This window comes from Salarias fasciatus, chromosome 9, assembly GCF_902148845.1.
Source record: "Salarias fasciatus chromosome 9, fSalaFa1.1, whole genome shotgun sequence".
Taxonomy (NCBI): Eukaryota; Metazoa; Chordata; class Actinopteri; order Blenniiformes; family Blenniidae; genus Salarias; species Salarias fasciatus.
The window spans coordinates 9,915,259-10,044,822 of NC_043753.1; the positions used below are offsets into that span (position 1 = coordinate 9,915,259).

Consider the following 129,564-nt stretch of genomic DNA (forward strand, 5'->3'; position numbering starts at 1 on the left):
TCCTGCTTATATTCTGACTGTGAGGCCAAACGGATTGTAAATGTGTCACATAATCCGCTTGATGCCTCATATAACAGCTGAAGACAGCAGATCGCGTCATACGAGCGGATTATTCATTCTAAGCGTGCGCTCTCTCATACGTAGAGTCACGTGATGATGTGCGCAGAAAACAGGAAGCAGGAATTAGGAAAGTGTGAACAGCAATTTGAGCCGATGGCCAGCAGATAAAAACACACTGCTGGGTGCTAAAGATCAGAACCTGAAATGTGGAAAGAGAGACTGTTGTCACAAATGGTGTATAATCGGTTTCAGCTCACTTCATTGACAGATCTTTTTCATACGATTGTTCTCAATCAGATTGAAAAAAAAAAAATACCCATGAAAACAGGGCCATAGAGAGAGACAGCTTCACACACCAGGTCCTAATGTGGTCTGTAAATATTAATAACAGAGTTTTGAAGAACCAAAAAAAAAAAAAAAAGGCTGTATATTCTTAAAGTAGAATCAGTGTGTAAAAAGCAATGAACCTCACGTTTGTCCTTGGCTGCAAAGTTCTCCATTAAATCCTGATAATCAAACAGTTTTTTTTTTTTTTTGTTTCCCTGCATGTTGAGTAATATCACTGGGAGAGGCTTTTCCCTCCTCCTGTACTCTCACTGGAAATCAAGCTGCCTGTGAAAATAAGCAACCGCTATTGTGGTGTCACGTTCAATTTCCAAGTCCCGCTTCCTTTATTTTCTCATTCTAAGAACTACAAAGGTGTTTTCTCTTCAACTTCCTTTTTTTTCCCTTCTATTTTTCATTTTTATGAAAACACAAGTGTGTTGTATCTCCCACAACACCTCCACCTCCGTCGCTGCCGCACTTCCCGATTCCTTTTGTCTCCCCAACAATGCCGCCTCAGGCATTTTGATCACAGCTTCAAGGTCCCCGATGTCTGAGTTTAAGCTAAAAGCAGCAGGAGAAAGGAGGCCCAATTAGCTTTCCTTTTTTTTTTTGTCTTCTCTTATAATTCATTTTCAATCAAACAAAGGCGTAGCAGGAGGAAGGGGGTAGCGTGAGCTGGAGTAAGTGATTTGACATGTTCCTGATAGTTTCCTCCCGCTCTGAAGGGATTATAATGATAAATATTAGCAGAGCACTGCAAAACCTCTGGTGTGTGTTGTGATTCATCAGTTCAGCGCCTGGGATGACTGGAAAAGCCTTTTGAATTGTGCATGGATTTGAGCAAAAACATCATTTTAGACATGCAATGGCTCCTCGGTTTGGGTTTAAATGCTGATCTGACTCTTCTTGTGGTATTTTTGTCCACCTTCAGCCCTCCGTCCAGATTCCAGAGCTGGATCGGTGATGGACGCAGCGAGGCGGCCAGTATTGTCTCACTGAAATATTATGAGGCGTTGGATGGGAGCAGATGTTCTTGGATCTACTGCTCAGCACCGACAGATGCTGAGCTCAATTTTCGTGTCTTCAAGAAGATTCAAGCGCGTCTTCATCTCCACGAACGTCAACGTTTCATCGCATTCGCTTTCATTTTTCTCTCCAATAATCATAATCCTCTCCCATGTCTCCTGTGTCGTCCTCACAGCTCCAGTCCGAGTGTGTTTTCTTTGAACGCTCGCAGGCGGGGAGAAAGGTAGCAGGCTGAAGAGTCCGGGCCAATCAGCGTTAGGCTGCTCCCCGCGGGGTGCCCTCAACGCAAAAGGTAGCCCCGGAAAGCTGCCAGAGCCAATCATGGCCAGAAGACCACGCACGCCGCCAGGAACGCCCTCCCCCCCAACCTCGTCGTCTCGCATTAACCCTCCCTCCGAGGTGTGAAGACGTGCCTTCATCTCGCCAACCCGGAGTCATCAGGAGTCAGAATTGATCTGCGGAGCGCTTTCATGGGCGGAATCAACACGCCGCACCTCCTCAGGCCCTCCAGGCAAACCCTCTCCCACCTCTGAACTGCTTCTGTTACCGAATAACCACCGCTTCGAAACCAGCGGCGTCAGTCCGAAGACTCTCCTGCTCGCACTTTCTTTGATGTTTACACGTGAATTAATCGAGCCCAACAGAGTTTTGTTTTGTTTTGCTTGTTCAACCATAAATTTAAGGATAATTCCTGCACGGATTAAGATCTGGAACATCACCAGAGGAACAGGAGTGGATTTCTTTGTTATTCAGAACACTTTTCCTGCTTGGTTTAAAGGTTATCAACTCAAATTGATTTTTACTTCATGTTTACCTTGATTTGCTTCATATTTGACTGTAAAAAGAAAAAAAAAACCTGGACGTCAGAACTATTTACTACGGCCGTGGTTTGCACGCACAGCGCTAGAGTTTCAGAACAATTGCGTCTTATAATAATGGTGCTCGATAGCATGGAGACAAAAATCTACATTACAATTATCCGCCCACTTAAGTGGTAACCACTGACTAATCAGGTAGCAGTTTTCAGTCACTTGCACAACACGAGCTGAAGCGCTGGAGGTTTCTGGAGGAGGATTTCATTTGCGGGGGGGGGGGGGGGGGGGAGGTCCTCCTGTTACTGTGTTTCTCCAAACGTGAGGAGGCAACGCTCCGAACGGAGGTGATTCGTCAGCTCTGCAAGCAGCTGAAACAAATACATGTTTGTTGTTTTTCTGCCTCATTTTCCACTTTCTGGGGAGACTTGGAGTGTGCATTAATAAGTAAGACAAGCGACTGGGTAACGGAGCCCGCCTCTGTTTCTGCCTTTGTTTGTTTTAGGGAAGCGTTGTTATTATGATGTCTCTTCAGCGAACTGCAGGAGTATGAAGAAGACAGGTCACAGTTCTGCTTGTATTTGCACATTAAAAAGCCTTTTGCGGTTTTCTGTCCTTATTATGATTCTTTTTTTCTTTTTCTTTTTTTTTTTTTTACAACCGTGCAAAAAAAAAAAAAGAAAAAATAAGAAAAAGAAAAAAGGTCCCTGCAGATGTTCCCTTGGCTTTTATGTCAAAAGCTATCTGACTGATATGAGGAAATGTCAGGCGAATCCACAAGTAAAGAACAACCTGATTATTCGTTTCCGTGAAAGGTCACCTGCGACACAGTGTCTGAAGAATGGTAGATAAACTTGTACAAAATTAGGTGTGCCCAGCCGGAGCCAAGCCGGCGTCTATCTTTGCTCACCATAAAAGAAAAAAAAAAAAGAAACAATTGGCACAGAGCCCCGCTGAAGCTGCCAATTCCCGCGTGTTTTCTTTCTTTTTCACCTATTTATTTATAAAAGTCTCTGGGCTTCCGATAAACTTGGTGTGGTTACTGCAAGCCTGCTCGTGCACAGTTCGCGGCCGCTGACACAATCTGACGTCTCCATCGGGCCGATTGTGTGCATACAAGTCATTCTGTTTTCTTCCACAGGTGACCGCTCCGCTCGCTCCTACAAGGCAATGAAAGCTGCAAGCAGATTGCTTTTTATGGATTCTAAGCAGCCGGCGCGCGATAGGCTTTTTTTTTTTTTTTTCTTTTGTCTTATTCTGTGCAAAGGTGCATCGGTGCAGCAAACTCTTAGAAAAGATTCTCCTCCGATGGCCACAAGCATTTCAAGTGGATGTCTTTGAACAAAGATCCAGACGAGGATCGTGTGATCAACAGCATGTTGGGAAGGGAGAGCGACACACAAGAGAAGATGACTAATATAGAAGGCATCTTCTGGAACGGAACACAAAAATGTTGTTTTTCGTGCTTTCCTAAACTTCCATATCAAATTCCTTGATGATGAACATACCTGGTAATAAACATCTTTTTCTCATTTGTGAAGAGGGACTTGACAGGATTCTTGATAAGATAAGAAACTGGAAGTCGAGCCGTCATCCCAAACCATTTCTAAAGCGTTTCCAGTTTGTCTCACGAAGCAGTAGCCAGTTGAAAGCTGCTGTCAAAGACATGAAATTATCTCTTTATCAAGAGTTTCAAATTCATTTTAGTTCAGGAGCCAAATACTGTCCAATTTCAGTAAAATAGTGTCATGTCTAAGTTTTGTCAATCTCAACACGAAGGCCGCTTTAATGATACTTTCTGGTGCAAAATACTGCGAAATGTCCAAAAAAAAAAAACATCTCTTACGGTTGCTAGCGTTGAGCTGTGTCCAGGAGGAGATTGAACACAGCATCAAACTGCATCTGCCCTCCTGGTGCCGAGTGTTCCTCCAGATGAGCCACGCTTTGACCACAGTTCATGCTTTGAGTGGCGGACCGAAATCTGCCTGGACTCCCTGACTGCTCCACAACAACAAACCGCACTGCCCCGGGTTTTCGTCATGCTTTTTATTCCAACGTGCATGAACCTCAGCAGCAATTTGAGCTCCAGTAGCTCATCTGTTGGATGGGACCAGATGGGTAATAATGGGTAATAAACCTTGTCTATCCATCACTGATTCCCCACTGTACCTCCCTTAATCCACTTTTGAGAGATACTGACCCCTTTCAGGACACGCTCTGACTCAGTCGTACCATTTTCCTGCTTCTAAAATCAACTTCAAGGAGGAAACATCGCATGGCGTTCAACTCACTAACAGGTGCCACCTTAAATGGACAATTAACGTTATACATTTCGCCCATCAGTGGTCATAACGTTCTGACATGAGGCAGTGAATTTGATTTCAACGGTATTTTTCATTTCCTGTATTTTTCGGGGAGTTGCTGTGCTGTGTGAAAGTGGCTCAATCGATGAACCAGCTCTGCCGTGTACGGCGAGCTGCGGGGGGTCTGAGGCCCGTCGTAGGACCAGATCCGTGGGGGAGGCTGTACACCGGCGGCGAGTCACGCTGGGCGCCCCCACCCCCCCGCTGAGGAGCGCACGACTCTCCACTGGAGCCCCGACGGTGAACGCAGCACACAGCACGGCTTCCCACCCGCCTAATGATGCAAATTATTAAAATGTTTTCTCCCCACAACCTGTTTCATGTATTTCCTTCCAGAAATAATTGAGGGATCTTTTTATGTTTTCAATTAGCTGTTTTTTCTCCCCCTCCCTCCTCCCCCTCCTCCTCCTCCTCCTCCTCCTCCTCGGCTGACATTCGCTCTAATTGCTAAAGATTCAGGTTTTGCACGAAAATGTTGCCGGGCATTGCCTTATTTTATTTATTTATTTATCTTCCCTTGTCAATCTTTCACAATGGAGAGAAGAATTGAGAGGGAGTTTACATGTAATTACAGGAGGAATAACATTAATTTCTTCCTCTTTCTGCTTCGGGAAAAAAAAAAAAAAAAAAGAAGAAATTCAGACCCATATTCCTCTCTGGGAGTAATTACAGTGAATACTGACTCGGTGCGGTGGTGTAATTTCTTGTTTTGTTTTCTGGAAATTTGCTGCTCTCGCACACCTGACACACAAAGATTTCCAATCCTGTCAAGACTCTTCTGAAATCATCTTCAGCTCTCATTGCTTGACAAGGAGTTTCATTCCTTTGTTCCAAATATAAATCAAAACAAAAGTGGCTACACATCACTTTTGTCTTAGAGTTGGTCAGCAGTGTTTGATGACAGGAAAAAATGCTTGAAATCGTATGGAACGATCGAAAGTGACCCAAAAAAAAGCCCAAAGACAAATTACTGGTTTGAAATTCCAAAATAAATGCATTTAAATAGTATAAGGACAACATATTCAGCTGTGTATTCACTTCTGACTCCACTCATAATCTCTATTTGGTTAAAAAAAAAAAAAGCATCTTTTTATGATGTGAAAATCACTATGAAGGCTGTTGGAAGATGGTCCAAACACTTTACATCCATTTTTTTTTTTTTTTGTTACTTTGATGAGATAAACTCTTAGGAGCTGCAATCTCTGTATATTTCCCCATATTGGTGAGTAATTTAATATTCTAAAGCAACTTCTATGTTGCAATAATCCAGATAAATGTTTGTGAATATTTGTACAAATGAGTTCATTGAAGAAAATCAAATGAAAAGAAAGTGCTCTCATTGGCTAATATTGCTTGCAGCAGTAAAAACTCGAGTTGAAATAAAATGTCATTTTTCAGCAGTAATTACACTTCTAAAAGTAATTATATATTATCAAACCAACGACTATTATTTTTAGAGGCTCAACATTTGCTGAAACATTATGCTATCTTTGCTGTTCTCTTCTCCTGTACAGACACAAACTGAAACCTCCACTCGTCCTTCTGATGTAGACTTATTGGATAATTAAATGTTCCCACATCCTGCACTGCCGCTGATAACAAAATTAACCACTCTGGGTGGACAGTGGGCTCGCATCACAGGAAAATACAGGTTTTTTGGTTTTTTTTTTCATACGGGCTTTCTATAATGACAGGGAAATCTTTGCATTGTAATTATTTGAAATATCGAATTAGACTGTCTTTGTAGAAAAATAAGACGATCCCGGAGAAGACAGGTGCTTTATGTGTGGATTCCCACTGAAGTAGATTATCTTGAAAGTAAGAAGCCGTCCAATTAAAATGTAAAGTATGCAAAAAAATATTGACTTTTAAGTTACAGGAATGGATTTTCTGTCCACTTGACTGATGTCGATGCAACATTCAGGTTTCTGGAGCTCAGAAAGGAACAAGTTAGTAAGTGATGACATGAAATTAGGCCTCGTTCTCGTGCTCTACCGCATGGCAAAGCGGTGCACGGAAACAACTGAGGGTTTAGAGGCTGAGTGGCTGTGGAAACATGGCAGGTTGGTCAAGAGTGACGATCATCACTGTGCTGCTGGGACGTCAGCGGAGGGGTTCCAAAAAGTGGAAACAGCAGGGTACGGTGCTTTTGGTACAACTTTAGTCAGTGGGAAAAAAAAAAAAAGATTAAAGAGCATCTTCTTTCCACAATTTCTACTCAGCTGTGACCTGTGGTCCAAACAATACAGTTATTGCAGTAATCTAAGTGTCACTGGGATCAACAAGGAGTTTTAATTAATAAAAGTAGAAGGACGGACAAATCACAGATAAAGAGCCCTGATGGGAGTGAAAAGCACTGAGCAACACATTTAATATTAAAAGGATTTTCCCCAGGAGGCGAACATAACATCCGAACGGGGCCAGCTGACTGTAAACGCTCTGCGGTTCTCAGAGGTTGTGAATAAACTCTCCCTCCTGCCTCCTGTGGCGTCCTGATGGAGGTGAAAAGTAGGCTAACCTTCCCGGCCCTCTCCCCTGGGAGACAGTGGCAGATGTACAGAACCGCAACTTGCCCTCCCCGGCACGTATACAACACACACACACACACACACACACACGCACACACACACACGCACACACAACCCAAAAGCTCTCCAGGGTTCTGTCTCAAGCCGAGCCAAAAAGACCAAGCTGGGGTAATCCCGGGGGAGCTCAGCTCCACCACCGGCTCTCCCCCTCAAATCCTGTTGGTCAGAAAATCCACAGAGCAACTGCTGAACCTCTGCAGCAGCAGGAGGAGGAGGCTGTGCATGTTTGGTACAGTGCAGTCGTCCCCCCCCTCCCCCCGTGGGGAGAGCGGGGATGGAAGATGGGAGCAGCGGCTCGGACAGTGGGGGCATTTTTGTGACTTTTATGCGGCCCCAGCTGCACACTGTACGCTGGAAAAAAAAAAAAACAACTCTGCGTGGGTATAGACGCAGCTTTCATGTGTCTCCCGGGGGCTTGGCGGCACGGCGCGCACGTTAAACAGCCGAGATCTGACGGCCGCGATTATGTCACGAGGCAGAGAACAACAAAAGGAACACTCAAAGCTTCCTGGAAGTAAAACAGTCAATCACAGACTAATCCCACAAAGCGGCACAGTCCACTAATCAGGAGCGAGACTGCGAGGTTCGCCTGAGAACCTGGCTTGCTGGCTCCGCGCTGGCGCACCAGGCGCAGGGGGATCGGGAAGCACACCAACAAGCCCGAGGAGAGGATGTTAAACAAGCAGAGATGCTAGAGAGCGAGCCGGGGGGGGCTGAACGCTGACCGGCGGAAGGTACCCAGTGTCAGGGCCGGGAGACGGGTATCGACTGGGAGTCACAGGCTGTGGAGACCTGGAACCGATGGGTTCTGGGAAATCCTGACATTTTCCACACATGTAGAGCAAGGGTGCCAAACATAAGGCCCATGGGCCAAAAGCGGCCTACATGAAGCTCCAATCTGGAACCGAAAACAACGATCATCCAAACAAATTTCCTGAGAGCAGTGAACGCAAACTGTACATTTTCTTTTCTACCGGAAAAAAAAATAGAGTTTAAATGGTTGGTTCATTCATGGACCGCTAAAGGATTAAAATTTATCGATCTGTGATACTCAGAGAGAAACTTCTCGCATAAATCACCTCGCTGCGTCCAGATACGCACGACTTGACGAGGACTGGGTTTTAGATTCAGCCGACTGTGCGGGGGGAGATTTACCACGGTGAAATATTTACATCTAATATTCACACCCAATCTGTGAACTGATGGAGCGGCCTAATGGCGGCTCATTTCCCCTCCCCGCGGTGAGAGCAGGCAAAGGCCAACATCTGCTCCAGCCGGGCTGGAAAACACCGGGAGGTACTGTGTCTGAGTGTGTGTGTGTGTGTGTGTGTGTGTGTCTGTGTGTGTGTGTGTGTGTGTGTCATTAATTGCCGATCACAATCGTAATAGCTTTATTTACTGTTTGCGAGTTGAGTAGATTTTAGAGGGTGGCTTTGTGATGTGAGCGATGTGGGAAATATGTAGAACATGTGAAAACGGAGGGACGACCAGCAGAGGCCAATATTTAATTATTGCAGGGGAGACCTTTTTAATTTCTTTCCAAGTATGGCTTGCTATTTAGAAGTTAAAAAAAAAGGAAAAACATGGCATTCATTCCAATAAAACACACGGTTTAAAACTCAAAGTGGCAAAATAATGAAGAAGAATTTTGATAGCAGGTCTAACACGTGAAGGTTTTTTTTATAAAAACCTTTCACTTCTTTTACAGTCTTTTCTATTCTCTAAAGATCCTAAAACCCTTTGGTATGAATTGTCCTGCACATGGAATGAAAATTATTTATTTATTGTGTGAAAGTGGGTGAGACTCAGGTTCAAACTTCTTTGTTTCTATTAAAAATGAGTCCAAATGTTCAAAAGCAGTCTAAAGCAACTCTTTTCAAATAAAACACCTTGCTGAATTCAAAACGTCTCAGAGAATCATCAATACCCAATAAAGAGATAATCTAGTACAGCTTTCAAACTGAGTTCAAAAAGGTCAAAGATCAGCTGAATATTAGTCAAGAACTATGTTCACGAGAATAAAACACAAGTATGAGACTTACGTCTGCAACCACAACAAAAAATGTTAAGTTCAACAAAGCCTAGCAGTAATCAAGACCAAATAATCCAAGACTGAGACCAAGAAGAAGATTTAGTCAAGATCAAGAACAAATCCACAACGAGCTTACCCATCGGTCAAAATCAGTGAAATTAATTTATGTGATAAACTATTAAAAAGTGGTTAAACTGTCTAACACATTAAAAATATATATATCACTGAAAAAATCTGAAATATGATTAACATTGTTCAAAACTTCAATACATGAATGTTGGTCATTGATCTTGAATCAGGACTTTTGTGGTCACAGTCGACAGAAATCAGTGCAGCTCTGTTCAGTAGCTGTTCCTCAGCGAACGTTTCATTCGACGTACATGCTAAACCTTGTCAGTGATATTTATAACAAAAGAAACAGCGAGAATGAGTCCTGCATCCAGCATGGTGTGGATCAAACTGATAAGATAAAAGGAAAAATCTCCCATCTGCCGGGGCTGGCTGTGATATTCAGTGTGTCTGTTCCTCCGTGCAACATTTGTTCCAATCGAGTTTCAGATATTGGATTTGATTTGCATCCCTCATGCGCGCAGCATGTATGGATCGCTCTGCGAGACATCTCGCATTTCACACGTCTCGTCTCCGCCGAGGAGAGAGACGGTCCCCGCGGTGAGACGCAGCGGCCTCTTCCAGGGGTCTGCACACCCGCGTCACATAAATAAATACACAAAACACATTCGAGCGCAAACACAAATTCGCTCCATCACGCCGAGATAGTCGGAGCAGGATGACAGTATCTGGCGAGGAAGCAAACACAGAGAGTCGATCCAGCGGCGGCGTTCGCTCGCTGACTGACAGGCTCCTGCACATCAGGTTTGTGTGGCTGACAGCCGAACATCAGCTGAACGACTGTAGAATCGGGTCATGATCAAACCCGGCAAAGCTTCAAGTTGCATAACTGAAGTCAGATCTGATTCAAAACACACATCCTGGTGGAAAACACAAGATTCTGTACAGTATTTAACATTTTCCCTTGAAGATTAATTTGGTCATTAATCACAATGGTGCTGACCAAAATGGCTTTGTCAACTATCAATAACATTATAAATTACCATTATTCTGGGAAATATATGCATAAACAATATTTTATTGATAAAAAAACAATAGTGCTATCAGAACTACCACTGTTTATACTGAGATACTGAGCCAAAATACAGTCGGATACACCACTGTTTATTATATGGAACATGCCAAGTTATAGTAACAGATCCGCTGTGGTGAAATTTGATACTGTCCTATCTATTATAGTATGTAATATTTTACTTTTTAAATGACTGAACAGCCACAGTATTATCAGATCTACTATGAGAAATAATGTGGTATTACCCAAAGTACCTCCGACAATATGAAGGCATGCAGTGCGATGGAATATACCATAGCATATCGGAGGGGACTCTACAATATCCCACAATCCTCTCAAACATGCAGTAGCTTACTTTCCAAAACACAAAGACACTATCAAATATACTTTGATTTAGAAGATAGAACTGACCTAAACTTCTAATTTTGCCAAAATACAGTGTTATACTGGTGAAAAAATCATCTCAAGGACCCTAAAAACATTCTGTTATCAAATATACAGTTGGATAAGGTCAATTCTTTACTAAATAATCATAGCACAATGAAATCCAAACTAGTAAACAACAATGCATTGACCAGATTATAATGTGAAGTACTGAGGTGCTTAAAAATACATGAAGCCAGACCGTCCACAATACTGAGGTACAAACATATCTTCTAGGAGAATTGGTGGGTGAGGATCTCATCACATGGAGTCAGTTTATAAATGTTGTGTAGGCCCTTTAAGATTCACCAGTTCTCCTCTACTTCTAGTTTTCATAAGAATGAAGGCATTTCTTTCCTCTGTTATTCAGGAAGACTGGTGTGTATTTTTTCCTCTCCCAACATCACCTCTCAGTACATCAGCTGAATGTCCAACTGACAAACTGTCTCTGTCTTTCTCAAGTATTACCTTAATGATACAAAAAAACAGAACTGAGTTGGAGCATGCTGAGATACTCGGAGCAGGCTGAGGGTATTTGGGTAAGACTGAATAAAACAAACCCCAAAAAAGAACTCCAGCCTGTCTATTTGCTGTTAACTGACAGGCTGCCGCACATCAGCGGCGTGCGGCTGACAGCCGAACAGCAGCTAACTGAAAAATCATGATGATAGCAGGTAAAACTTCAAGCCGCATACCATCACATCCTCTCAGATGCTTCAGACAACTCAAGGACAACGCCAAACCCCTTCCTGCGAGCCCTCCTCCGTCTAAATGATTCATGCTAACAGCAGACAATCCGCTGGAAACTGGGACCCGGGAGGAAGGTGACTAACTGTCAGGGCTCAAAATTGGTCGAGCCGCTTTTTCTTCTCTGCCGGTTCGAGATGCAGAGAACAACAGACAGAAAACACCCCACATTAATCTTACATGTGCTGCTGACAGATCCCAAACACCTTTCCACTCCAGATTTGGTTTGTCATTTGAATAATTTGTGTCCTTGTTGTTGTTGTTTTTTTTTTTTTTTTTCACCGCCGGACCTTATCAACAATTTACAGCAGCTGTTGGGTTTCTCCCTCTCCCAGCCGTGTCTTTCCTGCTATTTCAAACTGTGACAAACTTCATGTGACAGTTGTGTTTGCGGCGTAACACCGATCCAATACTGAATACTTGTGAGGCTCCCAAACCCAATTTCATGTACAGTAAGGGCTACCCAGGCGGCTCAGCTGTTTCAACAGGACTGTTTTTTGATTTATCTTCTGGCTGCACAGCCAAGGCTTCCGTCAGACCTCAAATTTCAAAGGCTACATCAGCATTCCCGCTCTTAAATTGTCTATTTCCGTCAGTTTCCGATTAATGTCTGTCCGATGTCCTGGTCACTGAGCTAGCTAACTGTTGGCACTATTCATTAATGAAGCTGCACGAATACCACCTGATATGGACATCAAAAAAGGTCTACTTGAGTTTATTCATTCTGTTAAGGTGAAATCTCTTCTGGAACACAAAGTATGGAGATACTCCACAGGTGAAGGTTACCATTTCATCTTTGGTAGCCACGTATTTCATCTACAGTCAGATCTTCAGCCATCTCCATAAAAGTTAGGCGGTTGAAGTTTGTATGATTTGTGTTGCCGTACCATCTTTGCGGTCTTCAGCTGTTTTTCTCAGTAGCATAGTCTGTTAGTTTTGGTAGCATGAAGACCTTGAGACCTTTGTCTCTGACGTTCAGTTCTTCTGAAGACTTTCTGTACTGCCCGGGGCAACAATGGTGATATTTTTCCACATATTTGTCTGTCTGGTTGATCTAAGCTGGGTCTATTGACGATGCACATTCAAGATCTCAAGCCGCCCATTAAGCTCCAGGATTGTTGCTTGATGGAAACTCAAGCACAGCATACCTCATCTTTTAAGATGAGTCAGATCTGTCTTTATTCCTGTGAGCTTCATCTTTTTTTTTTTTTTCCCTCGGGGAGAACAGAGGCTTCTTCTTTTTTTTTTTTTTTTACCATGTGAAGAATGTCTGGATGCTTCAATGCACACTCTTTACACTCTATTCTTCTTTCACGGAATTTGCTGAGACGGCCAGAAGTCAAGCATCCAAAGCATAAGCCCCTTCGACTTCAAAAAGCTCCAAACGCTGTTTGTGTGCCTGTTTTATATTGTTAGCGCAAGAAGGTAGAGTGTGAGACCGCTGGTAGGTAAACGTGGTTTTTCAAAGGAAATACCTGATTTAACTGTGTTTGCTCTTGAGATTTTTTGTTTCCATTTGAGACACTGGTTGTGAAATGTCCTCCTCAGACCTCTGTTTTCACTGGAAATCTGTCTTTTGAAACTGTTTTTCTGGGTGTATATATTGCATATCTATCTTGTCTGTTCCCAAAGAGAGGATCCATCATTTATTTTACCCTGACAATAAAAATATTCCACTAAAATAACAAATCTTGGTCTTAACTGAGAGGCAGCTTGGACACCACTTTGTCTTTACAGCGGCAACCTGTGGTGTGTTTGTCGAACAGGCGATTCTCTCCACTCATCTCTGCTGGCTGGCATGTGAGCAAAGCTCAGTAGTGTTTGAGGTTCACCGGCAGCAAACTGTCATAAAAAAAAAAAATGTAGTTTTCCTTCATCACTGCCTGTCTTTTTCTCCATTGAGTGCTCGGATGCTCTGATGAAGGCCTTGTATTGCAGCGCGTCACCTCTGAAGAGGTCTTTTGTTGGTTGCTGTGCTTGCTTCTGCTGCTCGAGTCGACGCTCAGTAATTGCATTCTGATTTTGAGTGACCTTTAGTTTGTCATCTCTTTTGGCTGGTGGGTCATATCTTAAGCCTTGCTCAGACATATAACACAGCAAATCTAAAGATGTGCAAGGGTTTCTATTACCTGGTGGACTAGAAACTCTGGTTCCTTCTTGCCTTTTGTTATTACACTGTACCCCTTTTGGGATGCTGGGATGCTCAAACCGCTCTAAATCAATTACAACACTTTTGGTATTTGCACAGCGCTGCTCAAGAAATACAAAACTCCTCCCCTGTTTTATCTTATCCCTCTTTTGAGTGATGTCCATTACCGTGAAATAAATAGAATTTACCTCGCGTTTGCTGCTAACGTCTCTCCCTCTGCATATACCAACGCGCAGGAATATGATTATTTTTACACTCCGTGCAGCGTGGCTCGGATTCACAGTCTCTTTGAAGACTGACCTCTCGGTGAGTGCACGCATCAATCCTCCAGCTGACTGCCATTCACCGAGGTTTCCCGTCAAAAACATAACTCACTTTAGCTTATCATCCTTAGATTTATCTCCTCTGCACACAGCCTCCACTCATGCTCACCCAATCAAATTTAAGCACACTTTTATGTAATCTGTACCGATCAGAGCAGCTTCATATTCTAAATTAGCATGCTGCACATGGGAATAGTTTGCACTGTGCGACCTTTGAACCTGGAAAATTACTGTGCACTCTGTGAGTTTTTATCATGCCCTTTTTCAGCTGTATTAGCTGATTAAGATGGACTCCGTCTGCAGGTTCATCCTTCTGGACATACGCTGCATAGAGCTCAGTTTAAGTTCCATTCTAATGGGTTGAAGTCCGATCCTCCAAATAAGCAACTCGCTCGCAAGGTGGAACTTTTTGAAAGCACTCCGACAATGTCTCTGCCTCCAGAGGTTACAGGTTCAGTCCCCAATCTGTCCGTACATCGAAGACTCCTTGAGGAAGAAACCGAAGCCTAAATGGATCGAGTGCCTTGCATCTCAGCCGTCACCACTGGTGTGTTTGAGGAGGCGAATGTGACAAACATCGTAAAGTGCTGCTAAATGAGTGGAGAAGCATTGTGTACAGTAAGTGCAGTCCATTTAGCTTCCAGCCTTATCATAGATAGCCACCTAATTTGTTCCAAACCATCTAATCAGGCCTCACTGGGTGAAAAGCACCATATAAATTAGGTCCATTTACAGCAGCAAGGAAGAGAATCGTGACTCATATAGCTGATGTTCATGTCATTACAGCTGGATTGACTGCAGTGGAAAAAAAGCTGCTGTCAAAACGACGTGGAGTCACTGAACAGGCGACTGGGACACAGACAGTGAGACAACCGAGGGGCTGGCGCTGTCAGTCATTCCCCAGTCATTCACAGTGAAGCTGACCAGCGTTTTCTCTCTTTATCTCTTCCTGATGCTTCATGGAAACTTTTTTCTTTTTTTTTTTTTAAATGTACTTTATTCTAAATTTTCCATTTAGTTACAACAAAGAACAGAAACAGATGGAATCGGGAAGGAAAAGAAAAAAAAACCAAAACAAAACCAATAAAAAAAATAATAAAAAAAACATCCTCTTTGATTACAATCTCAGTTCCACACAAGTTCTATATCCTAGGTTTAGCAAATACGTTTATGAAAATATTTGAGGTAAAATTATGCATATTAGTAAGTTTTGTCAACAGTAAGAGGAGGAGGGGCTGCCATACACATATTTTATTCTAAAAAACATATTTTCCACTTTTAATGTACAAGTTTTACATCGGAAAGTCATTTTTTTTTCCATCTCATGAATCTCTGACTATTTCGAGCTAACTGTATTGTGGGTGCTTCTACCTGTAACCATTTGTGGGTGACTGCATCTTTAGCAGCAAAAATAAATACTTTCAAAAGATATTTAGCATCTCGTGCTATGTCATCTGGAAGGTCACCCAAATAAAGAGAATTAAAAGTTAATGGAACTGTGAATCTCCAAATTTTGATTTTTAAAATATTTGAAATATCTAACCAAAACTACAATAGTTATAGACAGTCGGAAACAACAAAAGGCCAAGAAAGGATAAGCAGCGGCCCAACAAGATCCTGATGAAGACAAATAGACAGAGGCAGAACTGAAGAGGAGGCTGCCTCGTACCATCCCAGCACATGTATACACATTTTTAAACGACAAGAATAAATATCATATCGGTAAAGATGAGTGAAGTTGGTTCATTCATCTGCTGTGTTCACCATGGAAATTACCATTCAGTCTTAACTTGAGCTTGTGCTATTGAGGCAAAAACAATGTAATTGCTGCCACACTAAAAGAGTGGTTTGCTGCCATCTTCACTAAGGATCATAAATTAAATTCATCTGCCAGATGCATGATGGATCCAGGAGTGGTGATACTGCAGGTGTTCAGAGGAAGACACAAGATGAGAACCCAAATCTCCACCATATCCACTGCTATACACACCAGCTCAACCGGCTCCGCCAGCAGGCCTGCTCTAACACCGCCAAGGTGAGAAGAAGCAGGAGCCTTCACCACGCTGCTGGAAAATCGGGGTTTTAAATTCTTCCCTCAACCTTTTCATCACATCATACCACATCTGGACCTTCTCGATACCAAGCTCCAGAAGAAGAACGGATTCAGCCCACATGCAGCTTCAGAAGAATACATTCTGGCCCAAAAACCCATTTAAACCCATTAATAATCGGCTCCTCGTGGCAGTGGGAAAGAGTGTCAACGGCGTTTCGACACAGGTCGATCGACCCCGCAAGCAACCCGGGTTTTAAACGACTCGGCTCGGCTTTTAGAGTGAAAGGCACAGCCGCGTCGACGCGGTAATTCACGTGATCACGTCAACGTAGCATGGCTACGAAAGCGCACTCATTGTTTTTGGACACAGAGTGAGATATCCTTCGTCAAGATGACCCAGCACTGGCAAGATGGCGAGATCAGAGAAATTCTCTTGATCTTGGGGAAGAGGAGATTCATCGAAAGGTAACAGGAACTGAGCTCTTCTGCATTGTTCACTGTAGCTGTGCTCTGACGCGCTGATGATGTCATCAATATGGGACACCATCTGGCGGGAAAATGCAACCACGCAGCTCGCCACCAGGCGATTGCTCTCACTGGAAAAACAAATTAATGACAAAACAACTGAACAGCAACGGGAAACCATTTCAACTTCTTGTTGTATGTATTGGCATGAATTTGGTTGGAAGAATTCTGTACGTTACTTCATTGTTCATAAGATGGGGGAAAAACATTTTTGCTTGAGAAGTCACTCCTGTTGGAAGAAATGATGGGAGTGATGGAGCAGACCACCACTGTCTGGAACTGCTTCACAGGAACTTTCATGTGGTCACTGAGCGCGGCGAAGCGGGGGTATCTGGTGCGCCCCGAACGCCTGGTCCTAATGCCTTCTAGAAACACTGCTGCATCCGATGCCACAGCAAAAAAAAAGACAGGGAAATTGGGAGCGAGTGCCGCATGACATCATGTATCGATGCTCTAATCTTAGCACATCTGCTTTTACTCACAGGGGAAGGATAATGGGAATGAACAGCTCCATAGATGTTGAGATCGGCTGCTTTCAGACATGCGGCGCTAATGCACCTCTGGATCGATAGGATGGATGAACACGAGGAGAAGTCCTGGCAACTTTCACAATAACCTGAGATGAACCGGCATGTCGTCTGTCTTTCACTCGTCCAAACAAAAGCTGTCTGTGGTAATCGCTGCCTTGAGCACACTGGAAACCCAAACGCTCGGAGTAATTACATTGATTAAGTCATGTCAACGTAATTAGTGAGAAAAATGTCAAGTACTCAAAGCGCACTGGAAGACCCCGTTCACAAAACCTCTCGGTTGAAAAGGCATTGTTTTTGCCTCTTCGTATCAGGAAAATTTGGAAACATTTTGAAAACACGATCCGTCTACACAGGAACAGCGTAAACCTGAAAACGATGTATTTTTCTTCTTCTGCACGGCTAACTAAGCAGCTACATGCCTGTCAGTATAGTGAGGCAGCTTTCATTCAAAGATCTGCCTGTGGAGTCGGCTCTTATCTCTCCACAGCTGTGATTATCTCATATATATTCTTATCTCCATTTTCCCTTTCAGAAAGGATTCTGCATTCTTGCATGTTCCCACTTTTGTACTACCTACAAAGCTCTGACAGCCACCAGCGAGAACCGGACGCCGGGTTGATTTGAATCACTGATGCTATTCAGACTTTCAGACAGCATATGAGACCAGACAGATGCCACAAGATATTGTAAATGATTCCACGGACAGTATGGATGCTGATTATAATTGAAAATTGTCTTGAAGAACTGTCTGCGCTCTCAGGAATCAGCTGGGAACAGGCTAGACCTTCCAGAACATTTGTGAACATGACCAAAAATAATTAAATCAGCCCCTCATCAGGGGCATTCTTCAACGTATCTGGCTTGATTGGAATGACCTCTCAAAAAAAAGCTGCAATTTAGAATCTACAATGGAAAAAGAAAACACAAAACTGAAGAGGGGTTGTTGGAAACAACTCACAAGAACATAAAATCTTTCAGATTGTGGACCGCTTGATTTTGAAGCTTATTTTTTTTCCCCAAACCATCCTCTTGAAAAGACATTCATATTCAATCAGCACCAGCCCCACAACTACAAGGTTACAATGAACAACCTCCAGCTGGACACATAAGGGACACTCGTGCAAAACTTTAAAGCAAAACAAGTTCAAAGTTCCAAAGTTTTTCTCCGTGAGTTCCACCCAGGAAAAAAACAGGCTTTTTCTTTGTCTTCACCAAGAGTCTCACTCGGAGTAAACAACAGGAACTGGAGCAGACGACGACACACAGGGTGTAGTGGGCGTGGCCAACAGGTGACCGTTAGGAGGGACATCGGCTGGATGGGCGGAGGAAACATGGATAAATCAGATTAAACTGGGACACGCGGCTGCTGTTATCTTAAACTGTAAGTGGTGAGACCAGAAATGTCTGTTCACTGTCAAATCCTTCTCTTTTCCTTTCAAATCTGCACTTTCAAAGCGGTTTTTAGGTCGTGGAAGGCAGCATGTGTAAAACACATGATGTAAGAAAATTTAAAGTAATAAGTTATCAAAGGAAAAAAAGTAACAACTTTTTGTAAAAAAAAAAAAGAAGGAATTTGAAGGTTTCTTTCAGACAAAGTATCTTTTCCAGGCTGCAGTGGGTTGAAACGGCTCCACAGGTCAAAATAAGGAGGTCAGGGTTACCAAAGGCGATGTGAGAGCAGAAAAACTTACTCTTATATTTCCTGTTTTGCTTCTGAAACTCTTAACAACTCAAATCAGCATCATTCACACCGAGATTTTTTTTTTATTTTTATTTTTAATCTTCCTCCCCATGTGTCTGTCTATCTAGGTCTGTTTCCAGGGTTGGCGGCTGCGTCTCTCTGTGTCTGCCACGCTGCTCTAATTGTTTTCTCATCTCCCTCTCTGGGGATGTGTAGGCATGGCCTTATTATCCCTGCCTGATCGATGGGATTTATAGGTTTTAGGGAGCGAGACATGCAAACTTTTCTCATCTCGGGGGGATAAAGTGGAGAAATCAATCACATGCGCGCTCGTTGTGTGTGGGCCAATCCACACCTGAAAAACTACTTTCTCCAAACGCCGCCGTGGAAGCGTTACTTCAAACGGAGCTACCGCGCCTAAGCTGTGCTTTTTTTCCCTCGAAAACAGTCAATTCAATCCTCAGACTTGAGGATTTTATAATACTTTATGCTAAAAATACACACATATACTCTTGAAAGGACTTCTTTGTGTCGTGATCTCCCGTGTCTGCTCTCTGCACTCGGCGGTAATTTGTGGCGGTGCAGACGGCCCCCTTGTTAACATCATCTCACGGGCTCTCACGAGGACAGCAGGCTATCATATGGCTGCGGAGATGATTCCCACCAAGATTTGATGGTAATTGCTGTCAAGCGTTCGTGCTTTTAATGGAGTCGGGCTTCGTTAGAGAGGAGAGAGCGAGCGGAGGCAGACCGACTGTAGGCTTCCAGCTGGCGTTTCTGTATTGATCTCATATGTGACTCAAACGTTTAAAGACAATGAAATTCTTCCCAAGCTGCTTTGAATTTACCCCCCCCGCTTTCCTTCCTCACATCCTTGATGATTCCTCACGCCGTGCACCTGATGGACGGGCACACACCGAATAAACAAAGTCCAGCCGCAGCACGACTTTTTACCGGATCGATCCCCAACAGTTAACCATTCAGAGTCGGCTACAGCGAAGCTTGAAGCCGACGGTCCACAGCAGCAGAAGACCCCACCGTGGGTCCCTGCTGTCTGTCAAGAACAGCAAACCGAGGCTGCAGTTCACACAGGGCCAGAAAAACTGGACTTCAGAAGATTAGAAAAACCCTGAAGGTCTAATTTGGTGTGAACGCCATGAAAGCTCGGATCCATCCTGCTCGGCATCAACAGTTCAGCTGCTGCCGTAACGGTGTGGAGGAGATTTTCTTTTTCTCAGTGCCAGTTTACTGTCAGTATGACCAGTCTATGAACTTGCAGCAGGATAACACACCAGGCCACAAAGATCACACCATGTCAGATATCTTTCTTTTTTTTTTTTTTTTAAATGACACTAGTTCCCTGAACTCCAAAGGCCTCTGGGATGTAGTGAAGAGAAAATTCACATCATGGTACTTCACCCGGCGTTTTCATGTCAATAAAGGTTTTCAAAACCTCTAAGGAATCTCTCAGCCACTTGTTGAATCTGTGCAACCAAGATGGAAGTTCTGAGGACGATGTGGTGCCAGAAAGCTGCACCTAATGAAGCATCCAGCGAAGCGACAGGATCTCATTGTTCCTGTAAACGCATGTGAAACTAATGATGCATTCAGTTATGAAATGGATAACGTCCCACCATCACATGCGAGTGAATAAAGGAATATTTGATACGCTGACACCATGAGAAGGAACACACTGAACATCAAAGGTACTCAAGACAGTTTTTTTTTCTCTCCTTTATCTGAAGCCTTCGTCGTCTCCTGTCTTTGGGGGGTTGGTTTGAAAGATGAAATGATAATGTATGAGCTAAAGTTTCAAATGATAAATTATTTACGTTTTGAAAGAGCATATGTGTTTTTCATTTCTTATCCACTGCGTTTAAGGAAAGATGGAGCGGTTTCACTTAGTGGAAAAAAACGCATTGAAAAATGGGAGCTTCTGATTGGTAAAGCAGGTTTTGGAGTTTCTCGGTCAGACGTCACTCAGCAGGTCGGCGATTTGGCCAAAGTTACAAAACGTACAAACTCTGCTCTCCTTCAGGTCATTTTTAGGTGACCATGTTGTTTCTTTGTGATTTTCATACAGAGGTGGGCGATTATTCGACTCATCCATTTGGTGCCTTGTGAGAATGCCAGGAACTCTGTGGGTTTCACATCAGGAGCCTGTTCAATGTAAACGCCACGAGCTTCACCAACCTATTTTTCTTCATCAAACAGATCCACTCAGTGTCTGCTGAAAGAAATGTACGTCCACTCGTGGATGGTGCAGTTCATGACATTGTATGTCAGACGTGCCGCTCAAATTCTAAAGACTGAACAGGAAAAACACTGCAGAATCCTCTATTATTGTTGCTGTTGATTTTGTCTCTCTTTTCATATAGGATAGGCAATAAAAGGGAGATATAACTATTATAAATTGGTTCTATTGGTTTTCCTCCTGAAATCACTTGATATGGAACGCTGTTCCATTAAGTCGTTTAAAATGTAAACACTGAGCAGTGATGTTTGAAAAAGAAACTCAAGTTTATTCAAATCAAATCGCTCAAATCAAATTAATATAGTAACAATATGTTCTTGTTTTTATCCCATGCCTTTAACTGATTTCTGCAGCGCTGTGCCGCCGTGGCGTCAATACGAATGTTTGTCTTTGTCAAGTTTTGTAAGATTGGAAGTTGAAAAATTGTACACGAGTAAAATAAAACTGCAGCACTGAAATGAGGGTGCAAACTTCAAAAAGTTTTACTTTGAACAAAAAAAAAATAACCTTGTGAGTTGCTGCTTTGCAATTCGAACTGTTTTTGTGTAGAATAAAGATAAAAAGGCCATTAAAACATAACTAATGAACAGTTTAATAACACGATTCAACAATTCCTACAGTCTCACTGCAAAAAAGGGCAGGCGCTAACTCTCACGATACATCCAGCACTGCCTGCAACCCTGACAGGGATTAAAAAGGCTATAAAAGATGGATGGGTTCTTTTAATATTTCCATTCATTAATCTTCTATATCCGAGTTCATGTCATATGAGTGGATCACCAGTCCATCACAGGACAAACACACAGGCTGGCCAGATATACGTAAAACATACTAAATCCATCTGTTAATTACAGATCGCACACAGGCAGTCTGAATTAAAACAAAACTACAAAGACGGGTACTTTCCCTCCTCGGCTCAATGCAGGAGTGATAAAATCCTCCGGTGCTGTCACAGCACTGAATGACCCACCACTGGCCGAGCTCCACCAACGATCTGCTGGTTAGAAAGAGATCATGGATCTCTTTGTGTTTGGATGGCGCTCTTGACCCCGAGAGTCAGGTAGTAAACCAGGAAGTCGATAGAGTGTCCGCTGCCTATCGAAGCCATCTGAACCCGTCAAAAATACACAGATTACAATCAACAGTGAAGTTTTTTTTTTTTTTTTTTTTTTTTTTTTGCTCTGTGGAAGGAAATCTGGAGAAATCCCACTGGAGCATGCAAACTCCACATGAAAGTGGCAGGAATTAAACCCACAACCTTCTCCGTATGAGACCAACATGCAGCCCACTACTCTAAACCAGCTTTCCTTAATTGAGCCATGTCTGTTTAAACGTGGTCTCAGTCTACCAGCTCAGAACTTCACTTCATTTTAGGAGGAAATCCTCTTTCACAGGGTTTTTACTTTTACAAAAAAAAAAGCTAAAATCTTAGGAGCGCCTTCGCACTGAGGCTCCCTCCGCCATCTGTTAAATGCTTTTTCGTAAACGTTGGTTCTCTGCGATGCCAGGTCCATCACAAAGTTAATTTATTGTGTTCTATAAACCTTAAATGCATGTTTAGGAAGATACTGAAGGAATCCCGCATGGAAGAACATGCAAATTCTGCACCGAAACCTGGACACGAACTTGCAATTTTGTGACAGTGAAGCAACAAGCTCACTTTCGCTGTAGCGATTCGATGTACCGGCAGACTACAGCTTCGGTGAATACTGCTGCTGCTGCTGCTGCTGCGGTGTCAGTATCTTAAAGCTACATTATGAATCAAGAGGATTTATGTCCTGTTTGATGTTTCACATGATCTGATTTAAGACTTTGTATCTTAAGAAAACAAGCTCTTTAGAAACACCGATTTCTTCCCCCCTTAATGTCTACAATTAACTCCAATGACACACATTTAAAGACTATTAATTATTAAACCACCAAAAAAAGCAGGATGGTAAATATTTATTTATCCAACTTAATTATTTCTGGCTTTGCTCATGACTCTTTCATGAGGCGGTTTCCTCTCTTCCTCCTCATCGGGGGCTGTAATCCTTTATCCAAGCTTCAGACAGACTGTTGATAAAAATCCAGGAGAGAGAGAGGCGACCACAAAGTTAATAGACTATCACTCCCCCTAAAAAGAAGTGATTGTGCTATTCACGGGGGTCGCGTATGCTGAGAGAGGGGTCGCGGCGAGAGGCGAGAACAAAAGAAAAAACTGAGAGTGGAGCCAAAGAGTGGATTTTTCAGTCCTGTGGGTTAATTCGGAGCCTTTCAGCTACAATTGCCGTGTCTAAACATTCATGAGCCGCGCAGGGATGCGGGGAGGGAGGAGAGGAAGGAGAGGGGAGGGGAGCGGAGGAGCGACTGGGAATGGATGGAGCAACAGCATCGCGCTCAGACAGGAGAGCGAGAGCTGCTGGGCGATCATCCACTGCGCTCTGAGCGGAGAGAGAGGAGCTAACGGAGGGAGGGAAGAAGTCCGTCCCTTCACCTGAAGATTACTTTGTTTCACACCGACTCGCTGGAGGGAGCGGAGTTGATCAGGAGGTGTCAGTTCTCGGGTTTCCCCCCCTACAAAGCGCACGCACACACACATACACACACACACACACACACACCGGACTTCACCTTCTCTGCAGAAAAACCTGGTGATGATCTGACGCTGCTGGAAGGACAGAGAGGAAGGAAGAGACGGAAAAGTGAGAAAACTGCATCAGTGGGAAGAAGTTGAAAGAGGCTTCCTAAAGGTAGAGGTTTTTCTTTTCATTCCTTCTATTTGCATGCATGTGATGCGCAGAGCAACCTGTCTCAAAGGTAAGTGGGACTTGCGGGAGCGTCACGCACTTGTTTTGTCCTGCTGAGCCACATGTGGGGAAGTTGAACGCAGAGCTGGGAGGAGGCTGGAGGGCTTAGAGAGTGTCAGTCTGCACATTAGTGTTAATAATAATGATGTTATTAACACAAGCGGGAGCGGAGGGAGAGCGGGGAGAGGGCAGGAGGAGGGAGGATGACAAGTGTGAAGGAGAGTTGGGCTGAAAAAGACTGATAGAGAAAGAGGTGGAGGAGGACTGGAGTGGGGTTTTTTTTGGGGGGGGGAAGGGGGAGCGAGGGGCTCACTGGCATCCAACTCAGTAACCACGGCAGCTGACATGAGGGAAAGCCAACAGGGGACAGTGGGATTTCTATTTTTCACCCTTGCCGAGATACGCCGCGGCGCTGCCAAGTCCCCTGCCTCATCCCCCGCGGATAAAGATTTCATTGTGCGCCGCTGTGACCGAATTCATTAAGCGTCTACATGTACTCTCTTACACCCCTCCTCCTCGTCCCCTCTCACTCTCCCCATTTTGTTTGTTTCTGTAGCTTTGTAATAATCTCAGAGTGTTGCTGCATCAACAGATGCACTGACTCGCTTTGCGTAAAGACGCACAGGGGAGTCTGTCAGGAGGGACCCAAAGTTTATCAGCCCGGCTCGCGGGACGCCACACGGGGTCGCTCTGCGTGCATACGGGGTGGAGGGAGGCAGGAGGCTGGGGTTCGGGGGTCGGCCACGGCAGATTTACGGGGTGGCAGCTTGGCAACTTTGCCAGCATCCAGGGAATTTGTGGAATTTGAGCCAGAGATGGAAAAACAAGACGATGAAATGTGCATTCTTAAGAGTCCTGTCAGTGTCATGTCAGTTTTCCTCAAAAACACCTCCTACTACGCGAGGATGATGTGATTGTTTGTCTTTCAAGAAGCTTTCGGTTGATTTTTAGCAAGTAATTTTCGTTTAATGGCCCACTAAATGTGCATTTGGGTAGACTCCTTGTTATTAGTTTGCTGAAGAGGAAAGGTGCTGCAATGTCTTTTTATGTAGATGAAAAGCTGCTTTTTTGAGTGTTTTCGTTTTGACATCCTCTAAAACGAACCTTTTGTTGTAGCTGTCAATGATTTTATCTCTGTTTATTTTTGTTATTGTCAACAAAAAGATGGATTGATCATTTCTGCATGCTACAGAAATGGTCAATTTGACAACTAGCACATGACCGCATTGATTTTGGTCCATCACACCCCCCCCGCCCTTTTGCCTATTGCTTGTTTTTAATCAATTTCTTGAATTCTCTGTTATGTATGGATGATGACTATTTTACTTGGTTGAAACAGATTAATGTTGACATATGTTACTTACTTTGTCTTAGTAACTTTTTTTGGTTACTTTATCTCATAAAATACCCATTTTCATTTGGTTTGTTGGTTTCTCATATTTTTTTTATCAGATGGAAAAAGCCCAGAAATGACTTTCTATGTGGATGACATGCTACTTTACATTTTGCACATTCTTGCTGTTGTTTTAGCTAAAAATGCTAAAATAGGTTCTACAAACAGCTGATATGCTTGTTGGTGCTCCACACTCGTTTCATCTTGGTTCTCTTGAGGAAAAACTATAAAATGAATTTGACTTTTGGATGATTGGAAAGCTTTTGTTGCCTTCATGGTGGGTGACTTTTACAACGTAAACGTTTCAGTTCTTTCTTTCAGATTGATTTATGTATAAAATTGTTAAAATCCACTCCACACATGGATGATATAAATATTTATATATACCAAGGACTTTAGGCTGACCTGAACCACACTGAAGAGTGAATTTGATCTCTGTTGTATGTTTTGCTAGGCTTAACCACAAAAATGCAAATTTATATGAATAGATGACAAGTTTTTTGCTCCAAAGAACTTTTAATGATCACATTTTCTCTTCCGATGTTTCATAAACTTGCCTCTTCGGTTTGTACCTCAATCATGAAACGGAACCTAAAGCTATCAAAAAAAATTACATCGTTGTGCCCAAGTGAACTTTATCTCTTTACAAATAGTAATATAATCCTCCAAAGTTTGTGAGCTTTAACTGCGTGTTTAGAAACTTTGAATCTATGTCGAAAAAAATAAAGTTTTTTCTGGCGTTCTTTTACTCTTTGGGTTAATTTTGCTGCCCTTTATAAGACTGAAGAGGGGAATATTTTGGAAACCATGACACTAATGAGACTCATGGAAACAGTATATAAGATCATTTCTCAAACTTTGTTCTGGTGTTTACACTGGAAACAAAGGTGACTGTCACCCTGGAAATAGATCAGATTCTAACTGATCATAATTGTTTCATATTTAATCCCGAATCGAGCAGTATTGTGAAAAATTAGATGCAGGGAAGAACTCACAACACAAAGTTGGGCAGTGGGATTCCTTTAGACCAGGAAAACACATCACAAGCATGAACCCAGTCTTCAAGCTGGCCATGTTCGGCTCATTTATGACTGAATGCTCAACGTTTTGTATCAGACTGGTCAAGCTTCTATTAGCTTTTTGTGAAAGAGAATCCTGAAGATCAACCAGCTATTGCAAAGCATCAGTTTCTCTGGCTTTCTATGACTCTTTGTCTAAATTTCACATCCTTTTGCTGGACTTCATACTGAGAATCACAGTAAAAATACTTTCAAAATAACTTTTTGGAGAAATGACACTTTTGGGATTCTTGGTAGCATCAATTAAAAGAAATTCTCTTGAGGTAAAATGACTTTTTATTATGGTAGAAGCATCGCAAATAGAGGATCCTGTTACATTAGGGGGAAACAAAGATTGGATCTGAGCTGGTGCAATCCCACATGCATAGTGTTGAATTTAATCAGGAACTCATTGTTGCAGAAGTTGTGTTTCAGAATAAGATGTCACAGCAGCTGTTCAGCATACATTTTGATTCCTTCTCGAAACAAATGTTTTTAAGTAGTTTTTTTTTTGGTTTTCTTACTTCAAATTACCATAAGGTAGGATTCAAGTTGATGAAGGTTCAGCTACTGATTTAAAGGTCCTTATTTCCTTCATAAATTTACATTTTTCTGGCTTCATTTGACTCTTTCTCTCAATTTGACAACCTTTTATGCGACTGCATGAGGAAAACCAGGACGAGAAACGATGAAATGACCTTCATCATAACATTTGGGAGGCGGCGAGACGCCCGTGATTCATAGTGGCATTAATTATGATCACTTCTCTGGACATTATCGGTTGCATTGGAAACAAAAGGAGCCGTCACATTAGAGCAGGATGGAGGCCGGAGGAAGGCCGGCCTCAGACGGGTTTTGTGTGCGCTCGCCTTTATACACAGTGCATTAGTCTTTTCACGCCTTTCTCTGCACTCCGGCCAGAGTCATCACCCTTTAGGTAAAAGGCCGGTATGGGGCTTTATGAGCCTCCTTATTGTTTCTAAGATGTGAGACACTTCACTTGTGGTGAAATCAATAGCCCAGTAAATTCTTAATTGAATGACTGCAGGGCTCGGCGCCTGATGGGGCTTTACAGGCGAGCAGAAGGCGCCTTTGAGAGCGAGAGGAATAACAAGGACCCTGCTGGTATTGTTGTGGTCTGGGAAGTAACATGGTGTCAATCAGCCGGGCGACGGCAGCGGCGGGACGGCGTCAGCACTTGTACACCTGCCATGTCACGCCTGACTGGAAACGGGTGTCATGTTGCTCCCAATTAGCCTTTCAAATTTTTTTGTTTTTTTTTTTTTGGAGGAGGGGGGCTCGTTTGATCGCCACACGGCACATTTTCCCAGTGTTATTGGACACCGGGGAGAGCCTCGTCTTTGTGAGTGTCATCACCGCAATCTGAAATACACTCGCAGGGTCGAGCCCGGCCAGATGTGTGTTTAGTAACGGAAACACCCGCACAGTGTCATGTTGCAGAGCGGATCTCTTTGTCCATCCGCCTGAGCCGTTGATGGATTGCTTGACCTCGGGGCTCGTGTTGCCACTACAACAAAGGCTCAAGTCCACAATGCCTGGTTTGCCCTTTGTCGTCGACTTGGTGAACGCCAGACTTAACTCACACTCGGCACTTTGTTAAGCAGATCTGTCCACAATGAAAAGCAACTCGGTAACGTGTTGCACGGTCATTTTCCAAACATGCAACAGTTACTCATACAGACATCTGGGTTAGGCGGAAAAACCTGGCTGATCTCCATTTGTTTTTTTTCCAGGGGAATAATTCCTGCATCTCAATTATTGCTTCTGGTTTGGTGGAAAGAATTGCAGATAATAGCTGTAAGGACATTTTAGAAAGTAACAGAGAAGGTTTCTGAGCCCACAGTCCCATATCTCATGTTTTCATTCACATACAGCCACAAGACGCTGCTTTACAGCGTAGAATAATGGTGCAAATATGTGAAAACTCAACTTTTAGTGGTTCCTTTCAGAAAAGTTTTGCAGTTTCATGGCAACAGCCCTTTTCTTCATAACAAAACAAGAAACCAGTTTTTGGATTCACAACATCCAAATCAAATCATAAGACTTTTCATGTTTTTCACAAATTTCTACTCACAATTTTTTTTTTTTTTTAATCTCTTTACAACTTAAAATGCACCTGAATGCAGGCAGATTTGACCTGGATTAACCTCTCGCCGCTCTGGAGGACCTAAAAACCCTCGTGAAAACTTTGTCAGAATGCTCAACAGAAAAATGTGTTGCCCTCGCTCGTTCCACTGGTGCATTATTCATCCCAAACACAGGCCATGTGTAGAAATATTAGAGGTTTTACTCCTAACAAAAGAGTACCAACCAGCAGCTTTGCCAGAAGCATTTATTTGGCAGATAAAGATGGTGGACAAATGGACCGAGGCGGGCAAAAGTACAATTTAACCCGCATGTGCCAGCAGAGCGAGCTCCAACACCTTAAACAACATGTACAGCCAATAATCAGCTCATTCCCGAGGCTTTACGGCTTTTTGAAAACAGGCAAGTCTCGCTGTTTTCCCCTCGGTTCATATGCAATCGTGAGCGCTGCCTGCGCGTACAAAGCCCGTTGTCTGCCGGCGAGTCGGAACAAATTCCTCCGTGCCCGAGCCCGATCACGCACCAGAAGATGCAGGTTTTCATTTCATTAAGCAGCTCCTGCGACTCCCTCCAAAAACTCAGACAGTGAATTATTCCGTCTCCTCTCGGGTTAAAGAAAGCAATCATGTTTTTTCCACGGCCGGCTCTCCGCCCGATGGATCTCATTCGAGATGAGACCTGCTTACAGTAATGGACAGAAACACCTCATCTTCTAAAATTAATTTGAATTGATTCTCTCTCGTCCTCCCCTCCTCCTCCTCCTCCTCCTCCCCGCTCTCCTCCTGCCCTGACAGGATTTGAGAGAGGAAATTTCAAATGTTCAAGGCCACATTGTGCGAATCGATGCCTAAATGAAGCTGATCGGGACAACGAGCCGTCTCTCTCAGGCAGATTCCTCACCGACGTCCACAGAGGAACGAGTGTGAGCGGACATGTTGTCCTCAGCCGCAGCATGGACGCAAACTGGAGAGCGTACGTTGTATCTCAACAGGAATAAGTGGGAGTCGTGGTTTACAGCAATCCCCACTTTGAGTGTCTCTGTTCAGTTTGGCCTCCGCACAGCAGGGGGCGCTACAGAAAGGTCCCTTTGGCGCGACAGAAAAGTTTCACTTTTAGACTCCAACGAATGAAGTGAAAACGTAGCTGTTTTGCATTTCTGTTTTAGAAAAGTTTTACAAGAAAAGTCTTATGTATTTTTACAGTGAAAAAGCTGAAAAAGCTGTAGTTTTCAGGTTGGACCACTAGTCGGCGCCTTTTGGACTGCTTTTCCAGCTGATTCTCAACAATAAGTCTGAATGTTTTCAAAACTTTCCACCTTTGGAAATGTTTTCAGAAAAAGCTCATCATGCAATGAAAGTTTTCCATTTTCTTTGTGTAAACAGAGCCTCAGTCTTCTTCAGGCTATAATGCAGACTTTGGAGGTGATGAGTGTGTCCCTCTTAATGCCCGCTGATGGATATTTTCCACTTAACAAAGAGTGTAATGGAAGCACTTTGCTGCACTCCTACAGCCTCATGTCGCTAATATACATCAGAACGCAATTCACATGGTACATCTAATGTATGTGCCACACTCAAATGAACAATCTCAACTTAATTAAATTTCTGAAGGCAAAACCACAAAATAGGCCGAGCAGAGTAGACTGACAGTTTGATGCCTTGTAGAATAAAATAACTAATTTTTCGTGAAGCTGCATGAGAAAAACTGCACGAAAAACCTCTGGAAAATGACAACATTTTAAGACATTTCCATGCGCTGACCGTGAGAGAGCATCCGTGCAGTGCATTCTGGGATGCTGTTGGAGGTCTGAGAGTAAACAGGATGATGTCAAACTGTCTTTCTTGTGCCAACAGAGGATTCGAGGAGGCCGTCCTCTCGTCGAAATGTCACCCGCTTAATTCGGGCAACTGCAAATGTGTTCACTGTCAACCTGTTCAAACATCCTACCTACTCGGTTATCACGGTCTGGATTAGAGGAGCCGGGTGATGCTGGGGAGGAAAAAAAAACTGCTAAAATTATAAGCGCAAACTATGATCCGCAATTACCACCAAACCAAACATCCTCTATTTAATTTTTTAACGATCCATCTCCCCGACATCGGGGAAAAATAAACAGCTAATCGACCTTCAGTGAAGGCCAAAACCATCATCACATTGCGTAAGGAATACAGGCCGACCTTGGTCCTGGCAGACAGTGATTACATTTTATTGGCTCAAAAAAAAAAAAAAAAAAGAAGAAGAGGAGAGGAGAAGAAGAAGAAGAAGAAGAAGAAAAAAAGGGAGCCCAACACTCACCGATGTACTCAGGCTGAATAAAATAGAGCGAGATGGGGAAATGAATTATGGTCTCTGGAGTCTGTGCGCTCCAGTCAACTTTTTCTCTCCCGCAGCGGCGGAGGGGATGAGCTGCCATAAATCTGAAGCACAGATCCATTAGGTTTCTGTACTCTGCGGCTCGCGCCGCCGTGCCGCTCCGTCCAGCCGTTTCTCTCCCTCACTCTCCATACGTGCAGTGTGTGGCGTCTTCATGCGACGGTGCCAGTTTTGCTAATTAATTGCTTGAATCGTTGCTCGGAGACCTGTTTTTTTGGACTGGATCCGTGCATTAATTTATCCTCCAAGATCTACGACTCCCCATGTGAAAGAGATCCAAGGACAGTAGGATCCCATCCAAGAAAAAAAGAAAAAAAAAAAATAGTCAGGTGAACCACTGCATCCACTTCAAACAGCAGCAGACTTTCAGACTGTCCTCACAAGTTCGTTACATGTGCAGATAAGAATGAGGCTGGTGTCAAATTACAAACATCCGTACATCTATCTGATCTATCTGATAAAAATCTGTGTGGTGACTGGATCTTATTTTAGGAATGACAGGATATTTTGACAGATGTTTTGAAGATTTGGGCTTTTTCAGTGTAATGACGATATGATATATCTGTGTTCATAGTGTCAGCTGGTTGGTGACAGCTTTTTTGAGTCCTTCCTAGGCAAACTGCACGAACAGGCTGTGAGCACGATAGATTTTTTTTTTTCTTACAAGGAGAATTGTTGGAAAAAATGCACGTGGACTATACGATCATCCTTCATGTCGAGTTGTTTTTATTTTAAATCTCCACTTTCTCGCTTGGCAGAATGGGTATAATGCCATCTTTCTGTTGCAAGGCGTGTCAAAGATCCAGCTAAAATGATCTCCGTGAAGAAATAAACACCAAAAACAAGCCACTTCTTCCTCGGCCCGCAGCCAAACTTTCCATTACACACGAGAACGGAGAAAAAAAATAAATAAAAGAAGATGATGTATTTTCTGAGATCTGTAACTGAAGCTGGTTTCTGCTTCTTTTCATGTCTGGGCTTGATGTAAAACCTGTTAGTGCGTGTGTTTGTGTGTGCGAGCCTTTGTCCGTAACCTGTGAGTGTGAATGTGTGTGTGTGTGTGTGTGTGTGTGTGTGTGTGTTTGCATCAGCGCAGATTGCTCATGAAATATGACCTCTGGAAAAGTTTCCTGTCCGCGTTCTCCTCTTTGAACTCCCCATCTATTATCTTCAGGTATCAGATTCATCCCAACAGGTGTAGTGTGGTGAGCGATAGGGGCTGGTGGCGGCCTGCCACAGACGCAGGGATGAAAGAGGAGATCAGGGGCCCGGTGCTCACGCGCACACACACACACACACACATATACACACACACACACGCTTGCATACCTTACACACTGCACGGATCACCTGCCTCAGCTGTGAGACGGTTTCGTCCACAGAGTTCTCTGAACTTTTAAAAGTGTCATTCGTCCAGGGCCGAACATTAAATGAATAGGATGTGCTTTAGGGCATAAAGCAGCGGTGTCAAACATAAGGCCACTGGGCTGAAATCGGTCATCAAGAGGCTCCAATCCGGCCCAAAATACCACGAAGAAAATAATAAAAATTTCAGAGTGAACCACATAAGTGTGTGCAACTTCATGTACAGTATGTTTTAAATTTTCACCTAAGTTCAAACTGGAGGCAACGGCGACTCAGTGCTGCCCCCTACTGCACTAAACAGACACTGCAGAAATCGCACACAAAATGCCTCTTTAAAGATTTATGGCGTTACAGACAACATTTGCTGCGAGTTCGCCCGGGGAAGCTTTGATCTGAGCTTTCCTCAAACATCGTTTCTCTTTCATAACCTGAAGCGATCGATGCTGCCGGAGCCACGCAGACAAAGAAAAACACCGTCCGAAGAGCAAAGTCTCACTCCTGCTTCTCCCCTCCCGCTGTTTGCTGAGAGCGGCGGCTTGTTTTGAGGGGAAACAATAAATCTCCAGCTACACTTTCTGCCTTACAGGACTGGAAGTGGAAGAGTTTAGAGGCAGTCGCTCAACTGATCACAGTTCACACAGAGGGCGGCAAAAAGGCAAGTTTCCACCAGCAGAGGTCCAAAACGGGACATTTAAGACACAGTAAGGCATTTATACCCTTTACATACATGAATCGAAACCAAAATACTCAAAACAATCACACGGCATCCATCTTAATCAAGGTACTGTAGCTTTGCAGCACCGATGTTCAGGCAAAACAGTGACTCGATTCCCGAATGAAATCGGTCTCGAGAAGATTTAGTGAAGGCGTATTTTCTTGTGTTTTCCGGCGGGATCGCATTAATTCGCTCGCTCTGAGCCCGAGTTCCCGTGTTAACGCTCTTTGATGGCGCCAACGGTGCCAGCGCCTTGTTGCGCTGATGGGTGGGAGTGGCGGGGCGGAGCGCCCGCCATCCGCCCGCCAGTCTGCGCTGCCGACGCCGACGATCCCGTTTGATCTCGCTCCTACCCAAGGTTCAAAAGAGATCCGCTCCTCAGCTCAGCAGTCACAACCTGAAAGCCTCTACCTGAAAAAACACACACTTCAACAACCCCCCCCTCCCTCATTATTCCCTTTGAAATCACATTACCTGTGTCCTCTTTGTGCGCTGGAGAGTGTACAGCAGCAGATGAGACAGAATGGAAAATGTAAGGGAGGAGTGAAGTGAGGAAATAAGCACAGCCAGAGTTCGTTATCGCCTGTCTACAGGAATTCCCAGGCAGATGGGAGGATCGGCTTCTCTTTCCGCCGCGTTCGGGGTCTCGTGCGTCTCCCGAGGAGATTTGTTCGCCTCATTCGGTCGCCGTGAAATCAGACTTGAAGGAGAACCACTTAACGTTTTCCCAGTAAGCACTGTTTTGATGACTCACGGGGTCAAAACCACAAAAAAAGAAAAAACACAACCTGAAAAAGAAAAATAACATCCACACATTCAGGTCGCAAACATCCGAAAATCAAAGGGATGTTTTGAGGTCAAGGAAAGTCACAGTTTAATCGGCAGCGTTCACATGGATTACATTTCAGGTTCAATCTGTGACTGAACATCTGCAGCATAAAATGAATATGAAGCTAAAGTAGAAAACTCATGGTTACCAACTCAAATTAGCTTTCACAGGCGAAAAGCAACATCAGTGGTTTTTTAGAATAGTAATAAAACTTGGTAATTTGTCCAGATGAATGTCTGTGTACTTGCCACTAATATTTGTAGCATATTGTTCCCTCACAAAATGACTCTTATCTTTAGTCTTCATATCTATTTTGCCTCTTCAGTAAATCTAAACAAAGCTTTTGATTCTTTTTCTTGCATTTAGATGATTGGAACAAGCTGTACACAACAGCACTGGTTCATTATCACCTTGTAATGTCGAAACAGTGTTAAATTTGAACCGAGAACTATTTCTTTTTAGAATTTTTTGGCTTCATTTGTTATTTTTCACCCCACTTCTTAAATATCGTTAACTTGTATAAATGATATCATGACCGTACATGCTGGGAGGGTCTATTTACACAACCAACAATCACTTTTCTTCATGTTTCAGCACAAACCTTTTTGGCAAATTTGACACAGTTTTTACAAGCAATTAGTTTTAGTGATTATTTTTAAATATCACTTCTTTGCTTGCAATGAGAAAACTTTCTTTGTTTTCCATTCATTTCGGGGGATTTTATGAAGTTTTGAGTCTACAGAGTCCTACATAAAGTGAGTTGTACTTCTCATTCATGTAATTTCCCCCAAAAACCCAATTCTGCATGAATATCGGTTTATAACTGCCTGATGTCAGTCAGCCGCAGAGCAGCCGTGTCTCGGCGTCGCTTTCCTGAAACTCCAGCGGCGAGCTCCGGTGGCCATATGTTGGAGTAAGTGCCTGTCTTGTACAACAGGCTACCTCGTCTTGTCAAGTGTTCCCCGGGATCCGTGTTTGCAGTCACTTCAATTCTTAAGTCCTACCTTTAAATATTTGAGGAGCCAGACGCGAATTAAGAGCGGGGAGATGGGAGGCGATGCCACATGCAAGAATAGGAGGGCATCCATAATGGATGCGCCTCGGTTTCCTCCCTTGATTTATTTCCACGCCAGCGAGCGTGTCGAGAGAGAGTTCGCTTTACACATCCGACATGAGCGACAGTCGACAGCGAAGGGAAGATTGCACGGACTTAGAGGGAAAGGTTGTATAATTGCAACACATTTTGAGGGGCTCACAGTCACCAAACTGCACATCGTCACTCCTACAACCCATCGAAATGAAGGAGATCAAAACACTGACGATTAACTCTGAATCTTTAAAGCTTAGAAAAAGTGTGTTGCTTGGTGTTACAAATAAAGTTTGTCGATTACAAGTTGTGTAGGAGCTTTAAGGGGGTATACAAGTTGCCATTTTTGGCTTTGGTTTAGGTTTCTTCTACTCTTAACACTTTCTCCCACAACTCCTGGTGGTTCGCAAGATCCACTCCACATCCATAAGAATCCAGGAGATGGACAGAAATACCCAAATAGTGAATGCAGAGTGGCTTCGTTCACTGCTACAGATCGATCCAAGCTCATGAAACCCATGTTGCTGCACATTGTAAACAATCATACATCCTGTTGGAGGCTGAATTTAGTGAAAAACTTCAGCAGACTCCAGATGTTCACTCCAGCCCAGCACTTTCCACTCGCCTCCCTTTTTCCGCCGTCTGTGTGTCAACCCCGGGTTTGTCATTTCTGACATTTTCCAAGAGTGTGTTTGTGAAAAGTGGCGGCCGACCTGCTGAACGCGGGAGCCGACACGCGGCCCGCGGTGGAGAATAAAAGCGGAGTCGTGCGGCGCGTCCCCCCCGTCCCACGGCTGCGCGGCGCCACGGTCCACTGGACCCAGTGTTGTTGGAGAAATTGGTCTCTGTCTAACAATGGATTTCTCTCTGTATGATGCTTCAGATGGATGAAAATGTTGTCTTTGCTTTTCATGCACCGCTGGCGCCGGGGCATTTTTTTACGGATTACATCACTGCTGTGAAGAGTGAACATACAGTCTTAAATATATATATAAAAATTCACCAGCTCGCTGTAAGAGATACACACTCTGCAGAGAGGCTTAAGTGTTTTAGGATGCACTTTTTTCCCCCCCCTGTTTTACTGAAATGACAACATATCCTTTAAAAGATAAGGTAAACCCGAGGAAATGTTTGCCAGCGGAGTGGTTTGTTACAGAACTGCCTTCGCTTCAACCGCTCTCTGGAGGCTGAACTGACCAAAACCTGCAAAAATAATGGTCATTATTTCTCCGTCTCTCCATGTTGTGCTGGGAATAGAGCTGAAATCATGAGAGGAAGACCTCGGGAGTCATGTTTTACTGACGCTCTCGTCTCTCGTTTCGACGCGGACAGCTTTACGCGTTTGGCGTCGCCGGACAGACTTGATGTTTATTGGAGCCACTGAAGTAAATTACTTCTCCTGAGGAAAACTCCAGCTTGTTTTATTCCCTTCTTTGACTATTACACAGCTCCACATGTAACTTTTCCCCCTACCCTCCCTCGTTTCTTTGGTTTACTACAGTTTTGAAATTCTAATCTGCAACTTTACACCGTGATCAGTATTCAAACAAAATGTGCCGAGCAGAAATGAAAGAGGAAGGGGAGAAAAAAAAAAAAAAAAACATGGTACAAGTCAGAAATGGTGAGACAAGAAAGAGAGACTGCGCGATGCAGACAGACGTATGTAAACAAAGCAGGCGGAGGAAAAAAAGCCAAGTGCGGCGCCTGCTGAGTGTTGGACTGTGGATTTGTCTCCTCAGCTGCTGGCTAAGTCTGTCATCTGTTCAATGGTTGAATCAACATCTGGTGAAACTCGCGTAAACAAGGATCTGCGAGCCACCAACGGCGAGGGAGACGCTCAACCGCCCTGCCGGGTGTCAACGCAGTAATGCATCTTCGCAGGAGGGCAACGCGAGAGGTTCCGGCACGCCTCCGTCTATTCTGGTAGAAGTAATGCATTACAGAAGCACGGCTGTAATCACATTACTCTGTCCTGATGGAGTAATCCTAGACATCAAACTTCTAATTTTAGTCGAAGCATTACATGTACTGATCTTATCAACGGGCTGTGACTCATGTTACTCACGCAGGACGGTAAATAACTGTAAACCTCTTTAAATCTGACTCAGACGTCATTGATCCTGACAGAAAGAGAAAGGCAAGACGCCGATGGTCAGACTATTGGCTCAATTAAAGCGTGTTCAGGAGGCGAAAGAGTTCGACGAGCTCACACATTTTGTTTTACATGTGATCTACGATCTGATTTGAGAGTTAATTCTCTTCTTTCTCATATCTCTCTGGCAGCCATTACCACACTTTTATTGATTCTACACAATGACAACTTATCGATTCTATCTTGCTGTTGTCCTTTCTTCCTTTTGTCTTTCTTTTTAGTGTTGCTTTTGTCCTGCAAAAACTGAATTCTCCATCCTCCGGTCGTGCCGAGCTAAACTTTGACTGATAACAGACATTTGGCCACAAGGATAAACTTACAAAACACTCAGAAAATAGAGCTTCCACCTTGAAAATAGAAGCAGAGGGGCTGTCATGTACTGTCAGGAAGAGCTACACGCAGGACCTAAAATACACAAATCTTGTTTGAAGGGAGGCTCCTTTATTTCCCTGTTGCTGTGCGCTCGGTGTCTACTCCACACCCGCCTCAGATAACACTGTGGTAGCTTGGTTTAGCTGCTCTTATCTCAATTTTATAGATTTTGAAGCTTCTAAGCGCAAAAAAGAAGAACAAGCATTTATTATTAAACTGAAAATTATGAGGCTCTTGATTGACCAAATTTCTGGTTCTTCATCTTTGAAGCCAAACTAAACTTTGACTGGTAAAATACAGAGAGCATGTCATTTGTGAGAACAGGAGCCTTCTGGTAAAGGCTTTTCTGCCTTTTCTGGTTTGCAAAAAAAAGCTGCCTGAAGGCTGCAATTAGGGCAAAAAGCTGAAAATTAAACCCAGAACCGGTTGATGAGGTTTCAGCAGTCGGACAGGTGAATTTACATTTTTCACCGCAGACATTTGTTTGGACCGAGCGAAGGAATGTCAGCTGTGACAGCCATGGGGATTTAAGGAATTCGATAACAGTTTTACCGACAATTGATAAAAGTGACAGACGGAAAGGTAAAATGCCGCTAAAGATGACGCCGGAGTGGGGAAAAAAAAAAAAAATCCTAGATTACGGTTTCAAACAGTCGGCCATCACAGTCCATCGTCGATTCATCAAGCTGTCGTTCTATTTCTGGGCAGCGGGAGAGAGACGTCCTCTATCAGCGCCTGTTCAGCCCGGCTTTATAGGAGACCTCCTCTTCCTGCAGTTCAAGTCAATTGTCAACGTGATTTATGGAGATGTGAGCTATCTCCAGCCCGGCTCCTCAATCTTCCCGCTGACGAATTGGTACCATCGGCCGACGTAACCGTCGTTTGTTTTCTTCACTGGCCAATTTTCATCCCAGGCTGACAAATTAAATCTGCCATGTTTCTGAGGAAGCTATTTTTCCTCCCCTCTCCCTTTTTTTTCGTTTTTTTTTTTCCCACCTCCACGTACGACCTGCTTAACAATTACCGCAGACGACAGATTGACACCGACGGATAAACTTCTCCGGGCAGTTCGGGAGTCGGATATGAGCGATACCCCAACTTAATAGAAGTACAGTGTCGTAAGGTTTAATGGGCGGGAACCCAGGCTCGGATGACATACCGCTCTTAAAGACACGCACCGCTTATTGTCCCAATCATCTCACACACACACACACACACACACACACACACACACACATGCACACATACGCACACACACGTTCTCACACACAAACACAACACTGCCACTTGATAAATGTCACTGGCTTTTATGAGTGGTATAAAAGGCTCTGCGTATTACAGAGGCAATTATAATATCCCAGGAAACTCGTTTAAAAACAATGGAAAGCTCATGCAATCAACATAAGTGGTGGTAACTTTTTTTTTTTTTAAGTTGGGCTATTTAAGTTGATAATCGACTCCTCTCTTTCGTTTCTGCCGAGGAAATGAGAGTCCGGTGAGCAATCAGCCGTATCTTTATCCACAAACTTTGCTGACCCGCTGCGGCCTGACCTGCCCGCCTGCAGATTCACAGATATGACCAGCCGGTGGCAAGGTGGCCGAGAGGTTGATGGAAACCCAACGGGCAGCCGGTCTGACCCCTGTGCACACGCACGCGCTGTGAAAGCGGACAAATGTCATCCGAACATAAGAGATGCGTCGCAAAAGTACGTAAACAAACATTTTAAAAGCAACTTAACCTGTCTGGAACGGTTTCTATAGCAGCTGTTGGAAAAACACAAATCCTTCTCTCCTTTTGTTCAATAAATTACTTTTAATGTAAAAAGGAAACCACTTTAACCATGTTTGCCTTGTGGGATCAACCAATATATATCTACCCACTTCCATAGTACTACACAACAATTATTAAGATATTTTTGGGAAAACCTGAAGTAGACAAACTAACCAAAACTGTCAATTCATCAAGCAGTCTAAATAACTTACCGACACCCGTGTTATTATTAATAAAACTTGACGTTTTGGGCCGAGAGGGAGTCTTGCATCGTGAAAAACTTAGACTGGAATTGCCTGAAGGAAAAATCGATGCAATTAAGTTGTTGAGAAGTTTAAAAGATCCAGGAAGCGCGAGAGAAAAAGTTGACATCCCCCAATAAATTGGTCAAAGTTTTAAGCTGCTGATAGAAAAGCTCAGTTTCGCTGACTCATTGCATTGATTTACTTAATGTTTGTCCCAAATCATGGAAATGCAACCTTTAGTTGTATTTGACAAATCTTTGGGCAAAACAGCTGCACGATTCAACCGTTGAATAATGCAAATAACAAATGGCGAGGGAAAAAAAACGGAAAGTTTAAAAAAAAAAAAAGTAAAGTCTGATAGGGTGTTAGACAGAGCGGACCTGTAGTGAATATAAAAAGGGATCATGAATATCAGCATGAGAAATTGTGTAGTTGAGAAGTTTGAAACAGCAAGGGGGAGTGCCCAGACGCACAGAAAGTTGTATTGATTCATCATAGTGGTTTACTTAATGCTTTTCCCAAATTACATTTAAAAAAATAATAATATTGAGATATATCGTGCAGAAAGACACAGAACTGACCGACACTGCCGTCCCCTGAATAATGCAAATAGCAGGGTACGGAAAGGAAAGTCTGATATGCTGATGGCTTCTGATAAAACAATAACTTGAAGTGAATACAAATGAAACCCTGAATACCGGCTTGAGAAATTGTGACAACTAAAGTAATAGTTCTATGGTTTGAAACACCGAGGTTTTGCAAATTAAAAAAGTAGAGATTATCCTTTAAATTGGCCAAACTTTAAAGAGAGGATAGAAGCAGAAGAGAAATCCAGGGGAAAACCAAAGCCATGCTGATGCATCGAGTGGGTTTACTTACTGTCTGTACCAAATTACATGAAGGAACATTTAAAATATTGACATATGTTAGAATAAAGGAGCTGTGTGAACAGTTCATAATGCAAATGGAAACTTGCAGGAAAAGAAAACAAACTAAACATGAACAAAGTGAAGACTTACATGGCAGAAGGTAGAAAGTAAAGCCCTTCTAGTGCGTAAAAATGGAATCATGAATATCAGCACAATCAATTGTGGCAATTTAGCAGTTGAGAAGCTTATAACGTCAACGTTTAGCCAGGTGAAAAGTTGACGCGATACATTCAAGTTGTGTAAATGTTTGGACCGCTGGTTGAAGCCGAAGGAAAAAGAAAGTCACACTGATTCATCATGTGGGTTGACTTAACGCCAAATTACATAACAATGCAACAGTTCGATGTTTGGATTACTTGAGGTAAAACAGTTGGATGAATCAACCTGCGCTATTCAAGGACCTGCTGTCCCTTGAACAGAGCAAGAAAGAACTTGGAGGGAAAGAAAACAAACTAAACTGTTGAAACATAAAGATCCTGCTGGTGCTGGTATTACATGGGGAAAAGGGACTGACGGTGAATACAAATCGGGACAATTAAAGCTGAGAAATCTGAACAATCCAAGTTTCTCAAGGTGAAAAGTTGACCATATCCATTGAAATGGGCAAAGTTTCTACTGCTGAAGAACTTGAGGAAATGTCCACAGGAAAGGAAAAAGAAAACATACTGATTGGTTATGTAGCGTCACTATATACTGCATCAGCCAGATTTAACAGAAACATCCATAACTTGTAGCTCCAGCAGTGGAGTCGGTGATGTACATCACTTTCCACAGGGCAGAGCAGCCAGTAAGGACTGCCTGCTGCTGTCCTTCTGAGAAAAAAAAAAACACAGAAACTTTGGTAAAAAGTTTAAATTCAGGAAGTGGGAATACTGATGAGGCAAATGACCTTTAGGGAGAAGCTCTGAATCTGAATACAGAGCGAGCCATTTCCGTGTAAACAGACTCTGGTTTCAAATAACTGTCGTGCAAATAGGAAACTTTTATGGAGCAAAAACACAATAAAGATGCATTTTTATGAAGACTTGAACTGTATTAATTAAAGATGTTGAAACACATGGAATGGAACAGCTGTGAGAGAACCCCTTTTTAAAAAGTAATTATGGGAAATAATAAAGATGTGGATGGACAAGAGATTCTATAAAACTCAATTCTTCCTTTCTGAGGTTACAGACTCAGTATGAACCCTCAAAGTTGACATTTTGCTGAAAGAAACATTTGTTCACACCAAGAGCCGACACAGAACAGGATTCCCGTACGACCATCCAGAGTCATTAGAGACAGACACGATGTCCACAGGTGAAAACACGTTCCGCCAATCACAACTCTGTCATTTGGCTTGAATTCCGCTGAACCACCTGGAAACTAAAGCGAACAATATAACCCCGCATCCATCAAAGGTCTGGGAGTTTTTCACGTTTCTGCAGATACACACCGCTTCTAAACCAGGCATGAACGAACACACAGCGCCCGTTTCGGAGCACACCCCCCACCTGCGGGGGGGGGCGCAAGCTGAGGGAGATGGATGGGCCGGCGGTGCTTTCTGATTTAGTCCGCACAATGTGGCGGAGTTATTTTCTCCGTGTCTTGCCTCTCTTTACCCAGCGTGGATGGGGGGGGGGGGGCTTGTCCTCCCTCTCCTCGCCCCACCGCCGCTGCCATCGCCACACTCAGGAGATTGCCTGCCTTCTCCTGGCATGATTGGGGTGATAACCACTAATGGATTCAGAGCCCCCGGCGCATTTAGCGAGAGAAATGCTGGTGAATATTGCTTTAACTCTGTAATAAGCAGGAAACGCTGGTAAACATGTTAATCTGGTGCTATATGGTGTGTTACAGGGAGGCACGATTTTTTTTTTCTTTCTTTTTTTTTTTTTTTAAACGCTTCCACGTTTCCTACCAAGCTTCTTACCCTGGTTCATGCTGTATTGAAAATCAAAGAAATGTGCTATTCTGTATAAACCCTTTGAATGAGCGGGATTAGGAAGGAAGGAGAAGAAGAAAAAAAAAACAAGCTCAAAGCAAAAGGAAAGCATCAAGACCTATAATCAGAAATTTATATATGCAGGCACAAACACAAACAAATGTGTACAAACACTGGTGCGCCTGCACAGCGTGAGCCGCAACACAGACGTCTTTCAGCTTACCAGGGGGGTTTGTCGGGGCGGGGGGTGGGGGGGAACCCTCGCCGCCACGCCGAACAAATGCGCCGTCAAAGCAGCGCTTTGAAAAGATGGGACGCGTCACGAGGGGGCATGTGAGAAGCCCGCTAGCTCGGAGGCAGCATGGCTGAACGGTCCGGAACAGAAGGGGGGGGGGGCGGGGGGGAGCAAACGCGACAGGCGGCGGCGGCAGCGGCGGCAATCCGTGACATTTTGCCACGAGCGCTCGTCTCCGGTCGCAGGAAGCAGCAGCAGTGAAAATGTTAAATATCCCGACAGGTGAGGATGGGGGGACTCCAGGCAGACACAGGTGGGCTTGTGTGCATGTTGAGCTCAACGCATTTAACCGTTTCAATGTTAAACCCAATTTGCAAAAAATGCTCTGAAAAGCTCTGATTTTTCTGCTTATCCACATATAAACTGCTAAAAAAAAACAAGATGAAACTGAGGAAGTACAGTTTGAAAGTTTATCAACAAGTTTTCTCAATTCTGGCCATTAAGTAGCCACAGTCGCTGCAGAGAGCAAAACATTCACACAACCAGATATACACCGAAACTTTCTGGAAATTCACCAGACAGAACTTGCAAAACAAGTGCGGCGCATACTTGCAGGCTAATTTGCATTCCCTTCCCATTATTTTCTCCCGTTTCTCCTATCACAAGTCGATTCTCCGGGCCGTCTTCGTTAGCCGCCGCGGATACACGGCGCGCATGAAAATGTCTTTCAACTGATATTTAAACATTTGGTCATTTTTCAGTTAATTTCTCTAAAAGCTTGAAACAATAAGCTCCGTAACAAACGCTTCCCACTCGGCGAACAAATTATCCCCGACAACTTTGACAGAGTAATAGAGTCAGACTGTAATTAAAGCAGAGATGCAACAGCATTCGATTAATTACCCACAATACTAGAGACAGCTGCGAGACAACAATGGACTTATTTGATTGTTGGCTGGAAAATCTAAAAATCACAGTGACATCTGCTGCAGCACAAAAAGCCTCCCTTCATTCTCCGGCGCTCCGCCGAGCGAGCGCAGCCAGCGGGGGAGCCACAAATCTCAAGTACCTGTTGGTTCATTTGAAGGTCATTTGGTGGAATCAGGCGGCGGCGGCTGGCTGGCTCACTGGAAAACGAGTAAAACAATGCGCGAGTGGGTTGAGGGGGCGCTTTAAAATGCAGCTGTTATTTGTTTCCTTGAACATTATCTGGCTGTGGCATCCAGATTGCATCATTTGATTCTCCTCAAACCGTGGAGCCGCGATGTTATCTCATCCGAGCGGCTGATTATTGTACTTGTTTTGGAGAAAAGTTTGAAAACTGTGAAGGGTGATTCAACTGCACTGGAGGCTCTTTTGTGCGCACACCAACAGATTCGTGTGCTTCACATTGAGCACTCTACCTTTTATACCTCCACACGTCTGTTAACTTGGGACGAGAGTGATGTGATAAATATATCAGCAGACCAGAGCAGATCTGAGTAAGGGCTGTCAGTTTTAATCGCATTCATCGCAATTAATAAATGAAGGACCGTCAATGATTGATTTTGTAAAAATGTGATTGATCACATGATTAGAGTAAGGGTTATCAATTGGCTAAAAGAAAACTGATTTTACTGTCATTGAGACACTGTTTTATTCATCCCTGCGCAGTACAGCTTGAAAATCTCACAGATATCCTGCTGTGGCCACCGATGCTTTAGACTCCTCAACACCAGAAGTGAAAATCAGACTGACCTTCCCTTCAGCATCTCAACTTTAAAATGCTGGATGTGAAACTGCTACACTTAAGTTAAAAGAGTCAGTTACAGTCATTTTTGTGCATTAAATTGGTGATTCTTATATGTTAACTAAAAGGAAATATAGATCTATATGGGTAGATGTACTCTTTTACATGTAGAATTACAAGTGGAATAATGGAGAGTTAGAAAAGAGACTTAAGTCAAACCACAAACATATAAGAGTCCATGTGGGAAAGACTATGAAAGGTCTCACACACACTCAGACACACACATGTAAAGAGCAGTTTCCTCGATAGAAGTAAATGATCTGGAGGCGAAGCAGGTCTCCAGCAGTCAATGAGGCGTCTATTCACATTATGTCTCCGATTTGTCCTGACTGAGCGTCCCGTCTCGTGGGCCGGGCGCGGCTGACCGTTCAGCCAATCCCGTTAATTACGTCGGGACGAACCTCACGGGCATGTTCCGCCGAGCAAGACCCGAGCGCGTCACACGAGGACTGATGGCTTCAGCAGGCTGATGGCGTTCATGAAGAGGTCAAGTCTTTCACAAATTATTGATTAGGGCCACATTATTTTAGAAACGTGATAATTATCACACATCTTTCCATGGCTTCTGTAACTTCTAACCCCAACACTGCTTCCACGACTCCCAGAGCTTCTGTACAGTTGAAACATATCTGTAAAAAAGTACGAAGGTAATGACCGCAGAGTACAAACAGATGGCTCTGTGCATTCCCGTATCTGACGTAGACCGTAATAGAGCCTTCAGATGAATATTTTCTTTCGCAGATCTCCTTCTGTTCGCCTCCTACTGTTATCCCATTCGTATGCCGCCTTGGCGCGGCTCTCCACTCACTCACACGCTGCCTCCGAGCGGCTTTCATGCTCCAGTAGGTGAACATGCACCTAGACAGAGCTTCCTAAATGGGCACATAGGTCAAACACTGACACAGGCAGGAGTGCAGTCGATGAGGGGGTTCAGAGCCGGACACGCCGCCGGTGTGGCCAATTACACCCTTCCTCCACTCCACGCCTGTATCTTTTCCCTCTTTTTTTCCACATGCACAAACACTCAGACAAGTCCGGAAGTTAAAAAAAAAAAAAAGTGCTTTTCTTGTAAAAGGCTTTTTGAAAAAGTGTCAGAGGGAGCGGAAATGAGTGCGCGAGAGAGCCGGGAAAGGTGTGGGTGGACAGATTTCACTGCCTCCGAATCAGTTTTAACCGTTCTGACAAGTTTGCCGGCTCCTCTGTCAAATGCCTCGGCACTGGATGGGTGAAAAAAACCAACCGGCGCCGGCCCCGGTGAGAACGCGTGGAAATCAATGATGTTTAGATAAGCTCGCTATCACTCCTGACATCCGCTCTGCCTCCTCTTCATCTTTATTCCTCGGTGGAGCACAACAATAAGGAAAAACAAGCGCCGGCAACGGCGTGCACATGTCGGATCAGAGCGTGCCGGGGCAGAGAGTGGTCTGTTCTCGTATGGAGGGAAGCTAAATATTGGAGAAAGTCGGCGGCTGGGGAATGATTGCTCTGAATCATGCTAATTTTACTCAAATCCGCGGCCTCACACCAGCTGCGGAGGTGAAAAGTGCTCGAGATCTGAGACGTTTGAAGCCTGGAAAGTTTGCAGCTCTTAATCTGCGAGGCATGTGGGCGTACAGGGACGGACGAGGGTTAGAAACAAAGCAAAACACACAGATTGTGCAGGTATTCTGGGGATGCAATTAAGCCGCATGAGTTTTCGTGTAGAAAAACAAGTTTAACTACACGATATGCAGATGATTAAATGATGGAGCAACATCCTCTCACAACTGTTATCTGTCACGAAGTACATTTATAGCAATCGATTTTTATCTTTTAGTCTTTGCACCGTGTAATTTTCAATTATTAATCACATTTGATCAATTTAATCCTTTGTTCATTACATTTTTCAACAGCCTCCTCATTGTCTCATATGTTCAGTGTTGATGTACATCCTGATCAGATACATTGAATTATTAGCTCCAGGTATCATGAAAGTTTCACGAACGCCTTGTATCCAACACCTCGGCAGGATGAGGAAGAGGGTGTGAAAGCTGATCTGAGACCTCATTGCTTCCTTTCGATCCAAAGCTTTCCTTTATTCATTTGCTCACCCTTCAGATGTGCTGGGAAGAAATCGAGACTCGATATTCTTCCACCCTACCTTCGCGCACCCCCCCCCCCCCCAATCGACAGAAGCACGTGAGTCACAGCAGGGGGCCGCCGATGGAAGATCTGCTGCAGCCCGGGGTGCAAATTACTGGATAGATTAGACCCAGCGTCCGAGGGACACATCGGGGAAATTCCCTGCGTGAGGAGGTGCAGGTCAACGCCAGAGTGGATCCGAGAGCCTCAGCTGCATATGGGCTTCAACTGGCGGGCTCAGATGGGGAATTGCGTGTGAGGAGGGATGAGAAGCACTCAGCGAGGACCGGACAGCCGGCTGTGGGGGTCAGGGTGAAGGATCACAACCGGGGAATGAAAGCGGTGCTCTCGTGTGCGATTCAGAGCTCCGCTATAAGCACCGAGTGTCTCGCTGAGAGATGATCCCCCGTTCTCCTTAACGTGGAGAATGGAGCTGCTCTATGGGTGAGTGGAGAAAGAGGTGAACTGAGAACTAAATGAGCGGCGGAGATGTAATCGCGGTCGGACAGCCGAGGAGGATCTGGAGAGGCAGCCGTACTCTTAACGGTGCTTCATTCTTCTGAGGTGTTTAGCTAAAGATTGCCAGTTTAATAATCTCCTCTCAGAGACGGTCATGACTGCTAGAAGAAGTCTAGCTATTAAAGAAAGTTTACCGAGGGCTAAAGTTTAAGTGTCGAATCGTTACATAACTTTGAAGAAAGCTCTGAGATCAGTTGAACACTAACGGACATCAGACTTCATTTCCGCTGTTTACACCGAGACGGGGCCCAAGAATTGTCAAGAGGCTTCATCTCGGAAGTCGCTTTCAAAAAATTGTGTTCATTAGCTCTGAACACTGACATCATGTGAACAGACACCCAGAACGGGAAGTTTACCTCTAACAATAATGCTCCTGCTGCACACACGGCACAGAAACACCTCTGAGCCTGGACTCGAATGGGAGAAATTCTTGATTTGAGGTGAGAGCGCTCACCATTATCACACTGCGCAGCCTGACTGCAAGTTTTTATCAAGGTAAAGCTTTTCTGTAGCTACGAGTTCCCATTGTTATCACGGCTGAGAGGCATCAGGGTTCCTTTAAGGCTTTAAAGCTATTGAATGCAAGATGACACTGATGCATATTGGCAGACTTTGTGATTGTCTTCTCAGTGGCGGCTTACATTTTACTGTCTTTACATGTATATGAAGGTCTGGCTAATTGTCAAAGCCCATTTTGCACAGTTGCATAACCTAACCGTCAAATTCAGCTCGCAAAAGATTTACAATTGAAAAAGTTCCATAGAAGGTGAGTTTAAGGACAACTGCTGTATTTACAGAGGCGTTTAAGAGAGATTTGTTTTTCATGAACAACTAAATAATCACAGTGGTGAGGTTTTCAAAATTTGGCATCAGAAATAAAGAAAAGTAAACAAAGTAAACAAGCACTTGATAAGAAAGCACAACTGCTGTCAAATCGTCAGATCAAGTTTGAATTGTTAAATCGTTTTCTTCAAAATAGAGAGGTTTTTTTTTTCCCATTTTCTCCTGTGGAAATAGGTGTGAAAAAGTGGAATACCTCAGATATCAGGTGTAATATTCAGCTCCGGTTCTTAAGCCGAGTTCTGTATCAACAACAGAAGTAAAGAGGAGCAAAATTCAAATTTTAGAGAATGTTGCCAAAATACTATCACTGTTAGTTTAAAACTAATCACATTTCATTATTGCCCTTTCAGAACTTCCTTTTTCTAAATGAACCATTTCCAGGATGTGGAGAGCAGCCACTTTAAGGTGCTCGTGGACCTGATGGGGGTCAAGGGTCTTGTTAAAGGATCCAACATGGCGGCTTGTTTGCTGCGGGTTTTACAGTTTCTCTCTCGCCTCTGGACCACCACTGTCCCATCATCAGCTTTGAAAGTAAATTCATTTATACATTAAAAAAAAAAGATGTGCAAGAACTTTTTCAAATACCCTATATTCATACCAATACAGCATCGAAGTTGACTTCTGGCTCTGCATCTGATGAGTAGATCTAATTTTCCAAGAGTATTGCTTTAATCAACAATTTCATAAATTATTTTTAGGATGAAGGACACTTCCTTTCCTGTGCCATGTTGGAAAACCTTAAAACACTTTAGACAAAAACCAAATCATTGAAACAGCCTTCATCCTCACCTCATTTATAGCTGCCCTTATTTGAAAACATTTTCTCTTAAAGACTTCCTGAACCGAATTATCTGCAGAATCCAATCCTGTCATTTCTATACAAGCAACATTCACAATGGTTTAAATAATTATTTCCTACTTTTTTTCTGGCCAGAAGGTTTCAGTCAAATGTCTGAAACGTGGGTCACTGAAGTTCACCGACTGAAGGGAAAAAACGACCATGGAAGAGTTTTTATCCATCTAAGCTCTGACAATCCCGAGTGCAGACCTTGACTTCTATGTTCTATGTTGTCTATGACTAACTAACAAAAGCTTCAAAAAATAAAATAAAATACAAATCCAAAGAAATTTGGTGTGGTTGAAGTGAATTTCAGCGGTTGTACAGCTCAACTCAACATAAATGCCAAACGCAGTGATATGACAGAAATGCATTTCTTCACAATCAGATGGACACAGCGAGTAGAAAAACATTTAGAATCAGTGAAAACACATTGTTTGGGCGTTTTCATGTCAAGAAAGTTTCACTTCTACACAGCAATGTTTTGAAAACACTTTCCATTCACACAGAAATGGCAGAAACACTAAAAACGATGTAGTTTTCGAATTGAGCCACTTGTGGGTGGTATTGGTTATTTTTGTTGGACAGCAGATTCAACACAAAAAAATATATAAATATAGATTGCCAATCTGAGACAAAACAGACATCCTGTTCAAACACACGACATTTATAATAAACTCAAACACGTCTTAGTTTTTTGTTTGTTTTTGGACAACTCTGTAGAGAAAAAGCCCCCGCAACCCTAGACTCCCATGTAACATACTGATTTTTAATAAAAGGCAAACTAACATAGAGCAGAAGTGACTTCAACTCGTGGTCTTGGCCCTCCGCAGTAATGTGAGGTTTTAATGTGGCCCTCGTGGGAAATTAATTGCCCACCCGTGCCTGCGGGGGTTGAAACGACGAGCTGAAAATGGTTAAAATGTTCTGTTGAGCCAAGTGGAACTGCAGAGGACCAGAGAGCGGCTTTAAATTACCAAACCCTCCACATTTATGCAGTATTTATGGAAGCGATTTTGATTCTTTGACATGGCGAATAAAGTTAGGAAGCGGGAGCCGCGTGTCGACGGGTTGTGGCGGCAGTGAAGACAAAGCACGCAGCATCCTTTGAGCCTCTGGATGTCATTTCGCTGAAGCCCCCCTGCTCCATGCCAACCCGTGCTCCCTCCGGGCTCTATTACAGCCTATACCGGCTCCTTCTGCCCGGCCAGATCCCAACGTAATCCCTCCGCGGCGCGGCGCAGCCAGGAGCTCGGGGCAGGGAGCATGTTTAACATCTCGATTCTTCTTATTCCACTACGGGGGAAGCGGTTTTGGCAAGACTGAGCTCCAAGATCAACACGGGGTTGACGGCCATCTGGTCTACAGCACTGAAAATCCTCAAATGGCAAATACCACCCACAGCCTGGGCTCCGTCTCCCTAACAAACAGCAGCAAGCAGCAGCCGCTCCAACAATCATTCAGGCGGGCCGGGCCAGAACACCAGCAGGCTGGCGGCACCGCACCAGACGATGCAGATTAGATCAAACAAACAGTCCCGAGCGCTTGTGTGGGAAGGTGGCACGTCTCTTTAAACAGAGAGGTGATTGGCTTTGTGTTCTTTTATTTATAGCCGCGTTTATCTGCGGGAGGGATAGACTCTGTGAAGGCCAGGAGGCTCAGTCATCCGAGGGGAGTAGGGGTTTGTGATCCAGTCAAGGCTCTCCACACCGGTTGGGAAAAAAAAGGAGCCCAGCACAAGGGTGCTATTATCCTCCTTCGCTAACATGCCCTCTCTGGATCATCATTTCTATGAGAGCTGCTGTAAATCACTTTTACTGCAACGGAAACATCTATTGTGATTGCCTGCCCTTCTATTGGCAAATGTCACCGTCATAATAATACCTGGGAGGGTCCGCCTCGCTGTGATTATGAGTGCCACGCCGGTGCGGCTAGGTGTGGCGCCACATAATCAGACCGAAGAACATCCTCGGGGGTCGGATGACTTTTACGCAGCAATGACCGACTTTCATGTTCTGTGGGAAAAGTTGAGTGATCGGTTGAAAGAAAGGCAGCTTGTTGATGAAACTAAAGTGAAGACCTGTTGGGAGTCAAGGTCTTAGTGTTTCGTTAGACTATTCACATTCCCTCAGTGCTGTCAAGTAAACCCAATTACCCAAACAGTCTCGGAAAATCTATTTCTCCAGACAGTTTTTATCTAACTCGGGGTGACTGGTAGGTCAAGAGTCGATCCAGCTGATTGAGACTGAAGGCGTGGTCATGCTGCTGTCTGCCATGCTGAAATTAGCATGACTATTTTGGTGAACTCTTGTTTACTGACCTAACTTTTGCATTATCCTTCATGATATCTGGAATTAGCTTTAGCATTACTGAAACTGTTAATCAGGAGGACAGATACTTATTAAAAGGAGAAGAAAAAAAAAGAGCTGGTGAGTGTCCTCATTTTAAGATGCATAGAAGCTCCTGACGGTAAAAATACAGCTCGTCACACACCATAAAACGTAATATAATTGTCACATATATAATTGAGATTAACAGTCCATCATTATAAGTCAGTAAGCTGCAAATCAGACAAACCACCTTGTCCAAGTTATCTGGCACTGCTTTTCACTTGGCTTCAAACCAAACTGTGCCCACAGGAGGTGCTTTGCATCTGAAATCTATGTGGATGATCTTAATAGATGAGTCATCAAATGCATTGCATTGGAGATTAATAGTTGAGAGCCTCAGGATGAACATTTGGTGGAAATTGAAGGGGATCAATGAGGTGACGGCTTCAAAACAGACATAAAAATGATTGAAATACCGAGTGTGTGTCTGATTCACCCGCGTCTTTATTTCATGGGGGAACAGAAACAAACCTAACGATTCTGCAAAGTAATTGCTGCCTGCTCAGATAATTGGGGTCAGGGAATTATGTAAAACCTGTGACATGTCCAGGTAGAAGTAATGCACGGTAATTTAGAGGTTATTATAGAAGAACGATAGGTTTTTTTTTCTTCTTCTTTGTTCTGAACAGAAACAATAGAAGACAGATTCAGCTGCACAAAGAGGACGAGAGTTCCCAAGGTCCAATTAGGGAGTTCTTAAGGAAGTTTCTGGAGCTTCTTTTTATGGAGTGAATCAGCTTTTACTCATGGGGGCTGGTTGTACAACACACTGAAAACTGGTTGTGGATTACAGCTACTTGTAGTTACTTTAGTACTTCTGGAAAATTATAAGAATGATTTGGAAAAGCAACTGACGTGTTACTTTTAGCATGTTCTATCAATGAGCAGACAATTTAATGACAGATTCACTTATTGATTCAGCAGAAGTTAAATCAGTCAGTGAAATTAAGGTGGTCTATGATCTGGATGTTATCTGATGTATCATTTTGTGGGATGAAGATGCTCTATAATCTGGATTTTAGCACTTCTGGAAATAAACCGAACAAAGACAGCTGAGATAAATGACCAACATGGAAACAGAATTTACCATCTTTAAAGAAAGCCACAGGATGTCTAAAGTCCACTGAACCTTCAGGAATTGTAACTGTTAGTTCTCTATTAGAAATCAGTGACTAACAGCTAAAAGTAATAGTTTTCTTGAAAACCTGACTCGGACGATCAGTCCCAGGAGTTCATGACCTTTCTCTCAGTTTGTTGATGGTGTGCAGGTGTGAATTTCTCCCTGGTCACTGACTCGTGTGAATCGGCCTGTGCCGCTGCAGTCAGGCACGTCCAAGCTGCTATTTGCTTAAGTGCAGCGTGCCATGTCGTACAGGCAAATCTTCTGAACTGCACCAGAAGAGAGAAACCTCCTGGTGCGACGTGCAGAAACTGGCTCTCAGCAGCTTTTCTGTAAACAACATCTTCCAGGAACCTATATGTCAAACATTAGCATGCACACCGACTGACAAGCACAGGAGTCCTCTTGTTTTGTGGGCCTGGGATGCGTCATCCCGAGTTAAAGACACGTCAACTACGAGGGTGGCTTCCTGCAGCCCTCCCCGTCGCCCCGCGCTGTGCTCGACCCATCCATATATACCCGCTAACTTCCCCTCTTCTTTACGTCACATTTTCTTTACTGGCCTTCCTGAGAGCTGCCGAAGATCCTCTTCCTCTCTCGAGGGGTTAACTGCTCGGAGATCAATCCCCCTGCCTGTTTAGCTAATTGTCGGCAATTGTGAGCGGCGTGTAATTCATCCCCAGGCGTGATCCATCAGCCGATCAATGGTATTGACGTGCAGAAGTCTCCCCGTCTCGACATGTGTTTATCGCAGCACTGTGGAGAACACTTCCAGAGAGGCGCTGATGGATGACGGTCATGTTGATGAATATGGAGGCGAGCGGTGAAGCGAAGCAGAAAGGATCAGGATAGTGGCTTAGCTTCAATGAATTATTATCAACTTTATGTTCATTTATTGACATTTGCTCTTTAAAATGATGTTTTCCAAGACTGTTTTCTTCTGTTTGGATCATTCCAAACAGAAGAAAAAGTTCTGAACTTTGTTCCTCTAACTTTGTTATGATGGGAGCCTGCAGGCACTATTTCTAAAGTATGTTACATGAGCGCTGCTGCATTAGCGTCTCATTAACCTGCAGACTAAACTCTTGAGGTCTTCTTAAAAGTCTCGATGGCGCAGCAACATTTTCAAGTGAAAACAGGAAACTCTCGTAGTGCTATGGGTGTCCGATTGCACAACGGTGCTGGGAGGCACCGAAAATGAAACTTTCTGAAAATGGCTCCCGGTGTACAACTTTGCGAAAATGTGCCGACTGCATGTCGACAGAAACAACTTCTCTGATATGCTGCTACTGCACGAGCACCGCGGTTGTAGTAACATGTTCTTGTGCAAATCCTCAGTGGACGACACCAAAGGCTGCCTCCAGAGTGTCTTGACTCCCAGTCCACACTCTCCAGGGACGTGGTAGTTTTAACAATCCATCTTCATCATCTGTCATTACGAATGTCTCTTTAGTCACCACTGTTCAGGTTTATAGTACATTGGTCTCACAGCAACAGGAACCACTAATGGCTCAACATGAAAACTGCATAATTTTCAGCCTTTCTGCTGTTTTCGTGCCAATGGACGTTTTATACAGGCTTTAGGCTGTTAAAGATGGTGCGGTCACTGTTGATGCTTGTTACGATCCAACACTGTAATTCCATCAGGTTTAAACGCTCTTTTACTTATTACTGGAGGTGTGGAAATGACTTAAGTTTGGTCATTTTTCAGTGAAGATGTTACAATGTCTGCATTCTTTATGATCTATACTGTTTTATCACAGCTAAATCCCTGCAGACAATCCCCGTCAGCTTTGGGTCATAAGAAAGACACTGGAATTTAAGTTGCATCAGCAAACCAAAAGTTCGAGTTGGACAATCAATAGAAAAATCAAACTTTTGTAAATTAACTTTTTCCATCAACATTACAGGTCAAGCTTGCGCAAAGTCGCAGAAAGCGAACATCAATGTCTGATGCGGCTCATCTCTCCTGACAGACACTCAGAGCTTTGGAGAAACCAAATTGATTCCACAAGCGGTCATGTGAGGACTCCCTTTTTTTTTTGTTTGTTTGTTTGTTTTTGGAAAGATACGAAATTACTGAGAAAGACAGAAATGAATGAGGGCCCAAAAGGAAAAAAAAAAGAAAAAGAAAAGAACTACAACACAAAGCCAGTAGAGACGTTAACTGACAGCACGGCTTCAGCGCTCAGATCTCAAACTCCAAGTCTGTGACAACAGAGATGGCAGCGTCCGTATCGGATGACGGGCCCGATCCATTTGGCTACAGCCGGAGACGACACAAACACAAGCTGTCTGAAGGGAGTAAGGTAGACTTCAATCAGCTAAAAGGTGATAAAACATAATTAATTCAATCACCCACTCAGTCCCACCCCTCCTCCTCTCCCTGTCCTCTGAGAGGAGAGGTAAAAAAAAAAAAGAAGACGCTGTGGAGATGCATTTGCACAGCCAAGTTAATGGAAAACTACACTCGGGGTTTATTTCAGAGCCCTTTCTTCCTATTTATTCAGGACTCAATAACAAGCTTGCATCCAATTCAGTAGCGGTTTCACAATACGACCCTTGCCATTAAATGCTCGCTCGCTCGCACACCCGCCATTACAGATAAAAAGACGGATCTTTATTTGTACACCGTGTCTTCAGACACCTTTGGTAATTAACTGCGGAACCCCCCAAAAACATGAAAAATGAGTGAAAGATGAGAGATAAAAGACGGCAGAGTGAGCAAGCGTACGGGTACACTGGTGCGAGCTGCCCTCGCGCCATTCAAGAGGCCATTAACACCCCAACCAGTCTGCCCTCCCTGCAGCGGGGTCAAGTAGGCTGCGATTACTCCAGCGCGCTACAGCTGCGCCGGTGAAAGAGACACAAGCAGAGAGGGAGTGGATCTAATAAAAAAAACAACAACAAACAAGATGTTTGATTAGTCTGAAACACACGAAACAGTCACAACACAACATTGCGACCAGCTGCCGGTGGTTTCCACACTCATGTTAGACGTCTGATGTTGGGCTGTGGAGTCAAGCGCCAAGGTTTCTTCAGTCAAAGAAACGCTTGGGGAGTGTCTTCATGGACTGGACATGTTTGTCCGCCATGTGAGGAACTTGTGGACAAACACTTGAACTTGATTGCATTGTGTGGTGACCTGAGGTCACCTGGATTCTCACTTTTCCAAGTCTTTGTCTTTTGGATCAGATCAATGAACTTCGGCTCTTTAGTTGATCATTTTTCCTCACATGGACTACTTCTAATAGACACTGACCAATGCAGACCAGTAATACCTCAGAGGATTTGCAAGTTTTGAATTGCCCTGACCCAGAATTCCTCACATTCGTCCATTTTATCTGCTTCAAACACTGACGTCGAGCACAAAAACTGGCCGAGAGGTAAAGAGATCATCAGAGTTCTTCTCTTCACCAGCCAGTGGTTATAATGTTCCGGCTGATCTGTGCATGCGCCTGAAGAATGACTTGTTTGTCAAGACCGTGATGACCTGAAGGGAGAAGTGTGTGATTTGCGAGCGAGCAGGTACGAACAAATCTGAGCTTGAGATGCCCGTTTCAGGAAGAATATCCCTGAGAACCTGAGCACCGGTGAAAGTACAATCCACTTTTCCCCCCCGAGGCACTCGTCTCCCACCAGAGCAAGGTGTGAGGAATGAGAACAATAGCGGTTGAAGGCAGAGTCGTGTTTCAGCACAATTGCAGAACGCTGTAATACAAGGCCGCTACGTCCCGTCTCCCGTGACAACCGAGCCCAGCGCTCCAGGGACTGCTGGGGAACACAGGAGCCGGTTTGTCCTCTCCGGTGTTTCCTGAACACAGCCGGTAGGGGAGTGACCAGTGGAGATACCGCAGCACAGACAAACAAGCAGCTTCCTGTTAAAAAAGAAAACAGATACCTTTTTTACTCTTGAATACCTTCCCGGTGCTGACTTGTTTGACATTAGTTCAATTCCAGTCAATTAAGAATCCATCAGTATTTCCTTTTATTGCATTTTATGCAGAGTGCTGTAGTTCAAAGATGACCAAAAGTGACCCGGAGGAGTGAATCTATCCATCTTCTTTACTGCTTTGTCTAAGTCAGAGTTACAGAGGGCTGGAGTCGATGCCAGGTGAGCCCAGGACCGCGGGGAGCTAACAGGGCGGCCCGCAGGGAACAAGGCTTTCACTGAAAACTGATCAATACAAACAACACAGAGCCTGATGTTCTGAGATCTCGTAAACAGCGTGCTGAACTGCATATTCACGCAAATAGATCTCACATTCAGTTTGCATGCATTTTGTGGGTGATTTGCTGAGAGTAAACAATGAGCGACATCGAACAGAAGTACTGAAATGAAGGTTTTGCATACATCAGGCCCCCGGTTGGATTGAAACGGTGTGGATTCTGTGTTGACTTACATTCACCATGGTGCGAGTGGATGGAGCACAGGAACAAAAAGAACAGTGACATGATGGAGGAAACACGTCTGAGTACACATTCGAGTATAATATACCATAATGTCAGCACATAAAAGTCACGGCAAGCCAGTTGAGGAAATGCTTCTCCTCACAATAACAGATGTTTGTGCGAATTTCTTATGTGCAAAGTTTTATTAGATCAATGCAATACTAAAGTAAGTATTCAAGAAGAGTATGGCCTCCAGAGTGTCATGACTCCCTGTGTGTGTGTATGTGTGTGTGTGTGTCTCTCTGTGCGTGTGGTTTCATTGCAATAACAACCAACAGCATCAACCCATGGCCTAGCGAGTGTAAATGGATATCATTTTCTTAACTTGGCCATACAATCATGAAGCTTTTCTGAAACAAAAGGGCAAAAATGATGTGTTTTAACTTAAAACGTCACGTAAGCAGGGCCTCAGAGTCACTTATCAGCCTCAAGCACAGGTTTGTTTGTTTTTTTGATGCTGCAAGGAAACCAGGGAGAACATGCAAACTCCACACAGAAAAGCCCCAAAGTAAAAAATCAAACATGTGTCCTTGATGTGAAAAGAGGGCAAACCACTATTATCAGTCAACAACAACAATGAAAACACACAGAGACTGAAGACAGTGAGGCACCACTTTTCATAAATGTTTTGTTTTTGCTCTCGAGAGCTAAAGATTCGGTCGACGAGACCTCTGGAATTAATCCCTTTGATTTGAGAATTTATTAGCAAACAGAAGCATTTCAGAGTAATTAGGCAAAAGTGGGAGAATTAGTGGGGGAAAAAAAATTAATTGCTTTGTTCACAGATTGATTCCATGTCACAAGTGATTAAAACTTTTTAAATCAGCACACTGATATTCCAAACTGCCTTTCTCCTCTCGTGTAGCTAAAATAATGCGATCGCAGCCTTATTTTGGTGGCTTTGCTCGCCACCTGATGACAGATCACCACATCACGGTGCAATGTAGCGTAGCCCGCATGCAGGACAGCACATTATAATCCCATTACAAGCCAGTCATTTAGTTTGTATTCATCCTGACAAAGTTGTTTTTGCCCCCCCCCCCCCCCCCCCCCCCCCCAAAAAAAAAAAAAAAAAAAATTTTTAAACTATTTCTGCCAGTCCTGCTCTCGTAATGAATAGCTCCAATCAAACTGTGCTGGCTTCCCAAAGGTGTTTCGCCTGCAACCAGAAGTGGTTAATGAGTGAACTCAAGGCAGGCCAAGCTGCAAAGAAAACCACCTGAAATGTGTTTTTAGAAACAATTAAAATCAAGATATGGACGCTTTCCAAAGTTTAAATAGAGCTTTTTGTTCTCTCTGTAATGTGGGTGACAGTTATGAAAGACCTGCGAGAAAAGGAACATTTTAAAAAAAGAGAGAGAGTGAGAGAGAGAGACGCACAATGAGAGAGAGCAGGACAGAAACACACACAGGTTTCTGTCTGAATGTGGATAATTACATTTCTACCTTTCTCTGGCAGTTGCATAGCCTTAATGCTGGTAATTAATTTCATTATTTTTGGCCCTGACTGTTGAGTGCAGATTAGTTCTCTCTGAGTTGTGGGGATAAACACGCGGTAATTGCTTATTACTCTCAGAGCCCGCATTAGATTATCCTAAAGCCAGCGAATTAGAAAATATCCAATCACCTTTAGCTAAAGCTCAGAACCTGCTGCGGTTATTGTCGCCGCGTGTTTCCGTTTGCCCGATCCATCCCGTGGGTCAATGTTTGACTTCATTTTCTCAATTCAGGATGAGATTATTCATTAGAAATGCCTTCGACTTGCATTTCTTTGAGCCGGAGTAAAATGAAAGCAAGACTCTTTAATAGCACTGAACACTCTTTTCTTTTGGAAAACATCCAACCACACGTTCAACTGTTAATTCTTCCTAAAAGTTAAGGTTGCCGGGAGTTCATCCCAGCTAACAATAGTATCAGAGAACACACAGCCACACAGATCTAAGGGTCACACGAACACAGCTCAGTTCCAACTGTTGGAGAAAAACTAAGTGAGTTTGACACCAGTTGATGAGATGTCATCACCTGTGTTTGGACAAAGAAACACAGAGAACAAGAAAACTCCACAGAAAGACATTCTGTAAAATGTATACATATAATTTTCAAACGAAACGTGATTTTTTTTGGACAAAAACAGGAAACCCAGCCATTATTGATGAGAACCGACGCTGGCCGTTGCAGTTCCACGTTGTTTGAATTGACCTGATGGAGGAGTTTATCCGGGGAAACTCTCAGTTCTGTCTTTTCTCAATGGCAAGTCACAGTAAAGACACGGAACGCACGTGTGCTTGGAAAGCGACAGGAAACACCGCAGATGCACCGTCCACATGACAGCACACCTCCTGCGTCCATTTAACACACGCTTGACTTGTAAAATAAGCAACTCAGAGTTTTCAACGCCCTTGGAAAGTTAACTTTATTTCCTATTAATAGCCCGAGATGAAAAACCAATTATTTCCCAGCATAGCTCTCTCTCGTTAAGTTGTGAATGCTCCTTATCGCGTGTGTGTTTCGCCATGTTCCTCCTTGTTTTCACATGTCACCCAGGTTGCAGACTTTCCTGTGAGTTTTCAAAGGACTGTTTTTTTTTTGTTTTTTTTTTTAGGTGAGATTTTCAGGTTAAACTCTGATTTCCATTGTGTTGTGGCATCAGGAAAATGAATTACAGCCAGCGCCGCGCGGCAGCAGGTGTGATGTTTTTGAGTTTCAATTTAGCAGCTGATAATCAAACAGCAGCAGGCGGTGGAGGTGATGCTGGGAGGAAACCGCGTACAGACGAGCGCAGGGAGGTGTGAACTCGTTTGCCTCTGGTTCATACAATTGGTTCAAGTCGGTTCGGAGGGTTTTCCTTTAAAGCGGTCCACAGAAACAAGCGTGAGCGTAGAAAAGCACAGAGAAACCAAGCAGGCTGGAGACAGAACGTGATGGTTAAAAGGATGACATATTAAATGTTTTATAAAACATGACAAAATATTGCAAAGCAGCAACAATTAAAGGATTAAAAAACAAATTTTAGATTTTTAATCCTTTTTGTGCATTGCTATTATGCTTTCTTGGCATGCTTTGCTTTAAGTGTTTATCACCACAGCTGTTTTAAAGGTGCTGTAGGCAGGATTTTGCTAGTCAACGCTAATTTTTCTGTGTTTTCTTTGGATTAAATGTTAGAGTATCCATTGATAATCCTTTAGGAGTGTAGCATAAGTGCACTACCGCGAGGGCGCAGCGTTTCCATCTGTCTCTGTTCTGAGCTGAAAAGGAATCTCGACAGCTCCAGGTATCTTTGACCAATCAGAAGAGCCCCTGAGGCTCTAACCGTCATTGGTCGAGGGTCGTTCGTCGCACGTTCTTGTGGGAGGGGCTTAACTTGCGTGAGGGCGTGATGTCAGAGAAAACAGGACAGGATTGGCTGTGCTGGGTTTCAAATGGCCATCTTAGATGGGTCAAATCGCCATCTTGCTTAGGTAACCCTAAGCAAGATGGCGGAGATGCGGAATCCTGCCTACAGCACCTTTAAAAGCCCTGAGATTAATTTGAACTGTTCTATGTTGAAGAATAATGGAGCTGTCATCTAGTGTTTACTGCCGGTGCTGCATGTTAGCCGGTTAGGTACAAGTGTGTATAATCACGTCGTTTTTTTGTATATATGTTGGTATAAATTAAAAATGCTGCGATCTACTGTACTTTAAAATATTTGCACCTAAAAATGTATAATATTTATGATACAGCGTGTACATTTTTGCAAGTTTTACATATTTATTAATACATTGTTCAAATTATTCATACAACACTTTTTGTTTTTTTTTAATTTTGAGAGAAGTTTTTTTTAAGATCAAGTCAGGGAAATAACCATCAACCAGTCCGCGTTGATGTTGCATCTCACCTTCAAACTCCCATATAAAATGGGAAAGTACAAAAAAAGTAATATTGTATTATTAGTGCTTTCTGTTTTGCTATTTTGGTCTGTCCTTTATAAAAAAAAACAAAAACAAAAAACAAACAATCAAATCCTGAGATAAATGACTTTTTTTTGGTTAAAAGAACAGTTTCTGTCTGAGTTTCATTCTCATTCTCCCTATTTTTGGTTATTATTGAGCATAGTCAGAGTAAAGGAACATCTCAGGATGATTAGAATAAAAAAATGTCTTATTTTTCTCATTATGATTGTCAAAAGTGTTGAGGTGTTATGTAAAGAAGCTCGGAGCTAAGTTATACCTCCCTGCACTCTTATCTCTTTGAATTAAAGGGACTTTTTGATGTTTCTCTATTCACACTCTGAAAACTTCACGGATTTCATAAGTTCTGAAGTACAAAAATATCTAACATACAGGGCACGCATGAAATGTATCCACGAGCGGTAAATTTGTAGTAATCCACTTCAACTTTCTTCTGTCTTGTACGAAACACCCAAAACCCAAACCCGATGCTCCTCCTTTGTGTGGAAACACGAGTATCTCTGCGACTCGGAGCTCGGTATCAAGCTCAAAGAAAGCCAACGTCCTTATCTGTCGCCAACAGCGGAAAATCTACCCGGGAGCGGCGTCGCAGAGTGGGCTGTCGTTGAATGGGTCATAAGATCTCTGCACTGACACCTCGCACTCCGTCGGGTATTATGAGAAGTTGACGGGGAACCGAGGGCGAGGCTTGTGACAATGCCTCTTTGAACGCGGCCGGTTTTCAACGGAGCTCAAAGCAAACGTAACGAGATCCAAGCAGCCGGGAGAGGAGGCGAGGGAGACGTCGGAGAAAGAAGGGGGGAAGACAGAAATGGATTACTGCGGAAACAGAAAAACAAATACTGCCAAGAATATCTGTGCACCTGCTCTGCATGTACTCATTTCAGTCGCTTCACGCTTTGTTTGGACATCTTATTGAAATCTCTTGGAGGCTACAGATGTTTGCTGGGTGATTTGTTCCTGTTGCCGACTGAGGACCCAAACTTTCTGAAGGTCTGTACACGTGCTAAAGAATCATTCTGGCTCATTTTGTTGTGATTCCAGTTGACTTTCTCCGAGTTTAGACTGTAAGAAGCACTGCTTCATGGCTCTTTCTGTAACTTGAACTGCAATTGTGAACTTTCCATTCAGAATTTTGACTCCAACCTTCTGTGTTTGTTGCAATGCAGCAGAAGTTCAGATGTTGATGGCTCGTCAGTGTGTTAAAAGGGCAATTATCTGGCTGATATCCCAATGTTTAAAAGTGCAGTTTGTGCAATAAGGTCACTTTTGACCACTGGGTGGCAGCAGTGAGCTCCCTCTGAGTTTGCAGTTCAAATTTCCTGTTTTTATCTGTGTCCTTGTGGTAAAAAAATGGAACTACACAACCACTCAGGTCATAACTAACTGCTTCGATTGTTAACTATCGAAAGACAACTTTAGAATACAGACCGAATGAGTTAGTGACAGTTCAGGGTTCTGAAAGGCCGAGGAACACTTTCCAATCTCTGATAATGAAGCCAAGCACTGATGGAGGCGTCCAGTCCTCCCAGCATACAAACAGCAGGAGTCGGCGTCAAACATGCTTCAGACTGATATCTCAAACCTTTTTTTTTGGGATTGTTTCTAAAAAAAAAAAAAAAAAAAAAAAAAAACCAGACTCCCTCTCAGGTTTCAGATATTCTAATACACCCTGAGAAGCCAAACGCAGGTGGATACACACCTTCAGAATGAGTTTTCTTTGACAGGTGTGAATTAAATTTTGTCAACCTGAGCAGGAAAAGCCTCTGGCTACTGAATGTTAGTTGATAATGTAAGTAAGTGCAGAAGTTGGTCATTTCCATAATTTTCAGGGGGTTATCACTACTGACTACTCCAGTTTTTTCTTTTTCTTTTTCCGGCCACTTATAGAGAAAGTACAGCAGAAAGGTGCTTTACAATCTCAGCTGCTTTTAGTCTGTTTCTTTCATCTTTACTACTCGAATGAATTTACTCTCAAGCAGGTTTCTACTGTAGCAGCTCATATATTTTGACCTGCAACGACAAATTAGAGAGACATATTATAACGTTATACATATAGTTATGTCTGCATCTTCATGGATTTCAGTTGGGCAACTATTTAAAATCAACATGAAAAATGTAAATCTTTAAGTGTAAAACTCATCTAAGTGGAATGAAATTGTCATCAGATATCCTCAAAAGCTTTCGCAAACAAAATGTTTCCGCCTAAAAAAAATAGACTGGATTCTTGCAAAAATGTGTCACTTTCAGAAAAGTGACATTTCATAACTTTCATGAACTGATCACGGCTATTCATAAGAATTAAGTGAACAGTTAAACTTGTTATCTTGACCCCATTTATCTTTACAGTGATTTTGTCTCTTCTTCAAAGGTTTTTGGGAAGACTTTCCTCAAAGCGTTTTTAGTCTTACACTGTAAATTCTAACAAGTTAACTTTACTCAAACGAATCTAGGAAACCGATTACCTTGGGAAATTTAAGTAAAGGAACTTAACTGTGTCAAGTAGAGTGAAATTATCATACCTGAGTGAGCTGCTTCTTTTAAAGTTGTGAGCACTGAAAGCATCTGAGTAACGTTAACTTCCAACCAAGTATTTTTAATTAAAATTCCTTGAGTCGAATTGATATATTCCACCAAACTAATTCTCGCACGGTCTGGGGATCAAACCCATGACCTTCTGATTTTAAGGCAAGAGCACTAACTGCTCTGCCGACTCCACCGCTGATGAGAAGACACATGGACTTCAGTGTGTGAGCAGTACTTAATACTACATAAAATGCACTTCATGTACCTTAGATCAGCTTACTTAAAAATAATAACTCCCAAAAATAGCTTTATGAAAACCATTATTTATTTATTTTGTGTGTGTGTGTGTGTGTGTGTGTGTTCGTATTTGCAAACAGCAACAACAGTCATCAGAGGTCAACTTTGGCTGAAACGTTCCGGATTAAAGCATGGTGGCTTTACAAGAACTTCTCCAACACAATGTCTACATCGGGAGTCCGTACTTTCAAATTACAAACAAAAGCTGGAATCAAGGCCAGCCTGTCGTTTTGGGGCTGTCTGCACCGCTTCAACAGCTTGCATGTTAATGCCTCGTTCTTCTTCGTTGGTAAACGCGCGCCAAGCGGAAATGGTCACAAACTGCGCCACACACTCAGAAGAGTCAAGTAAATATCACTGAGTGGAACAAGTAAGCGTGGAAAAAGAAATTCAGCAGAAATTCAGTTGAATATACTATTTACACCTAAGTCATGTCAATGTTTGCATTTTCAGTGCAAATGTAAACTTGTTGCTCCTGCTCTGTTTATTCTCAAATCTGCATCTTTGCTCTTTGTTTGGACATTTCACTTCTGTTGGACGCTCATGAAGCGAGCAAATCAAGCAAATACCTCGCTGGCTGACTTTTGGCCCACACTGAAAGGGCTTTGAATGTTTTTGTTTTTTTTTTTTTTCCCACTCATCCAAACTGAAGATCCAAGTCTTACAGTTAAGTACTTCCAGTTTACACAAGCCTGTCAAACTTTCTCTTAACAAGGTTACTTCAGTCCAGGCTGTGGTTGCACTTCCCTGATTGGCTGATCGTGAAATGGAGACAAATAAGGAGTTTTCAGGGGGTTAGGTGGAGCTTACAAGGAAATTCAAACTTTGAAATGGATTTTGTCTTGTATTAATTCTGAGCTGTCTCAGTTGAGAAAAAACAAAGAGAGAGAAATGTGAAACGTTAAAATGTATCCATCACCTGGACACAAATACGACCCTTCGAATAATCACACTGCTCACTATTTGATACGTAAACAACACGCCGGCTGCGGACGCTCCCCTGCTTCCAGCTGAGCGTGGATCAATTCATGTAGATTCAAAGTGCAAAATTAGCCGACATACGAGAGCGCTAAAAACAAGGCAATCTCATTTGAGGACCATTATTTCAAAAACCTTGGGTCAGGTAGTCTTCAATCACTGCAGAATTGCGCAAAGAGGTGGGAGTAATGGGGATTTAATCTGAGAACCAACAGCTCATTTCCCCCTCCTGGGACCTGCAGCAGATTAATGCGGCCATGCTAGATGTTGTAGATTGGCTTGATGTGATTTGCTGAAAACCCCTCATTCGTCTCCATCACGCTGTGGTCATGCCGTAGCAAGACTGTGTAGTGGTTCGTCCTCTCGCCTCACAGCGACCGGACCCGAATCTGACTTTTTTTGTGCGGAGTTTGCATGTTCTCATTGTGCATGAGTAGGCTTCCCACTGCCATGCAAAAATGTGTTAAAGTATTTTAGATCATTTTTAGTAGTAGGACTCCATTCATCCATTTTTGTTCCTTCTTAGTCTGTGCGGCTCTGGGTCTCTCCTGAACGACTGAACCCGTCACTTTATCTTCAGGAGGTAGCACTCGGTTCGGGACGGAAAAAAAAAAGCATTAATTGCAATATATGAATGAATAAACACACTTACATATGTGTCTACAAAATTCTGATTTTTTTTTCTCATTTAAGTCTAACAGTATGAATAACTCCATGTTCATATGTCCATCATGCACTTGCCCATTGGATGAAGTGCTTTAAACACAGTAGTTTGATGTCTGTGAGTTTCCAGCATTGGTATAATATGGTAGAATGAGAGAAGGGAGGAGAATAGGAAACTATTACACAAACGGTTTCTGTCACTAGGAAATAGAGTCGTCGAGCTGCCGCTAACTCGCTGTTAACTCCCAGCACATTCCTTTGACCTCTCTTTTTCACCCACTCACCTTCGGTTAAACTAAAGCTCTGTCAAACACACCCCGATCCAGCTCTTTCACAAACCTACGGAAGCAATCTTCAACCTTTCATTTCTATAAACAGGATTATTAAGGCTGGACGCTGAACGCTGCCGGGTCACGGCGGTGCGATCTAAAGGACTTGAATTGAAAGGAACTTTCTCAAAGGCACTGACTAACATGTGACCGTGCTGCTTTGTGTTAGCTTGATGATGGATAGCAGCTACTCCAAGGTGCTCATTACCTTTTGTCCAGTGTTAGCAGAGATGGACTCTGCGACCCTAAGTCGGATATAAAGGGTATCCAGGATGGATAAACGCTATGCTGCTCCCTTATGATACTGCGGACAGGTCAATCATTTATATTCTGCCTATACTGCGTCTTCCACTCACCTGCAAGCTAATGAACAGGCGTGCATCTCCTCTGACCTCTCCAGTATAAAAACCTTCATCTTCTTATGGGAGATGACAAGTCAACAGTCAACATAATCACATCAGCTTATTAATAGATCCTGACTCACCTCACACATCATCCTCGCGTTTTCTCACTGTCAAGTGGGAACAAACGCTTGCAGTGCGCAGAGACGCAGAGCATGGTAGAACTCTGAGTAAATTCCCTGTGAAGGACTGGAGGAGCTTTCCTGGGACGCAGCAGCCTGGCCCTGCCACTAAAGGTAATGGGGTCAGACAGCTGCACATTAGTTGTGGATCATCTGCTTTGACAATGCCGCTGATCTCAGTGGGTGACGGCATCGCAGAGCGGAGCGGAGCGCCGTACCTGTACCTGCCAGGCATTTCTGTACTCGCTGCAGAGCGAGGGCAGCGATCTGAGTGCCTTTTCTTCCCTCACTTCCCAGGTAACGCTTCACGCCTGGCGGACTCGCACAGACGTCCGCGCTCTCTGCGTGCGAGGGGGGTTGGCAGGTTTTGGATTCATGCAAAAAAACGCAGCGAAGCAGGTGCGAACACGCTCTCTTATCACAAGCTTCCGAGTGTACACGCTGTAATATTCAGCACCTCCTTCTCGCGGCCTTTGTTAGAACCGCTCAACTCCCGGGGAGATGGGAGGTCAGGCCATTCATTTCACAGAAACAAGAGCGGATCAGACCGAGAGAGCCGCATCTCCCCACGGCTCCCCATTCGAACAAGACAAACACGAGGCCCGTAATTAAAGATGTAACAAAAGCTCTGTCAATTGTTTCTGCACTCATCTCCGCCGGCGCGTCGCCTCGCATTACGACACAATGCTTAGTCTGCCGTGTGCCCGGACTCAAGGCTGCAAGCTGAGGTTCAGATGCCCTCACATCGTCTTGGCTCGGAAAAAAGAGGAACAAAAAAAAATCTCATCTGCTCCAGCTCCTGTTTTTCTTTTGTTTTAAGCTTCATAATATCAGCGGAGGAGATAATGAAATCCTTCAGTGCTCATAGTGATTTATATTGCATGACTGAGCAGGTAGGGATTTGGCGTCTCGCTCAAGGACGCCTTGACAGCGCACATGGCTGTTTGATGGACGTGTGCCGGGTGGAGAGGGAATTGAACCTGTGAGCAGATTTGATTTCTTTTCTGCTACCAGCATCTCTCAGAGACAGAGCGGCTCTGAGGGCAGGAATAATCTTATTGATAAAGTTGAAACTCAGTAAGCAGAGTGAAGGAACCGCAGTGTTTGTGAGGTAACTTAGAGCAGGCGGTGTTTCCGGTTGACGGCGGACCGCTCCGACTGTCAGCCAGTGTCTGACGGAGGTGTTCAGTTGGGATTTGGTAAATTAATTGGGAGTTAAATGAACTGCGGGGTTACTGAACTCTCATCATGCTTCACATAAGCCTCATTAAATATGTTGACTTAGTTTAAAGTTAAATTGAAAAAAGAGGAGAAGATCTGGTCCTATAAAGGAGCTGATCGTCTATGGCAAGATTTTAAGGTTAAAAAAAAAAACATGCAACATTTGACAACTGATTTTAAGTAAACAATAAACTGACCAGACCTTTGAATGCAGAATTTTCCATCAATGCTTCAAACCTGTGTGATTTGACCTACCAACGGTGGAGTCTACATAGGAAATCCTTCAGCGGTTCACTGCATTCGCTGGGTCACTTCCTCCAGCGATGAACTCTAAAATAGTCTGACACTAACTGATATTCTGCTCCAAATACCTCATGTCACGCTGACTTTCCGGCTACACCGTCGCCACCGAATTTGCAGATGTCAATTCGGTGAATGTGGAGGTGTCACATTATCCCGTTCTCTGCATAAGGAATGAATTCTGGTTTAATTTTCCCGCAGACAATGCCCAGATCAGCCCCAGAAGTGTCACATCTTCACAAACTCATTCACAGCGGTGGCGGCGGCGGCGGTGACGGCAATTAATTGTGACTTAAGGAGCCTCCGCCTGCTTTCTTCTACGTTCATCAATACCAAATGTTTCCACAATCTTAGGACAGTTTTTGTCAGCTCTGTAAATTAGGTATTAAGAATTTTCCTTTGCTCTCTCTCACCGTCTATCCAGCAAACGCACACACAAAAAAAGAAAAAAGCCCTCTTCTTTAGAAATAAGTGATGGTGACGCTTCCCTCCGACGCCTCCGGATTCAGCAGTCCCGAATCCCGCTCTGCTGTGGAGCTGAGCGCAGCAGTCGAGTCATTAGAGCAGTCAGAGAGGAATGATTTCAGATCAGTCTGTCACCAACCCCTGGGTTCCTACCCCAGAGTCCTATTAATAGGGACATTATTAAATCAGCTAGAAAAACAGGTGCCAGAATTTCCTGCAAATCAAGCAGCCACTTAAACCGTTGTTTGATTCCCGCTCTCCCTCATTCTTCTGCTTCTGCTCCTCTTTCATCTACTGGATGAGGCTCGGTTTGCAGCTACGCGGTAAATAGAGAGCTCAGGATACAATATATTCATCGTGCGAGATTCAAAAGTTCACACGTCAACACACCTGTTGAGGAGCCGGATGAAGAGGCGAGGGCGCCTTTGGAAATGTGCACCGCTGTTCCTAATTCAAGAGTGCAACTTTAGAACAGTCTCTGGTTTGGCGTCTGTTCTGGAGTCTCTGATTTCATGGCTGGTTAGTGGATCCCACTCTCTCCCTGTCAGATCAACCCTCCTCCATCATGTCAGGTTCTCGTGTCGTGTTTAACGCTAATGTTGCTTGTGTGTGCACTCCGATGTGGGTGGGTACACACACACACACACACACACACACACACACACACACACACAGTTGTGTACCTGTTACTCAGTGACACCGTAAAGTCACCAACATGCGAGTTCTCAGCATAATCACTAAGTGCGGATATGGAAAAAGTTGCATTCTTTGGTAAAAGGGTTCATGGCTACAGTCCAAAACGTCTCTGACCTCCGGATGGCGTGTTTGTACGGAAAAAAGAAAAAAAAAAGCAAGTTTCCGAGACCCAGGACCTTCTGAGACGATCGGGTCCTTTCGAGCTTTTAGTTGCCAGGTGACAGAGGAGGAAATATTATCCCCCGTACGATCTGACGGCACGTGTCGCTTCAGACCTTGAGAGCTTGACTCCAGGTGGAGGCAGGTCTTCATCACTACTGTAATTGTTTTTTTTCACGCACTGGTGGTTAACGGGCTCAACAAACAGCTCCATCTCGGCAGCGAGTTTGAGGATAATGAAACAAATAATGCGCCCTCTCCTCCTGTGTTTGGGTATTATTGTGTTCATTTAGATGGAAAAAGCCGAACTTTTCATGCAAGTAGTTTTAAAAGGAGCCGCTGGTTTCACTGCTGCGATAAGCCAGATTTATTCCAGAGGAGAGGAGAGTTGGTGATGGTGTTCTTTAAACCCCCGCTGAACTATTCCTCTCTCTGATCACTGGATCAGTGTGGAACTACAAACACACAGAAACCAACAAAGGAGACATTTATCCGGTGTGTGTTTGTTTCTGGTTAGCTGCGGCCGCCTGCGCACACACTCCTCGCATACCAAACATGTAATGGAGCGCGCTCGCTCCCCCTAATTGTTATTCTATTGACTCGACGGAGAGGGGGGTAGGGACTCTGACTTGGCTAAACCTGCTGATATGAGACGCGTGCGCCGGCTGCTGAGCTCCAGCCCCTTCTGAACCGGAGAAATTAATCCAATCGGTTAAATAAGTTCAGGGGAAAAGCCGCAAAGTTCGCAAATGCTGCTCTGCGGTGCAGAGGTGCTCACAGTCCTGACTCGAGTTCAAGTATGGAATCGTCTTGAGAAAAAAAGTGAGCGAAAGTACATATTTGGTACTTTTTTGACTTTAAACATTTTTTTTTTGTGTACTTAAATAAGTAAGTTAATGAATCCGATCTGTGTCACTGCAAATGATTTCGCCGCGTTATCCGGATCAGTCACATACCACCACGGCCAACAGTGTTCATTTTTCCTTCTACATGACTCAAAAGTATTAGAAGTACTTTGAACACAACGAGGATAACTGTTACCAACAGGTGCTTTGATTTATACTGTGTAACTGAATCATCCTCAGAGCTTAAAACAAGAAACAAGCCCGTTTGAAGAAGATAAAAGTAAAGATATCTGTCTTCACATAAAGGGTGGAAAAAAAAAAAACTTCTAAACTAAAGAAACTTAAAAGTATGTACTGTCCTACTGTAATAAAGTAGAAATACAGTATGTCTCCAGATTGACTGCAGTGTGAGTTAAAATCCTTTGGAAGTGGCTGCTCTGTTTCATTTGGAGGAATATGTTTTGTTTTCTTCTTACTAAATTCATTTTGTTGGTTTACATGTAAATAATTGAGCAGGAGTAACATTGCAGACAGCAAACATTCATAATTCAGGCCTTTCATGTTCAGTGTGCGGCTCGCCGCTCGGATCGGCGGCGACGTATGTGAGCGCCCTTAATTTCTACTTCAAAAGCCTTTCAATGCCAGATTCGCAGATGAGGGTCACGGGGACGGAGCCGAGTGGAGGTTATGGGTAATGACAGAGCAGGGAGGGGGTAAATATCAGAGGAAGGCGCGTCGCGCCGTTCCTGAGGTTTTGGCGGTCCCGCTGCTCCGAGGCCCCCGCGTCTCCTCGGCTCCTGTCAGCTCATCAAGGCCGAGTCCCTGCCTATCCCCGATGGAACGCCGCATCAAACAGCCCGGGGAGCCTTTCATCCCGAACAGAATGCCGCCTCTTGTCACAGCGGAGGCTCGGCGGCACACGGATGGCGGAGTTTAACGCGGCGGAGTGAAAGTCGACACCCTGCCGAGGTGGCACAGCTCGAGACACGAGGGGAGCGAGGCGGAAAGGTCACCGGGAGAAACGGGGATCTGAGACCAAAAAGCTGGAACCAAGGAGCAGCCACTTAATGTCAGGATTCACTCTTTCGACCCTGTGCCAATTCTGACGTCTCACAATTAAGGTCAAACATCTTATTTTGGTCTTTTCCACCAATTACCGCAAAGGTTACTACTGCTCAACTTCTGTACACAAATCCTCCTCCACGTGTGAGTGTGTGCGAGTGTGTGAGTGTGTGTGAGTGCGCCTCCCTCGACAACAACGCAACGGCTTCCCCACGTAATTTCCTTTTGTTTCGACCCGTAGCCAAAATCAGACATGAAAAGGCTCGACTGCACACCCCAAAGACACAGAAGAGCTCTTTGTACTCAGGCTTGTTCTGCTCCATGCCATTTTTAATCTCGGGCAGAAGGGAAGAGAGCTGCTCCTCTTATCTTAGATGACATGGAGGCTTTGCTCCCTCTCTCCGGAGCTCTCTCATCTCCTTCTTCTGAAACCTAACCCTCTTTCATGCCTTCCCCTGGTGGTGGTTGTGGTGGCGAAGCGATACGCCAAATGAGAGTGGCTGGATTTTTGTTTAGGTTATTCCCTCTGAAGGCTGCTACGTGATAAGTGTGAGGGTAAAGAAGCGGAGCATTACCTTCCCCGCGCAATGTTTTTCATCAAGTCTGGCGCACCGAACTGTTGTCATTATTTTTAATTGCCTATTTGTTGCACAGCACTATTAGGAGCTTATTTAACTTCCAATCTTGGGTGAAGCAGGTCAGGGGTGTTTATTCAGCTCTCTCTGGTTCCACACTTTCCCAAATGTTGATACGAAAAGAGTAGTGTTCAAATAAATTCAAGGGTTTTTTTTTTGTGGAAATGGTGGAGATGAATTAGTCGGGAAACGTTTGTGTTGCTCATCACAATAGCTTGAGTAAGAGTGCCGGACAAGACTTGCCAGCTTTTTTTCCTGGTGGTAAAATGAGGTACTGCAACAAAAACCTTCACATCATATTTCGCTTCTGTTCAGTTTTGTTCTGTTCCAATTTTTCTAATTTCCAGACACACTTATTCCTGTCTTTCTTTCATATGTTGTCCCTATAAAATGTAACATTTAAAGACACTTCATCATTCGCATTCATTGCTGATTGACTGGAAAGAGCAACAAGTAATGTTTAGGCTGTTTTCATGCAGATCTTTGCCAAAAGTTTGGTTTGAAAAAAAAAAAAGCATCTGGATGTTTTTCTCCATGTAATCATTAGCATTGTGAGCTAAATGCTCAACTTGCCTTTTAGCAGTCAGTTGTTACCTAAAGAACTATCACACTCATGTCAGATACTGTGAGATCTCCTGGAAGGGACCACAGCGTTTAGTTGGGCATGGTGAAAATGTTACGTTTGTTTCGCGTTGTACATTAGCTGAATGTTGAAAACTTCACTTTGTGTTGTTCGATTCGGTAACCAAAAACATTTCAACCATGATATCATGTGTGAAGACGAAAACTAACACTGCACAACAGACAATGAAGTTACCAAACATCACTATGAGAAAAGGAACACAGCAACAAGGTGTTGTCGCAGGGCTGATTAATAGATACAACAGGGAAACTGCATGTAAGCCTAACAGCCATGAAATGTGCTTTCCCCATGAGAGTTAGGAGCACCTCGTGTAAAAGGTTCTCAGAGGTGACAGAACAAGTCACGGCTCTTATAGAGTTAAAGCCAGAACTCTGAAGGGAAGGCGGACTCGGTCCGACGGGTGAAAGCACCGTGTCCTCATCACATCCCGCGTATCACCGCAAATCCAAAGTCAGTCCACAACCAGAACACAACTGTATCCAATCTATTGCTACGGCGGATCTGGGCCTTTGTGACGAAGCCCCCCCCCCCGAAGGGACTTGTTTTCCAGACGTCCACCGCCGGATCACACAGGAGCCTTTCCATAAAGCACTATGGCTTCAATTCGTTCTGCCAATTACGATCTTCTGCTCCGTCACGGTGATGGAAGGTGCTGTTCAGCGGGCCTGAAAGCCACCGTCTCCTCGGCCCGGCCCGACAAAGAGGGAGGCTCTTTTGACTGGGACTGGGGGTCCAGTCAAGCATTCGCTAACAGATTGACTGGGGCGCTAACCAGTCAGGTCTTCAAAGGGACAAAGACAGGGAGGGGTAGAGGGGAGGAGGAAGGGGGGTGGCGGTGAAGAAGAATGACCTGCCAAATGAGAAAGAAGACATATTGAAAGGGACAGAGTGGGAGAGAGCGAAAACATATTGAACCGACGGAGAAGTACAACCTTTTGACCATCTGGCTCGGCGGGTGACAACAGCCTTCATCTGTATTTTTAGAGGCGTACAACACACCAAATTACTCTGTCAGGAAGATTAAGGAGAGTCAAAGGGCTTTCGAGTGGAAGGAGGGAAAAGGAAAAAAAAAAAAAGAGCAAAGTTATCCCGTTGGGGTGACGAACACGGTAGAGAAACTTTCGCCAGCATCCTCGTGGAGCTCCATCACTTTATTTCGTCTCTAAATGCATTTCAGACACAGCTCAGCCCGGGTAATGAAAAAAATACCAAATAGGAACCCAGGCAGCAGGAGCCCACAACGCTCTCTGTGTAATATATTCTCATTTCTGTTTAAACATGGTTGGGTACATCTCCAATATGATTTCACTTCCCCCCACCGTCCGTCTCCTCCTGAGGAAGAATCTGCGCGAGCCTCCAGTCTGAAAAGCTCCTTTTTGCTGCATTAATTCCATGATTGCTTAAATGAAACACTGCTATTTTCCCCGCCCGGCGCTAAACAGGGATCACATCTCCGTGACCATGACTAATCTTCCGCTGCTCTTATTGTGCGTGCTGGCGTGCGCCTAATTTTTCGGGATCTTTTTGCCAATTTGGAAAACTAATTGCTTTGACTCTGACCAGGCAAGCGGCGGAATATAACACAGCTTAAAGCTTCATCTTTTATGCCCATAAACCCCCCCTCCAGCACATCCAGACCCTTGTACAACATCGACTCATTAAAATGCATTAGGGCAGGTCCCTGGCTGTATGTTGGAAGGTGATGCTCTTTACTTTTTTTTTTCCTGCTTGGTTGGTCGGTGATCCTTCGCCCATGGCAATCTCCACTTTTACTCGCCACTTTATTCACTTGCAAATACCCCCGGGGATGAGATGGGTCGCCTTTGTGGATGCATGCCGGAGCATTTCCCTCCACCTCCTCTCACTCCTGCCTGATTTTGCACCCCTTCCTCCCTGCTGTCAATCCCTCCCCTCCCTCTTTTTTTTTTTTTTTTTCCTGTCTCCAACCTCATCCCCGCATCCACATGCCCGGGGTTTGTAGATTGCTGGATTACCGCCCGAGCCGGGGGGAGGTCGTCCCACTGATTGTAAAGAGAGGGACAATTGGTCCTTTAGTCTGATTGGGTCTCCAGATAGGCAACAGCCTGGATGAGAGTGTGCAGACAGGCATGAGAGGCAGAGAGCAGCGGTGACAGAGCAGAGGCAGCACAAGAAGATATATATTTATTTATATACAGACGAGAGGGAGGAAGAGCGAGAGAGAGAGCGAGAGAGAGGGGGAAACTTTACAAAGAGGCCAGCGAGAGAGAGAGAGTGAGAGAGCACGAGTGAGCGTGGACTCAAGGTGACTTTAGGGAAACTGATGCACTGCAGGCAGCAGCTTTCACAACTTTTACAAGGGAAATTTAGCAAGCGTGCAGAGAAAGGAAGAACAAAGAGATAAGAGAAGAAGAGTATTTTCCACATAAGGAGGAATAAAGTTTGGAGAGAGAAAAAAAAAAGGTAAGTCATGGATTTCCTCCTCTTCTTTTTTTTTTTTTTTTTAAAGCATTTATTTTTTGACTTTCACCGGTCACGTTTTGAACAGTGCCGATAAGAAATGCCAGCGAGGCTTTCAAGGTGTAAACAGGTTCCAGCGAGCAACTCGGTTCCAGAGTGACTTGGGATTTGTCAGCTGATGAAAGTGACACGAGGAGGAGAAATGTGATAGTCCATGGTGGGTTTGGTTGGCTTTTTTTTTTTTTTTTTTTTAATGGTGTTAATTGATAAGCGGGGTTTACAGAAACAGGCATGTCCGCCTGTCAGAGCAGGTCACGGTGAATTTTCAAAGTGGGAGGAAAGGATGGATTCTGGCAGGTTCGAAACTTTCTGAGGCTTCAGCGCTCGACTTCAAACGCGCTGAAGGGGAGGAACGCCTGTTTGCCGACCTTTGTTTTCTATTCAGACCTATGTTCTCATCTTTCCAGATGATTTTTTTTCCCCCTGCTTTCCTGCTATCAATCGCATTAAGCCGTCACCTGGCAAACAAGAAGGCAGACCGCCTGACATGCGAGACTCTTCTCGCACGTTACGAGCCAGCTGCTGTCAGCGAGGGGATTTTCTCAAAGATTGTGCCCCCGCAGCAGTAACACCTTTCAGGTTTTTTCCTCGAGGGCACTCGCAGGTTACGGCGTCTCCAATGACATTTCCAGGGGACCATCAGGAAGCGGGAGTCTCTTCCCCTCATTTCCAGATGAAATTCAAAAAGTGATTACAGGCTGGCGATTAATTTGAATGGATCCGTCCCCAAGACGCCGCCGTTTAATTTGCGACACTGATTGCAAACTTTTCCAGACGATGCTCATGCGTGGTGACATCATTTCCACGCGCCAGTAGCTGGGATGAATGCCAGTTTGTGTGATTTAATTTCTCCATAAATGACAAGGCTCCTTTTATGGCCTCCACCGGGCGGGAGATGAATGAAGAGAATGTGCGTCGGGGAAGGAAGGAGGGAGGCGGAAGGGAGGGAGGGATGGGATGACGGAAAAAAGTTGGATACAGATGTTGAAAAGTACTGAGATACAGAAATGAGGGAAAGTCAATTGAGGGGTTTTTTGTTTTAATTCAAAGGGGAACTCTGATACAGCCGAGCAGGGGAAACTCTGCGGAGGAATAGAGCCGGTTGATGGTTCAATCCTTCATTTCTGCCCGCCTTTGGGCAGGACACTGAACCCCAAATTGCCCACAAAGGATTTCAAACGCCTTGCAAGACAAATCACTGGCGTGCGAGTGTGTGCTAAAGCAGCCATGGGACCGCTGAAGGAGTGAAAACGAGGTACATATGTAAAGTCCGCGGAGGATCTTTCCGACGCTGGAACAAAGGCAGATAGAAAGCCGAAAGGAGGGGACGGGTAATTAAAAACACCTTACAGCCAGGGAGCAGCGGGGAGGGAGGGAGCGACGGAGGGCGGGGTGGAGTCGCTGGTTGCGGCGTGCACAGCTGCACGGGGCACGAAGCCCGGGGAGCTCCCCACAATTAGAGAGGCAGGTTCAAAGCCTGCCCCCATGCCAGCATCTCTGTCCCTGGGGGGGCCAGGGGTAGAGGAACGAGGACGAATAGAGGGTAGACGCCGCGCGCGCGCACACTGTTAACTTAAATTCATACCAACACACACAACTGTGTGATCTTGAGAGAGTTGGGCCAGAGTACACACCTCCCTCCGCCCGATGCTGCCTTTGAAGGCTGCCATCTCGCCCTGCGAGCCAGCTGAGGAAACTGGGTCCTTGCTGCAGGCGGTGACGGCACAGACACCACCCGCCTCCTCTTTTTTTTTGCTTCAGAAATCCACAGGACCTGGTCATTTCATCCACACATAAAACACACCACTGAGGAGAATGGGTGCTGCTTATTAAAAAGCCAGAGCGGCGGTGGAGTCGCAATTCAATTATGTGTAAATAAGTAAATAAACATTAGCAATGAGAAATTAAAGAAACGACGCTCGCTTGAGAAATGTGGCCCGTCACGGTCGGCGCCCGGGCCTGGGAAGTGGAATTAGATTCAAGAGGAGGAAAAAAAAATAAAACTTGCACAGCTTATTGTGTGCGGCTTATTGAAAGACACTTTTTCTAATGCCGATTGCTTCTGCATCCCAAAATAAAATAAAAAAAAATAGTGCATTGGAGCAGCTCGGGTCAGAGATGCATGGAGCCTCAACTCCATCCGTCGCTTCTCCACCGTGCAAAATCAATTGTGGTTAACAAATTGGCCGTGACGTTTCACCCTGCCGGGGTGGGAGGGACCAGTTTTCATGGATCCACCCAGTTTTTTAAAAGAACCTTTTCCACATTGTGGGAGGCCTCCTTTTTAGACTCGAGGTGAGCCAAGTGCGGACATGGCCACTGTGAAATTAACATTAATAAAGCTTCACATAGCACCTAAACAGGGCCAAGGCATGCTAATGCGCCACACACTGAGCCAGCGCTGGGGAAGCAGGACGGTGGAAACGGAGGTCTGACAGCACTGACTGGACAGTGGATCATGGAGCTAATCATATTGTGGCATGTGTGTCGTCTGTTTAAAGGATGCAGTGCAGTGAACTCTCGTCTATACTGCGAATGTCAAATTACCAAAATTCACAGTACGGAATTGCATTACCAAAGCACCAACATTGATCCCTGTAATTTCCACCTCTCGTGAGTCATCTGGACATTTGTATGCTTCAGTCTGCATGGCCCTCATCAATGCAAAAGTTGCAACAAAAATGCAAAAGCTACTGCAAAAATCTGAAACTGCACAAGTGCAAAAGTCACAAATGACTCAAAGTTGTGTGGCTTCTTTCTTGACTTTTGCATTTGTCATGTAGCTTATGTAACTTCTTTTGGTTTGCCTGTTTTGGCCACCATAGACCAAACTGGCACTGATATTAGTGGACAAATCCAAAAGTGAAATGGGTGAATATATCAGTTCAGATTATTGCTTGTTTGTGTATTTGGAAAGCTTGTTTATTTCCCTTCAAATGGTGCCACATTTGTAAAGAACATGCTCTTGGGCAGTATTATGTGGGCTGCACACATGAATTGGCCAGATCGTTTCCAATTTCTAAGAGGTTTTTTTTCTTTGCTGTAATTCGATTGCGATTAAAAGGAGTTTTTTGGGGTTTTCTCTTTGCCTAATTTGGGGCAGTAGCGACTCATTAAGCTGAACAGGTGGAGCTACAGATTCATTTCTGCCTGTCACTCATCTCGCGGCAGTCGCTTCCAGTTTGTTTCCCCTCCGCTGGAGGTAAACACTCACCCCATCTCGCTCACGTACAAACCGTTTGATACAGTCTTTTGTTGTCGGATCGCAGTCACTGGAGCAGCAGGTGGACTCGGAGTGCGATGATACAACAATATGGCCCATCATTTTCCCACGCCAGCTGCTCCCCCTGACAATCACCGTCTCCTCTACTGTCACTCAATTCCTCCCCACACAAACACCTTCCTCTCCAGGGTTGTCTTGCATTTTAAAACAAAAACTGGACAAATTGAAGATTCATATCCCTGTCTTTTTTTCTTTTTTTTTTTGCCATTCCTAATTTTCTTCCATTTGTATGCTGGGGTTTCTGTTATACCGTCCTCTCAATGTAATTTAGCAATCTTATCTCATGCATGTGTTTGATTTTGCATGACAGTGAGGAGCCAGAGATGACAAAGTGATTCAAGGCTTTGTCTGCACTGAGATCGCACATAGCAAAATAAAACAGAAGTTCAATAAATACGGAGTCTGAAGTAGACTTTGAAAGCTACCCACTGATTTAGTATATGGATGCGAGTGAGCAAGTCCACCTGAGCTCGATCTCGTTGTAATCTTTTTTGACAACACAGAGCTTGGAGGAGGTGATCATGGCTCGGAGACAAAAAAAATATGGACTGATATAAACTACCTTGTAAAGAAGCAGATATTGCAGAGGTCAAAGAAAGACCAGAACCTCGAGCAGACCTGGGAAACTACTAGTACGTTTGGTGATATTGGCTGTGTCCATCAGATTTTGGCTTCACTGTAATGGCAAATTGGATCCCCTAAAAAATGGCATCAACTGGTGTGATTTGCCTTCTTTGGCATCAGTTCCTAACCTGGGATTCAAGACCCCGGCTCTTGGTGCTTGTATCCACAGTGAAACCCTCGATCCTTGATCATTCATTCTGATTTAGTTTTACACCCTTGCGCCTTTTTTAAAGTCACTTCTATCCAAATGAAATATGTTGGGAAGTGTTAGAGTGACGAGAGCCTCGTTTATTTCACCATTCATAGTGTGAAAAACGACTCTAAATAGAAAAAAATACACCCTCACTGGATTTCTTTAAGAGATCTGACAACCCTTTTCACTTCTGAGTGCCACTTACCAACAGTATTATGATCAAGCATGGTGTGAAGGTTCTCATGAATTAAAAGCATCATTCTGGAGCTCTATCAAAGTGAGTAAGACAATGTAAAAAGCTCCACAAGTAGCCGCCGCTAGTTTGGAAGCAACAGCTAAAAAAAGACCCGTTCCATCAAAACATACGTGAAAAAAGAAACGCTTGAGGAGGGTAAAGCTAATGTGGATCAAAAACTGTGGAGGAATGTTTCATCCCGGTGGGAAAATACCTCCTGGCCTTAAGTCTGGCAAAGCTTTTTCATATGATTGCACCTCATCCCTTCATCCCTTCATCTCCCGGTAGCCGCTGTCCGCCCCTCGCAGCCTGCGCGGCAACCGCCAGCTGCTGCTTAACTTAAACAAGTGGAAACGCCATAAGATTAAGCAGGAGAGAGATGTGTGAGATGTTTTGCCAGCACAATTGCGTTGCGTGTCACCTCATTAGTCGCGACAAAACGGGGGCAGAGAGCCCCGCGGGTGCGAGCCGTGACCTCCGGGGGGGGCGGAGCCGAGAGCGAGGGGGAGCTCATTTGACTTCATAATGGCAACCAGGCGGCTTGAATAGGCAGAAAAGAGGGGAGCAGCGAGGTCAAGTGTCAGCCGTCCTGCCAAGCGGCCCTCCTCGCGGGGGGGCTTGGCTCAAACACACGCATTGGGTGCGACGCAGCCACGCCTCCCACCCGTCTCCCGGCTTTTGTGCCTCTTCAACAATGATTAACTGAGTTTGGGGATTCCGAGAGAGTCCGCGGCCACACAATGCTCCCTCTCTCTCGCTTACAATAACATAATGGAGTCAACTCGCGAGTCAAACAGTCTGTCTTTCTTCCGCCACGCAAACTTTCCCTTTCCTCCTGCCGTGACAGCCTCCCTCCTCTTTCTCCGCTTTCTGACCATAAACCCCTCCGTCTTCCCTCAACACCCTCCCAGCTCATTAATGCAGGAGCGCACAGATGCAGGCTTCCTCTTAATGCATTAAAAAAGAAAAAAAATGCAGATGGGAAGAGGTGCCTGGACGCTGCATGCAAAAAGGTATTGATCAAGTACCGATCGATAGCATAAAAAGCATCTCCTGAAAAAAAAAAAATAAAAAAAATAAAAGATTTGACCTCAACCGTCTTAAAGCTTCCCTGTGATGCTGGTATCAAACGGAGGGAGGTGGTGTTTAGTGGCATGAACATTCAGACGAGACCACGGGGGCCATGGAAAACCTGCGATATGGAAGTGAGAGCGAGAGCGAGGGAGGGGGGGAAAAAAAACACACACAGCACACTTGTAATGAGCGGTGTGCAGCACTGAAGGGAGCTTGTACAACATGGTGTGAGTAAAGCTGAGCTGTGGTGTTAACAGAAACACTACAATCTGAGAACATCACACCCCCGAGCCTTTAACAGGAGGCGTGAAGGAGCTCACCTCTCCACATGATGGGGAGGAAAACCAGAGTGTGGTTACACTCGTACATTATAGATTTCTTTCACTTTTCTTCCTGATGCCAAATACCTGACTGTCTGAAATTGGAGGGAAAAGAAAGAAACAAGTGCAGCTTTTCTTCTCTAGATCAAGACGTGCAGCTACACTTCATTTAACACGGTTAAATCCCAGTTAAATGCAATTTCTTTACAGAAACAACCAGTGTCAGTTCACGGCCTGCCATGTGAACCACATTGTTTTCAGCATTTCTGCCATTGCTGTGTAAACGGACAGCGTTTTCAGAAAGAGTTTTCAAATTGTTTTAAAGTAATTAGAGAGAGAATTGTGAGTTTGAACATATGGAAGCATTGATTTCACATTAAAAATGTTTTAGATTGACATTCTCCCGATTTCAAATCAAGATATCAAATCCTCCCCTCTTCCTCCTCCTCCATGCGACCTCGGCAGAGGTACAGGACGAACCCTCTCGTTCGGTCAGGATGAGGCTCACACACACTCCGCTCATTACAGCTCGACAAAAACTCAGTTGTGCAGGGATAATCTGGAGGCAGATGACAAAAAGAGTGACTATTTGTCGTCGACGGGTCTCCTGCAGCGCCACAGCACACGGCATAAAGCCCCGTCTCATCCTGTCCTCTTCTTTCTCCTCTTCCAGGACAGCAGCGAGAGAACCAGCTGCACCGGTGGAGGGATTAAACACAGAGGAAAAGTCTCTTTAAAAAAAAACATACACAGCTCACAATGGGAGTGGGATTGCATCGTCCTGGCGTTGTCGGCGCCTTGCTCCCTGCGGTCCTGGGCGTTTTGACCTTCCTGCCTCTCGGCCTCCTGGGTAACCCCTCGGAGGGAGGAGAGCCAGCGGGCTCGGCGCTGCTGCAGAGGGTGAAGCGAGGCTGGGTGTGGAATCAGTTCTTTGTCCTGGAGGAGTATACCGGACTGGAGCCGCTCTACATCGGAAAGGTCAGTGTTACAGCCGCACTGCACGAGCACGCCCGCACATACACACACATACACACACACACACACGTGGAAGTGAAATGCTGACCTTTCCTCTGAATGTACAGCAGCTGATAACCTCAATGTAGGTGTTGCAAACCCACGCTACAGGGAAGCTCTGCAGCCCAGAGGTTATATGTATCTCGTTGTGAGCCGAGCACACGGATGGAAAAAAAAAAAAGTGCATCATGGGTAGGCAGAAGCAAATTAAAAGGAAAAAAAAAATCCCAATTTAATCCCTGGATGCACTACAAGCTAAGACGGCCTCTCTTGTGGCCACTTTGAACCGCAGCCAGACAGCAGTGATTGAGTCAATTGACTCGAACCGAAGCTGCGCTCGGCCTCGCCTCCCTTCAGAGGCACAGGCGCATCTGCAACACCACTGACGGGCTCTGAAGAGAGCAGGCGAGGGCCGCTCACAAAAGAGCGCTCTGGCTGATGAAGCGAATTGAACAGCCGATCGATGATTGTGAGGCCAATCAGAGACACAACAGAAAGCCCAGCTTTGTGAATCGTGAAGCTTTCATACAAAACGGCGCAGATTCCAAAAATGATCAATGATGCTCCCGATTTCATCAGTTCAACTCAAGTAAACATGCTAAAAAAAAGAAAAAAAAAACCACACCAAAACAAAAGCTGTCCTTCTAAAGCAGCGCTGTAGTTTGACCAATTTCAAACTGCGTTAAAAACAAGTGCGAGACAGGGCTCCTCAAGGTGGCGCTGCACATCTCGAATGGGGGTGGAGCAGGAGGGGGATGGTCAGGGGGATGCCTTTTCTCACCTTCCAATTAAAACAATCCTGATAAAAACAGTCAAAACTCTGATTTTTAGAACATATTAGTGGAATAGAGATGAATTAAAAAGGCACACGGTGTGATTCAAGGCCTTCGAAGGTGGAGGGTTGATTCCCCCAGTCGCCCCAAGACCTTGGAAACCCATGCGTCAGGCAATATTTAATATCCTTAGTATTAACGCTATAGCTTACCCAACATTTGTCCACAGGGGAAATAAGCAGCTCCTCCAATATGCAATTACGATCAGCGCTTATGATAATTGAGGTGTTGATAAAAATGTCACACCCTTGTTAACCTGCTGTACACATGCATACAAAACAGAGACAAGACAAAGCTCAACAAACGATTGTTGACATTTTCTGAATGGGAACATCCTTGTTCGTTAGGAAGTGGCCTTCCTGTATTGAGATGCTGCATTTTAGTGGTTCTGTTTATAAGTGGGTGTGTCCATTGATAGTCATCTTCAAGTGAGTTTGGTTTTACATTGATATATACGTACATGCTAAACTTCAAGTAGCAGATATTTTAGAAAACGTGCACCGACATGAAACAAGAGTCCTGGGAAAACTGTCGGTGGGAAAAAAAGAGGGTCATTTCTGCTTCTGTGGTCTGAAAAATTCCTTGCAGTCACTGTGGCGCATTCAGCTCCTCTTTCCCATTTCTTTACAGCTGCTTTTCACTCTAATTTTTCCAGGCTGAATGGAGTAAATGATTCTGACAGGCTGGGCTGCTACCCAGAGAGCCACTCTCGGCAAAAAGAAAGACCATTGTTGGACATGACAAAGCTGGAGAGAGGCGTCCTGTAAGCCTCCCTCTTTAGATTCCTTCCCCTCAGCTCAACCCGCCTCGCCCGTCCTCTGTCGGGCAACTTAGTATTCAGAGCCGCCGGGATGCCGGCAGGTTTGGGCTTTGAGACGGAGCAGGTAATTGATAGCCTGAGTGTCAAACTTCTCTCACGAGCTGGGGAGGACAGGAAAGGGGGATCAGAGCGGGGAAAAGGCGGATTGAGGCGGAGGAAACGTTCAGATGTATCACCGCCGAACACGGAGCTGAAGCCGACAATCAGGTGTTGATTAGAAGGAAATCTATTCTGGGCCGAGTCCGGGCGGGCGCGCTGTCCGGAGAGATAGGAGAGGCTGGTATTGTGTGCAGCTCAGCAATGAGAGGTATTGTGAAGACCGCCGCCGCTGAACTACCACCGGCATAACAAGAAGAAGTTTTCAGGCTTCTTTTAAAGCCGTCTGTGGCTCAGACCTCGGCTCCCATCAGACTTATCGGTCTTAGACTCCGAAAGGCCATCGGCTAAAAGAGTGTTTTCAAATCTAAAGCTGTGCTGCGCGCTCGCCACACACGCCTGTTGATTACATATGAGACGGACGCGTCGATGGAAGCATTAATTTCACTCGGCCGGCGTGACGGCACGGAGCACTCGTGCACCGAGGCCCCTCCAAGTACAAAGTAAAGACTGATTGCACATCAACAGGCTGGCATTTGCACTCACGGGCCACAAAAGGCTTCTGATTGCACTGCAAGGGTCCATGGCAACAAACAGGCTGAAAGCAGTGATTACATGTGTGCTTACTGCTACTGTATTAAGGCACAAGTTAAAAAAAAAACAAAACAGAGCACCTCCGGTTCATATACTAACAAAGGTCGCATTTCAAGTTAAATATTTGCTTTTTTTTTTTAGCAATTCAAATAAAGTTTAAAAAAAAAAATCAAACAAGTTACATTAAATATCATTTAAACCATTTAAGCCATTTCTGAAAAGACAATGACGTCCACATTCAACAAGCAGAGCTGCATTAGAGCCGTATTTTATACATTCGCCAGGTTTTAAAGGGTCAGGAAGTACAATTATTATTAGCATGTTATTTAGTAATCATACTGTATATTCTCCTAATTTAGTTAAAAAAGTACATATTTGCATTTAAAGGGTCTGTATCGTGCTTTTTTAGCTAGTCCAAACCCTAGTATAGGCATTAACATGGTAATAGTTTATTTTTGGCGCTAAGGAAAAGTCATTTTGTGTGAAATAAAAGACTTTCTGGGGCTAATTCTGAAACCCGGAAGAGAAAACGCTCTGTTTCACTGAAAATCCCGCCTCTCAACCTGTGGACTTTAACTGACAGCGAACTTCAACCAATCGGAGCTTCAAAACAAATACGTCACACGTTAGCTTCTCTAAGGGTTAGCTTTAACTCTTTAGCTCTAGCTTCTCTACACGCAAAGACACGCGAAAACGTCTTTTCCTGTTAGAAACTCACCAAGCGCAGACCCTTCAGACTCGTGCTCTTGCTTGACAGGCGATGGTTAAAGTTTATCTCCGTAATCGGAGACACAAAAAGCGGCAACGCCGATTGCCGAATTGCAGTGACGCACTTTCAGAAATGTAATTACGCATTTAGTACATACAGTAAAACATGTTTTGCAGCTCCAGTCAAATTTTATTTAGCGAAAACTTTCGTCCCTTAAAACATCTGACGGAGCGAAGCAACAGGAGACTTGTTACTGCGCTGAGCAGAACTCTCGCACTAAATCTGGAGCCTCACTTTTATTCCTCTGCTCCTCAGTGAGAGCAGCACATGTTTACTTGGATGGAGATCATGCGTCGGACTTGGACTCGCTGCTTTGTTTGACATCAAAGATGTGTTTGGTTGTCATGTGTGTGTGTGTGTTTGTGTGCTTGTGCATTGTTCTAAAGCTGTTGGCCGTGACCTGATTTAACACCCTCCACAGCATTTCACTGCCCTGATAAGCCTGGACTCTGTTACATTCCTCTATTTCTTTTTATAACACGTTTGAGCTGCTGTGACTTTTGTTGTTGCAGGTTTCAAAGGAAAGCGCTGCAGGCACGAGTCCTGAATCATATCAATTAAAATGTCGGCGCTTAAGGTGGATGTGTTTGTATTGAACGTCTCTGCAAGTTGACCTCGTTCTCTCAATCTGACTGAATCTCGAAAGCTGAGATGTCTGTTAACAGTGTGATCTCGACTCGTCAGATTTTCCTGTTTGTGGACCAAACTGCTCTTGTAGAAGAAATGTTTTCAAGTGGAAACAACTTTTGTTGTATTTCAGGTGTCCGTTCATACAGAGTCAGAGCTCCTGGAAATACAATTTCTTGAGAACGGCTCCCAAGGTGGAACTTTTAGGAAAGTCTGACTTTGTTATCGCAGCAAAACTGAACAGAAACGCCACTGTCTGGAAATGCTCGGGCTCCATCCTAAGTCGATGGCAGCAGTGCTGCTACCATGTGAACCATGGCTGTACCGAATAGTTCCGCATGTGTGTGAGTAAACGGACAATAACAACAATGGCAGCCTTCAGAGTCATGGCTCCCAGTTACTATTCTCCTGGGACTTGGCAGTTTTAGAGCTGAATGTAAATGCAATCCAACTTTGTCATCTGTCCTTTTAAATGTCTGCGTATTCGCTATTGTTAATGCTTATAGCACATCGTTCTTTGTGTGTGGTTTCATTATGAATGTGCCTGGATTGCAATTACATAATTTCCCTTCTATCTTTTAAGTTTACTTTTTTTGTTGTTGTTTTTTCCCCAATTCATCTAACGTGTATATTTTTCAAAAATCTACTTTACTGAATAGTTTCTTTTCCGCTTTCCTGTAGCCCATACGTCTCCTCTCACAGGTTCCACAGCCATTTGATCCAGTGTGGTTTGTTTTTGTTGAGCTTCTCCGAATGAAAGGCAGTGAAACGTCTGATCATCAGAAAGATTCAGTTCAAACATGAGACACAGCTTTCTACTTCTCCACAGGAAAACATTACACCTGGAACCAGGCTGGATGTCATTACATAACATACATACAGACAGCATCATTTCTATTTTAGATGTTTTGCAGCAGTTTTCCATTTTGTTTTGGGCAGTGTTTGTAGATGACAGTGAGGAGGTTCATTTATGAAGTGAGAAAGGAAAGAGGATAGATCAGAGAGATGTGATTAGAAGAAGTTGCTGCACACTTTTTTCCGTTTTTTAATAACCTTATGAAAGAAGAACTGAACCCATTCGAACAATGGAACAAATGCACATTAAGGTATGTGTAGCATGTGTATCAATTTTCTTTATTCCACTATATTGTTTGTTATTATGGCTCACACAATAAACCAAGAACAGTTTCTGCATCAACCATAAAAATTCTTTCCACCATTCGGTTATCTACACAGCGAATGCTGCAAAAATCATTTTGTGAGTTCCTAGCCAGGTTGGATTATTTTAATAGTGGATTTCTTGTCACAGTAGTGACTGATTGGACTCAAGAGCTTTTATATCCATGGTGCAGTTTAAAGGCTTCCTTTCCACCTATTAAAAGTAACCTTTTAATTGTTACCTGTGAAAGCCATTCATTCACGGCACTTATTATTGCCTGTGAAGTTTTTTTTTTTTTTCCTTTGATACAACAATCATTTCAGGAACGTCTTGCAAATGATCACCATACACACTGAAACACAGAATGCTGCTTACATGTAAAGCCACCAGTTTGTTTTCAAAAAGTTTGACCTTAGGAGCCGTTTAGCATTCTCACTTGAAAACATTGTCTTGAAGTCACAATTGTGAGAGTGAAACCCAAATGACTAGAAAACAAAAAGAGAACATGCAAACTCCACACTGAAAGGCCTTGAATCGGGTATATTCTGGCTGTGAGTTCCAACAAGGCTATTCAGACTGGCATATACTTCTGTCCACTGGCATGGCTATGATACATTTTAGGTCGCCTGTATTATCTCAAACCTATCCATCGTTTTTATATACAGTACATACTCACTCATAACAAGACTTTCATTTTTTCATTTATACTGTTTTTTTAACAACAGTAAGTTTGACTGCAGCTAAAGTTGCTCTTGGGAAGTTTATTGCCTCCAGAAACAATGAAATGGAATTGCAGTCCTTGTAGCCTTTTATGGCTTTGTGCTCTTGCCAAATCCGAGATGTCCGAGTTGAAGATTTATCAGTCTGTAGCATTTCTGAAGTCATGCAGGAAAGAGATTTTTGTGGAGGAAGTAAGGATCTAAATCAAGACAGAAGTTAGTTGGTATGAGACCATCTCCAGAAGCATCTCTGGATCGTTGAGGTTGTATTTTGGCTTTGAAAGACGTATTCAATTGGGAAAATTAAGTTGCCATACAAAATAAGAGAGTATCATAAAACTTTGTTGGTCACAAATCTTAGTTCTTTAAACCAGAAGCCCCCCAATAAAATTCACTTTAATTGGGTTTAAAATGCAAACTCCTAAAGTAGCGGCTGCCAGAATATTTCCATTGCACTCTGACTGACAGTTCTGAACTCCAACAGCTCCACTCCGACATGGACAAAGGCGACGGCTCCATCAAGTACATCCTGACGGGCGAGGGCGCCGGCAGCACCTTCACCATCGACGACAGCACCGGCGACATCCACGCCATCCAAAGGCTCGACCGGGAGGTCAAGTCCCAGTACGTCCTTCGCGCCCAGGCCCGCAACCGCCTGACGGACCGGCCCCTGGAGCCCGAGTCCGAGTTCATCGTCAAGATCCAGGACATCAATGACAATGAGCCGCGGTTCCTGGACGGACCCTACCGGGCCACCGTGCCCGAAATGTCCAAAATAGGTGAGCGGGGAGCGAAGGGAGGAAGGGTAGGCAGATGGATGGAGACCGGATGTGATTTTAGAGAGAGGGGCTGCTGTGAAATTGCAGTCTTGGTGAACAATAGCAGAGCCCCGCAGAGCCGTCGCTGTTGCTTGTTCTTACACACTCGCTTCCATCTGCTTCATTCACTATTCATAAATGTGCTTTTTGAAGTCAATAAAACAGAGTTCATTCGTAGCCGCGGACGGAATGAGAGAAAAGCCCACCCAACCAAACTGATGTAATGACCTTCTCTCAGGAACGTCGGTGATCCAGCTGACGGCCACAGACGCAGACGACCCCACGTATGGAAACAGCGCCCGGGTGGTCTACAGCATCCTGGACGGCCAGCCATACTTCTCGGTGGACGCCAAGACCGGTACGTTTAAAGACAAACTTCAGTAAAAGTTTCTCATACCAATGCAGTAAAGTAGTTTGGGAACAGCAAAAATACCGATTCAACTCTTTACTTCAGTTAAACCAACCAAGTATTGAGCCTAAAATGAACAAAAGATATGAATGACGGTTCCTCTAAGCTGAGCGTTGTGTCCACGTCATCCCCTGTACTTCACAGTCACTAAATTAGCTTGAGTTCCGTCGTCCACACTTCTGTACGAAAAGTGAGATCTCAGTATGGCTCCTGTTGTTGCTAAGAGACGATCCAACACAGAAACGCGCCGCTCCGCTGTTACGAGCGGCCGTAACTCCCGGCGCTCGTAGAAAGCACGGGCAAAGCTCAAAGTGTGACTTCTGTGTGAAACACTAGGACAGATTAACACAGGCGGGTCTTTGTTAGAATGCGGTGTGAGCGGCAGGAGACTTCCTCTCACACTTCATAGTTCATAACATTAGTAATCTTGGTTGTGATAACAGAATTCTGAGATATATTCCACAGAGGCTAATTACTTTGGTAAATCCTGTTTATCCAGGATATAGGTAGTTAGTCCAGGTGTCTTGTAAATGAAAACGTTTTTAGGCCTATTTACATGAAAATATTGTGAAAACAGAAAACTTCTGTTGTGTCTGAGGTTCTTCTACACATTTACCACTGTGCATCAATATATGGATTAATCCAAATCAATGAAAATGCCATAAGTTGTTTATGTAACTATTTGGAGCTCACAAACACACCTTATGAAAATGATCAAGGTCCCTTTTAAAAGGGTTATTGTGAAAATAAAGACTTATTCGGCTGTTTCTTCATGCTGACTCAAAGTCCTAGCTTTAGCATGAGCCTGGAAAAGTTGAACGTTTTCAGTTAATTGAACTTATTTAGCATGACTGTTTGTATTTCAGGTCGTTCATTAGCTTAGTTTAGCTTAGCATAAGCCAAGAAAAGCTTGAATAAGTCCAGCCAAATATATGCAGAAAGGTTTCTTGATGTTAAGTTAAGCTAAAGGCTCTCTCGATGAAGCTTCATGTTGAAACAAAACAGCAGTTTTTATGAGTATTTTTTTGAAAAACATACTCCTGACTGGACTACTCTAGGATAGAAAGCAGAACCACTAAGCCAACGGATGCATGATTACATCTCAGTGCTTGGTTAAGTAAATCATTCCCTTTAACGCTTCAGTTGCAGATTTGTATTCCTTGTGTAATGAATCCTGAATATTTATCGTTTTTAGATTATTTAAGACTTTAAAATATATAAAAGTTGACCGGTTTTCCTCTTATTTAGACAAAGAAAGAGCAGTTTCTTGCTTGAAGTATGTAACTTTAGATGCACCCAGCACTGAGAACTGTATCACCTCATTTCATCCTGCCATTCACAGTCATTATACGCTCGCTTCGTTTTATTCCACCACTGCCACGTCGACCTGCATTTCTCACATTTCACTTTGTCCACATCTTACAGGGATTCATCTCCTCAGTTTAATGAGGAAAAAAAAAAACTGACTTTGGCCGCACAAGCCCCGACTTCAGCCCCATGCAACACCTTTCCCATGAACTACTTAACTCCTGTAAGACAGTCTCACATCTGCCCAGAACGCGGTGGAAAAACCTTCATTTTGGAAGAAATGAATGGCAGTAAATTTCTGTCCTTTCTGGATAATAAAGCAGAACTTAAGCATTTGATCTAGAATACTCATTAAATATGAAGCATACAGAATGTGGAATTAAAGCAGAGAAATCCTTTTTGAATTGGAGTTACAGTACAGAAGATTTCACAACTCGACCGCAATCAGTTTGTTTTGTCGGCTATTGTTTAACACAGCTGCAGCGTTCCCTTGTTTTTAAGCACAGAAATGTCAGAGCGTGTAGGTCAGACCGCTGCCGTCCACCTGTCTCCATACTGGACAATAAGGAGGTTTTCGACGGTGCTAAACTTAAACAGATGCAGCTCGGTGCCTGGGAGCTGTTACAATACTCTCCTGTTCCTCGCCCAGAGCAAAAAAGCAAGACTTGACCTTGACTGAGCTGTGCAGCACAGAATCGGCCCGGTGTATGGATTTCTCCGGTAAAAATGCACTCTTCATAAAACGTGATCAGATGAGATCCAGACAAAAGGTTGTGGAGCACCGAGACCGAGGCCGGTCCAATCCTCTTCATATTTATTGTCAACGTGCACGTGGTCTAGTTTCTCGCTTTAAATAAGACTTAAAAAAAAAAAATCAAGGTCGACTAATTTCAGCTTTATCAAGGTAACTGTTAAACATGGGTATTATTTTCTTGAATAGCATTATTCTCTTCTTGAAACCAATGAAAATCCAGAGTTGGTAAAAGTACATTTACTCTTTCAGCATAAGAGCAGATATCAACTCAATAAACCAACTCCCAGGAGAAAACGGACTGGCAATCATCCCACTGTTGTTATTGTCCATCTACTTGCACACGTGCAAAAGTACTATTAACCATGACTGTGGTGCACATGCGTTTCAGAAATGTTTGTACACACAAGTTGTAAACTCAAGAACAGTTGCAGTTACAACCAGCTCAACTAATTAAGACGATTGTCCGTTTAATGTGGACATAAAGCTAAAACTGCTCTGGACAAAAGCATCCAAGAAGCGCTTTGTGTGGGATGTTTAACCCATTAAGGCGTCTCCTTTTTAGGACTAGATGTGATTGCAACTTTTAGCACATCCTGATTACTATGCACTTTATGGGACGAGGCTCTTTAAAAGAACGGCATCATATAAATGCGGAGGAGACTCCATGTGTGTTGCTCCAGATCTTAATGGATTAAGAAATCCTGTGGGAAAGGGGAAAAAGATAGAAAGTGTTTAAAGCTCTGATATGTGCCCATTTCAATGAGGAATCCTTTTAATTTAGTCTTTAAAAATGTTTCTTTTTTTTTAGCTTCTTAATGACACATTAACAGTCGTGTGCCGTTAGTGGATGATGCTTCCAAATCAGGCTGCAATTTGAGATGGAAGCACAATTGGATGTGTGTGTAGCAAAATGGAACCAAATCAATAATAGTGTTAGTGGGAATAAAAAATGTAAAACAGTTTTAGATGATACTAAATGTTTCAGATGTGTTGGATGCCGAGACACTTTAACTCAGTTAAGCAAAAGCCTTTAACTGCTACCCACCAAAAATTGTCAGTAATTGTTCATGGATCATTCATTAGGGAAACAAAGTGCTGAATATTCAGGAGACAAACTCCCAGGTTTTATTCAGTAGCAGGTGAGAGTTAGACTTACTTATACAGTTATCGGTTGTGTTTTGGTGTGATCTGCAGGTCAAGTAGCTTTAGGCATTTCATGTGAAAATGCATCGATTTTGCTCCTAAGTTTCACAAAAGTTTCACGTTCACAAGTAAAGTTTTGAAAATGATGTCCGTATGCACTGTGATGGGAGAAACACCGAAAATATACTCAGCGATTGTGGATCAATCAGTAAAACTACACCCACACGCATGAAGATAACAATACGCTATAATCATTGACAATGGCGAATACACAGATATTTAATGAACTCAAATCTAAAACTGCCAAGTCCCAGGAGAATATGGACTGGGACTGTCGCCACTCTGGTGGGGGCCATTGTTGTTTTTGCCCATTTATTTGAACATGAACCATTTTGGAAAAGTTGCATTTTCACACATTACGCAAATCACAATATCTCAGCCATATACTGTGAAGCTACTGTGAAAATAATTCCATATTGCACTAATTTTGTCTGTTGCACGTTTGTAATTTTGCACTGTGAGCGGAGCAGCTCTCCTATTTCATTACACATGTATAATGATGAAGGCCATTCTCTTCATTTCCTTTTGCAAGCCGTTTTCAAGAAATTGCACTTTCAGCAACTTTAAGCATCTTTTCTTTTGTAAACAGACTCCCAAAACACTTGAAACATTGTGTAAACTGTTCTTACATCTCACTGCTGACTGGTTACTACTTGGGGTTCCTGAGAAAGACTCTTGCTTCCTTGGATTCCCTGAAGCAGCTCTTTGCTCATCACATAAGTAGTCAAAGTTACCTTTGAATAGGATGGATAGAATGCTGATAGATAACTCCCCCAAGGGGATCAGTGAAATACACTTTATTCTTCAGTCTTTCGTGTGCAGAAACTCAAATATTTGGGATTTTTGTTTCAGAAAAGACCAAACCAAAAGAAGCTCCTCTGGCTTTCAGTCCCTTCTGCCTCTTGTGTTTCCATTAAGAGAAGAACAGGATGAGAAAGTGTCGTCCGTCCACAGCGTTGACGGTCCAGAACAACACGGCTCCGACATGCGACCTCAATCTGTGCCGGCAGACCTTCCCCAATGACCTTTACCCTTTCTAATGTTTCCCTTTGTGTGTGTGTGCTCTCTCAGGTGTGGTTCGTGTGTCCCTGGCGGACATGGATCGCGAGACCAGGGAAGACTACACCGTGGTCATCCAGGCCAAGGACATGGGCGGGCAGCTGGGGGGGCTGGCCGGGACCACCACCGTCAACATCACGCTGAGCGACATCAACGACAACCCGCCCATGTTCGACCAGAGTGAGCAACACCCCGCTCCCGTTTCCTTCCTACTACATGTCTTGTTTATTTCTTTTAAATCCTGTTTCTACCTGAGCCCCCCTGTCATCCTCTCCTAATCCCCATGATGCTCTTAGCTGCTGAAAAAGAAATACATTTAATTTCTCTCAGCAGTAAACAGGGAACTTGCATCGTGTACAGCAATGGAAAATGCAATGGAAAATAATCTTTGACCTCTGACGGGATTGAAAGTTGAAACGAGACATTATTATTTTCCTCTCTATGGAATGCCCGGAAATATGCATTGTTGTCCAATGGACCAAAAATCTAAGAATCTTTGTTAGTCATTAAATAACAAAGCTACTTTTTAGCACATTACTTAGGTTCAACATTCCTTTTCGTGAAATCGGGCTTGAAAATTCAGGATCAAGTAAACAAACATCCCATTTCTGAATATATTGTGATAGATTCATGTATATTTTATTTTGTTTAGCTCGATGTTCAGGGATTATTGGATTTATTTCCATTCTGCGCCAAAAGCAATAAGAAAAACTTACACCTACAGAAAAAAAAAAGGTTTTTTTCAGTTTGTTTCCTACTGAAAAAGCAAGAAACAGAAATGAATACACATTTCGTATTCAGACTTGTGTAAAATCATTGGAGTTTTAATAAGGACACCTGTGGCTGAAATTCCAAACTTTGCTCTGAATTTATCCTAAAATTGGGTTTTCATACTGTTCGTACTTCATGCCTTCACAGTGTGAGGTGAAGTCTCCTCCAGAGATACAGATTAAATAAAATATGACCCTGAACTACCTGAGAGAACAGCAATGCATAGCATTAAAAACAAAACATTGACAAACTTCTGTATTTCGAATTCACTTGGAAAAAAAAAAACTGTCAAGTCTCAGGTTGAAAGAATTCACTCATCGTGCTTCCGAGTGTCTAGACGGGGTAGTTTTGACTCAAATGACATGTAAGGGTTTAATTTTCCAAAGGAAATGGTTTAAGGGTTTAAGAAGCGACCTGTGGTCTGACTGTGAGGACTCGTGTTTCAGCTGTAGACTCAATAATAAAGGCAACTTAATTGATACAGAACTTTGCGTATATAAAATCCATCTCAGTGGGAGAGTTTTTTTTTTTTAGCATTGTAGCTTTGGGAGCAGCTTTTAAAAGTAGCATTTTGAGTACTGTTCTCATGTAAACAAACAACCAAAGTTTTTCATTTTCCATTAAACATGCTGTAAACAGTGGCTCTGATGTGTCTTTATAAAGACGAGTTGCGATCACGACGTTCACATGTTGGATTTACCCCGGAAACCCTTCCTGCGCAGTTCTGTATTAATGCTCAGAGACTCTCAGTGGGATTTGAACCAGTGAACCTCCAGTTACAAGCTACTCACTCACCTTGCTGCCACAGAAAAGCTCATCTGCTCCTATAAGAGACAGCAGCTGGGACATCAGAAAAGGCACGTGTGCACTTGTTTTTGAAAGCATGGCTCCAGCTCCAGTTTCTTTGGATCACCCCCCAGCTTTAACCCCTATATCTACATCTGGCCCCCAGTTGTTCCCCCCACCCCCCCCTCCTCCTCCTCCTCCTCTCCTCCAGACGCCTCTCGCTGTCTCTTTGATTACCCTCACTCCTGCTCCTCTCATTACCGTCCCCCTGAGGTCAGGGGTTGTGGGGTTCTGTCCGCGGTCATCCCCACTCGGACGACTGGTGGCTCTCAGACAAAAGAAAAACACCCGCCGCCCGCTCCCACCTCCGTCCTCCATCGCCAGTCCCCCGTCCAATTAGGGCCATCACTCTGAAGGAACTCTGATCGGTGGTGAGGAGCTTCAGGGATTCCCCTCTGTCGAACACAATGCACACGCATCTCGCTCTGGGCTGCGGGGAGCGCTGCAAATTGGGTAGCTGTCACCTCTTCTTTGAGGTTAAACGGTAGATGAAATTCAGGCCGACCCACGAGACAACACATAACTCAATTGGCAAGGCGTTTGTTCCCAGCTCCTTTCTGAGGGCACCTTGTCTGCTGGAGACGACGGAAGAAGTCTGGCTCCCTCTACAGGGCGGAAGGTGGAATCAGCTCGTCTCTGTGTGTTCCTGCAGGGCTGTACCAGATGAGCGTGCCCGAGTCGGCCCCGGTGGGCTCGGTGGTGGGGCGGATCTGGGCCAAGGACAAGGACATCGGGGTCAACGCAGAGATGAGGTACAGCATCATCGATGGAGACGGGAGGGACACGTTCGACATCAGCACTGACCCCACCAACCTCTTTGGCATCATCACCGTGAAAAAGGTGCCTCAGTTTGAACCACTGGTTCCCATTTTATAACTTCTACGTAAACACGTGGGCTCATTTAAGTCATTTATTCAAGTTTTTTTTTTTTTTTTCCACTTTGCAAACTAACAGTAAACAAAATGAAGTTGAGCGGGGACAAACTGTAACCCTCACTTTATACCAATTAATGCCATTTCATCTGGAAAACCAAACTAAAAGTAGAAAATAAATGTATTCTGAAATAGAAGTAAGCAAATTAAGACAAACGTTATCTGTGTGTTGCATTCATGGAAATAAGAAATCAGACTACTGCTTGTGGAGAGTTGGATCAGAGGCCTTCAATCCTTCTGCAGTGCCTCAATGTAGTTTAGTTTCTGACAGTTAATAAATAGTGCTACTCATTTATTCCTCGATACAACAACTGAAAACAAAAAAATGAGCATTTCACATCCAGGAACTATCGAAAAGAAGCATTTTTTATATTAATATATTTATACATTAATGATGCAACGTTCCAATGTGAACATGTTTAAATATCTCATTTGAATCTTAAATGTGAAACGACTTGAGGCTGTAAGTGCAGCCGACATACTGAGCAAAGGTTTTCAATACTTTAGTACAGTTTTCTCAATGTTAGCACTTTTTTTTAACATATCAAAAGAACCTTCTTCATGTTGTCATTACAGATACTGTATTTAGAGTTTTGAGGGAAAAATGAATTTCATCCAATACGAAACAAGTGGAAAAACTGAAGCACGTGAAACCTTTCCAGTCTTTTCTCTCATTATAAATCAAATCAGAGTGTTGACTATTGTGTGTTTTAAATGTTTATAATCTGCAGCAGCCATATTGGCGTTGAGGTCGCCTTGACGTTCGTTCTCCTCCCCCCTTCCAGTCGCTGAACTTTGAGGAGAAGCCCAGCTACACCCTGAAGGTGGAGGGAGCCAACACCCACCTGGACGCGGGCCTCCGCCACCGCGGGCCCTTCACCGACGTCACCATCGTGCACGTGAGCGTGGAGGACGTGGACGAGCCGCCGCTGTTCGACGCGCCGGCGTACTACGTGGAGCTGAAGGAGGACGCGGAGGTCGGGACGGTGGTGAAGAACGTGTCGGCGAGGGACCCGGACGCAGCCAACAACACCGTGAGGTGAGCCCAGAGACGCCAACACACACCGACAGCAATGCCTTTCTGCAGAACCACATGTACTAACAGCTAGCAACCAGCAGGGGGCAGCACCACCACACATGTCCTCCCAGCTACAACCTCCTGAGCATCCCATTCATCAACTTGTGAGAGAGAGAGTGTGTGTGCAGCAGAACAGGCAAACAGCAGAGTGTGTCGAACATCCGCACCGCGCGCGCGCGCACGCTCCACTCCAGAGCAGATGTTTCCAGGCAGGTCGACTGTCCAGACTGCACCCCTCATGAACTAATCAGACATAAAACCGTTTAATGAGGCTATAAATCACGGGAGGGAATCAGCGGCGTTTCATGTGGCGTCCCGTCCCAGCTGTGACCCCGATTTTTTAAAGACCCCCGCTCCTGGGGCTGAAAGCGGCACAGGAGGGGCGGATCTAGATCAGATCTGGGCCGCATGAGGAGGTCAGTGAAGAAACTATGACTTGGGCGCCATTCACATGACGTTTCCAGTGAACGCATCACCAGACGGCCAGGTTGGACTGCCATTACAGGTGACTCCCAACTATAAAACGACATAGTCCCAGAAGAATATCAACACTCTGGAGGCCGCCATTGTTGTTGTTGTCCATCTACTCACACGTGCAGAGGAACTATTTCCTACGGCCCTGGTGTGCTTTTGCATTTCAGCGTTTCAAAAAAGTTGCATTTTCCACCGTTTTCATGGAGACACAGTCTGAGCATTTTTGAAAAAACCTTAAAGTTCTGCACTTGTACTTGAATAATTTAAATCTCTCATTTGGATGGGATCCCCAGAGCAGCAGTAGGAGATTGTTAAATACCCCGCGTGGCTGGCGGGCGGCGGTTATCGGCGACCTCAGCCGCTGCCGCGGCATCAACAACATGAGATGACAGATAACAACAAGCAGCAGGTGACCTTCAGACTCGCTGTCAGCCTCATTTCCATGTTACATCTTCCCGTCCTTTACCGACTGCAGCATGACTGGCAGATATATGCGAGTGTGTGTGCACGCGCGCACACACACACAGGCTCATTCACCTGCCATCTCAGACACACATGCAGCAGCAGCCACATCTCCCCTCTTCATGACAGTGGTGATATTAATAGAGATCCTTCAGGGAGATTCTTGCCAGCAGTGGAAGCTCCAGTCACGACAGCATGAACACACACACACAGTCCCCTCACAGTCACACACACTCGTATGCATGGTCTCACACACACACACATTAGCCTTTGATCAAACATTTGATTTCTGCTCGTGTAACCTGAGATTAAAAGTATATTGGATGATTTCTGCATTAATTAGTTTCTCTTGTGGTTAATATTTTTCTTTCAGGGCTTCACAGAGTTTTCAGAGCATTTTCATATAAATATGCAATGGTTCCCAAGTTGGGGTTTGGGGCCCCTTGGGAGGAACACCAGGCATAATGAAACTTTGAAGTTGGAATCAAGAAAAGAAAAAAAAAAAAGACAAAAGACATTTCATAGAATTCAGGCGTGTCCTACAGCATTTGGCTTTATTGTAATCTTATGGGAATTCGAGGGCTTTAACAGCGTTTCTTTGAAGAAAAATGAGTTCAAGCCATGGCACTTGTGAATAAAGTGGCTGTGTAAGACTGCAGGGGCAAATTGTCATGGTCTAGGTTAACTTTGACTATTGAAGATACCAGGTAACCAAACACGAGTAATATTTAATGGATAAAGTGCACCTTGAAAAGGTGTTTGAATTCTACAACAGAAACTGTGTTTTCTGGGGAAATGAAATGTTCAAATGACTTGTCCTGGTCAGGACTGGATGTGTTTTTTGATTCCATGGCTGTTGAACTGTTGATCTCCACAGTGGCTGGTCGGCTGGTTGGTTGATTACTCAAAATCTGATAAGAAAAAAAAAAGGCAGGTTCATAGATAATGACACAGGTAAGAAGTGATTTAAGTTTCAGTGAGATCCACATCATATTTTGAATTCAGGAATCTAGACAACGATTTCATTTTAAAACTTGGGGTGAGTTATGAATGGATTTTCATGACATGAGATGGGCAGAAGAGGAAACGATATTTTGAGGGAGATCTGGATGCCGTTGCTGCATGCAGTTTTCAGAGGAACTCCTTTTTGGAAAGCGGCCCGCGGCGGCAGGAGACGAGTCAAGGCGGCACGCCGCAGGTCTGTATGTCCAGCGGCGTCTGTTTGGCAGAGGAGGCAGATACTCTGATTAAGTTTTATCTGGAGCGCCTTCTTTTACTTCTCTTTCTCCTCCCGGTGCCTTCAGGTGTTGCCAGCCAGCCCACCATCTTATCACGCTGATACACACACGCTGCACAGGCCGGATTGTGTACGCCAGCATGTGTAGCCCTCAGATAGGATTACAAATCCCCCTCAACAAAAAAAAAACACACACACACACACACACTCACAAAAAGGTGCGCGGCGTTGGCCGCCGATAACCACGCTGCACACTGTCTTCCTGTCACCAGGTATTCCATCGAGAGGTCCAGCGACCCCGAGAAATACTTCTACATCGAGATCACTTCCGGGTCGCTGATGACGGTGCGTTCACTGGACCGGGAGGAAAACAGCTGGCACAACATCACAGTGCTCGCCATGGAGATGAGTACGTCTGATACACACTTCAAGATATTTCTGAACCAAACCCCAGTCATAAATAACACTCCTGTTTCTGATTTCACGCCTCTTTGGTGAAACTATTGGGATTTGACAGAAAATGTGTTTTAGAACAGCAATGGTCGACAAAACACCTCAAACACTGAGATGCAAGTTACTAGAAATAGTAACAATATAAACACTGATAATTTAACACGAGAATCAGACATAATTGGTATCATAAGTTTTGATCTTCAGGTAAACTGTTGCCTCTTGGAGCTTTAACCGTTTCTAAATAATGAATAATGAAGATGACCTTCCTTTGCTTTGTTTGTTTACGCGTTTGTTCGGTGGACACATATTAAAGGAGATTCCAGGTAATTCAATTAACCGGTAATTAGATTCATTAGTTTCTACACAGCAATTTAACATGTGATGGAGAGAGTGGATAGAAGACAGGTGGAGGGCAGGAGGAGAGTGGGTGGAGGCAGATGGAGGGCCGATCGAGTAATTGATGCCAGATAGAAAAAAGAAACTGCAAACAACTTTATAGCTTATTGATAAATAGCAATCAAGAGTGATGAATGGTACGAGGGGAAAAGTATTTTCTTGGCACAGGAACAAGTTTCTCTTTACGTACCTTGACTGTATGACGATTAAAGAATACTTTTAAATAAAATTCCATTTCATAACTCTTTAAACTCGAGCTGCATAAAAATAAGGCATTTGCTGTAATAATTAAATAAAATTCTTCATAACAGAAGTTATTTAATCAAATTAACACGGTTTATGTTCTTTAAGCAGCTAAATGGGATTCAGTCGGCATTGTTACATTTACATATTGTTTTCCTACTGTGACACCTCTAATGTAAAACAGATCTATTAATTGATTACTTTTTAATTGCTGGGAATAATTCATCCACCATGAAGTGATTTTTTTTTCCCCCTTCGTTTGGAAAAAAAACTGATTTGTTAGCGCAAGCTCGGCTCACATTCTCGCTCTAATCATCGAGCTTTAATTGAGCTTCGTGAACTCTGAAGGGTTCCAGTTTTATGTGATCCAAGCAAACTTTCTCCTGAGCGGAGTTCAAGTGACACAGGAAGTCGACCTCCAGAGAAAAGTCACCGCGCTGACTGATCCATCATATGATGAAGCCTGAGAAAGTAGTTACTGCCCGCTAATTAGCTTTCTGCAGCCTATTACACAGCTGGTTAAGGTATGCAAATGACCCCCGTAATGAAGAATAATAGAATTGTAATGTGAGCGTGAGGAGACTTGGTGAACCGGACTCGAACTCAGGCTTCGAGTGAAAGTGCATCATTTTTTGGCTGTTCTGATTGAGAAAAGTGTTGAGTTTACACGGAACGTTTTGAACCCAGTTTGAAAACAATGTAGTCAGCACACCACTGTAGTTTTTGTCCATCTGCTTCCACGTGTGCAGAATAATTTACTGCAGGCGTGGTGCGCATTTCTCCATGAAAATATTTCAGAAAGAGATGAAATTCTTAAATACCTGATAAAAATCGATTTATAGCTCAACATATGCATTAAAATTTTTCGATGAAATGACAAAAATGAAGTAAAAGTGGTGCTAAAAAAGCTTAAATTAGAATACTAGAACAATGAGTAAGAAAGTAATTGTTAAAAGAAGTCTAAACACCAAAAACTGATAATGTGTTTGTTTTCCTGCAGATAACCCGACGCAGATTTCCAGTGTGTCGGTGGCTGTGAGGGTCCTGGACGTTAACGATAATCCACCGTCGTTGACCGACTATCTGGAGATGTCTGTGTGTGAACAAACCAAGGCCGGAATGGTACGAGAGCCTGTAAACCGTGATGATGGAGAGAGCAACAGGAATGTCTTTCTCTGAACCAGATGACTAAAAATTGCTTCATGAAGAAATTCAGCTTTTAATTTCAACTTCTAGTTTCCACAGTGTTTTGGAACCTGAAGACACTTTTGACAGTCGATAAAACTGATATTGTGATGAACTAAACAGTCCTCTCACTCAAAAGATTTTTTTTTTTTGAATGTTCAACTGTACATACACAGACTGTATAGATTTGGTGCCACAGGAGTAAACTATTCAACTCATAAGTTCCATTTTTTTGGAATAAAAAAGCAGCTGACGGTGCCAAATATAAACACACCAACAGCCGATTCGTGTCATTAAGAGAGAGCTTCACTGTCACCTCGCCGTGCAGAGCTGCTATCAAAGCATGAAATGTGATTATGTCTGTTGGTTTTCATCCAGGTGATCCAGACCGTGACGGCCGTGGATCCAGATGAGCCTCGGGGAGGGCAACACTTCTCCTACAGCCTGGCTCCAGAGGCTGTAAACAACCCCAACTTCACCCTGAGGGACAACCAAGGTAACCCCGCTGAGCGGAGCCACATAGCTCGGTTCACTTCTGGTTAAAGCCCCCGTGCAGCAGCTGACAAGGTTCTCAGGCCCCGTTTACAAGACAACGCTTTGCATTTACACTGCAACGCTTTGAAAATTATGTCTGTTTACATGGAAATGGCAGAAATGATGCCGTTTGCATGCCGAACCAATTTGTTTGGTAGAAACCACATACACACACCAACACAGAGAACAATATCATATAAACCCTGACAATGGCGAGTGCAAAGACATTCACACTGGACGGACAAGTGAGGTTAGATTGTTATTCTGGGGGACTCTCAGCAACAGAACTACCAAGTCCATGAGAATATAGACGGAGTTGTGACTCTCTGGAGGAAAATGCTATTTTCCATCGACTTGCACATGCGTGGAATTTTTCATTTCTCATATTTAAGTTGTTTTGTATATTTTTGCCATCTTTCAATCAACTTTGTTATTAATCTAATCTTGCTTCATTTAAATCTTATTCTGTGTCCCTTTGAGGAAGTGTCCTGTCTAATTTTGGAGTTTTCTTTTGTCCTATTCGGTTGTTTGGACTCAGTTTGTGCCCTTTTGATGGAAACACTTCTCCATTTTTCGTACATGTTGCACAATCTTGAATAATTATCTTTTCAATTTGGTTACTTTGTCCCAGGTGTGGTCAGTTTTACCATGTTATTTACAGTTTGGCCATCTTATGTCTCTTTTCTGCAGTGATTTAATCATTACAGGGAGGGTGTTAGCTATTTTCTAAGTACAATCACCACAACTGCAAAAATCTCATTCTATGCAGACGACCTCAGACCGTTAGTGTAGTTTTAATGTTGGCTTTTTAAATTGGTGATTATTGGTCCCAACATAAAATCCTCTGCACCGTAACTCAACGTTCCCATGACTTTCTGCAGACAACACGGCATCCATCCTGACACGGCGCGGCGGCTGGTCGAAGCACGACCAGTCCGTCTTCTACCTGCCCATCGTCATCTCCGACGGGGAGCAGCCGGTCAAGTCCAGCACCAGCCTGCTGACCATCTACGTGTGCAGCTGCAACCACGAGGGCTACATCATGTCGTGCAGCGCCGAGGCCTACAGCCTGCCCGCCAGCATCAGCAGGGGGGCCCTCATCGCCATCCTGGCCTGCATTTTCGTCCTGCTGGGTGAGTCACCATCTGCTTCTGATTCTGTAAACTAATAACCTCAAACACCCAAGATAGGATGCACAATACAAATGGAAAAGGTATGATCAAATACAAAAGTTGTGGGGACAAAATCTACAACATGAATACAAAAGTTAGAAAACAACTAAACAAGCTACATCATAAATACAAATATCAAAACTCCTAGAACCCATATCTCTGTATTTGAGTACATCGCAGAGGTTGTCCATTCTCACTTTAAAGAGTGAAACAGTAACATCTTTGAGTGTGTGCATGTCTACATTTAATAACGTGAGTCCTTAAGTCACCTCTCCTAAGAAATTAAACATCCAAGTTAAAAAAAAAAAGAATCTTTCAGCATTACATCATCATCATCACGGTTAAATACGGTTTTATTTTCTGGGGTATTTATTCCCCCCTCTCTTGTCCCTGGGAGGCTGATATGGACCCATTTTATCAGTCCCTGCAGACCCAAGCGCTCAGCAGGTCCACTCGGCGCCGCCTGAGAGACGCTAAACATCCAGATGAAACATCTCTGCTCACTCGGTGAAGTGAACTTTGGATAAGACATAGTAATTCTGGTTTTAGTGGCTTCAAAATGCTATTTTTACATCTCAGCTGTTGTAAAAACATTTGGATTTTATGAGCCTCACGATGGCCAGTCGCTTCAATACATGAATTTGCTCCCATTTAACTTCTACCAATTTACACAGCTTTTAATCATGATTCATTTCCCGTCTCCCAACTTCTTTGAAGTATTTTTCTTGCAACAGCATCAAAATGAATATCAAATTTTATCAAAATATATATTGTATAATATTCTTGCTGCTTTTGTGCAATTGTTTATTCAAAAAGAAAATCTAAAACGATATGAATGATCCACATTGGAGCTATATATTTGTAAACACACTCACATACAAACAACAAATTAAAACCAAAAAAAGCATTTCTTTATATTCTGCCGATTAAACAGTTTCATAGCTTGTCATGTACAGCTTGTTCTGCTTGATTAACAAAAACAGGTTTGCCCAATGTCCCAACACTATTGAAGCAATATTCTTGTATCATATTCAAATTGACAGTGAATTCTTGAAATTTCAATAAAATGCCTCACATTCAGCTCATCTGTACATTTGGAGTAATTTGTGGTTTAATCATTTTGCAGCATTTAGCTTCATTTACATCCGACACTGCTCGTTCACTCACAGGTTGTTCGTTCCATTTGTTTCCACACAGTGATGATCCTCCTCATGCTCTCACTGCGAACGCACCGGAAGAAGCCCTACCTGTGCGACGAGGAGGAGAACGTGCACGAGAACATCGTGCGCTACGACGACGAGGGCGGCGGTGAGGAGGACACCGAGGCCTTCGACATCGCCGCCATGTGGAACCCCCGCGAGGCGCACCACCACCACCCGAGCAAGCTGAGGCAGGACATGCTGCCGGAGATCGAGAGCCTGTCCCGCTACGTCCCGCAGGCGTGCGTCATGGGCGGCGGCGGCGGCGGCGGGGACAGCAACGTGCACGGCTACGTGCTGGCGAAGCTCCTGGAGGCCGACGTGGACCCGTGCGCGCCGCCTTACGACTCGCTGCAGACCTACGCCTACGAGGGCGAGGGCTCGGTGGCCGAGTCGCTCAGCTCGCTCCAGTCGGGCACGTCGAACACCGACCACGAGTACGACTACCTGAACGACTGGGGGCCCCGCTTTAAAAAACTGGCCGAGATGTACGGCGTGCTGGAGACGACCAGTCCTCCCATGTGGTAGGGCAACAGGACCTTTCCTTCAAAAAAACCACACGAGGAGATGAAGACACAAGCGGGAAGACAGACGCGAAATTAAATATCCATGACTGTTAGAAATTCTCCACAGCGGTGAAGGCCTGTGACGCCCGCAGCAGCAGGACGAGCTGCCTTTTGAACCTCGCTCTCTGGAGACGGGCTTCAGAGACACGGCGGGATCTGGCAACGTCTCAGGGGGCGCGCAGAGGAACAGCTTCAAAGCACATGCAAGCACCCCTCCATCCACCCAGCCACGCTCTTTCCCTCCCCGTCCCCCGCCACGGGCACGGCCCCCACGGCTCCGGGTGCGAGGGGCCACCTTCCCCACCGACTCTGCACCACGGAGGCTCCACGAGCTGAAGACACGCGCTTCGGTTCCGTCTGTGACCGCTCTTAATTTATTTCTTTGTTCCATGGCTGTATTTATATGTTAGCTAACTTATTTGGGTCCTTGAAGCCGACACTGTACCTAAAACTGCCGCCAAGTCGAGGGAATCCCTCCGGGAAGGTCACATATTTGTTGTAACATACATAATGTAACTGCCTTTGTTTTCAGTCTGTGTGAGAAGATGTGTGTTTCTTCATGTCGCTGACGTGCACAGGAGGTGGCGATGCTGTAATCCAGGGCCCTGTGAGCTTCAGTAAGTGGACGGAATCAAAGGATGAAAATGGCATTCAATGAAGTATTGTGGATTTCCACGAGTATTGTGTTATTTTATTTATTTTTTTTCACATTTTGCAATTTTCAAACTGTTTTAACGGAAAGGAATGGCCAAATGAGTTCAAGGAAGTTGAGTAGCAATCAGGTCTGCTGTCATTAGTTCCACTCGATCGTCTGATTGATGTTCAGAGCCGCCAAACAGCCATGATTCCTCTGATTACATTTTATTTTCATAGACTCAGATTTAAAAAAAAAAAAAAAAATTAAAAATGGGCAATCTTGACAAAGTCTGCTGTCTTATGTTGTACAGTGTGAGGGGTTCAAGGACTGTTGCATTCTGTTGGCAGCTCATGAATTTATCAATAGCTTGATTACATGTGAACAACACAAGACGAAAAAGTATGGAATACCTAAGGCAACAGAAATACTCTAACAAGGTGCAGCCCTAAAGTTAACATTTAATTTTAAAAAATCCGTTGAAAGAAGAAAGTTATCAAAACAAACCTCATCGGGGCCCTGGAACATGTATCTTTTAGTCAGTGACATAAGCAGGAGCTGGTGACGCTGTAATCCCATGTGGGTGGGTTTTTTTGTTGTTTTTGTTCTCTAATGTTTATTGTGTTACTGTTTTCTGTATCATTTTTAAAGTCTTTGTATCGCAGCTGTTTTTTCTTCTTCCTTCCTCCCTTACTTAACCCAAAAACATAAAGCGGTTATCCAATTTGAGGGGGGGGGGGGGGGGTCGTCTCATGGATTTGGACGTATCTCGCTAGACAACCACCCAGCCCTGAGGTGTGCAGCACAGCGGACGAGCACATGACCAAGAAGTCGCCTTTAATTTCGGGTAAAGAAAGAAAGAAAAAAAAAAAAAATAACACCGCCGTGCCAGCCGGAGTCCAACGGCAGCAGCGAGGCTTGATCCGTCCCTGTTTAGAGATCCCACACTAATGTGGCCTGATCCTCCAATCCAGTGGACCACAGACAGCGATAATCTGCATCAAGTGCCAAATGTACAAAGGACTAAAAAAAAAAAAAAAAAAGACATTTTGGAAGAAGAAGAAAATAAAAAAAAAATCAGCAAAATAAACACCAAAAGAGGATTTTACAAACTAAGAGAGGACACAGATGAGTGTTTTGATAATTCAATTGGGTGGAGTTTACTTGAAATCTATGTGGTCAGTCATGCTACAGTAAGTGGTATGTGAATGTAGATATTTTTTGTATTCTTGGTAATAAAAAGCTAAAAACATATGACTCTGGTCTTGTTTTTAAAGAAGTTTGCTATTATGAATTCCTCATTGGTTTTCTTTCTTTCATACTTTTTCCAGTGTGCAAAGGGACTGAAGGAATTACTGTGATAGTAACGTGTAATGAATACGCCAACAAGAACTGACTGAACCACAAGGAATTGCTCCAAGGTGCCGTGCAGTAAAGCTATCCATGTCAACGCAACATATTTTCGGCTCAGATAAATCCACTAAGCTGGATATGAGAATGTGAATAACAAACAGAGCGCCATTTCTTTTACATACAGCAAGATAGACCATTAAGAATTTTTTTTCTTTATTAAAAACATAAAAATCAAGACTTTTTAGTGTATTTATATATTCTGACTATACCAGACAGATGTGTCTTCCACAGACATTGCGACACTTTACAGCACAAACCGTTAATAGATATATAAGGAGTAATAGATATATAAGGAGTAGAGGCCATATACGTACATATAAAGAGAAGACTAGTGGTACTGACGCACGTCATGCTACATACTGCATTTCAATTTACTGTTCTTCCCTGTTCCTACAAGGTGACTCAAAAAAAAAAACCATCGGCACCGTACAGTAAATTTATAGCTGCTTTTCCACTGCTCAGTTTTGTGCTGATATGGGTCGGCGTGCGTTCCCACTGACCATTAACCGTTACCACCAGTGACCACTCGTCGCTACCCTTCTGTATGCATTACCTGGCACCAAGTCCCAGATATGATAAGGAGGGGCTTCAGCACTGCCGTCAGCTGATTGGTCGTAATGGCATCGACGGAATCAACAGTTGTTTCCATCATTAGAGCGGGAAGGGGGGAGGCTGCCGGGGCGCCTGAGCTACAGTGGCTGCTGTAGCACCTTACATTAGCATTGACTGTAAACTTAATTAAAAATTATATATATTATAAGTATGTGTGGAATTGATTTACACAGAGCTGTGGGGATATGTGGAAAAATCTGTTTTAAAAGAAATTAAATTTAAATAGTTTGTTGAGGAGACTCCTCCCTCACCCGGAAGCAGCTTCTTCGCAATCAAAAAACAACGATGGCAAACAGCAAGCAGAAGAGAATATCGGATTTTTTCACAGGCAAAATTGAAATTGAATGTTCCTGAGGATGACAAAGGTAAAAACGACAACATTGTGGCAGCTGAAACTGAAGTAACATCAGCTAGCAGCTTAGCACAACCCGTCTCCTCAGAAGACGACAGCAAATACTGCAGGCAACATATGTTCATCTGTTTGTCGCTTGCTGTTGGTTTGCGGGACGTGTGTACTTCTGTTGATGGTTTTTTTTTTTTTTTTTTTTAATCTATCCTTACTACCTGTCATGTCAGAGGAAGTGAGTTTTGGAGCACAGACGCACCTGACTGTTTTTTTTTTTTTGCATGTTCAGCACCAAGGACAGCGCTTAAAATGGCAGCGATTTACTGCTGTGGAAGTGTTTTTGTTCTCGTCTGTTCTTGTCATTTGGTGAATTGATGCCGAACTCCTTATGGAGAAAAAAATGTAATACAATGTGAATTTGTTAATACTTCTTAATGTTTATTTGTGTGTATCATATGGCTTCCAGCCAGTAGCCTGTGTGGTGATGCGCTATACAGCAGGGTAAAAAATGCAATGAATTCATTCATTCAGTTGCCAGCCCCCTCTACTTTGAACACCTTCCCGCGCGCCTGGCTTCCTTGTGCCGCTTTACACACACTGGTTGTTTTAACTGGGCTGTATCACACGGAATGAAGTCTCACGGCTTCGCTTGAGGGCTGAGAAGTGAAGCTGAGGAACGACACCCGGAGCAGAGCGCCATGTTTACCATCTCGTAATGATGTCACGTACCTGCGCCGTAACTGTGCTCCATGCAGTGGAAACGTGACACAGACGCCCACCCGTACCATTCGGAGATGTTCCAACCCATCGCATACCGGCACAACTCTGCAATGGAAACGCGACTTAAGACTACCAGGTGATCATGCACGCACGTTTGTTCAGCATGTTTTCATAACACTAAGACTCTCATTCAAACCATTTGAGAATCAACTGGTTATTTTTTGTGTGCAAAACTACTTGAGTGTCATGTGGCTGCTTTCCTCTTGTCAGAGCTTCACAGCAGATAAATATAGGTTTGGGATGTCAGCTCAGCCAGTTTGTTGCTGTATATCGTGACTTTTTTCATATTATTGGAGATTTTTGGTGAATGTGATGTGAAAGCATATCATCCTTTCGCCCTCCTCCCTCCCAAAGCAGGAATATCCGTCTCAATCCTCATGCAGACAAAGCAGGACATTTTAACCTTGTCATATGTACCGTCATTTCTCGACTAGGAGGACAAGTTGTTTGGTTACTCAAACATAATATGAAGAAAAGATTTATCAAATCATACTGGGCTCCAACCATCTGTGGCCACCAGATGTCTGTTTCTGTATGACAAGAGAAATCACAATATACCACAAATAAAAACCTCCATTTCTGCTGTATTTTACTGACAGAAAGAACAGTGTCATCAAAAAAAAGAAACAGCTGCACAGCAGAATTTAAACCAAAAATGAAAAATAATCTACAACAGAAAAAACAAACAGAATGTGGTGGAATGAATGAAAAAATATGTATTGGCTCTTTCCCTGACAAACTGTTTAGACGTCTGAAAACAATGAAAACACATTAAACATCAAGTGTGCCAGAACACACAGAAATCTCACATTAAGCTACATTTCAGAATTGTAGACGTCATGCGGCATCATGCTGAAGCACCATTGATCATTTCAATTTCTTTTATGTCACAACACTAACAGCAGCATTGTTTTCAGTGTTCTAATTTTTATTCCGTTTGAGGCATGCTGGGAAAAAATAGGTGAATTTTAATGGCAGGTATAAAAGAGGCTCTGACTTTAATCTCTAAACCAAACAACTGCATTAACTGGAAATATGCCTGGCTGAAGTGCAACAAAAAAAAGACAAAAATCCTCCCTAAAACATGTTGGTGGCAGAATATTCAGAGTACTTTAGGAATAATAAACGGCTTCTTGAAGCATTATGCAACCCCCGAAGCATGACAGCAATGCAAGTCTTTAAGAAGATAAAGTAGCTCTTTAAAATCGCAATCATATGCTAAATTGTCGTCTAAAGTGTTACTGCAGATGATTCACTTTTCATTACATTTCCCTCAAAGTGCTCCATTTGCTTGACTTATTCTGTTTGGCTAATGCTCGGCGTTGATTAAAAGCTCACCAACCCTGATGTACCTGAGCGCCGACTCCATCTGATTGCTCTCGATGCAAAATCTGCAAGCGTGGTCCTCGCCAGTGGGGATCAATCCATTAAAAACAAGAGGCTCCACTTAATTGCCTACGTCAATCAAAGTGAAAGAAAAGGTGAAAGATGAAGGTGGACAGCGCAGAAAAAAAAAAAACTGAAGCTTCATATTTTCCTACACTTTAAGTGTACACTTTTCCCTTTCCTCATCAAAATGGAAAAATCTGAAATGTGCGGCAGCAGATCACCTGCTGGGCGGCATTCAGCGGTGAAATTGCACAGCAGATGAACTGTGCAACGTTTTCTTGGATTTAAATTTGCGCTTAAGTGCGTCCCCATCCTCCTCATGCTGAGTACAACACTTCAGTTACACACTGGGGATTTCACTCTAATCTGTCTGCTTTTGTTTTAACATTCAACACCCCACAAAGCCTCCACTGATCACTTCTTATTATTTCTTTTTTGTGTCATATCTCTCTCCTCCAGATCACAGTATTAATCCAGCCTTGAGTGAGCAGTGTCTCTTCTGCTGATTTGTGGCATTTTTCTGCCCTCTAAAGTTTAAAAATGCAAGGCAAGTACAGAGTACTAAGGTGATTTAAGCCACTCAAATTTCACTCAGCATATCGCAGATTTCACATACGAGCACAGTAGCAAATACATTAAATAAAATGCGATAGCACAGCTGCAATACATGATGCCAAACAACAGATGAGATATGCAATATGACATTGCAGAAGCAATACAACAGCAGGAATGTGGCAGGACAGCAAAGCCGGAATACTATAGCATGAGTGGATAACCACAGCACGGACGCGATACGCAAACATGGATACCATTGACATCACAGATGTGATATGATGTTGCAGATGGAATAAGATGGCATCAAGCATTCAAAAATGATTGAATATCCTCAAACTCGCACACATTTTTACACCAAGATGCGATACCACAGCACAGACGTGATACGACAGCATGGATGCGATATAATGGCATATCTGTGATTGATAGCACATGTGATATGAGACCACATGTCACAGCACAGATTGAATACAATAGAATAAATGTGACCTCACAGCATGAATGCAATTGATGTTGAATATGCAATTAATATCAAAAACACAACATAACACCACAGCACATAGCGTGTGACACTACAGATTCGATATCAAATCAATCCAGCAAAGTTATGATGACATATATGTATGCAGATGTGATATGAGATATGAGAGCACAGACAATACAATAGCACAGACATAACAGTACGGATGCAATTTACAGAACACACGTGATTTGTCACCACATTTGCGATATGACAGCACAGACAATATGCACCATGCAGCATGCATGCAATTTGAGTGGACGGATTCGATATAAGAGCACATACTGCACAAACGTGATATGAGAGGACAAGTGCGAAATGAAAGCACATATTCTGATAAGACAGGACAGGTGCGATATGACGGCACAGATACAATATGAGTGGACAGATGTGATATTAGAGGACAGATGCGATATTACAGCACATATTGCAATATGAGAGAACAGGTGCGATATGATGGCACAGATGCGATATGAGAGTACAGATGCGATATGACGGCGCATATTGCGATAAGACAGCACAGATGCGATATTCGAGGACAGATGCGATATGAGAAGACAGATGTGACACGGGAGGACAGATGCAATATGACACCTCAGATACGAGATGAGAGGGCACATGCAATATACAAGCAGAAATGCAATCAATGGAGCAGACATGAGACAATTTGTGTTATATGATAGCACATATACAATATGATAGGGTCCATGCTATTTGAGCAGACAGCTGCAATATGATAGATCTTATGTAATATGATGGCACTGATGCCATGTCACAGTGAGGTGATATGATTTAATTCATGCAATGTGATAGTACAGGTGTGATATGAGACCATAAACACGATATGAGAGGACAGATGTGATTGATTGCACAGATGTGAAATGGTACCATATGTGTGACTCAACAGTACAGACAATGGGACGCATGTACAGCAGACATGCAATACAGATGTGATACACTATGACAGGCCAGGTGTGAAAACAGACAATATATGATAGAGATGTGCCGTAACAGGCACAGATGGGATGAACAGCAAAAACGCAAAATGATATCCAACATGCCATAGAACAGCAGCACAGATGTGAAAACAAGATACAATACGATCAAATGCATGAAAAACTAAAGCATAGATGCAATATGAGAGCACAGACACAATATGGAAATACACTGAAAGAAAAAAATGTGACCAGACAGTCAGTTAACAATATTCAGTTAAGTGGTCAAATACAAGCTGATATCTAACTTCAATTAATACAGTTTATCTACTCAAAAGAGTCAATACAATTACTTAAATGTAGGAAATACTCTCTCCAACACATGTACCCAGGTCAGCAGGCGCTCATATCACCTCAGCCAAACGACATACTTAAACAGGTAAAAACCATTTAATTGATCCCAATAATATCAAGCTACCATGAGCCAAGCAGCCAACATGAAACTCAATCCTCTTTCAGATTACCAGACAACACAGAATATAACCTGCATGTGACACATAAAAAAACATCCTCCACGTGCCGGGACAATTATGTGTTTCACAAGCAAGACAAGCTACTGTTTGCACATCCAGAAATTAAACAAATACCTCTGGTTCCAAAACACGGCGCGTCCGCGGTGCCCGGTCCAATATGGCGGCGACGCTGATGTCACAGTCCCACCTGTCCCCAATTATCTAATCTACCGTCACTAACTGTGTCGTTCCTGCGCCCCTGCTGGTTGAAAAGTGCTATAACATTTAAATGTTTCACAGGCATGGACAAATGATCTGGTTTTCTCTCAGATTTGTTTTATTCTGGATCAGATTTGTTCGATTTCAATGTGCTAATATTTTCTTAATTTTATCCAGAATTCTCAGACAATTCATCTTCATATCTTTTTCACCTCATATTTATTGATTTACAGTGACATCTATCAACTTCTATTTAGTTTATTCATCAGTTTTGACAATCCGTTGTTTTATGAATGAGAAGAATTTAAGAGTCATTCATCAACATTTATCTTGAGCTTTGTTTCAACAAAGCTGGTGTTCAACTTTATTCAAAGCTGTAAGTCACCCTTTTAAGACACTGAAAAATGGATGAACTTCTTGTTTCAGCCTTTGTGAGAGAAACCACAGTGTTGAAGGTCTTTCTATTATTATTCTGTGAATGTTATTCTCGAGAAGAGCAAACTCCTCTGACCTTATTCCCATTCCTTCCCACTATGAATCTCTTGCCAAGAGCAGAACTGATGTCTCCGGGTGTCTTTCCTCCTCACTGCCCTCCTCTGCCACTTTCAACCATCCTGCTGCATGAATTAAGCTCCAAACTTCCTCCACCTCCTCCATTTGCCCCGTTGCTGGTGTCTTTCCCAGATCCGGGGCCAGAGCGGTGCCATCGGAAAGCCACTGAGGGGGTAATTTGTCTTAAGCTCCACTGCTCTTTCTAACAGACGCCGCAGCTCCAACAGTAGGAGATAATAAGAAGGCTCCCGGCTCTAATCCTGCTGAGGGGCGAACCGCCGCAGACCCACTGAATCATCCCTTAATGCCAAGTGGAAAAACACACTCCGCTCTGCTGGAAACTAAGGGGCGGAAAGAGAAGGCAAACTCTGGAGCCCCCCCGGAGAGGAGAGCAGGTCCGGCCCGTTTGACATGTTGGAGTTAGAGAGCGAAGCATACACACAGGCCACGCGCATGGCTGCCGGGCGGCCTCCCTCTGATCCCCTTATCTCCCCGTCTCTGCACTTTTATTCCCAGACAAGTTCGACTCCGAAAGCCGTCCTCTCATTCTCATGCCCCGCATGTCGCCTTATTCCCTCTCCTCCGTCTCTCCCTCTTGCCTCGCTCGGTGCGACGGGTTATTTCCACTTTATCTGGCTAAGCTGCAGCAGAACATGAGCTCCGGGGTCGTCGGGTCTTTTTGGCTCCTCGCATCATCTCCAATTTTCAAGCAACTTCACAACAATCCTCTTTTTTTTTTTTTTTTTGATTTTCATCCACATGCTCATAACTCCTGCGAGGAAACGGAGCTTCAGATGATGCACTGTTCATTCTGACGGCTGCCAGGACTTCTGTGATAAAACTATCCAATCACAGATAAGATTTCCCATCATGCCCCACATTTGTAACTTGAGCTTTGTGCCTCAGACCTGAATGTTTGACTTGCAATAACAATAAAAAATAAGGGAATGCAAAAGAAGTTCAGCTAACCACATATGAACCTAATATTAGTTGCAACGAAGCATCAAATATTGTAAAACCAAAAGATAGTAAGGTGAGGAATACATTTTCATTCATCTCTGTCGCCCCACAGCGTCCTGGTTTGACCTCCTGACCTCCTGCCAGTCAGACATGTCTGGTAAACCTGTGACACAAGGCGACCAGGAAGCGTCCTGATGACATGAACCGCCTCAACCGACTCCTCTCACAAACATCAGCTCAACTTGGAGTCTCCGAAATACAAAATTCATATCACAAATTTAGAAGTTACACAAGAAAAAAGCTGAAACTGGAATATAAATAAGAAAGCTTTAACACAAATACAAAAGCTACAAAGCAAATAGAAATAAGACAAAACAAAGAAAGTTACATTATAAATGCAATGTCACCTTATATATATTAAAATATTCAGAACTGTGGGGCTTTGCCGATTTTATTTCGGTCTGGTCTGTTAGGATTCATAGCCGAGAAGTTATTTACATTAAAACATTGTGATACACTCAAAAATAGAAGCAGCTCGGAGGCATCCAGTCCACATCCTGAATAAAACAGGAGATGCAGCATCCTCACACAGGAAACTCTATAGGCTGCACAGGCTGCAAGTCCAGAAAGCTGTTATCCAGGTGGAGATGAAAGAAGAAGAAGAAGAAAAAGTTTGTTTAAATGCTGGAACAGAAATTTTTTGGGTTTTTTTTTCATTGTACATCATTCATTTTTTTCATTTTTTTCAGCCTGGTTCTGCAGGTTTCTTCCAGTTAAAATGGATTTTATTCCCTTTCCACCTTTATGTGGAATCGTCCTTTTTTTTTTTTCCATCTGAAAAACAGCCTTGAAATGACTGAGACGCCATTGGTGGAAATATAAACGAAGTAGAAGTGAATTGTTTAAAAGCCTCGTGCGCATGTTCCTGTCATCCCACCATGACGAGCTGAGAAAGCTCCTGAGAGATTCCTCTCTGCGCCTGCTGCTGCTGCTGCTGCCTGCTTTGCACATTTTAGCATTAGCGGCGCTGACAGACGCCTTTTCGCGCCGCTGCGGCAGTTGGGAGTTTGAGCCGACCCCCGGAGGTGTTAACCACAGCAACTCCTCCTCCATCTTTATCTACCTCGCTGTGACCGATTTGCTATAGACGGGGGTAAAAAAAAAAAAAAAAAAAGAAATGGAAAAACCAAAAGAGAGAAGTGAAGCGTGATTGCACAAACCACATCTGACAGATGGGATGTGGTACTCGGTGTGTTACACACCCGGGAAAGTGAAGAAGCAGCCGATGGGGGGGGGGGGGGGGGGGGGTGGTCAGAGTGGGACATGATGCTAAAAAGTCGAGTCTGAGGCTCCTTTTACATGACATGTTACGTTTTCACATGAAAATGGAAACTTTTGCTGTGTGTTGAGAGTCCGTTTACACGACAACGGAGCCTGGAGCCGCTGAAAACACGATACCAGGAGATCATGTAGCTGCTGTAAAACAATACAGAGACTGGCATCAGTTCGACGCGGCTCACAGCGAACAATCAACCCCTCTAATGTAAAGGTCAGGAGCTCTTCCACAGCTGAGACATGCATAAAACAGATTTATGATAATCGGCTTCAGAGCAATCAAGCTACCTGGGAGGAAGAGGAGCAGGCATGTCCCATGTTGGCTGTGAGGTTTTCACCGCTGCGCTCAGCGGGGAACTCCACCGAGAGTCATTTCTGCTCCGGGACTCACTAATCTGGAAGAATCAGCAGGTGGAATTAAGCTGTGCGGGAACTCGGTGGCACACGGCCGTCCGTCCCCGGAGGCCCGGGCTGTCAGAGCTCCGCAGACTCAAGCATCGCATACCTGAGGACACACGGAAGACGTGGCCACAAACACGTGTGTGGATTTAATTCTGTTTTGTGGTCTGATTTTTGATTTGAGAGACTCACTCCTGGGTATTTTAGCTCGATTATCCAGGATTGTGGGAGAGCTGAGGTGTGCGCTGACCTGAGAGAGTCTTAAACAGAGTGAACATACAGCTACAAGATCAGACAACCATTTCTTTGCAAAGTCTGCATGTTGGAAAGACCAGGAAAAGTAGCGGTGCTGAAGGTGCTGCAGCACCCCCTGATGGATGGTGGATGAACTGCATGACTACATTAATAACTTGAAAAAACATTTTTGATTGAAAAAATTTAATCTGAATTGTTTAAGCTTTCATCTTGTTTTTTTATTAATCAAAAGCACAGTGTTCAAAAACAAAAATAAGACTATGAATAGTTTTTCAACTTAAATATAAGTTAGATTTTTTTGTGATGGGAGGACAACAGGCTGGACAGAACAGGTCACAAGATAAACGCTTTCTTCATTAACTGACAGGAAAAGCAAGAACACAGTTAAACAGACAACAATGAAAATGCGCCCCATGACCACAGTAGTCAATCTTTATGCTCATTTTAAAGTTTTAAAGTGGATAAATCTAGCTAATCAATTAAATATAAGTGAGAAAGCATAGAGAGAAATGAAAATGTAATATCCTCTGTAATTTCCACCAGCTACTCTGGCCAGAGCGGTGCCAACTGCCTCCACAGTTTTAAAGAGTCACTCCAACGAATCTCCTCTCATCGGTAAAAAGTGGTAACCAGCGTGAGCATTCTGCTGCGAAGCCGTGGACAACAGGTGGAACGCAGTCCTGCAGGAACGCGATGCCTCGGTTGCACGCCATCGGTCTTCCCCAGAGAGGCCGAAGCCACCAAGGTTGTGCAGGCTGAGGCGTCGGCCGGCTGAAGATGGATGGAAGACACGCAGCTTGTGTGCTCGCGGTCACGCACACGTGCAACACACGCCAGCTGTGCTAACTGCAATTACAGGACGTCATGTGCATTTAGCAGAGCAGAACGCGCAGGAAAACATATCTGAAAATAACAGCAGTTTTCTGGGTTACATGATAAAATGTTAAAATTTTACTCTTCACATCAGGAAAAACTGTCTTTTTCCTTCAGTTTGTTTCTCAATGAACTATAAAAACCTGTGTTTTTGTTATGTGCAAGACACCACCGGAGCTGAGAAGATGAATTCCTGCATATATTTACCGTTTTGTGGCTGCAGTCATGAATGAAAACACCGAACCACACTCGCTGAATAACTCCAAAGAACCAACCACAGCAGATTTAAGCAGCTGAGTGTTTCAGCAACAAACCAAACCTCGAAGTTTCAGCTCTATTAGCAGCAGAAACCGTCAAATTCGAATCCAAGCCAAGACGTTTTGCAACTCGTATCCCTTCGACTGCCTGTCGGCTCACATTTTCTTCATGGAAAATTCAAAGGACACTTGTGTTTAACTCATCTGGTGCAGCTTTAATGAGTTACAGATGACTAAACAGTTAGAGGAGATGGCTCCACATGAGTTAGAGAGCTTCTGCAGAAAGCCTACTGCTTCAAATTTTACACTGGAAGAAAGAGGTCGATCTGGGTTTGAATCAGCTCAGTCTACCTGCAGAACGTGAGCAGCTGAATATAGCACAGGTGGTCAAATGCTTCAACATCCCTCATCGCCATGGCAACCTAATATCAGAGTTTAACGATGAGATTGAGGGACGGCGGAGCACAGAGGACAGACGCCAGTTGCATTGGTGTTTGTGTTAAATCAACACTTAAAAATGTTAAAATGTTAATTTCTTAAGCCTCTTCTATCATAAGTCTGAACCAAGTAGAGAGAAAAATGTCTGACGTTTGAATCTGACTCAAGCCTTTCTTTGTGTGTTCCCCATGTGTGCATGTGTATTTTCTACAATTAAACCAGCTTCCAGTCGGAAAAAAACAAAACAAAAACAAAAACATGCATGTGAGGTTAATTGGAGTTCCTAAAACAGCCTGGAGGTGTGAACATTAGCGTGCGCGGTTGTTTGTCTGTGATGGACTGCTGAGCCCTCAGGGTGTTCCCTGCCTTCACCCTTCGTTAGCTGGGATTGACTCCAGAGAGTGACAAGGTGCTATTTGTTGATTGTTTCATTTCATTTTCGGCTCAAGCTCCTGCCAGCCCTCTCGCTCCTTTTTACACATCTCATTGCTACACGTGTGTTAAACGTGATCGTGCACCGCGCCCTTCAATACATCGAGAAGAAGACAGCAGAGATTAGGGTCGTACAATACAGTTTCTTTAGAAAATTTGAGTTTCCGTTGTTTTTCTGTGCATTAGTAAATTTAAAAAATGCTTCTAAGAAGTTTATAGGTAGCATTAAAAAGCTCAATATCATGCTTCAAAGAGCTGCGATTTGTTTATGTTTTCCTTTGATATTAGATTTACTGATCATGTTTGATATTCTGGATTAACTCGGCACATCTTTAACCGTCAGACATTTAAACTCATGGGTAATCACTTCAAAGACAACAAATCAGTGTTTGAAGCAGTTTTAGAACTCTTTAATGAAGTAGATGTAACAATTGCTCCTATTTTGTTTAAAGTTCATCGTACAGCTAAAAGAATTACTCTTAGAAGTGAGTGAATTTCAGTGTTTCGCAGACGTCTGCGGCTCCTCCACGCTCCCAGTCCGCATGTCGTCCTGTTAAAACGCGTCCGCACCGCTGACATTTCTTTAGTACTGTCCGTCCAATTAGCGCTCTGCAGGTTCCTGAGACAGAAAATAACTGATGAGGTGTTTCCAGGACTCCTGCGTGCGTCTGGCATTTGGAAAAATCAATACTGGAGTCTTGAGAGGAAGTGCCCAGCAGCTGTTTCATTCACACACATACACACAGACACACAGACACACACACACGATCGCTGAGCTGATTGTAAAGGCACTTAATTACATTATTATAAGATCAATTCATGTGAGGGATGAAAAAAAACAATAATGTGAACAACCAGAGGAAACTTCCAAGAGGCCTTTTGGGCCTGCAGAGGTCAATCACCACCGGCTCAGACGTTCACGTCCTCAGGTATGGAGGAACGGCGGCCGGGCGCTGAAGGACGAGCGGCGAAGGACGAGCCCCGGGCTACATGCCGGGGAAGAGCGAGGTTTGGACCGTCACCGTCAGTCCGGGCGTCTCGATGCACCACGGGAGCTGCCAACGCACATCACTCATCTGCAGAGGCGTCCGGCCATGTGAGCAAGGAGCAGGAACCTCTGCTTGGTTTGAAGACGCTCACAGTGAGCTTTAAATAACTCTCAACCTCTTTCTTCTCCATCTTTCCCCCGAAAACCAAGTTTCCCAGTCACAAACGAAAAGAGTAAATAAGAGAATATCTCTGGCTCCGCTGCAAATATTTGGTTTTGATCTTGTCCTTTCAGTGCAGCCTGAAACCTGCAGTGAATAAACTTCTGGCAGTGATTAGAAGGATCGCTGGACGACCTTGAAAAAGTCCGGCCCGACGCCTCGTCTCTCGGCCGACGTGAGGACGAAGGAGGATTTGGGGCGGACAGAAATCCGCAGCGTGAGGAAGCATCTCGTCCACAGAGCTGCGTGATGCATATTCCCAGGATTACACACATTTGTTCTGAGTCGTCTATGACCTCCTTTAATCCGTCACGCCGCCTCTGCAGCCTCCCCGGTGCATTCATTAAGACCGGGAGGCGTAAACAGATCGATGGCGCCGGAGCAGGTAAGAGCCGGGGACTCAAACGAGGTCAAATGCAATCGCCGCTAAACAAAACGAAAACACTGCAGTCGTTACAGCTGGGAGTCACTTTTCAAATGTAATGTAAGTTATGCAAATGTGTGCAGGGTCTCAGGTGAGCATCATTCACCCCATTTTCCACATGATATCCTCCACGTTCTCTTCAATAGCACTGATAATGAGGTCTGTGATGAGTGAAAAACCGACATTTGATCGGATAAATACCCATCCATCCATCTGTACTGTTGATATTCTATTCAGAACGAGTGAACTTTTCTAAGTATTTCCTGGTCTTTGTCTTTTTCTGGGCTAATTTTCCATCAACCATACGAGGAAATAAATGAAAAGCTTCATGAAAAACAAAAGTTAAGTGAGTGAAATGTTGGTTTTTTTTCCCTGTTTCTATGAATGATGAAACTAACTAAACATAACATTTAGATGTTTATTCCTGAGTATTTTTAACAAGCATATATCTCCAATGTTTCTTTTAGATTTGGTGTTTCCAGGAGCAAAAAGCTGAACCGAAGGCGCCGTCTTTTTGAACTCTTTATTTGTTCTTCTTTTTTTCATCCCTTATCTATAAAGAGGCTCCATTAGCTGAATGTGCTCCCTCCCGTTGCGCCATCTGATCAAAGGATAATTACAGGCTTGTTTGGCATTCCGGAAATAGTCTGCATGTGTGTCTATTTATAAAAGATGAAGAAAACGGAAGTTCGTAAAAGCACTTCGAGTGGAAACAGGAGCTTCTCCACACTGAAAACACTCTCCATTCTGATGCATGTTGGGAAAAAAGGGGAAAAATGTCCAACAAACATTGAGATATCAGTGCGCTACATTTTGTGATATACAGTAGCCTACCTGTCATTGACATTGTGGATTTTTATGAAGAAGCATGTTAGACAACCTAGGCTATTGGTATAAACAGATCTCCTAGATCCGACAAGAAAAAATGACTGCAACAAATTGTATTTTTGCTGCACATTAAAATTAAACTCTCCTGTCTTCTGCTAACAAGCACAAAGACTTATTAAAATTATATGATTGGCTAACTTCATGCATGCTTTGGGCATTTCATGGATTTCTTTTGTGCCTTCAGTGGGAACAAGAAGCCCTTGACTTAAATTTAGATTGACTTTCATCCATACTGTATTGGATTTTTTTTCCATTAATAATTGCATTTCTTGCTTTTAGAGTGTGTGTGGGTGTGTGTTTTCATGTCTCCTTTCTCTTTTTGTTGTGCTTATGAAATGTGCATTATGAATAATGCTTCGTAGCAGTGAGAGAAATTGCAATTGCCAGAGAGAACACACAAGACACCCACAACAAATACCAGACTTTATACACTAACTATATTAATGAATCTTTACATGGTCAAACTCTACCTATTCTAACATTTTAGACTAACAGATAAAAGATAATATTTTAAAAAAATACACAAATGTAATGTTTTTACTGTGAAATCTGACAATTTTCCCCCAAAAAACTGACAATATTTAAAAAATTCAACCATTCATGAGGCACTTTATTTAATAACATAAAAATATGTTTAAGTGTTCTTCTATTCTGCTATTTTTTTCTTTCTCTTGCTAAGTAATGCCCGTGTATGCTGTTGTTTCATTACAAAAACAAACAACAGCACCCACTAGTGGCCAAACATAAAAACTACATAGTTTCAGTGTATCTGCCGTTTCCGAGCAAATGCAGCTATTGTTTTAAAACAACGCTATTATTAATTAAATCCATCGCCCATTCTGTCGGGGAGGCTATTTAGACATTCTCATGACATATTTTACTGCTGTAAATTAATTCAAAGGCTTCACCGGAATTTTCTGTGGGAAATATGAGCGGTGTAAAAGTCTTCTGGCTAGAATTGTGGTTTACATTTATGTCCAGTAATTCAATAACTTCCGCCTTGAGTTTGAGCACGAGATGTAATAAACCTCCCTCCAATATCCATCCCTTCATCCACTTTCCTGCTGCGTTCATTGTGGAGCCCAAACAATCCCGGATATCTGTTTCTCCAGCAACTTCCTCAAGCACTTCTGGGAGGAAACTAACTCAATCCCAGACCGACCCAGAGATATTATCTTTCCAGAGGGTTCTGGGCGAACATTGACGGCTCCTCGCTATTGGTAGACATCTAACTGGAGGTGACCGGGGGGCATCCCGATCAGATCATCCAGAACATATCCTTCCTGGATCGTGGTTTTGTTTTGGTAGATCGCTTTGTCCAGACCCCATAAAAACACCCCATGTTCCTCAGTTGCAGAATTGAGGCAAATCTGGGGTCAAACTGACTCCTGAATTCTTTCAGTTCAACCTTGTCGACTCGCCACATGAGCACTGATGTCATGTTTGAAGAGATTTTTCAAGGTGTCGCTGAGCTGTTCCAGTTTCATGAATGGGGGCAATCACAAGGTCACAGTCACCCTGACCCTTTGCTGTCAAAATTGTTCATCTTAGAGTGAGGAAAAAATACAATTTCCCACCTTCCTATACACAAAGACATCACTGCAAAATGATGAGAAGCCTTCATTGTTAAATCTATCAGAGCAATATCAGACAAACCAACATGCCTCACTTTGTTGAGTTCTGGCTTCTTTTTCAGAACTTGACTGGTTAACACAATTATTCTGATTCAAGAGCTCGGAAAGAAACTGACAAGGAAACAACCCTTCTTACTGTGTCAAATGTGTTCAGGAATAAAGTGCCACTTAGAGCCAAGTGTGTAAAGGCCTGAACAGCCGTCAGACTCTGTCACAGGTACGTCGCAGGCTCTGGTACTTCTGCAGAGCTCCACAGAACTCGTGTGCACAGATGTGGAAGACCGAAGAAATCCCCTGTTAGGCATCACTCAGACTGGAGGAAAAGCTCCGAACTGACAAACCAGACACTTCTGTGGCCACTGAGGGTTCATATCTGAGTGAGTCTGATTAAAAAAAGCAACTTCCAAGGCTTTCTGTCTCAGATGGATGTTCTGTGTGTTCAAATGAACTTAACCCCCAGATTCAGGAATTTCAATCTCGCCTTGTCGACAATACCGTGTCATGGCGGACATGAATCACACTGTCACACATTTCAGCGGCGCCATATAATCACATACCCAGAAATTCATGAAGACACACACCTGCTCCTACACTGAACCCGGCCTGTCAGCTCGAGCCTAATGGAACCTGACTGCCAGAGAATGGGCCGCTCTGACATTTACATCACCTGACCCTGGTGTGTGTGTGTCTGTGTGTCTGTGTGTGTGTGTGTGCGTGTCCTCTGAATATGTCGTTCATGTGGAAGCTCGCTAGAGCAGGTGCGCTGAGGACTAAATATGTGAACTTCAGACCACAGTCTGAACATTTCTCTGATTCTCCGATTCTGTCCCAGCTACTTGTTTCCAAGCGAGGATGGAACCCTTTCCTCGCTCTAGTCCGTTTGTGTCCTTCACTTGCATAGATTGAGCAATAAACATGGCAGCCATTACTGTTTTTTGGCATGCAACATAAAAACATTTGATGAGCAATTTCTCACACAGCCTTTTGAACTCCTTGCTTTCTTTCCTGGGAGGGAAAAAAATACAGAAATACAAACCATCAGCAGTCCAAGACTGCTGTTGAGGATGGCTTTTTCAATGGAAAATTGGTCAGAAAAGGGTCTTTTTTGCTGAGGGGATTGTGTTCAAGGTTAAAGTAGTCTTTATAGCCCAGAGTGAAAGGCTGTCAGACTTTGTAATGGGCGTACTGAATGTTCCACTGTCTTTGTAAAGCTACAGAAAGTGTGCAGGTGTGCACAGATGTTGAGCACGGGATGAAATCTCCCTTTAGGCATCGCTCTAGATTGGACGCAAAAAAGCCTTTAGATTCAACGCCACATCCTTGCGGGCGTCAAAAACAAGAGTCGAGCGGCGTGGAAATCTCTGCGGGGGCTCGAGGTGGGGACTCGCAGAGCGACGGGCCGGCTGATGACTGTGACGGTGGGGGATTTGGAGAAAAACGGCTGGCCCAGCAGTTTCTCCACAACTGATGGATTAGACAAGCCGGAGCGGCGGCTGCGGAGGAAAAGAGGGCCGCCCGCCTCGCTCCGAGCAGGCCTGACTCCATGCTTCATTTCAACGGCGAATGAAAGAAACAAGTGTGTGTTTGGTGTGAGGCTGCAAGGCTGCAGGTGTTTGCTGCACTGTGTGTGTGTGTGTGTGTGTGTGTGTGTGTGTGTGTGTGTGTGTGTGTGTGCGAGTGCATAATTTTGCTTGTCTGCTTTTATGATTGTGAGCATGGAGGAAAAAAAAAATGCTCCGCTTGCAGAAACGTGCTTGCAGGCATGTGTGATGATGGCACAATAAAAGGTTTCTGCAGTCAATACTCCCAGCGAGGTCCGATAATTTGCACGGGGCTATGCATCGCTGGAAAGCATCTGAATCAATAAGTGTGTAAATAAATTAAAGCGGCGATAGGACAGGGGAGGAAAAACACACCGCCCACTGGCAAAAAGAGGGTCTGCTAAAAGGAAGAGAGCAAGCGGTTTGCTCCTGAACCGGCGCCGGCAGAATTTATGTTCCTTTGAACAGTCCAAACGCACGAGGCTTCCAGGAGCACGTGGGCGGGAGCCGGGGAGAGAGCAGAGTAAATCCAGGCCCGCAGTCCGGATGTAAAAATATGCTAATGCACATTTCTACCACCTGCAGCAAAGGTCGTCTCGCAGCGACATCGATTCCTCTCAGATCTCCTCTCTGACGGCGAATAATCTCAGCCACAGATCTAATTAGGAAATAATCTGACAGAGGATGAAGCGTTTCAGTGGTAAAATACCCGGCCCTCCTGGGAGCGAACGTGACTCCGCAGTGGTTATTCTACAGAATACAGGAGAGCCTGGGAACATGTCTGAAGTGGCACCTTTAAGGCAGGATGGAAATCTTTAAACGATGTCGGGAAAGATGTTCGCCGGATAAGTTTTTCCATCAACGCGACAGACGAAAGGCGGAAAGATGGCTGAGATTCTGCCCCGGTGGGACGTTCAGGCTGGATGGCGCCGGAGGAGAAGAGGGGCTCGGGTCAAGGCGGACGGGCGGTGATTCGAGTCATTACAGACGCAGCAGGAAATGAGTTTGAAACCCTGAGTGGCTGGAAAGGCAAGCTGGGACGGCGTGTAGTGGAGGAGGGGGAGGAGGAGGAGGAAGGGAAACCAAGCGGCGTTTAGAAGTGCAGTCCTCAGAGGACGAGGGAAGGACTTTTCCATCCATCGTATATACAGTACCAGCTTCTTTCTGGGAGCGTTGAGTTTTGGAAATCTCACTGGAAGAACGCAAAGAGACACACCATCACTCAATTCCTTCATGATGAAACATGCCAGACAAACACAGACATCTAAAGACCAGTGAGGCTCACTCATATATATATATATATATACAGTGTATATGAGTAGAGGCTATAGTTTTTCTTTTTTAAACTCCAAGAACTTTATAAATATTCTTGGTCTCAAAAGAAAGTTAGTGTGAGAGTATCAGAGAAGTGTATGATGGGTCACCGGGTCAGGATACATTCATCTGGAATATAGCAGAACCTTGATAATTTTTATTTCCACCTGAAAGAAGAGAGAGAGAAAAAAAACCCACATAACTTTGAAAGCAAACCATCTCCTCACCTTGACACTGTAGCCTAATCCATCGTGAAATTTGTGAAGAGATATCTGGTGAGTATCTGTAAAAGTGATAGAAATATAAACATTAAAACTGCAGGTTTTTTCTTTTCTTCCTTGACTTTACTCTGTACTCGGCTAATGAGCTCCTTACATGACACCGTGTGTGTGTGTGTGTGTGTGTGTGTGTGTGTGTGTGTGTGGGCTGCATAAAGAGGTGAAATCTGCACGAGCTTTAAAACATGTGTGGCTGCTTGTGGCTCCACGCTCATCGGATTGCTTTGGTTCTGAACTGCATCAAGTTTGCGGATGCTTGTTAGCAGGTTTTAGCCGAGCCGCTCTCCTCTGTCATTCGGATGTTTCCCGGTGTGCATATTTATTATTTATACGCCACATAACTAACTCAAATCTCCGTACAATCAGATCTCTGGCTCGGTGGCTCAATCAGGTTGGGCAATTAGTCACATTTCTGTTGTTGGGATCAGTGAGTGTAACTCTGAATGGATGCAAACAACAGTTTTCCAACTTGTGCTCAAGAAGACTCAGACATCTGTTGACTTGTTTCAAGCCAGCAACCTTCTTTTTTTGTCATTTTAAATGTAGTGAATTGATTCACACCATCCTTCAAGGTCCGTGTTTGTTTGGTTATTATTCATCTGCTGGGTCTCATTTACTGACGATAACCCCAATGAGGGCAATAGCTGTTGGCAGCTAACAAGATTTCCAAAATGGTCCCAGCTGACGGTTTTGTAACCTTGGAACAATAACAGCGCGATAAAAGAGGGAAACAGCGAGTGATGGATCACGAATGTCAAGCAGTTTTCAATTCTCTGGCTTTTATTTTCTCCGGTTTTGACCGGTTTTTGGCCTCCTTCATCAAACATAATAAACATCTCTGAGTCATCAAGCGCGGCTGTTTGTTTATTCCCCTTTTTTGTCGTTTAAAGAGACGAAACGCTCGATCCATTAGATGGTTTACTCCGCAAACCACAGAGGTCAGACTGAAACAAGCCACTCCGATGCTGAAAACCACAGGAGCTGATCAAAGGGAAATGAGTGTGTGCTTTTCAGAAAGATGTTTTTTCGAGTGTGTGCAGGTCTGGGTGATATTTAGACTCTTTATTGAGCTCCACTTGCTTTTTCTTTTCGACAACCAAACAATCATAACTGATACATATCGTGTAACTTCTCAAATGTACAGTAAAGGATGCTTTTTATGTAAATGGCTCATGACAGCGATCCAAAACACATCGGCTAGTGAACAGACAACTCTGAGTATAAAACGAATTTAAGCTCATAAACTTCGTGTTCTGAAGAATACACTCACTGCTGTTTTGTTGTGTTGCTTTTGCTCCTGGCGCCCGTTGTGTTTTATTAACTGATCCATTTGATTTTTCAATTACTGCAAAAGAAAATGTTGGATGTTCCCATTGTGTCATCTTTCATTTGCTTGTTGTTGTCTGCACAGCTCCTGAAGGACTCCGGTGCTATCAGATAGCAACAATCCGAAAATCCTCACGTAAGAAGCTGGAATCCACAATTGTTTCCTGTTTCCTAAGTACTTCTAAAGGATTATTTGATTATTGAAACTTGCTGCTGGGAAATGTTCTGCTCTACTTTACTCCCCACTCAGTTTTTCCATCAAAATTCTTTTAACATTAGCTACTCATCTTTTTTTGTACTTTGAGGCGACAAAAGGGACAAAGGGGACAAAGGGGAAGGATATCACATCTGAAAATATAACCAAACAACAAAGAGGTAATGGTGAAAGTGCTTAAATGTCTAGAACAGTTAAAAGAAGTTGCGATTAAAAGGTTACTGTGGCTAAAACTGATAAATTAACCTAAAAGTCCCCACGAATAATCTCTACCCCCAATAAACTGCACCAAGCCTGAAAGAAGTCCACTTCCCAGCAGGCAGTGCACCCTGTTGACCACATTTCTAATCGAGCCGTCTCCCAATGGGCTTCCCAGCGACCGCACTATGGTGTTAGGGAGACGAGCACAGAGAGGCAGAGGTGAAGGGAAAACGAAAAGCCGCTAAATCTGCGATCAAGTTGGATCTAGGAGTCTAAAGAAGAGGTACAATCCAGGAGAATCAGGGAGCGATATGAGCAAGCAAGTGTCAGCCGGTGCCGCCGAGTCCCTGATGTGTCGCTGCGCTGGGAGAATCAGAGGGTTATTGTCGGAGATTTCCAGGAAGGAAGCCGGTTCCAACTCCACTCGGAGTGAACAATACTTTATTCTCAAAGAAAAACACGAGAGCCGAGCGGAGGAGCCGAGCGCCCGCCCGTTGATAAACCGCACCATCTGTTGTTTACACCCCGCCGCTACCTTGTGGGCATCGTCTGCGAAGAAAATGAGGCGAACACACAGGAGCTGGCATATCCGTTTAAATTAAAAACCCACTTTTTTTTCGCTCCTTTTACCGTCCCCCCGGTGAGCTTTCCTTGAACTCGTGACGTCGGCGGGAGCCAGAGCAGCATCCAGGCACGGTTTTTTTCCCACCAGATGCGCAGAAAAGTGGAGTCTGCTCGGCCTGTCTCCCGAGGAGGGGGGGCTTGGAAGCGGTTCAGGATCTGTTTGGCCATCTGCCCCGACTGAGGCAAAGGTCACAGGGAGAGTGTGTCTGAGCAAAAAAAGGTCCGTCGGAGACTGCAAAGTGCCGCGCCTCCGACGCACTTCCACAGGCGGGCGGTCGTGCCTGGAGCAGGAATTAAATCAGATTATTATCAGGGTGTTTTGACTCCTGTGCAGTCAGATATAATCAAGCTGCACTGAGTCTTGTTTTTGACCTCATTACTGACTAACCCAGTTTCAGGTCGAGACGCCGAATGCTTCAGCGCAACACGGGAAAAGTATCAGGATTCCAGACAAGCATCCGTTCACCCACTGTGAGGAGAACATGGTCAGAGAATTTCAGAATAAAACACAAAATTTTAGGATCAATCATGAGTTACAAACTAAAAGAGAATAAATCATGAATGGTAAACCAAGATCAGGGTGTCATAGTTTAGCTCAAAATCACTGCTTCCTTTGATTTTCATAGAATTTGCTTGGTTGGTTTGGCAGGTCAGATCGGAGTCTATTTTAGTCTGCAAGCCTTATATTATATACCTTACACCCCTGGCTTTGACCATCATCTTCAAGCTTCCTATTGGAAAAGTTCAGAGATGCTCTTCTGCTTAATTCTGTGCCGATAATGTCTGTTCATATTGGTTTGAAGTTGAACTTCGGTCGTCGTACACTGGGCCACGAGCTGTTTAGTCGTTGAGAAAAATGTTTGGTTTTTTTTCACACACTGAGCGCAGGTCTTGACAGACTTTCTGCACTGTCCTTAAAAACCTCTCTAAAATCACACATAACTGTCACTCCGACCTGTTCTTGAGCGCCTCTCAAAAAAAAAAAAAAATCCCACCTGCCACGACTGTCCTTGAATGCCTCTCAGCTGTTGCTTGAAAAGAAACTACAAAAGCTCAGTGAGGGATATTTGTGTGGAAAACACACTTAAAATGAAGGGAACACACTGATTTCATGCACAAGTTGGACAGTTTTGTGGAAAATGTTGCTGCTGAACACATGCAACATGATGCTGTTTATCCTGTATTTACATCAGACTTTCTCCTGTGTGACGGCTGCAAATAGAATGACTGCTAACATGGATGATAAAGTTTTGAAAATGGTTCAATAAGCCTGAGGAGTGGAGGGTGACAGACGATTAGCAACGGGAATAATCAAGAGCTTTTAAGAGACTGATTTTACATCATGCATGACTTTTTTTTTTAAAATTAATATTCCTGGAAATCTGCAATTTGGGGTCGGTCGCTGCCTCGCTGGCATGAAAGTTAAAACACTTCAACTGACAGTGAGCGACTTCTAAAGAGTGGGCGTCGCATTTGATTCATTTTTGAAGGAAACCTGCTCATTAAAGTTGTTAAAATTACCATATAAATAAATTCTGCAGGGTGATTTTGCATTGGAAATTAAAAACCTACATTCGATTCTTCCAGCTTTTCTTTTTTGGGTAAATGCAGTAAAAATTCCGCCCGTTCCGTCAAGAGTCCTCCATCAAACCTTCAATTGGCCTGAACAGGTTCATTTTCACGAGCGCGGGGCTGACTGATGGGCCTCTCCCGCATTGTGGATGCTGTCAAAATGCAAATGAGGGCCGGTGGTGCCCTGAACACCCACCAGCCACCCCTTACTGAGAGTCCGACCTCCGCGCACACGCAGGCTAATTAACCTGCCATTACCCACACTGCGCTCCGGAGCCAACAACGCACCAGCGCCGTGCTCCTCTCCACAGCTTCATTTGAAGTTAAAAATGCGTTTATTTGATGTTTCCGGGTCGGAGCGACCTTCCACCAGAACTCAGGCGTAAAGGCGGGTTTGAGAAACAGCTCATTTACCACACCTTTTTCAAAACGCCGCTGTGTAATCGATCCATGCTGATGTAAAGATGTATGAAGCAGTAAAGAAAGCACCATTGAGACAAACACATTCATTTGCGCCTTAAACGTGACAATATAGTCCGAAAACCTGCTCGAAGGTTAATTGGTGTCTCTAATGTCCGTGGGAGTCGTGACCTCTGCAGGGTCAGCAGCCAAAAGTCGAATTCTCACTGTTGAAGATGGACAGAGGGAGTCACGTGACGCGTTCGGCAAGATGGCTGCCGAGGTGAATCGCTCCGTCAAACGCTGCTGAATTTCTCCTGACACTGAGCCCATAACCACAGATCGATTGAGGAAGTGATCCTGGAAAGTCCACTTTTTTCCTAAAGATATTAACAAGCTCAAAGCGCTCCCCAAGATGACTACGACGGCGCCACTGGCTCCGAGCCACAGCAATTTGCCCAAGACATCGCAAATATCTTCAGTGCAGGAGAGTTCATCGGACATGGCCAGCTTGGAGGAGATTCGACGCACTGCTGTGTCGGTGGAAGGGAAGCTGTCCTCGCTGATTGCTCGAGTGACCCATGTGGAGAAAAGAGCGGAGTGGCTCGAAGACGTGGACAAGGCGATGAAAGCATCACTGGACGCTAACCCTGTGGCTACCAGGGCTGAGGTCGACGATCGACGACAGGCTCGAAGACATGGAAAACCGCAGCCGGCGCAACAATCTCCGGTTCGTGGGAAATTAATTTATTCGTCACTTGGAGGATTCCCAGAAATCAGACTGAACTGATCTAATCTGTCATTTTTGAAGGGTGTCCGACTT

At 43.9% G+C, this 129,564-nt stretch overlaps 1 protein-coding gene across 1 annotated transcript; it reads left to right on the forward strand.

Annotated features, from left to right (window-relative positions):
• The first annotated feature begins 23,444 nt into the window (after window positions 1-23,444).
• LOC115394379 (cadherin-20-like) lies at window positions 23,445-105,060 on the forward strand. Its single transcript, XM_030099683.1, has 12 exons — window positions 23,445-23,769; window positions 80,646-80,950; window positions 87,088-87,382; window positions 87,660-87,779; window positions 92,167-92,334; window positions 94,424-94,611; window positions 95,489-95,742; window positions 98,227-98,363; window positions 100,047-100,168; window positions 100,610-100,727; window positions 101,647-101,898; window positions 103,135-105,060. The coding sequence occupies exons 2-12, from the start codon at window positions 80,732-80,734 to the stop codon at window positions 103,662-103,664; spliced, it is 2,403 nt and encodes an 800-aa protein (XP_029955543.1). The 5' UTR covers window positions 23,445-23,769; window positions 80,646-80,731; the 3' UTR covers window positions 103,665-105,060.
• Window positions 105,061-129,564: the final 24,504 nt, after the last annotated feature.

Coding starts and splice junctions, on each gene's coding strand:
- LOC115394379 (XM_030099683.1), top strand. CDS start 80,732: ATGGGAGTGGGATTGCATCGTCCTGGCGTTGTCGGCGCCTTGCTCCCT. Junction 80,951..87,087: donor AGCCGCTCTACATCGGAAAG/GTCAGTGTTACA, acceptor GAACTCCAACAG/CTCCACTCCGACATGGACAA. Junction 87,780..92,166: donor CTCGGTGGACGCCAAGACCG/GTACGTTTAAAG, acceptor GTGCTCTCTCAG/GTGTGGTTCGTGTGTCCCTG.